The sequence below is a fragment of the Cornus florida genome, unplaced genomic scaffold (assembly GCF_030987335.1).
Source record: "Cornus florida cultivar Cherokee Brave unplaced genomic scaffold, ASM3098733v1 CherokeeBrave_3.0.0_Hap2_Chr04, whole genome shotgun sequence".
In the NCBI taxonomy this organism is placed as follows: domain Eukaryota; kingdom Viridiplantae; phylum Streptophyta; class Magnoliopsida; order Cornales; family Cornaceae; genus Cornus; species Cornus florida.
The window spans coordinates 23,930,088-24,074,266 of record NW_026775574.1 but is presented as its reverse complement, the minus strand read 5'-3'; the positions used below and the strand labels follow the sequence as shown (position 1 = coordinate 24,074,266).

The 144,179-nt window shown below is 36.9% G+C and overlaps 6 protein-coding genes across 15 annotated transcripts; 2 read left to right on the top strand and 4 right to left on the bottom strand.

Moving 5' to 3' along the window:
• Positions 1-33,463: 33,463 nt before the first annotated feature.
• LOC132303003 (nucleolar GTP-binding protein 1-like) lies at positions 33,464-37,378 on the top strand. 3 transcript variants are annotated; one of them, XM_059800018.1, is made up of 2 exons: positions 33,464-33,628; positions 35,140-37,378. In XM_059800018.1, the coding sequence occupies exon 2, from the start codon at positions 35,158-35,160 to the stop codon at positions 37,147-37,149; it is 1,992 nt and encodes a 663-aa protein (XP_059656001.1). In that variant the 5' UTR covers positions 33,464-33,628; positions 35,140-35,157; the 3' UTR covers positions 37,150-37,378. The 3 variants fall into 3 exon arrangements, with proteins under 3 accessions (XP_059656001.1, XP_059656000.1, XP_059655999.1); XM_059800017.1 differs by having other exon boundaries at positions 33,464-33,760; XM_059800016.1 differs by lacking the exon at positions 33,464-33,628 and adding an exon at positions 33,785-34,096.
• A 13,082-nt stretch (positions 37,379-50,460) lies between these two features.
• On the bottom strand, positions 50,461-54,009 carry LOC132303002 (protein PLASTID REDOX INSENSITIVE 2, chloroplastic). Its single transcript, XM_059800015.1, has 3 exons — positions 53,653-54,009; positions 53,356-53,451; positions 50,461-51,008 (listed from the first exon to the last, which is right to left on the bottom strand). The coding sequence occupies exons 1-3, from the start codon at positions 53,947-53,949 to the stop codon at positions 50,799-50,801; spliced, it is 603 nt and encodes a 200-aa protein (XP_059655998.1). The 5' UTR covers positions 53,950-54,009; the 3' UTR covers positions 50,461-50,798.
• Positions 54,010-55,061: 1,052 nt separating this feature from the next.
• Positions 55,062-77,759, bottom strand: LOC132303001 (DNA polymerase lambda). 3 transcript variants are annotated; one of them, XR_009481037.1, is made up of 15 exons: positions 77,186-77,759; positions 76,913-77,050; positions 74,493-74,855; positions 74,211-74,304; positions 73,965-74,095; positions 73,427-73,489; positions 72,625-72,804; positions 72,446-72,520; positions 71,118-71,206; positions 69,289-69,379; positions 67,953-68,033; positions 67,218-67,300; positions 56,021-56,088; positions 55,402-55,486; positions 55,259-55,310 (listed from the first exon to the last, which is right to left on the bottom strand). XR_009481037.1 is itself a non-coding variant. In XM_059800013.1 (14 exons), exons 1-14 carry the CDS (start codon positions 77,279-77,281, stop codon positions 55,212-55,214), a joined length of 1,653 nt encoding a protein of 550 aa, XP_059655996.1. In that variant the 5' UTR covers positions 77,282-77,655; the 3' UTR covers positions 55,062-55,211. The 3 variants fall into 3 exon arrangements, 2 of the variants coding, with proteins under 2 accessions (XP_059655996.1, XP_059655997.1); XM_059800013.1 differs by lacking the exon at positions 67,218-67,300 and having other exon boundaries at positions 55,062-55,310; positions 77,186-77,655; XM_059800014.1 differs by lacking the exon at positions 67,218-67,300 and having other exon boundaries at positions 55,062-55,310; positions 72,467-72,520; positions 77,186-77,649.
• Positions 77,760-83,731: 5,972 nt separating this feature from the next.
• Positions 83,732-126,436, top strand: LOC132302999 (DEAD-box ATP-dependent RNA helicase 22). Of its 6 annotated transcripts, none has more exons than XM_059800009.1 (9): positions 83,732-84,310; positions 84,902-85,174; positions 85,350-85,472; positions 85,565-86,010; positions 87,227-87,548; positions 88,183-88,335; positions 88,664-88,715; positions 88,958-89,036; positions 126,121-126,436. In XM_059800009.1, the coding sequence occupies exons 1-8, from the start codon at positions 83,960-83,962 to the stop codon at positions 89,011-89,013; spliced, it is 1,776 nt and encodes a 591-aa protein (XP_059655992.1). In that variant the 5' UTR covers positions 83,732-83,959; the 3' UTR covers positions 89,014-89,036; positions 126,121-126,436. The 6 variants fall into 6 exon arrangements, 3 of the variants coding, with proteins under 3 accessions (XP_059655992.1, XP_059655993.1, XP_059655991.1); XM_059800010.1 differs by having other exon boundaries at positions 126,118-126,436; XR_009481035.1 differs by having other exon boundaries at positions 83,733-84,310; positions 88,958-89,083.
• On the bottom strand, positions 100,827-102,222 carry LOC132304844 (uncharacterized). Its single transcript, XM_059802552.1, has 3 exons — positions 101,821-102,222; positions 101,495-101,591; positions 100,827-101,263 (listed from the first exon to the last, which is right to left on the bottom strand). The coding sequence occupies exons 1-3, from the start codon at positions 102,220-102,222 to the stop codon at positions 100,827-100,829; spliced, it is 936 nt and encodes a 311-aa protein (XP_059658535.1).
• A 404-nt stretch (positions 126,437-126,840) lies between the features above and the next one.
• LOC132303000 (UDP-glycosyltransferase 74B1-like) lies at positions 126,841-128,852 on the bottom strand. Its single transcript, XM_059800012.1, has 2 exons — positions 127,860-128,852; positions 126,841-127,716 (listed from the first exon to the last, which is right to left on the bottom strand). The coding sequence occupies exons 1-2, from the start codon at positions 128,499-128,501 to the stop codon at positions 126,955-126,957; spliced, it is 1,404 nt and encodes a 467-aa protein (XP_059655995.1). The 5' UTR covers positions 128,502-128,852; the 3' UTR covers positions 126,841-126,954.
• Positions 128,853-144,179: the final 15,327 nt, after the last annotated feature.

The window sequence follows — 144,179 nt, the reverse complement described above, 5'->3', positions numbered from 1 at the left end:
AATTTGGTTATGCTTGGTAGATAGTTGATTATCTTGCATATTCCTGTTGATATATGCGTTGTTGCACAACTTGTTGATTTTGGAAACTTGGGAATGTCGTTGTTTGACTATAACTAGGACGTGGTTCTAGTACGGGGGATAGTCCCTCTATATAGTCTAGTGCGCACATAGGGAGGTTACCCATGGGCTAGTAACCCTAAAGTAACTGTGTTGTCAGTCTGATCGGGCGTGATGTCCGAGTATCCACTTTGTTTGATTTTGCATTTCATTTTCAAGTTGATAACTAGATGATGTTGTAACTTGTTGTTTCTTATTTGTCGTTCAATTTTAAGTTACAGGATGTTAACTTTGCGAAATTGTGCTTTATGTGTTGTATTGGAAGTTCCAATGTTGGTTAAATTGCATCGATATTGAAAATCGTGTTTTGACGTTCTAATAAAGCTTAGGATTGATCCTATTGATTCATTTATAACATAGACGTTAGGTGGCATGACCCACTTCTGTTGTTTTCGTGCTTTAGATTCCAAGCTGATAGCTTTAAGAAATTGTATTTTGTTGCCTTGTATAATATGCTTTTATGTGGTTAGACTACATTGAAGTTGTAATTTGCGTTTTGATTGTTCAGCATGGCCTAGGTTAATTCCTTAGACTTGTTTAGAACATAGATGTTAGGTGACATGATCACTTTAGTTGTTTCTGTATTCGAGATTGCAAGTTAATACCTTTAAAAACCTATATCTTGTTGTTTTGTATAACGTGCTTCCATATTGTTTAAATGGCATAGATGGTGTGATTTATGCTAGAAACACTCTAAGATAGCTTAGGATACTCCCTGAGTCTCATTTCGATATAGACGTTAGGTGGCATGAACCCCTTTAACATATTTCACCTTAAGGTGATAAATTTGTAAAATGCTAGGTCGATGCATGCTTATCTCCTACGAGTAGCTTTATGTTACTCACCCCTACGATACTGGGGCATATTTCAGGTACGAAGACTTGGTTCGTGAAGCCTAGCATTCTGTGGATGTCGTGTAGCTTTCAAGTTTCCATTTCATGCAAATGTTAGCATGAAATGTCATTTTGTAGACTTATATGTCAAAATATGTATATTTGATTCCATGTATGTAATGTATACTTAAGTATACTCTTTTCAATGTAATTGATATGTATGAGATAGGCTGGAGGCCAATGACATGTATATTGTGTTTTATGTACTTTTTAACTTCATGAAATATTGTGAAAATCTTGAAAAATCGCAAGTCATTGCTTCACCATGATTGCATCGGGTGTGGGAATTCCATTTTCATTCTTTCATAGGGTCTTATAAATCATGTTTGAAGTGTGGCTACGGGCCAAACGGTCATTTGACCCCGTTTTGTATTTTTGGATTTCGAGTTTTCATTCCAAGTTCCATTTTTGCCTTTTTGCCCGTTGGGAGGTCGGATTTTGCATCGGTGGTATTTTTAAGTCGTGGACCATTGTAGCACGTCCAAATAGGTAAGTTATATTTGCGTGCATGGTCGTTTCCGGACAAAACCTTATCGTTTGTGTTTTGAGCTTCCTATGAACTCATTTTGAAGTTTTGTTGCATAATCTGATTTTAGGGCACTTTGGGGTTTTCCTTCGGGAAATAAATTTCGTTCTTGATACGGTCACTTAGAAAACGTGATTTTAGGAGGGGTTTATTCTTTGTGTTTTTCCAGAAAATGTCGTCTTGGTACCGGAAATCCCGTGCAAAGTTCAGTTTTTCTACTATGCTATAGCAGCTTTTTTTATAACTTCTTGCCTTTTCCTGATCTAGGGGCATTCTGGATACTTCGTAGTGTTTCTTTTTCATTTTCGTCCAATGATCTGGGTAGAAAACGTGATTTTAGGAGGGGTTTCTTCTTCGTGTTTTTACAAAAAAAATCATCTTGATATCGAAAACAACTCGCAGATCTGGAAAACTGGTCGTTCCAGGTTTTTCCGGAAAAAGTGCTGATTTAAGGGGCATTTCGGGTATTTCACTTGTAAAATAAAATCTTCTCTTAACATGGTCATGTAGAAAACATGATTTTGGGGAGGGGGGGAGGGGGTTTGTTCACAACTTTTTGCCAAAAAATGTCATTTAAGCCCTCAAAATCCCATTTGAATTCGGAAAATGTGTACAGGCCCTGCTCATACTTGAAACCCAGAAAGTCTAATTTTTTGAAACTTTGAGGCTTCATATCTTCATCATCCGGACTCCAAATCAAGTAATTTTTGATTCTAAGTTTATTAGTTTTTGCTGGTCTATATAATAGTATGCACGGTTGCATCAAATTATATTTGAAAAAACCATTTTACCCCTTGTAAAATACCCTTGCCGCATTGATTTTAAACCCAAAAGTTGGTTTTTATGAAACTTTGACGTTCCATATCTTTTTCGTCCGGACTCCGAATCAAGTGATTCTTGAGTCTAGATTCATTAATTTTTCCCGGTCTATCTAACGGTATGCTCAGTTGCATCCATTTTTTTTCTTCTGAAAAGACCTTTTTACCCCTTGCGAAGTACCCTTACTGCATTGATTTCAAACCCAAAAATGTGATTTTTATGAAACTTTGGAGTTTCATAACTTCTTCATCCGGACTCCGAATCAAATGATTATTGGGTCTAATTTGATTAAATTTTTGTTTTCTTTCTAGTGGTGTGCTCAGTAGCACCCGATTTTATATTTTCAGAAATGACCATTTTGCCATTGGGGGCCTATTCAGTCTTTTTCTGATCATTTATTCCCGCATTAGTTCTTATTTAGTTCCACGACCTCATGGAAGGTCACTTTGACTTCTTAAAGTCTTGTTTTCTATTTTCGCTTCCACATTCGGATCTATTATCGGATCAACCTTCGGTTCATCACAGGACACGCTGGCCTAAAAACCAAGGTCGTCATATCATCACTTTCTTTGTGTCAATAAATGCATCAGGTAATTAGTTTGCAACATTTTGCAAATGAATGATCCTTTGAACTTCTTGTTCACATTGATTTGTACGAGGATCAAAATTAGATAATGCTGAGACATTCCAATTGATCTTACTATACCTTTCAGAACTTTTCTTTTCTCCCTCTAATGATGGGAAAACAGTCTCATTAAAATGACAATCAGCAAACCGTGCCTTAAACACATCACCTGTAATAGGTTCAAGATACATAATAATAGATGAAGAATCAAACCCAACATAAATTCCAAGTCGACGTTGAGAACCCATTTTAGTGCGTTGTGGTGCTGCAATTGGAACATGTACAACACAACCAAAAACTCGTATGAGAGAAATATTTGGTTGTTGACTAATAACAAGTTGCAAGGGGAAAATTTTATGGTAAACAGTAGGTCGTATTCGAACTAATGCTGCAACATGTAATATAGCATGCCCCCAGGCAGAAACAGATAATTGTGATCACATAAGTAAATGATGACCTATTAACTGAAGTCGTTTAATAAAAGATTCTGCCAAACTATTTTGAGTATGAGTATGTGCAACAGGATGTTCAACATCAATTCCTACTGATATGCATTATTCATCAAAAGCTTGGGAAAAAAATTCAGTTGCATTATCAAGTTGAATTGTCTTAATTGATTATTCAGGAAAATGTGCCCGTAATTTAATAATTTGAGTTAGAAGTTTAGTAAATGCAAGATTATCCGAAGACAGCAAACAAACATGTGACCATCGTGTGGAGATATCAATTAAGACCATAAAATAGCGAAATGGTCCACTTGGTGGATGAATTGGTCCACATATATCTCTATGCTGTAAAAAAGGTGGGGATTCAATAATGATTTTTGAAGGAGATGGTCGAACGATCAATTTGCCTTGTGAGCAAGCAGTGCATGGATGATCATTTGGTAAAAGAATTTTTTGATTCTTTAGTGGGTGGCCATATGAATTATCAATAATTTGACGCATCATTGTGGACTCAGGATGACCAAGTCATCGTGTCAGAGCATAAAAAGTATTGGGTCACAAGACTTTTGATGTACTACCGCATATGACTCAATTGTACTTATGGTTGTATAATATAACCCAGAGGACAAAACATGAAGTTCTTCTAGTATATCCTTCTTGCAAGAGGTCATAGAAGTAATGCAAAGATATTCCACATTTTCTTTATTTGTCATTTCAATATGATAACCATTTCAATGCGAGTCTTTAAAACTCAACAGATTTCTCCGAGATTTAGTCGAATATAATGCATTATCAATGTGTATTTCTGTTCTATATGATAACATAATGTGGGTTTTGTCAGAGCCTTCAATCAAAGTTGTGGGACCAGATATAGTACTAACACTAGCATCTGCCAATGTCAATTGAGAAAAATATTTTTTGTTTTGAAGAATTGTGTGTGTCGTTCCACTGTTAACTAGACATATATCTTTACACCTTAGTTAGACTTAGTCAATGAATTATTCAGCTTCATGCTTATTCATGCAAAATTAGTTATTAGAAAACAAATAAAAACTTTAATATAATAGTAATAAAAACTTTCATACTAGAAAGATAATCGTATGATGAATACAAGAGAGTAATTAAACACATACAAAAGAACGAATAAAGTATGATTACTTGGTGTGGACATTTCCATCACCAATCAAGCAGTCAAGTTTGTCATCATGGTCCTCAAAGAAATCTGAGTCATTTAAATTTGTCATATCAACTGGCATATCATAATTGATGAAATTCATTTCCTTTTGTTTTGCCTTTTCTTTTATGGAAGTTTGGTAAAGATCAGCAAGATGTTTAGGCGTATGACAAATACTTTGCCAGTGCCCTGTCATTCCATACCGATAACAAGTATTTTCATGTGTCTTGAGAGGATGAAATAAACCCTTCCCTTTTACTCGTTTCATTTCATTATAATCCCTTCTTCAGGGATATGGTGTGAATATCTAATTGCGAACATTGGAAGACTTGTATCCTTTACGGTAATAAGAGAGATTTTTATCACGACCATATTCATTCATGTGGTAGTTAATCTTACCACGACCGTATTCATTATTATAGCCATATCTATCACCACGGCCGTATTCATTATTATAGCAATTTCTACCACCACGACCATGTCTATTATCACGTACATCCACGAAATGAGGCAACATATGTTTCAGCGATCGGTGTCGATCCAGTTGGACGGGACTGGTGGTTTCTTAACAAAAGCTCATTATTTTGCTCAGCCACAAGTAAACATTATATCAGCTATGAATATTTTTCAAATCTATGCTCTCGATATTGTTATTGTAAGAGTATATTTGAGGCGTGAAATATGGTGTATGTTTTTTTCAGCAAAAGTTCATCAGTAATGGTATCACCGCATAATATTAATGTAAAGCTGATTTTAAATAAGGCAGAATTATATTCAGCTTCAGTTTTAAAATCTTACAGCAGTAATTCCTGCTAATCAATCCGAGTTTTTAGGAGAATAACTGTTTTTTTATGATCATATCTTTCTTTCAAGTTTTTCCACAAACTTAATGGATCATTTTCAGTGAGATATTCATTTTTCAGCTCTTCACTAATACGACGATGAAGGAAAATCATAACATTCGCATTATCTTGTAAAGATGCCTTATTATCTTTTTGAATGGTATTACCAAGCCCCATGGCATCTAGATTGATCTGTGCATCCAGAATCCAAGATAAATAATTTTTCCCCGAAATGTACAGGGCTACAAATTTCAACTTTGTCAAGTTTGACATTTTTAAGAATAACTAGATATAACAATAATATAAAAACATAATTTAGAATATTATCATAAACATAAATAATATTAATATCATAATTTATGTGAAGATACAAAAAGTGGTAAAATCATATATAGAATAAATAAAATAAGGGCGGTTAAAACATAAACCAGCAATACCAGATATAAGTAATAAATATAATAAGGGTGGTTAACTCATAAATCAGCCGCACTAGATAAATTGTTAAACAATAAACAATAAAGGTAAGAAAACCTACCTTTATAAATATGCACATATCTCACGTAAATATTGAATGATATTAATATAAGAAGTGCATACCCTTTGGAGTGAGAAGTAAATTTGTTTCGGTAAAACAAACAAACCCAACAATCTATTAAAACCAATATCACAAGTAAGATATATGAGTTGAGATAGAGATAGAGAGTGAAAGCTTTTTTTTCAAGTCTCAATTGGTTAGAGAATCGTGCTGATAACGTATTACGAATATAGAGAAAATATAGAATACTAAGTGATACCCACAATAAAGAGAAGAATATAGAAATGAAGAGAAAGATTTTATTTAGTTCTCAAAATCTTTCATACATCAATATACCAAGGAACAACCCATACTTATTGATGAGCACTGAAAAATGCACATTTAAACCCGTTAAGCTTAAGCATTCTAGTACCTTTATCTATCTTACTTTGCCGTTTTAGACTTATTACGTGTTATTTATATTTTCAGGCACTAATCCCAAAATTTAGCTAACTCAGCCAAATAAGAGCTTAATTGAAGCAATCCTGAGATAAACCAAAGGAGGGAGCAAAGTGGAGAAAGAAAGGAGCAAAAAAGAATCAAGTTGTGCAGCTGAAAAGTTCGATCGATCCAACTTAGAGTTCGATCGATCGAACATCTATGATCGATCACAGTACTTCTCGATAGATCCAACCTTGGCCTTTGCTGAAATTCCAAGTTCGATCGATCGAACATCACCTTCAATCGATCGAACACTATTTTATCCTATTCAAATGATTGATCTTATTCGCAGTTGTATGCCTACCAACCACTTTTGTCTTTTTCCCCATAAATATCTTGAAAATATCCCAGCCTTGTCATTATCCGGAGGAGTCAGACCACTTCGATTGATCCAAGATGCAGTTCGATCGATCGAACCCATTTTCGATCGATCCAAGTTAAGGTTCGATCGATCGAACTTCCTCCAGCGAGAAAAAGTTAAAGTCCAGCTCATTTATTCCGTCCTTCATCCAATCATTAGAGAATATGCCTTGCACGACCACAGCTCATCATGGGGTGTATTTGACCTACCTATATAAGGAATATGATACACTTTTTGAGGGAGTCTCTTGTCACACATTGAAAATCATCTTGGAGGCTATTCTTGGAGAGGAAGAAGGGAGGAAGCTAGAGCAACCTTTGGAGGAGACCTTCATCATCAAGAAGCAGATTTTCACCATGGATTTAGCCCTTGAGGGTTGGAGCTTCATCATCATGAGTGGCTAGACATCCTTTTGGGGCTAGAGTTAGCCCCAAACATACTTTCTTTACCTAATCTTGTGTAATTTTGAGGGATTTGTGTTGTAATGCATATTTTGACTCTTGAACTTATGAAGATCTTGATTATTCATTGAGTTCTATGGATTAATGCTTCTAATTGATCATTTTCTCTATCTATATGTCTATGTATGCTAGAGTAGATGCTCACCTCTAGATTTAATGCTATTGATGCATGTCTATGTGTATTAATGCCTTTAATCTTGAGATTGTCAAAATATGAAGTTCTTAATGTAATGCTCTTGTTATGTCTCTAGATGGTTCATACTTATTCCTTGATGGATTGTGCTTCTCTTTTAAGTAGTGTAGTGTTAGTTGGGGAAACAATTCATGCTTGTTCTTTGATGTTCCATGCTTTTAAATGCAAGAAGCATATGCTCTAATATTGTGGTATAACGGAATTTTGAGCTTAATAAAGGATTAATGACTAGTTATGATATGTTGTATCTTTCACATGGGTTTAGACAATATATTCCTCTACCAATAGATGTATTGTGGCCTCACACATGTTGATTGAGACAATTTGCACTTGTTGAGTCACCCTTACCAATTGAATGTCTTTTACACACACAACATTGTTGCAACACATTCATTTCTCTCATTAATCACTTGATTATGGTTTGGAATAGTATTGTTTGGTGGTGATCTCTACACCCCAAGACCTTTCCTTCTTACTTACTCTTTATCTTATTGCATTGCTTTATTATAGTTTAGCTTATTTAGTATAATCAACCAACCAATCAATTGTGTGATCACTCGACCTACTAACCCTAATTACCATAGTTTCACAATTTGATACACCATCTAATCCCTTGGGACGATCCCTACTCGCCCTATCTATATTTTATATAGAGAAAGGTAGTAGTGGCTTTCTATAAATGTAAAACTTGACCACCTCCTAAATTCATAACTCTTCAAGCTTGACTTGGTATCGCGACCCTTGTAAAGGACCGGTCAGTTTTTGGCGCCGTTGCCGGGGAGTTTAAATTGGCAACGTCGAATTGTGAAATTCAATTAGGATTAGTACTCTTTTGACCGTGTCTTTACTTTCTTTTTATTTCTTGTTTTTTTTTTTTTTTTGATTACTTATTAAGTTTGTTCTTCATTAACAAGGTGCATTGAGCAAGGAGCTAGCAAAGAACTTCAAAGCTAAGGAGCAAAGCAAGCAAAAAGGAAAAAATGCAAAAAATGAAGAGTTGCTAAAAAAAAAATTTTGCTAAGCTAAGCTTTTAAATTTGGAGTTGAAGTGCTAAAGGACCATTGTGAGACCTTTTTACTCAATCTCCTTAGTGAAATCGGGGGCCCACGTGGTGGCATTGCATATCATTGAAAGCATGGGAGTATGGGAATTATTGTATATGGAGGAAGTTGTTGATATTTGACTTGTTGTAGAGGAGAAGTGTTTGTTTGATTGCTTTGTTATGATTTGTAGTCTTTACTTGATCATTCACTCTAGGCATTCACATGGAAAACCTAGAGGGTAATCTTGGCTACCTAGACCCGCATTTCATGCAAAACCTCCCTCCCGATCAATACGGTCTCGGAGCTCAAGCTCCAATGCCTCCAATGGTACTTCGTGACTATTATGATCTCCATGCATACCATGCACCTTCTTGTATCATGTTGCCTAATTTCGAGACAAATCAATATGAAATCAAGCCCGAAACTATTCAATTGTGTCCACTTTTCTATGGTCTAAATGATGAGGAGCCTTATAAGCATCTAAATGAATTCTTTGAAATATGTTCCACCATTAGATACATGAATGTTCCGGACGAAGTGATTAGACTACTCCTTTTCCCTTTCACACTCAAAAGCAAGACAAAGCATTGGTTCAATACTTTGGAAGCAAATTCTATAACTTCTTGGATGCAAATGCAAAATGAATTTTTAAAAAAGTTTTATCCCATGAGTTTGACCAATGCTATGCGTACTTCAATTAGAACTTTTTCTCAAAAAGAAGGGGAGTTATTACATGAGGCTTGGGAAAGATTGAATGACTTGCTAGGGAAATGCCCACATCATGGCATTCCAAAATGGCAAGTGGTTCAATACTTCTATGAGAGCCTATCCGACATTCAGAAAGACATTGTTGATACATCATGTGGAGGATCATATTTTGGGAAACATGAGGATGACATTTGGCAACTCTTTGAGAAGATGAGCAAAAACTCTTTACAAAAATTTTATACTTCTCAAATTGACCATGAAAGAAAAGAGAAGAAGAAAAATTCTCAAGGTTGTCAAATAGAGAGTTCAATGGGAATTGTAGCCGAGATTAAAACTCTTTCTCAAAAGTTTGACCAATTCTTGTTAAATCAAAAACCGGCTAACAATTCATATCCTCATCATCATACCTCTCAAATGTATGAGCCTTGTATGACATGTTCAAGTGTTTTGCACACTACTTTTGATTGTCCCCACGGACATGCTTATAATGAACACTATGAACAAATCAATGCTAAATTTGTTCATCCCTATTCCAATGCTTATGTTCCAAGGGGGAATGAACATCCAAATTCTTTTCAAGCTCAGAATTTTCAAAACAAGTACATTCCACCTCACAAGAGAAATGAAAGTTTTCAAGGGTTCACTCCTTCATATCATCAAAGAATGAATAATTCTTCATATCCTCAAATGTATGAATTCCAAACGGAGCATCATCCTCCTCATGCACTTCATAATAATTCTACATTTGAAGATAAGGTTTTAATGGCTTTGGATAGCCTAGAGAAGAACACAAATTTGTTGCATTCACACTCTCAATCTATATCAAAGCTAGAGTCCCAAATCGGGATCATAGCTAATGCATTGAATGCAAGGGAAGTGGGTAAGTTACCTAGTCAACCCGAGAGGAACCCAAAAGCTCAATTTTGTGTGGAGGCAAACTCTACATCGGAGAATGCCTCACAAGTTCAAACACAAGCAATCACTACTTTGAGAAGTGGTAAGCAAGTTGACAATAAGGTTGAGTTGCCAAAGGAGGATAGTGAATCGGTGCAACCAAATGTTGTCACTCATCAAAATTCCAATTCCATACCTATCTCTTTGGATGAGAATGTTCCAAATCGGAATACTCAATCTTCATCATCTTCTCAAGTGCCAAAATGTCATGAGCCAAAAGCTCCTTTCCCTTATGCTTTGAAAGAAACCTCGCCTCAAGAGAGGCAAGATGGGAAAATACTTGACATGATGGATGTTTTCAAGCAAGTGAACATAAATCTTCCCCTCTTAGATGCAATTAGGCAGATGCCGCCTTATGCCAAATTCTTGAAAGATCTTTGCACACAAAAGAGGAGGAACAAAGGACAAGGTCCTAAGAAAGTGTTCATCACGAAGCAAGTGGGCTCCATTCTTCAATAAAATACTCCACTCAAATGCAAAGACCCCGGTGCTCCAACCATTTCATGTGTAATTGGAAATCACGAGATCCGTAGAGCTCTTCTTGACTTAGGTTCAAGTGTTAACTTGATTCCTTATTCTGTGTATGTCCAATTGGGGTTAAATGAGTTAAAGCCAACCTCGGTGGTGCTTCAAATGGCTGATAGATCCGTCAAAACACCTAGAGGTATGGTTGAGGACATCCTTGTCAAAGTAGATAAATTCTACTTTCCGATTGATTTTGTAGTGTTAGACACCGAACCGGTTGCTAATCCCACTACCCAAATCCCAATCATCTTGGGAAGACCATTCCTTGCCATCACCAATGCCACTATCAATTGTAGGTCCGGAATCATGGATCTTTCTTTTGGCAACATGTTGGTCAAACTCAATGTTTTCAATGCAAGTCGACATCCCATAGATGAAGATGAGTGTTATGTTATTGATGTGTTAGATGAGGTTGTTGAGGAATCAATTCCCACAATGATCATGAAACAACCGCTTGAGGATGATCTCTCATCTCATTTATCCAATGATCCTCTTGCCTCATGTCTTCTTGAAATGTATAAGAGTTGTGGGTTTGATAATAAAAATTCAATCAATGAAGTAAGCAATATAATGGACTCCGTAGCAAGTTTGAATCGTCCACTATGGAAAACTCCAATTGAGCCTCTTTCTTCACTTTCTAGTACTCCTCCGGTTCCATCTTTGGTATCTCCACCAACTCTTGAGTTAAAAACTTTGCCTTCTAATCTTAAGTATGCATTTCTAGGTCCTCACGACACTCTTCCGGTTATCATCTCTTCAAGCCTAGATGAGGACCAAGAAAATGCTCTTCTTAATGTACTTAAAGAAAACAAAAAAGCTATAGGGTGGAGTGTGGCGGACCTTAAGGGAATTGATCATTCCATTTGTATGCATCGTATACTCATGGAAGAGGATACAAAACCCTATAGGGATGCCCAAAGGAGATTGAATCCTAACATGAAAGAGGTAGTTAAGAAAGAAGTAGTGAAGCTTTTGGATGCCGGAATCATCTACCCAATCTCCGATAGCAAATGGGTGAGTCCTACACAAGTAGTTCCCAAGAAGTCGGGAATTACCGTGGTTGAAAATGCCAAAGGTGAGGAAATCTCTAAGCGTACCGCCAACTCATGGCGTGTGTGCATTGATTACCGAAAATTGAATGCCGCCACTAGAAAGGATCATTTCCCTTTGCCCTTCATTGATCAAATCTTAGAGAGATTGGCGGGGCAACAATACTATTGCTTCCTAGATGGATATTCCGGTTACAACCAAGTGGCCCTTGACCCATTAGACCAAGAGAAAACCATTTTTACATATCCATTTGGCACATTTGCTTATAGACGGATGCCTTTTGGTTTGTGCAATGCTCCTGCTACATTCCAAAGGTGTATGATGTCTATCTTTTCGGATATGGTGGAAGAGTATCATGAGGTCTTCATGGATGATTTTTCTGTTTTTGGGTCTTCCTTTGATGCTTGCCTCAAAAATTTGGACTTAGTGCTTAAAAGATGCCGTGAAACAAACCTTGTTCTTAGTTAGGAAAAGAGCCATTTCATGGTTCAAGAGGGAATTGTTTTGGGTCACGTCATATCTAGAAGAGGAATTGAGGTAGATAAGGCGAAAGTTGAACTCATCTCTGAACTACCCCCACCTTCAACGATGAAGGAAGTTCGCTCTTTTCTAGGTCATGCCGGCTTCTATCGCTGCTTCATCAAGGACTTTAGCAAAATCGCTAGACCTTTGTGCAATCTTCTTGCCAAGGATACTCCTTTCGTCTTTGATCAAGCATGCCTAGACGCCTTTCATAAATTGCGCACTTCATTGTCATCTGCTCCTATCATGCAACCTCCTAATTGGTATTTGCCCTTTGAAATTATGTGTGATGCTTCTGACTATGCCATGGGGGCAGTTTTGGGCCAACGAGTAGGTAAGCTCCCTTGTGCCATATACTATGCAAGCAAAACCTTCTCAGGAGCTCAATTGAATTACTCCACTACCGAGAAGGAATTACTTGCTGTAGTATATGCTCTTGATAAGTTCCGCTCTTATTTGCTAGGATCTAAGGTTGTTGTTTACTCTGATCATGCTGCATTGAGACATCTTTTAACAAAGAGGGAAACAAAACCTAGATTGATTAGATGGATTTTACTCCTCCAGGAATTCGATTTTGAAATCAAGGACAAAAAGGGCACCGAAAATGTGGTTGCTGATCATCTTTCTAGATTACAAATAGAGCCTTTCCCTAGTCCTCTAATTCATGATTCCTTCCCGGATGAACAACTTTTTCAAGTCTCAAATGGAATAATGCCTTGGTTTGCTGATATTGTGAATTATTTGGCAATAGGCAAGCTTCCAACCTCTTGGTCAAAGAACGACAAAAATCGTTTCTTTGCCAACATCCGGAATTACTATTGGGAAGACCCTGTTTTATACCGCTATTATCCCGATCAAATTGTGAGAAGATGCATTCCAGAGAGTGAAATCCCAAGTGTCCTAGTGTTTTGCCACACACTTGCATGTGGTGGGCATTTTAGTGCAAAGAAGACCGCCCTAAAGGTTCTTCAAAGTGGGCTCTTTTGGCCCACTATTCATAGAGATGCCTACAACTTTTGCAAGTCGTGTGATAGGTGTCAAAAGATGGGAACAATGTCTAAAAGAGATATGATGCCATTAACCAATATATTGGTTGTTGAAATTTTTGATATTTGGGGCATTGATTTCATGGGTCCATTTCCCATGTCATATGGTTATCAACACATTCTTCTTGCCGTTGATTATGTTTCTAAGTGGGTTGAGGCTTGTGCTACCAAAACGAATGATCACTCCATGGTCATTCAATTCATTAAATCCAATATCTTTGCTAGTTTTGGTATGCCAAGGGCTATGATAAGTGATGGAGGAAAGCATTTTTACAATCAATTCTTGAGGCAATTATTTCTTAAGTACTCCGTCACTCACAAAGTAGCCACTCCCTACCATCCTCAAACAAGTGGACAAGTTGAAGTGTCTAACCGGGAAATTAAGCATATCCTTGAGAAAACGGTTAACACCACCCGGAAAGATTGGTCAAGAAAGCTAAATGATGCTTTGTGGGCTTACCGGACGGCATATAAGACTCCCATTGGCACGTCCCCTTATAGAATTGTTTATAGGAAGCCTTGCCATCTTCCGGTTGAGCTAGAACATAAAGCCTTTTGGGCAGTTAAAAAGCTCAATTTTGACCTAGCCAAAGCCGGAGAGAATAGGCTACTTCAATTGAGTGAATTAGAAGAGCTAAGGCACAATGCTTATGATAATGCCAAGCTCTACAAAGAAAGAACCAAAGCCTTCCATGATAAGCATATTATGAAGAAGTCCTTAGAACCCGGTCAAAAAGCTTGGCTTTTCAACTCTAGGTTAAAAATCTTTCCCGGCAAATTAAGAACCAAGTGGGAAGGTCCCTATGAAATTATCTCGGTTGCACCGCATGGAGCGATAGAGATACAAGACTTGAAGAAGGGGAACATCTTCAAGGTGAATGGGCAAAGATTGAAACCATACATAGAGGGTCAAGTCTTTCAAAGACATTTAGAGGCTGCAAATCTTATTGACCCGGTGTATGAACATATTGATGAAGATTTTGATAAGAACTTAAAAACATCTTTTGAGTTAAATCCAACAAGTTCTTCCAAGAACCATTTGTTGGGTGGAACTCAAAACATTTCTCAACCCAAAAAGGAGGGGATGCATCACAAAATCTTTAATCCGGGCTGAAAGAGCCCAAGGTCTTGCTAGAGACGTTAAAGACTAGCACCGAAACTCGTAGGATGTCAAAACCCTATTCCTCCCTCATTTTTATCTTGCATTTTGATTCTTGCGAAGTCTAGATACTGTTTTTGTGGTTCATATACATTGGAAGGAACTGAGTAAGGGATTGCATGAGCATTCAAGTCATTTTGAGCATTTAGGCATAATTTCGATCGATCCAAGTTTTGGTTCGATCGATCGAACATTGGTTCGATCGATCCAACTATGGACTCGATCGATCCAGCTCTCATTTTGCACCCAACACTTAGAAAAATTTGGACCTACATCCAAATTCCAAAATGCATGCTCTCGGGATCTCCAAATTTTTGAAAGTTCGATCGATCGTAAACCATTTCGATCGATCGAACTATCTTTCGATCGATCCAACATGTGGTTCGATCGATCATGAGTCCCAACACTTAGAAAAATTTTCAGGCCTCATCCATTTTTCAAAAATGTATGCTCTCGGGAGTTTTCAAAAAATTTCATGTTCGATCGATCGAATTCCAAGTTCGATCGATCCAAGGTTCCAACACGTGTCAACTCTTGAGCCCTTAAACTTGTACATTCTTTATCCTCTTCGATCGATCGAAATCTTTCTTCGATCGATCGAAATTTGCATCTCATTAATTTAATTTCCTTTGATTTTTCAAAATTCAAAATTCAAATTCAAAAAAAAAAAAAAAAAAAAAATCCACTTCCAGTTGTTCTATGCTTTCATTTCTTTTATTCTGGATCTGTATTATACTGTCACTGTTACTGTACTATACTTTGCGGCCGGTCTGTCGGCTTTATTATTTTATTGATGTACCTGCACTTTATATTCTCTATATATTGCTTTTTGATTATGGATGTCTCTTAGTATCTCATATTTGTATGTTTGACTCCATCAGGTACACCACAGTGACTTCAGTGAGAGAGTGCTGCCCAATTTTTCAGGACCACTCTTACACCTCTCTCTCTATTCTCTATTTATCCCATTTTACACTTGCATGTCCACTGTGCACTGATTATCCTATCTTGTTATCTAATGAGTTTATCCGAGTGCAAACTTTTCAGGACCACAGTTTTTCCCAAGTTTGGGGGGGCATGCCACCCACTTTGGATACTTCTATCCCGATCATTCATGTCTAAAACACTGGTATACTCTTTCCTTTGTTCTCTTCACACATTGAGGACAATGTGCAGTTTAAGTTTGGGGGTATTGGTGTATGTTTCGGTGTTGCTTTAAAATTCAAATTTTGAGCATGTCTTGTGTATATGAGGAAAATTTCTATACTTGGTCCAATTCTAGCTATGATTTTGATCTTTTGAGGACTATATTGCTTAAAATTTAAAAATTGCTTGACTTGAGAGTCCAATACTTCTTGTATGCCTTTTGAATGCCATTTAGGAGTAAATTTTTCAAAAAAAAAGAAAAAAATTATTAATTAATTAATATCATGATTGCACTTGTGGTCCACATCATCTTGATTCTGTGATTGTTTTGAGATTCATTCTAGGATTCTACACTAGCACCGGCACACGCTAGCATTCAATTGTGGGGTACATGCTTTGTTGATTATTGAATTGGTTATATCCCAATTGGGCTAGTAGTGCATTGAAAGCTTTCATTCTTGATAAAGGTGAATAACAACCCCTTTTCATTGAGTAGCCGGGATTCTTGCCTCATTAAGCAGTGAATTTCTCGCGCCGAAAGGTGGAGGGCCCAAACTCTAGGTTAATAATTGATTTAAAAAAAAAAAAAAAAAAAAAAAAAAAAAAAAAAAAGAAGTTGCAAAAGCAATAAAAGTGAGGACTTCTCCCAAAAGGCGAGAAGTGGGAAATGATTAGATGGTTGTTGTCTTAATTTGTAGCCTAGTTGATTTGAGTTTGTAAGTCCGTTGGGGTGTCTTAACACCTAATGCCCTAAAGCCATCTGGGTTGGGAGTCATTGACCTAAAGCTCGCTACATGAATCTTTTAGAAAGCTTAAGAGATCAACACATTGCACAATATTTCCATCTTTGATCCTCAATAAATAAATAAAAAGAAAAAAGAAGAAGAAAATGAGTGAAAAGAATAAGCGCACCTAGAACAATAAAGCTTTAATAAAAGGTCCACTCTCTTATCTTGATGATCGGTACTAGATTTGTGTGCTAGTTTGAGGGTAAGGATGTGATTACTTCTCTAGTTGGCTAAGATAGCAACACACTTGATGCCAGACCTCTTACATGGATTCTAGACTTGTTTCGATTTTCATGATCATTTTCTTGATATGTGGAGGACCATGCTTGCTTGCTTGATATTGAAATTTTGGGAGATTGCTTAGAAACGGTTGAAAAATTGCATACTTGAGGAAGTTTTCTCCCAATGCTTGTTTGCAATATTGGTACCTCTTTTGAAAGAATGAGCTTAATGTTTGTGGGTACCATTTCTGGTAACCCTCACGAGACTTTACTCGTCCACTAGGGGTAACCTAGGAGTTTAAAAGGCTTGTTGCATATGCTAAATGCAATCGTGTTCCCTACGAAAATGGTGTTATCATTTTACTTGCTTTCCAGTTTATACTTGTATACTTGTTTATTTCATTCCTTTACTTCTTAGTTCATTGCTAGGGACTAGCAATATTTAAGTTTGGGGGTGTGATGAGCACTGAAAAGTGCGCATTTAAACCCGTTAAGCTTAAGCATTCTAGTACCTTTATCTATCTTATTTTGCCGTTTTAGAGTTATTACGTGTTATTTATATTTTCAGGCACTAATCCCAAAATTTAGCTAACTCAGCCAAATAAGAGCTTAATTGAAGCAATCCTGAGATAAACCAAAGGAGGGAGCAAAGTGGAGAAAGAAAGGAGCAAAAAGGAATCAAGTTGTGCAGCTGAAAAGTTCGATCGATCCAACTTAGAGTTCGATCGATCGAACATCTATGATCGATCACAGTACTTCTCGATAGATCCAACCTTGGCCTTTGCTGAAATTCCAAGTTCGATCGATCGAACATCACCTTCGATCGATCGAACCCTATTTTGTCCTATTCAAATTATTGATCTTATTCGCAGCTGTACGCCTACCAACCACTTTTGTCTTTTTCCCCATAAATATCTTGAAAATATCCCAGCCTTGTCATTATCCGGAGGAGTCAGACCACTTCGATCGATCCAAGATGCAGTTCGATCGATCGAACCCATTTTCGATCGATCCAAGTTAAGGTTCGATCGATCGAACTTCCTCCAGCGAGAAAAAGTTAAAGTCCAGCTCATTTATTCCGTCCTTCATCCAATCATTGGAGAATATGCCTTGCACGACCACAGCTCATCATGGGGTGTATTTGACCTACCTATATAAGGAATATGATATACTTTTTGAGGGAGTCTCTTATCACACATTGAAAATCATCTTGGAGGCTATTCTTGGAGAGGAAGAAGGGAGGAAGCTAGAGCAACCTTTGGAGGAGACCTTCATCATCAAGGAGCAGATTTTCACCATGGATTTAGCCCTTGAGGGTTGGAGCTTCATCATCATGAGTGGCTAGAGATCCTTTTGGGGCTAGAGTTAGCCCCAAACATGCTTTCTTTACCTAATCTTGTGTAATTTTGAGGGATTTGTGTTGTAATGCATATTTTGACTCTTGAACTTATGAAGATCTTGATTATTTATTGAGTTCTATGGATTAATGCTTCTAATTGATCATTTTCTCTATCTATATATCTATGTATGCTAGAGTAGATGCTCACCTCTAGATTTAATGTTATTGATGCATGTCTATGTGTATTAATGCCTTTAATCTTGAGATTGTCAAAATATGAAATTCTTAATGTAATGCTCTTGTTATGTCTCTAGATGGTTCATACTTATTCCTTGATGGATTGTGTTTCTCTTTTAAGTAGTGTAGTGTTAGTTGGGGAAACAATTCATGCTTGTTCTTTGATATTCCATGCTTTTGAATGCAAGAAGCATATGCTCTAATATTGTGGTGTAATGGAATTTTGAGCTTAATGAAGGATTAATGACTAGTTATGATATGTTGTATCTTTCACATGGGTTTAGACAATATATTCCTCTGCCAATAGATGTATTGTGGCCTCATACATGTTGATTGAGACAATTTGCACTTGTTGAGTCACCCTTACCAATTGAATGTCTTTTACACACACAACATTGTTGCAACACATTCATTTCCCTCATTAGTCACTTGATTATGGTTTGGAATAGTATTGTTTGGTGGTGATCTCTACACCCCAAGACCTTTCCTTCTTACTTACTCTTTATCTTATTGCATTGCTTTATTATAGTTTAGCTCATTTAGTATAATCAACCAACCAATCAATTGTGTGATCACTTGACCTACTAACCCTAATTACCATAGTTTCACAATTTGATACACCATCTAATCCCTTGGGACGATCCCTACTCGCCCTATCTATATTTTATATAGAGAAAGGTAGTAGTGGCGTTCTATAAATGTAAAACTTGGCCACCTCCTAAATTCACAACTCTTCAAGCTTGACTTAGTATCGCGACCCTTGTAAAGGACCGGTCACTTATAGCCAAAACTCTTGCCTTAATCACCACCCATAGTTCACCATTAACCAAGTGCATTTACCTCTTATTTATTGCACCATTAACCAAATGCATTTACTACTTATTTAGTTCACCATTAACCGAGTTCATTTACCACTTATTTAGTGCACAAATTAATTCAACACTATACCTAATTAGTGGACACCATATATATATAACATTACATATATATTGACCTTGAACATTACTTCTAGAAAATAGGGCTTTTAGTTGCAATTGATGCACATGAACCAAATACGACTCTCTAGTTTCAAAGTTGTCCTTGGAACATAAGAAAAAAAAAAACCTTTGACAATTTTTGCAAAGGATATTTTTGCATAGAGATATAGAAAGAGGGAGCAATACTGCTATAGGGAAAATGAATGTCAAACTAAGATTATATAGTTTGCAAGATATATACTTCAACATATATGAAGTTTCAGACACCATATATATAAGATATATGTAGAAAGAGAGAGGGACTTCCATTGGAAAATTTTGATGTAAAATTGACATTATATAAGTTGTAACCCGTAAAGTTCAACAAACGTGATGTTTCAGACACCACTAATAGAACTGTTTTAACTTTTACTAAAGTGTCAACAGTCACTTTAAAACACCAAAAGTCACTTTATTTTTTTTAATAAAATAACATATTTAAATGTATATAAATATTATAAATAGAATCTACTTTTATAAGGGATATATATATATATATAATTTACCTAAAATAAATATATATAAAAATGACTATTAAGTGACTAACCCTAATCGGTGACTTAGAATTATAACTAATTCTTCCCGATTTTAATTCCAATGAGCATTGTCACACTAAGCCCTCACCCCACCGTCGTTCTTCCTCAGTTCTACCGTTCTGGGCTCTCTCTCCCGCTTTTTGGTGCTTAGTTGTTTATTTTGGTACTGGTTGTAATTAGTAATAAGTTTTTTTTTTTTTTTTTTTTTGGAAGTTTTATAATTTATTAAATATATTATTTTTTTAGTAATAAGATTTTTTTTATTATTATTATTATTATTTTTTATGTTGGTATTGGTTTGCTCTATCTCTAGTCATAATTTTAAAAAATAAAGTACCGACTCACGGTTTAATTTCACCCTTACCTAATATATATATATATATAATTTAACTAAAATAAATATATATAAAAAAGACTATTAAGTGACTAACCCTAATTGGCACTTAGAATTATAACTAATTCTCTCTGATTTCAATTTCAACGAGCATTGTCACACTGAACCCTTACCCCATCGTCGTTCTTCATCGGTTCTACCAGTCAGGTTTAGGGCTGCAAGTTGGGCGGGTTAGCCCAGCCCAACCCAACCCTAACCCAAAAATTTTGAAATTTAGACACACAATCTACAAATCGGGTTCATGCTCGGGTTGGGTTTTGTCAAAACCCAGACAATTCGGGTTGGGCTCGGGCTCAACCCGAACCCAACCCAAAACCCAAAATTAAATTTTTTTTTTTCTCTTTTCTCTCTCCTCCCCGAAATTATTTTTCTCTCTCCTCTCTTTTCTTTCTCTTTCTTCTTTCTTCTTTCTTCTTTCTGCCCGAATTTTTTTTTTTTTTCTCTCTCCTCTCTCTTCTTTCTGACCGAATTTTTTTTCTCTCTCTCTCCTCTCTCTTCTTTCTCTTTCTCTTTCTCTTTCTTCTTTCTTCTTTCTCCTTCTCTCTCTGCCCGAAATTTTTTTTTTTTCTCTTTTCTCTTTCTCTCTCTCTCTGCCGCCGTCCTCAGCCGATCCACCGCCGCCGCCGTCACTTCCAAAAATAAAAACAAAACCCATACATACAAGTTAGCAGTTGCAGAGAGAGAGGGGGGCAAGCTTGAGACGGCTGAAGCTTGCGAACGGCAAGAACTGGAACAGCCGGCGATGGAAACTGAAACATATGGGTTTTGATTTTTTGAACAATCTGACTGAAATATATGGATTTTGAACTTTTGATTCTTGCAGACAGATCTGAAATATATGGATTTTGAACTTCTGATTCTTGTAGATTTTGTAGTTTGAAGTTGTAGAGAGAGAGAGAGTTGAGAATGAGACAGGGGAGTCTGAAATGATTTGCCCTAAATTTTTTTTGTTTTTTAATAATATATATATATATATATATATATATATATAATATATATATATTTTCCAAAATATATATATAAATAAATTTTAAAAACTCAACCCGTCAACCCGACCCGACCGGCCCAAAAATATTCGGGCTGGGTTTTGACTATAACCCATGTTAAGTATAATTCGGGTTGGCCCAACCCAACCCGATTCGGGTTGAGGTTGGGTTGGGACTGGGCTGGGTTGAACCCGCCCAACTTGCAGCCCTAGTCATGTTTGCTCTCTCTCTCCCGCTTTTTTGGTGCTTGGTTGTTTAAGTTGGTATTGGTTGTAATCAATAATAAGTTTTTTTTTTTTTCAGAAGTTTTATAATTTTTTAAATATATTATTTTTTTAGTAGTAAGTTATTTATTTATTTATTATTTTTATGTTGGTACTAGTTTGCTCTCTCTCCAGTTATAATTTTAAAAAACAAATTAGTAAAACACGCATGTGATGCATGTGATGAAAAGTTATTTTATGATCTTAATTAAAAAATTTATATAAAAATTATCAAAATGAATTCACTTTTTCAAACAATTGATTAGTAACCTTTTTGAGTAATTAAAATTTTAAATATTTATGAAACGAAATGTGTTGTCAATATTAAAATTTAAGAGTAAAACCTCAAGTTTAAGGGGTTGCAGTTATTTGTATAATATGTATATAATTAGAGAATGAAATATATAATATTTAAAAACTTATAACTAAGAAAATATATAATATTACAAAACTTATTTTTTTAGTTAATAAATGCTGACATGACATAATAATACATAAATAGAAAAAAAAAAATCAACATGATTAATGCAATTCAAAGAATAATGTACCTATAATAAAATAGGGAATTTTCAAACATGCTGCAAACTAGATTAATCAAAATAAATTAAGATGTTTTTTCAAAAATAAATGGAGTCATCCAAAAGAAAAAATCGATTCAATTCAAAGAAATTACTATCAAAGTTGAAAGAAAATATAATGCACATGTAATAAAATAAAGAATTTTGAACCATGCTGCAAAAAAAAAATTAATCAAAATAAATTAAAATATTTTTTAAAAAATAAATGGTGACATAACATAATTAAAAACAAATACAAAAAAAATAAATAAATAAAATAAATTAACATGATTAATGCAATTTAAAGAATAAAACATGATTAAAAAAATAAACATGATTAATGCAATTCAAAGAATACCGGTAATAAAACAAAGAATTTTGAACGAATCTCGATTTTTTATATATAAATGTAACTAATGTATCTCACCATAACATTATAATAAAATATAATAATAATTTTATTATAATATTTTAATGGAAACATTTAGATCTATATTTATATTTAGGAAAGAGTTAGAAATAGAATAAAATTTTTAAAAGTAAAATTGTTTTAACCTTGAAGAATTCCGATGATAATATGAATTGTTTTACTTGGTAACTTATAGGATTTATTTTAATTGGTAACTTATTTTATTATTTGGTAAATTATCTTATTATTTTATCTATAAATTATTTGTAACGAACCGAACTTGGGGTCTGAATCGTTAACCGGATCCTACCCGAACCCGAGGTCATCTAAGCCCATTACCGTCATTTCAAATGTCAGGACATAATTTATACATCATTTCAAGTCTCATACTGTCCCATCATATCATCAAGTGGTTGGAAATGGCAATAGTAGAAGAAGAAGCAAGAAACAGAGAGAACGAAGAAACGGTTGATGTGTACAGGGTACACGTCGATTGGTTTGGCTAAGCCGGTTGACGTGTACCCCTTACACGTTGACTGGTTTAGCCCCCAGTCCAAAAAATGTACACTGGAAGATACCAGTCGACAGGAAATTTCCAAGCGTCGACCGGTTTACCCCTTATGGGCCTGTTTGGCCTATGCATGCTAGTTTGAAGTTCCAACACTTTCTTGATCCATTAGAGACCTTAAATACAGTCTAAACCTATCCCGAAAACATACATATGATAGTATAAAACATAATTAAACATCCGTACATTTAATTAAACCGAAAATGAGTCAAATAAGTTATTTAGAGTTAAATGAGTCCTAATTATATTTAAGGCCTTACAGGTACATAAAAATCCTAATGAGACCACAAAACATAAGAGGATGGTCTCAAGACCATTACCATCCATGAAATAGATACAAAACGTCACTTAATACTAATTTACCACAAAATAGAAGTATGTACTTCAACTGCAAAAGAACTAAGGTCTTATCCAATCCATATAGACTTGTAGGGGAACATCATCCGTCACTTACTTGCCGTAACCTAAAAATAATATAGGAAGGGGTGAGCACAGAGGCTCAGTAGAAGTTGCCTAAGGCGTCAACTTTGGACTCCCATGAGCCACGTAACACCTAAGGGGGATATGAAGGAAGTCAGGATCATACATTGGGGATCTATATCATGTTTATAGCATAGACAAGCATTTTCATCAACCACACTGTTAGAATATATTGTAGAATATATTATTACTACATTGTATAATATTGTAATACCCTTAGTTTTCAAAAGGATATAATTGAAATTTAATTTTTATTTTATTGAATTTTAGGTGCTTACATGACTATGCGTTGTTATAGTTTCATGATATATGTGTAATTGAATTAAATGTTTAATTTTGTGAATGGTTAAGTGTTTTGTTTTCATTAAGTGTTGAATGAAATTATTTGTTATTTGATTTTTGTGTGTATTTTATTTTTAATTCAAAAGGATGAATTTCGATAGTAGTAAATGACCAACAGTAGGTCTCATGAACTACTTGAATAGAGGTTGGAGATGGGAACGAGTAATTCCCATATATGATTGGTTGTATATATATATATATACTTGAGTATATATATATTGGAGAATATAGATTATTATTATTGCTCGTTGTTTATTTTAATGATAATAATAGTAATTTTATGTTACTAAGTTTATATATATATATTAATGAGAAATTATATGTATATAATTGGTTAATACGTATAAGGCAGTATATGTATACGTAATTATATTTTCTTTTCTTTTCTTTTCTTTTCTTTTCGAATTAGCTGACTTAGTATTGGGTAGGGATTAGGGTTTGGTTTAAACCTATATATATTTGTAGTCTTGTCTGCCTTAGGGTTCATAAACCTTATTCACGCCACCTTATAGACGAGAGTGGTAACAGAGGATTAAGAGAAAAAACAGAGAGGAGAGAAGAGAAACCCTATGACCGGAGAGAGGGTTTGGGCAAAATAATTAGGCTGAACCGAGAAGGGGTATTGGATGCTTGCTCGTGGGTTGAACCTAGGGCAACAAAGGAGTTGACGACAATCAGAGGTTACCGGAAAGTCTAGACAGAGGATGGTTAAAGGTTTCAATTCAAAACCTAGAGGCAAGTTCCTATTCTAACTCCTTCTCTTAAACATGTGTTCTATGCATGCCTAGGTAGTCTCTATGACTTAAATTGAAGTTGATATTGATCATTTAAGCATGTTTGAATTAAATTTAAAAACGTTGCATAAAACTGTTTTGTGGTTGATAGTTGTTCTTACTCAAAAATCTATTTGCGTTGATTATAAACTTGCTTAACTTTCATGTCGTTGATATATGACGCATGCTTATAATTAATTTGAGGACATAGATTGAACCCTATGAATGTAAATAAATAGTACAGAGAGATTCTGCATGTCGCTGGAGGCGAAGAAGACAACTGGAATCGAATTACGGCTCTCAGAAGGGGAGAGACGGCTCTCCAAAAGAGAGAGCCAGCTCTAGGAATGAGAGAGCCGGCTCTCACAAGTGTGGAACCGGCTCCACAAGGGTTAGAGACAGCTCCCACAAGGGTGGAGCTGGCTCCATCAAGGGGAAAGCCGGCTCCCTTGTTTAGGGAGACGGCTCCCTCTTTTGTTTTTGATTTTTTTCGTGGTTCTGGGTTTGGTTTGGCCAGTAGAGGCTTTCTAAGTTGGTTCAGGTGCTATGGATTATATATATAATTGTTACAGAGACATAAAAACTACTGGGAAGCATGTTTACATTAAGATGTTGAAGAGTGAAATAGCATAAGGTTAAACAGTAAACCTGTATGTGGAAGGTTGGACAATTAATTTAAATTGCTTATTGATATTTAACAATTTTGTTTCTCTGCATAACTTAATAATGTTAATCATATTTTAGTAGTGTGTTAAGCAATATCTAAAAATAATTATGTTTAGATTGGATAAATTGATGTCTTAATTTATTTTTACTGCATCAATTATTGGACTATTTGCAGGATTAAATTGCTTATTGTTATTCTGGCAACTTAAAGGACTGAGACATGATTTTAAATCTTATACTGAATGCACAGTATGGTCCTATATATATTAGAATTTATTTATGCATATTTTGGAATATGGTTGATGATTAAATCTATCATTTATTGCATCAATCATTTGTTTAGTGGATTGTATGCACCGGTATGGAACGGTGGCATATTAGGGATGAATTAGTACAAAACACTAAGTCCTACCTATTCTGAGGATGGATTAGTTCAAAACACTAAGTCCTACCTATTCCGAAATAAGATGAATTAACTACAAAAGTTAAGTCCTACTTATATATATGCATTTGAATGACATACCTTGAACGGATTATATATATATATATGTATATATATATATATATATATATCATTATGATACCATGATATGAGCTTGAGTCTCAGGATCATGATTAGCGTATATCGCCTAGAATGGATAACTGGACATAGTTGTTGTTCCCTGGTAGGTCTAGGTACACATGACCACGTTATGTGCGATTTGCATGGTATCTTTTCTCAAGCTGAGACAAACCTATTGGACTAGTGAGCGTCTTATAGTGTGTATTTATACATATATGGACTGCTTTAGTTATTGTTGAGCTATCTATGATGTATCTGCGTATCGGGTTTCTGTATAGATTGTAGTATGATAGAACTTGCATGTAGGTCTGACCCATTCTTATTTTTCAGGTATTCGTCAGTTCCAGGCTTAGAACTTGATCGTGCTGAGTAGATATAGTCATTCATTCCTCCGATTACGTAGGATTGCTTTCCATGTTTAGCTTTGGATTTTGTTCCAGTTGTTTCCTTTCAGGTTGGGATTTTAATAGGGGTCTCCACTAGGATGGATTCTTGAATTGTATTTGTATTGGAAGTTTGGATGTACTAGAATAGTTCTTATTAATAATATTTATTCTGAGGACTTCATTATTGGATTATCGTTTTAGTTTTCTTTCAGCAATTTTATTTATTCATATTTATCTTAATTGTATTCTGTGTTCGATTATTGTCGATTCGTTTTGATATCCTCGGGTAATCAGGCGTGGGCCTGGCCAACCCGCATTCGGAAATCCGGGAGTATCACAAATATATTCTAACCTTATATAAGATTATCATATATAGGATTCTAACCTTGTATAGGATTACTATATGTAATACCCCAATATTTTAAAAGATTTATTAATTAGTATTAATTACTTTTATTTTATTTTTTTAAAATGATTTGTTTGATTTAGTTACAATTAATTGCTTTTATTTTATTTTTTTAAAATAATTTGTTTTATTTAATTGAGTGCTTAGATTAATTGTCTTATTTTATTTAGATTATATTTCGTGATTATATTGTTGAATTGATATGGTGTTTTGCTTTGTGAAAAGCTATGATTGACTTGTTTATTTAATTTGTCTGTATTTATACTTGTGTGAATTATTTGTTAATTATTTGTAATTATTAGATTTAATTTAATTATTTTATTTTAATTGAATTGGGCTTAAGAGAAGTAAGACCAATGGATGTGGTCTTGGGCTTGAAGGAAGCCTTGTTGGGTTAATTATTAAAGGCACATGGTTATGAGGATATTTAAATAATTATCTTTGCATAATTATATATATATATATATATATATATATATATATATATGTAATCATATGTATAGAAATATAATTAATTAATTATCATTATGGAGGGGTATATATGTCAATATATATATATTGATATATATAGGTATACATAAATAAATGATTATTTATGGAAGATATTTATATATATAATACAATATCTATGTATATAAATAAATAAATATATATATATATATATATATATATATATATATATATATATATATTATTTAAAGATTATTATTTTATTTGAGAATCCTAGTTGGAATAGGATTTGGATTTTTAATGTGTATAAATATACACTTAAGGTTTAAGGTTTACACGTTAGAAAATAAGAGAGACATAGAGGAAGAAGAAGGGCTGACAAGGAGGAGGCCGGATCTGAAAAAGAGGACGTTGGAATTGGAAGAGACAATCAAAGCTTGAAGCGTCAGTTTCGTTTCAAAACCTTCAGGCAAGTTTTCTTTATTTTTTTTCTTACAACTCATAAGGATTTCACCTTGAATATCAAGACTTTAGATTTAATTTATTAGTTACATCATGGTTAGAATGGATTTAATCAAAAACATTAAGTTTATATTATTTGATTAAATTATGATTAAATCGGAGTATTAAAAGCATGATTTATTATTATTTTATTTTATTTTATTTTTTTGAAATTGTTGAATTTTAATTATATATATAGGTTGTATATATTTAAAATCAATTAGTATGCTTGATCTATGACCCAAGAGGGTTAATTAGGCTTTATAGAATTTTTGGTATTTTTCTGGAATTTTCTGAAATTTTTTGGGATATTTCTATAATTTTCTGATTTTAGAATTATATATATATATTTATTTATTTATATATGTATATAAATATTATATATATATATATATATATATGTTGTTGTACGAACTGGAGGACGCTGGTATATTGGAGAATCAATAGGGTGTAATCCAATGTGGTACAGCGCATGGAATAATGGTGCTTACGCCAATCAGGACCATTAGATTAGTATAAGTTTCAGTAGAATGATCTGGTGCTTCGCGGCGTATGTAATTAGGGTGCGCATGGGAATCAAAACCGTGGATGGCATTTGGTCATAGGTGGATTAATCTAGTGTAGCGCAGACCATGGAGAATTAGTGCGCCCACTGCAGCACTGAAAGAGCAGAAATAATCCGGTGCGGTTGAGCTCACAGTAGCGATTGAGCTCAGCCTATTATTTTGCTTGGTTTATTACTCGAAATTTAAACAGTCATAACTTAATCATCTTAAATCCAAATTAGGTCATTCTTGAGCTCAAATTTAACGATTTTTCGTCCTCTTTCTAATGATACCAATTTCATTATCAGATTCCCATCATACTATGATATATTTATGTTTTAGTAAGAAAATTATCAGATTCCCATCATACTATGGTGTCAGAAAATTATTTAAACTAAGATGGAGTATTTATGAGAAACTATTTCTAATGATGTTTAGTAGCATTTAAATTGCGTAAAATATAATTAAATTAATTTATTGTTATGGAAGGAAGTATATATATATATATATATATAGTTTTATTGTTTAGGATAAGTATGGAGGGATGTGTATGTGTATATATATATATGTGTGTGATTTAAATAATCAAAGATTATTATGGATGGTATTATACATATTTATATATTATATAATATATGTGTATGTATATATATATCATTTAAGATGATTAATATTAATTATTATTTGATATATCTGGATAGATTGGTTATTAAGTTAGGGATGTGCTTATAGTCTGCATGAGATATCTATGTATAAATTAGTTATCGCTGAGCCTACAATTTGTACATGGATGAGTTGCTATAAGCGTAAATATATTGCCTAAGTGTTTGTATGAATAAAATACATACATAGAAAGCATGGATGAGTTGCTAGTTTATTAGTATAAATATATATAAACTTGTAGAGGCATGGTTGAATTGCCAATGTATAAATAAATATACTTGTGGAGGCATGGTTGAATTGCTAATGTATAAATAAATATACTTAAAGGATGCATGGTTGAATTACCAATATATAAATAAATATATTTATAATGGCGTGGTTGATTTGTCAAAGTGTAATTATATTACTATGTGTTAGATGATTAAAATATATCATATATGGTTATTGTATGTATAAGTTGGATACTGGAGGTGACATGGATGATTTGTCAAAGCCTAAATATTGGCGGTGTGATTTAAATACTTAAAATCATTATTGGTTTTGGAATTAAATATAATGTTGTTTTAATTATATTTTATTGTTTAAATTATCACATTGATGTCTATGATGGAATTAAGGTTAGAGAAGTTTCTTTAAAAAAAAAAAAAATTATGGAATGGACTATGTATGATTATTATTTAATCATTGATAATGGTTTTGGAATTAATGTACCTAGTTATAGATGTTATTGTTATACTGTATATAATTATGTATATATATATATATATATATATATATATATATATATATGTATATCATGGTATATTAAGGCTAAAACTTTATTAGGTTTGGTTTTGATCAGAGATGATCAACTTATTGGTTTTCAGAGGTTTGGTAGAGAGAACTTGCTCGTAGGGTTTAACCCACGATTTATTTTTCAGGTTATTAGAAGTTCAAGTATCAAGATTGAGGATCCTCAGCTGGAGGACTTATCTATTCTTTCTATTTTTATCTCAAAGTATGATATTATTACTTCAGTAATTATTAATGAATTTATGGATAGTGGATTTTGGTTAAGGGGTCCTTGAGTTACGGGATTCCCTAGTTGTAACCATTGGCGAGTTATTAATGGAAATATTTATTTATTAGTTTTCTTCAGCGTATTATTTTATTCTTTATTTCTTTTTGTACTTTGTACTTGTTTAAATACTTTAATTGTTTTAATATCCCCTGATTTTGTGTGCAGACTTGATCAACCCGTGTTCCGAAATCAGGGGGTATCACACTATATATATAGTTACCATATACATATAGAGTTTATTTGTTTATCACACATAACTCCTCCTATATAAACCCCTCTTGTATCTTCATCTCATACCCATCAATACAATATACAGAGTTCTCTTTTTTATATTTAACACACACAATACATTTAAATGAATACCGTGTATGCTATGAAATGTGATGCACCATAACCCCGTGCTTGGTCTCTACCGACCCAACTCACACTTTTGAAAATCGTTAACCGACTTTACTGATGCGAGATTGATAACTATCCCTAATTCCAAATCCGGCAACAATTTGGGGTCTAGTATTAACTTTTTCACGCCATACACCGAGTCGCGCTCTCTCTAGGTCAAGTTAGTACCGAACTCATGAAATCCGTTCATTTTATGAAAAACTTTATTTCCACCATTTCTATACTTCCTTTTTCCGCCATATGATGCAAATGCATCATTTTCATTTATATAACAATAGTGATATAAATATGACATTAAATTTGATACAACAATAACATTCTTCACAATATAATTTCCAGCAAGGCATTTTACAAAGATCAACTATAAGCATGCTTAATATAAAATCATATGCAATCCAACATCATGCTTTTGACACATAAATAAGGACAAATCATGCTTTAAACACTTAAACACATTATTAACATGCACATAACAACAATTTCACTTCATAGTTTTTAAATCTCAAATTTAAGGGAGAAAATGATAGAATTGTTCAATAAAAGATAAAGTTCGAAGTATTAGGAGAACCCCTACCAAAATAGAAAAGCAAAATAAAAAAAAAAACCCCAAATCAGCCCCAAATCTCAAAATCCCAAAGTTGCCAAATTGAAAATCGGCTTCGATCAATGCGAAGCTCTCATCGAAAGCTTGGTGTAGAGAGGGAAAGTAAATCACGGTTACGAAGAAAAGAAATGGCTAGAAATGATGTATATGGTGATATAAATATAAGCTTAGTCAACGCGGACCCCATGTGGTCAAAAATATCTACTTTGCCTTTAATATAAACATATGTACACATACACATGATACGATACACATCTAACCACATAACCACATAATTATGCATGCAATAATGATGTATGAAGTGTAATGTCTCTGAAAAATAATCCCCATGCACAATAAACTCGGTTACGGATCCCGTCCGGGATCTCCTTGCCCGAAAAATTAAAAAATGTTAAAATGACAAACGATGCATTGTCAAGAGTCCCGAACTCGAAGAAATGTCTCAACCAACTCTCGGAACTCATCCGACACATCCCACGGTGTCCCGCAAGCAAAACGAGGCGAAAACGAAAATAATCCAGAAAAAAATCGAAAAAATTCTGAAAAATAAAAAATAGGAAAAATCAAAAACATTACAATATTTGAAACATTTTGATTGAATTTCAATTAAACAATTACATATTTTATTTTAATTGGTAATTTATTTTATTATTTGGTGAATTATTTTATTAGATAATTACCTATTTTATTAAATACGAAACTTTTTATTTTAATTGGCAATTTATCGGATTTATTTTAATTGGTAACTTATTTTATTATTTGGTAAATTAGTTTATTATTTTATCTATAAATAATTTGAAACATCTTGATAGATAATTTATTAATCGTCATATATTTTATCAAGATGTTTCAAATCATTAAATAAATCTTTCAATTAAACAATTACTAATTTTAATTGGTAATTTATTTTATTATTTGGAAAGATTTAGATCTACATTTATATTTAAGAAAGAGTTAGAAATAGAATAAAATAGAAAAAGTATAGTTCTTTTAACCTTGAAGAATTCCGATCATAATATGATTTGTTTTAATTGGTAACTTATAGGATTTATTTTAATTTATAACTTATTTTATTATTTGGTAAATTATTTTATTATTTTATCTATAAACAATTTAAAACACATTCACTGAATTTTAATTAAACAATTACCTACTTAATTTTAATTGGTAATTTTTTTCTTGATTGAATTTCAAATAAACAATTACTTATTTAATTTTAATTGGTAATTTATTTAATGATTTGAAACATTTTGATTGAATTTCAATTAAACAATTACCTCTTTAATTTTAATTGCTAATTTATTTTATTATTTCATTAATTATTTTAGTAAATAATTACCTATTTTATTTTGACACGTAACTTGTTTTAGTTGTTTTAATAATGATTTGAAACATCTTGATTAAATTTCAGTTAAACAATTACCTATTTAATTTTAATTGTTAATTTATTTTATTACTTGGTAAATTATTTAATTAAATTGAATTTCAATTAAACAATTACCAATTTAATTTTAACCTGTAATTTAGTATAATAATTTTTTTAATTGGTAACTTATTTTATTATTTGGTAAATTATTTTATTATTTTTTCTATAAATGATTTGAAACATCTTGATTGAATTTCAATTAAACAATTACTTATTTAATTTTAATTGGTAATTTATTTTATTATTTGATAATTTATTTTAGTTTATTTTAATATGTAACTTGTTAGTAATTTATTTTATTATTTGATAAATTATTATATTAAATAATTACCTATTTTATTTTAATACATAGCTTTTTTATTTTAATTGGTAACTTATAGGATTTATTTTATTATTTTATTTGTAAATGATTTGAAACGTCTTGATTGGTAATTTATTAATTGTCATTTATTTTATGAAGATGTTTCAAATCATTAAATAAAATTTTTAGTTAAACAATTAACTAATTTTAATTGGTAATATATTTTATTATTTGGAAAGATTTAGATCTATATTTATATTTAGGAAAGAATTATAAATAGAATAAAATAGAAAAAGTAAAGTTGTTTTAACTTGAAAGAATTCCGAACATAATAGGATTTATTTTAATTGGTAACTTATAGGAATTATTTTAATTGGTAACTTATTTTATTATTTGATAAATTATTTTATTATTTAATCTATATATGATTTTAAACATCATGATTGAATTTCTAATAAATAATTACATATTTAATTTTAATTGGTAATTTATTTAATGATTTGAAACATCTTGATTGAATTTCAATTAAACAATTACCTTTTTAATTTTAATTGATAATTTATTTTATTATTTTGTAAATTATTTTATTAAATAATTATCTATTTTGTTTAGTACGTAACTTGTTTTAGTTGTTTTAACTATGATTTGAAACTTCTTGATTGAATTTCAATTAAACAAATACCTATTTAATTTTAACTGATAATTTATTTTATTATTTGATAAATTATTTTATTAAATTGAATTTATTTAATGATTTAAAACATCTTGATAGAATTTTAATTAAATAATTTTTATTTAATTTTAATTGATAAATTATTTTATTAAATGATTACTTATTTTATTTTATTATTTTGTTTTAATAATAATTTAAAACTCTTTTATTTTATTTTATATTAATAAATAAATAATGAAATAGTGAACTTCTTAGTATGATAAGCTTTTTCTCAACTTGAGGTTTTTTTTCCTGTGAAAGTGTAATTGGATGGAAACATGGGTCAAAACCACGGGAACGTTGTGCATCAGACTTTCGCTAAAAACAAAGTTGCGCCTCAGTTCACCTGTCCTACCTCTTCACTCGATCGGCTAAAGGCACGTCACAACAAGGACGAAGTCTGATGCGTATGGGTAAGCCCGCGTTCCAATTTCTCTTTGTTTTAAAAGAAAGAAGAGGAAGCATACGGGAAGAAATCTTCTTCTATTTAGGTTTTATTGAGCTTTTATGCGTCAAGGTTCCACAACACCGATCTTGGAATCGAGGTAAAAGGCTAGCTGTAGGGTCCTAGTCAAAAACTCTTTTATTTTAATTTATTTTATATTGATTAATAAATATTTTTTTATATACTAATAAATAAATAACAAAACTGTTTACACTTTTAATAATAGATATAGACAAAGAAACAACTCACGATTTAATTTCACCCCTAACTAATATATATATATATATATATCTAAAATAAAGATATATATAAAAAAGACTATTAAGTCGCTAACCCTAATCGACGACTTAGAATTATAAGTAATTCTCTCCGGTTTCAATTCCAAGGAGCATTGTCACACTGAGTTCTCACCCCCACTGTCGGTTCTACCGTTCTGGTTTGTTCTCTCTCCCGCTTTTTTTGGTGCTTGGTTGTTTATGTTGATACTGGTTGTAATCAGTAATAATTTTTTTTTGGGAAGTTTTATAGTTTATTAAATATATTATTTTTTTTAGTAATAATGAGTTTATTTTGGTTGTGATGAATGTTGATGATTTGTTCTTTTGGCTTTTTTGGGTGCTTGGTTGTTTATGTTGTTAGCTTGATTGTAATGTTTCTGGCTAGGGGTACATGGTAAATTAGAATTAAACCGATCTCAACTAATTCTAAAAAATTAGAACTGAAATCCAGTCGTTGGAATTGTGAATCAACCAATTATTGTGATGAGAATATTCTGACAGTTTGTGCATCAAAATGACCTCCCAAAATACCTCCCTATGCCCCCTATCAGCCAAGTAACACTTCTTCTCGGTAAAGGGCCCACTGGGTGAATGGCCATGGATTTGCCATTGAATGTAGGTTTTCAGCGATTCTCGACATTAGTCACATTCTTTAGTGTGCTAATGAGTATATTTCTTTATCTGGACATTGTATATTATACACTGAAAAATCTGAATTCAGATAGAGCATTTTAATGAACAATATTTATTTTATTTTATTTCTCTTCTACTTCCATTTGAGTATTATTATTTGGAATGGATTAATACTTGTCTCATTTTCATTTTATCCCCACAATACTTATCTTGACATGAACCAGCTGTTAGTGATGAAAAAGATTGTTGTGATTCTGCTTATATACGTTTTATATATAATGTGTATTCTTTTTTCGATAAGTAATATATAATGTGTATTCTTGTTTATAGAGTCTTATTATCTTCTATACATATATAGAGAGAGACTTTATATCAATGCTTGTAGACTTATATACATGTGTAATAATTCTGTCTGTGTAGACTTACTTGTGAGTGTGTGTATAATTCTTGTAGGATAATTATATGAACTTTATATATACTTATTTTCTTCTGCACTTTTATTTATAATTCTGCTACGATTTCTATTATTTTCTTGCGATCCTGATCTTTTTGCATGTTTGTGTTGCAGAGAAACACAATTTAAGTTATGGTGCAGTATAACTTCAAGAAAATTACAGTCATTCCCAAAGGGAATGACTTTATTGATATCATCCTCTCCCGCACCCAACGCCAAACACCGACTGTCATTCACAAGGGCTCTGCCATCTCCAGCGTTCGTAAATTCTACAACCGGAAAGTGAAAGCCACGCAGCAGAATTTTCACGACAAGCTTTCCACCATAATCGAAGAATTCCCTCAGCTTGAGGATGTCCACCCATTCTATGGTGACCTCTTTCATGTTCTCTACAACAAAGACCATTACAAGCTAGCCCTTGGCCAAATCAATACTGCTAGGAATTTAATCGATAAGATTGCAAAGGAGTATCAGAAGTTATTGAAGTATGGTGACTCTCTTTATCGATGCAAATCCCTTAAGGTTGCTGCTCTTGGCCGCATGTGTACTGTGATCAAGCGCATTGGCCCTAGTTTGGCTTATCTTGAAGAGATTAGGAAACACATGGCTAGGCTACCTTCAATTGATCCGAATACGCGGACAGTCTTGATTTGTGGGTACCCAAATGTTGGGAAGAGCTCATTCATGAACAAGATCACCAGAACAGATGTGGATGTTCAGCCCTATGCTTTCACCACTAGGTCATTGTTTGTTGGCCATACAGAGTATAAGTACCTAAGGTACCAAGTGATTGACACACCGGGGATTCTCGATAGGCCACTTGAGGATCGTAATGTCATTGAGATGTGCAGCATCACAGCTCTAGCACATCTAAGGGCTGTTGTGTTGTTCTTCTTGGACATTTCCGGGTCATGTGGGTACAGCATTGCGCAGCAGGCAGCTCTTTTTCGTAGCATCAAATCGCTATTTATGAACAAACCGTTGATTATAGTTTGCAACAAAACGGATTTGCAGCCGTTGGATGGGATTTCTGAGGAAGACATGAAGTTGGTCGTGGAAATGAAATCTGAAGCTTTGAAGACTGTGATGGGTCAAGGAGGGGAGCCTACAAATGATGAGGGAGTTCTCTTGACGATGAGCAATTTGACGGAGGAGGGGATAATTGCTGTAAAGAACGCAGCTTGTGAAAGGTTATTGAATCAAAGAGTGGAAATGAAGATGAAGTCTAAGAGGATAAATAGCTGTCTCAATCGCTTTCATGTTGCAATGCCGAAGCCACGTGACCAGAAAGAAAGGCCGCCATGTATACCACAGGCAGTATTCGAAGTGAGAACTAAGGAAGCAGCAGAGAAGGAGGAGAGGAAACTCGAAAAGGATTTTGAGATTGAAAATGGTGGGGCTGGTGTATACTCTGCTGACTGGAGGAAGCATTATATATTAGCGAACCATGAATGGAAAAAAGACGGAATCCCAGAAATTCTTGATGGGCACAATGTTTACGACTTCAGTGATCCTGATATCTTACAGAGGCTGGAGGAGTTGGAGCAAGAAGAATGTCTTCAGCAGGAGGCAGATGTTGATGTTGAGATGGATGGCACAGAATTGACCCCGGAAGAGGAAGAAGCACTAGCTGAGATTAGGAAAAAGAAAAGCTTGCTTATTCAACAACATAGGATAAAGAAAAGCACTGCAGAGAACCAACCCATTGTACCAAGAAAATTTGATAAAGATAGGAAGTTCACATCAGAGAGAATGGGAAGGCAATTATCAACATTGGGGCTTGATCCAACTTTGGGAATTAATCGAGCCTGCAGCAAGTCCAGGGGTCGTAAGAGGAAGATATCACTTGATCGTGGAGAGGCCATGGATGTGGATGTTGAACAACCCGCCAAGAAGCTGCAGATGAGGTCTACATCACAATCAAGGTCACGGGGTGAGGTTGTCCCGGGAGAGGGCTTCAAGGACTCTGCTCAAAAGCTGAAAGCTCTAAAACTGGCTAAGAAATCTGTCAGGAAGAGGAACAAGGATGCTAGGCGGGGAGAGGCAGATAGAGTCATTCCTTCTATGAAACCAAAACACTTGTTCTCTGGAAAGCGCTCCATCGGGAAAACCACTAGACGGTAATGAAGTTTCAGGTATATAACACAGGTGTTGTGTAGCTAATGTTGCTTTGGCATACCCATCAAACTCAGCATGTAGGAATTTTGCTTGTTCTTTTCTTAAGCTTGCCGTGGCGTTACTCTTTTAGTTTTGATCATCTTTATCTGAGTATATGTTCTTAGATTTTTTTAATAATTTCAATTTAAGGTTATATAACGCAGATTTGCGTTCTTGTTTGCTTTGCCTTTTCTCATATTTCAAATCCATGAAGATTTACTTATGAAAAGTGTCTTGGAAAAATTAGCATTTGAGAGAATTTACTTAGTTTTGGACCGTACTTACCTATTGGTGTACAGGTTTATGCGTGACATCATTGCCCATTTTCTCTTGGGCCTAATCTTCCTACAAACATAATTGTGCATTGTGTGTTACCAGATCTTTCCAAAGCTGGCAAAAAAGTATGGAAATTACATAAAGAAGTTATTTTGTGAATTACTTTTACAAAATAAAAATTGAATTATTTAAGATGGGTCCAAAATTTTGATGTTTAAAAAATAAAAATTTCTTAAAAAAATTGATGTTTACCATGAAAAAGGAAAATGTAATTTGTATATTTGTTAAAAAATAAATAAATAGAAATAAAACCCGTGAAACCCGTATGACCTGCCCAAAATATAGGCTGGGACTGGGCTGGGTTCGGCTAGCCCAACTTGCAGCCCTTCGTGAGAGAGAGAAATGAGTTGAGTGTAATATAGAATAGATGTGTGTTGTGTGTCTATGTGATGAGTGAAATATGGGTTGAATATGAGTAAAATTACACAACTCATTTTTTACCCTTAAATTAAGTGGTTAAAAATTACTCAACCCATTTTTGACTCATCTTAAATATGGTTCACCCATAACCATTAAAAAAGCGGGCAAATATGGGCGAGTTGATGGTTTCTGACCTATTTTACCATCTCGGAACAATATCTACAAGGTTTAAGGATTATGGCCTCAAAAGGCAAATAAACACTTTTGAGATACTTGATAAAGTAGGGTGATTTTATAATAAATGGAAAAATGAATACGGAATGAAGAATATTTTCATACACAGAAATCTTTTCATGTAAAAATCATTTACGAGTGGAACATAGATAGGGATGGCAACGGAGGCGGGTTTGGGCGGGTGTACCCTCCCCCGCTCCCGCAACCGTTTAAAAACCCTGTTCCCGTCCCTGCCCAAAACTGCAAAAATGGGGGAACTTCCCACCCCATCCTCGTAACTGTTTAACATTTTTACTCCCTCGGGTACCTACCCGTCCCGCCCCGTTTAAGTCCATAATTTAATTATTGTTGAAATGGATTTGCTCTTTTTTTTTTTCCTTATCTTCAATTCTTCACTATTACAACTTTTCTTTTAATAAAATTCATTTGTTACTTTAATATTGTTATATAGGGTATTTAATATATAGTGGGAAATATGTATACTAATGAAATAAAGGTACTTAAGTAATTTGCCTATCTAAACGGGGCGGGGCGGGGAGGTGCGAGGCGACCTCCCCCCGCCCCCGCACTAAATTCGCGCGGGTTTTTTTTGCATCAAACCATTCCCGCCCAAATAAGCAAAACGGCCAAAAACGGGGCGGGTGGGGCGGGTAACCGCGAAGACGGGTCAAATTGCCATCCCTAAACATAGATGGCAAATCTTATTATCAGATTTATGAGGTCATACATCAAATGTTGATGTATAGTCAAGTTTGCAAAATCAATCAGAACACTGACCCAACAATTACTAAATTTATTGTTGTTGGTTTTACAGGAATCCTTAAAGGATGGTATGATAATGTTCTCACAGATGTTTAGAAAAATGAGATATTTTCAGCAGTCAAGATTATCAAAGATGAAAATACTCAGCAAAAGGGACCGACACCTGATGCAGTTTATACTCTTATCACTACTATTGTTCAACATTTTGTTGGTCCAGAAGGGGCTAATAGCGAACGAAGTAGAGAGTTGTTACAGAATCTAAGATGTCCATCACTGACCCACTTCAGATGGTATAAAGATGTATTCTTAGCCAAAGTTTTACAACTCAGTAATGCTAACCATGAACACTGGAAAGCAAAATTTGTGGATGGCCTTCCTACTTTCTTTGCAAAAAAAAAAATAAGGAAGAAGTTAGGAGATATGAATAATTGTATCTCTATCCCTTATAGAAACTATATCTATGGTGGATTAGTAAACATTGTAATCCAAGAAGGTATAGCCCTCTGTAATGATTTAAAGTTACAGTCCCAGTTAAAAGCTCAGCGATTAACTGGTAAAAAATAGGTAGGCTAATTTTGTGATCAATTTGCCTATCAGACTCCTTTATCTTATCCTACTAATAGGAAAAGACATAAGGTTGAAAAGCCTTATAAAAGGAAGTACTCCAAAAGAAAGAATTATCAAAAAAAAAAAATGATGATTCCAAACAGTACACTAAGCCTAAAAAGAAATATTTTCCTAAAGTAAAGGGTAAAGGAAAACCCAAGGCAGAGGCTAAGTGTTTCAAATGTGGACATATAGGCCACTATGCCAACAAGTGTAGAACTAAGGAGAAACTTAGTAGTCTGCAAATTAATGAAGAGCTAAAACCCCAATTAAGCAAATTGTTGCTTAATATTCTTCAGAAAATGGCTCATCTGAATCAGAGGACATAGTCTGGAATTACAGTCATCTTCTTCCTCTGAAGCAGAAGACATGAATCCAGAATGTTCTTGTAATCCTTCACATGATTACTATAAGCTATTGTTGAAATGAATGGGCTCAGTTTAAATGTTTTAACTGCTCATCAATAATCTTTATTGGATCTTATAGATCAGGTTCAAGATTCTCAAATCAAAATGAAAATCTTTGAAATAGGTTATGCCATTACACAACCTAAGGAAGAAAATGATAATCCAGACTTGCTAAGATCTGAGAATCATTACAACATGAAAGAAGTTCTAAACAGATTAAAACATCAAAGCCAAACCTCTTGTCCAGCAAATCTTCCAGATTTAAGAATAGAGGTTAACATTTTAAAAGCTAAACTTCATCAATTAAAAATCCATCAAACCAATATGGATTTAGAAATCAAGCTTTTAAAAGAAAAAGCTAATCATGCTACAGAACCTTCATCTTCCAAGATTGATTTATCCAACTCTGATGAAAAGGATTATCATAATATTTTGAATCAGGTTACTTACCAAAAATGGTACATTTCCATTAACTTGGTTATCAATCAGGAATTTACTATCACTAATGTTGTTGCTTTAGTTGACAGTGGTGCAGACATGAATTGCATCCAGGAATGATTGGTCCCTACTCAATATTTTGAGAAAACCACTCAAGGTCTTACCAGTGCAAGCGGTGGTAAGATGCAGATTAAGTATAAACTTAATCACGTTTTTATCTGTAAACATGGTATTTGTCTTCCATTTACCTTTTTACTTATTAAAAATATGGCACAACAGGTTATACTGGGCATTCCCTTTTTAGCCTTCATTATGCCAATTGAAAAAATTGATTCGCATGGAATATGCACAGTTTTACAGGGTCAGTCAATAACTTTTGAATTTTTTACTAAACTAGTAAACAAGCATATCAATGCTCTTGAAAATAGTATTATCTTTAAGGAAAAACAACTGAATTATTTTGCAAAAAGAAGTCTCTTCTTTAGTAATAAATCAGAGATTGATACAATCCACTGAGTAACAGAAAATAGAGTCAATACGACAAAATTTTTTAAAGAATATCTGAAGTGATGTCCCTAATGCTTTTTGGGACCGAAAGAAGCATATTGTTTATTTACCTTATGAAAAAGGATTTACCGGTCTCATGATCCCTTCTAAAGCTAGTCCAAGCCGCATGAAGGCTGACTACTTGGAACTCTGTAAAACTGAATTAGCTCCTTAATGGAAAAGAAGCTAGTCATAAGTAGTTACTCTCCATGGAGTTGCAGAACTTTTTATGTAAATAAAAACTCTGAAAAAGAACGAGGAGTTCCTCGTCTAGTTATTGATTATCGACCACTCAACCTTGCTTTGAGTTGGATTCGATATCCAATCCCAAACATAAAAGATATGTTAGATAAATTACAATCTGCTGTAATTTTTTTAAAATTTGATCTTAAATCAGGATACTACCAGGTACAAATTGCAAAAGAAGACAGGTATAAAACTGTTTTTTGTGTACTTTTGGACAATATGAATGGACAGTAATGCCATTTAGACTTAAAAATGCCCCTTCAGAATTTCAACATATTTTGAATGACATTTTTAACCCTTATACTGAATTTTCTATTGTTTATATTGATGATATTTTAATATTTTCAAAATCAATAGATCAGCATTATAAACATTTGAAAATTTTCAAAGATGTTATTTACAGAAGTGGTTTAGCAGTTTCTACCCCTAAACTAAAAATTTTCCTCACCCGAGTAAAATTTCTAAGCCATGAAATTTGTGATGGAAAGATTCGACCCATTGACCGTAGTATTAAGCTTGCCTCTAAATTCCTTAATGAAATTAAAGACAAGACTCAACTTCAAAGATTCCTTGGTAGTCTAAATTATATTCGTAATCACTACAAGAATCTTGTATAGGATACAATAATTTTGTATACAAGGCTACGGAAATCACCGCCCCTTGGACTTTGGAGTATACTAAAGCAGTCCAGAAGATCAAACTTCGAGCTAAACAGATTCCTTGCTTGGCTCTGGCAAATTCTTCTTGGTTTAAAATTGTTGAAACAGATGCATCAATATTGGATATGGTGGAATTCTTAAGCAAAAGAATCCCGACACAGGAACAAAGGAGCTTATTCACTTCACTTCAGGAACTTAGAAAAATACTCAATTAAATTATTCTATAATAAAGAAAGAAATTATTTATTTAGTTAAATGCATTTATAAATTCCAAGATGATTTGATCAATCAGAAATTCTTGTTATGCATTGATTGTAGTGCTGCTAAACAAGTACTGGAAAAAGATGTTAAGAATATAGTTTCCAAACAGATATTTGCTGGTTGGTAAGCTGATTTATCTGCTTTTGATTTTTCAATTGAATATATTAAAGATAGTTCTAACTCTTTACCTGACTTTTTAACCCGTGAATTTCTACAGGGTTCATGAGTCAGCCCAATAACGGGCAAGGCCGTGGTAATACCATAAAAGGCCATGGCAAAGGCAAACACAAAGCCAAGGTGGTTATACCACTTGACGATGATCAGTATCCAGCTTTGGAGCATCTCTCTAATTTGCTTCGCACACCAAATAAAGGGGTGGGCAGCTCACAGAAGAAAACAATGAAGGAAGTTCTTGAAAAAGAAACTCCATGGATACCTAATGAAAGGTATATCCAAACTGTATTGGTTCTGGATTCTCAGGATGAGCAGTGGATGCCAGACCCTTGGGAAGTTAAAACCAGATATTTCCAAACTTAGCAGTATGCTGCACCAGATGGTCGACATAGATAAATCTATGAAGCCATGCTTACTGAAACTTACTCTGTGGAATTTACCCACACGAAACAATTTCCTAATTCAAAAGATAATCCTTACTTATAGTAATGCTATCTTTAAAAGGCTTATGAGACATTCTGATTGGGGATTAAATCCCAATCTATCTCGAAAGCTTAGTTTTAATTACAGTTACAATTACTGGGATTATATCTCAGCTTGGACATATTCATTCTTTTATCAAAATCCTAAACACAAGCATTCTTGGTTTCTCAAGATATGCCCTCAATCAATTAAGGTTGATTTCCAAAATTAGGTTATTCCTTGGTGGGCCATATTTGGACTAAATCTGGATATTCTACCAGAAGCAGTAAGGCAATTATTCCTCCCATGGCAGCAATTTCATCTTCAGCTCAGAAACCAGGATAATATTCCTGTAGGGAAATCCACCCTATTATTTTTTACAGAATTTGGAATCCCTTGGATTTGGAAATGGGATTTTCAATGTAACTACAATTCAGAAAAGCTACCAGTCCTACAAAGGATTTTTTATTATCGATGGTGGGCTGGCATAACTCAAGAACCAACTGAAGCACTCCTGACCCTCATCAAATAGAAGACTATGGCATAAGACCCATTCATGCGCCCACTGGGGCAACAAGCCCACGTTACAAGGCTCAGCAACAAAAGCTTCTTTGACGACCCTTTTATTACTCAGCAAAAACTTCATCTTTTGAGCGATGTGGGATAAGAAGTTAACTCAATGCTTCATGAGAATAGAAAAAAATTGTTCAACTTCATTTCTTTTCTAGTTTTATATTCTTGACCATTTTCGCATACAAATAATTAGTTGATCTTAAATAATCCAACCCTTATCTCAAACTTGATGCCACATGGAATTCGATTTCTCTCGGCACTAAAGATGATACATAAAATACATTTTAGATATACTTCAGATCCGAAGTTCTTTTTAAGATGATAGAAGCAAGTGTACCTCTGATACACCTCTTTATCTGGTTAATGATGGAGGCAGAGGATGATGAAACATTCTTGAAAGCTCTACTGTTACTCAATGTAAACAATATGGTTATGACAGCTGATGTCGGGATGAGCCTCTGAGCACTGATGGATAGGGTGGAGGAGGTGGGGCTGGGCTTGGTGGCTGCATCGTATTGGGAGGGTGTCAGCATGGCCGGACTGATTAGCACCAGGGCACATAGGAGCTCATGGTGGGGGAAAAGAGGAGCCGTTCATGATCATGTTGTGGGGTTGAGCCTGATTGTTCTTGTAAAACAATCTGGATTTCCCTCCAGGATAATATTCCTGTAGGGAAATCCACCCTATTATTTTTTACAGAATTTGGAATCCCTTGAATTTGGAAATGGGATTTTCAATGTAACTACAATTCTGAAAAGCTACCAGTCCTACAAAGGATTTTTATTATCAATGGTGGGCCGGCATGACTCAGGAACCAACTAAAGCACTCTTGACCTTCATCAAACAAAAGACTATGGCATATCATAATGCCATTCCTAAATTGACATTAACTCAGTTTCTAGATGCACCTTCTATCTTTAACCCCTTTGAACTAGTTAAAGATATGATTCGAAAACAACAACCATTAATTACTGAAACAGATTTAATGGTACAATGTATGGATTTAATGAAGAAAAAATTTGTTAACACATTTGGTTCTTCCACTTCCAAAGTTCGGGATGACATATCCATGGTATCAGTATCCAGTCAAGAAGGTAATCAGTATTCCTGTCTAGCTAGTGAAGCTCAAGTTCCAAATCAGGATCTTATCCAAGAGGACCCCTCTGCTAAAGATTATTGGGATTCTCTCACAGTTCATTTGGCTGAAAAGATGAAAACTCCAAAACAGTAGAGATTTTCTTCTATCCTGCTGACAGAAGACGCCAAAGTACTTTCCCTAAAGTCTTTGATTCTACAGAAGGAAGACAAAGTTTCCCTAAAGTCTTTGATTCCACAATTCCCTATCCCTGTTAGAAGTCTATCATTACTATCCGACAATAGACAGAACATAGTGGTGGGCCGATCGACTGCATTATTCCAGCACACGCCAACCATTCACTATGCGGACTTCAAGTTTTAATTTCAAGTCCAATTTTATGTATAAATAGAGGGCAATATCTTCCCTCAATGTATCTTTCAGTTTTTCTTTTCTCTTTCTCTCTCTCTTGTAATATTTCTAAGTGTACTCTACTTTGAAGTTGAATAAAGAAGAAAGTTTTCTACAAGTTTTAACTTGTCTTTTAATTTGTCTTTTATATTCTGTAACTTTAGTATTAATATTATTCTGTCAATCTTTATATCTCGATCCTTCCTTTATTTGGTATCAGAGCATTAACAGATTTGGGTTAGAATTTACCCCAACAGATTCAGAAATGGGAGATCCGCGAGAACGAGAAAAATTTTAGTTTTAATGGATTTTACACCAGATAGAAAAACCATTAATGTTGAATTTCAACAGGAGCAATATCAAGAGTTCAGAACTTGGTATTTTAAAGCACTTGATAAAGAGCACTTATAGCTTTTTAAAACTTAGTTTTATAAGTATCTTCAAGAAAAAAGGGTTGTTATTCCATTTGTTTCTTGGTTCTGTCTCACTAATCATTCCATTATGAATTTGAACATTTTGGATGATAAAATGAACAAAAGCGGGAATGGAGGAATTTTAGAATACCTCTTTCCCTACTTTTAAGACCCATTCATGCCCCCACTCGGGTAACAAGCCCACGTTACAAGGCTCAGCAACAAAAGCTTCTTTGACGACCTTTTATTACTCAGCTAAAACTTCATCTTTTGAGCGATGTGGGACAAGAAGTTAACTCAATGCTTCATGAGAATAGAAAAAATTTGTTCAGCTTCATTTCTTTTCTAGTTTCATATTCCTGACCATTTTTACATACAGATAATTAGTTGATCTTAAATAATCCAACCCCTATCTCAAACTTAATGCCACATGGAATCCGATTTCTCTCGGCACTAAAAATGATACATGAAATACATTTTAAATATCCTTCAGATTCGAAGTTCTTTTTAGGATGATAGAAGCAAGTGTACCTCTGATACACCTCTTTATATGGTTAATGATGGAGGCAGAGGATGATGAAACATTCCTGAAAGTTTTACTGTTCCTCAATATAAACAATCTGGTTGTGACAGCTAATGCCAGGGTGAGCCTATGAGCACTGATCAATAGGGTGGAGGAGGTGGGGTTGGGCTTGGTGGTTGCGCCATATTGGGAGGGTGTTAGCGTGGCCGGACTAATTAGCACCGGGGCATACGGGGGCTCGTGGTGGGGGAAAGGAGAAGCCGTCATGATCATGTTGTGAGGCTGAGCCTAATTGTTCCTGCAAAAGAATCTGATAGGTATGCTAAGATTGTTAGATTGGAGGCTCATGATCCACTTCTCAATACAGCAAAAGTTTCTTTGGGATTGGTGGGTGTCATCTCTAAGGTCAGTTTATTCGTTTAATTGATTCAATCATATACTATATGTGTGTGACATCAATATTAATTCACCAAAATTAGTTTGTGGTAGGGTTGCAATTTAGGCTGGCCCAACCCAGCCCAGTTTCAACCCAACCTCAACCCGAATTGGGTTAGGTTGGGCCAACCCAAATTTACTCAACATGGGTTATGGTTATAACCCGGACCGAATATTTTCGGGCAAGTTAGGTCAGGTTGACGGGTTGAGTTTTTTTTTTTTTTCCCCGGAAATTTATATATATTATATATATATAATATATTATTATATATATATTATATATATTTGATTATATTATTATAAAAAATGTATATATTTTTAGGGCAAATCATTTCAGCCTCCCCTATCGCCTCCATCTCTATTCTCTCTGAACTTGCCCTCTCTCTCTCTCTCTGCAACTACAAACTACAAAATCTACAAGAATCAGAAGTTCAAAACCCATATATTTCAGTTTTATATATCTGTCTGCAAGAATCAAAAGTTCAAAACCCATATCGGCTTATCATTTCAGATTGTTCAAAAAATCAAAACCCAAATCGGCAAATCATTTCAGATTGTTCAAAAAATCAAAACCCAGATCTTTCAGTTTTCATCGCCTGCTGTTCCAGTTCGGGTTCGCCATTCGAAAGCTTCAGCCGCTGTCTCTCAACTCTCAAGCTTGTCCCCCTCTCTCTGTGCAACTGCTAACTTGTATGTATAGGTTTTGTTTTAATTTTTTTTTCTAAATCAATTAATCAAGGTCTGTAAGACTGTAATTCTTGTTTTACAAATCAATTAATCATGGTTTGTAAGAGGGGTGGTGGCGGCGGCAGCGACGGCAGAGGGGACGGCGGAGAGAGAAAGAGAAAGAAGAAAGAGAGAAAGGTGAAAAAAAAAACTTAATAAATATTTTTTTTTTTTCCTTAATTTTGGGTTTTGGATTGGATTCGGGTTGAGCCCGAGCCCAACTCAAATATGTCTGGGTTTTGACAAAAATCCAACCTAAACATGAACCCAATTTGTGAGTTTAAAGTCCAAATTTTAAATTTTCGGGTTGGGCTTGGGTTGGACTGGGTTAGCCCGCCTAAATTGCAACCCTAGTTTGTGGATAGTTGGATGTGTTGAAATTGATCAACTCAAATTTGAAATGTGACACAGAAATATATATATATATATATATATATATATATATATATATATATATATATGTTCTATATATGGAGATTAATTAATGAGACATCAATGTCAAACCACTAAAACTCGTCACCCTATTTTATTATAATATTTTCTTATTTTCTTATGTTACAAATTTAATTGTTAGATCTCAGAATAGGGGACTTTGTAGTGCGTTTGTATGAAGATTTCGACATAAATGCATGCATGTGTGAATTGCAGAACATTTAACTTGAAGTAATATCCTCTTTGTTTTCTATAGGCAGTTTTTTTTTTTTTTGCTGTTAAAATGTAGTATCTACCGGAAATAGTAAATCAGAAATTCAGAATACATAGTATCGATTTGTAGGAATTCTGCTTCAATAAGTATTGTTATCATTATATGCAAATCAGATGGTGTATGGACCTCACTGAATGATTGTTACAGCTACTGGTTTTCAACACTCGGTGCTGAATCTGAATCGATGAAGCCACTGCATCTCAATGGAGAACATTGCATGTATGATTGTGCTGATTTTGTTTGAGATATTGCATCCGTTGATAGATTGCTAAGTTGTACACTTGTTGTTCCAAGTCATTTATTGTTTTCTGTCAAATATAGAAAAAAACCTAGAAGGCTATTACTGTAGTACCACCTCGTACAGATACGAACTTTAGTTTTACATGTTCCTATTTGAGCCAATTTTTTACTTTTGAGAAGCTTTTCAAATTTAGGCAGGAAATTAAACACTAAAGTTAACTATCCTATAGATTTCCTCTCTTTTCCTGATCCATCAAGGAATAACAAACAGATTACAAGGCACGTCTGAAATGGGAACGAGTGTGGTTAATGCAAAAATTTCGTAGGGTTCGATTAAATACAGGTCAGATTGCCCCAGCAATGACCCATGATGATTGATCCATGGAAAAGAAGTGGCATTAGAAGTAGCTGTGATCTTTTGAAAATATAGATATGATGTATTATTGACTTCACTATATAACCCTTAGTGATGCCTCTGCCCTCTGGCATATCACAAATGTATCCTTGATAGAATAGGAGCAATTATCTTTTTGGCTAAACTATGACTAACTTACTTCTTGAGCAATGATTCCATCAGTCCAATCAACAACTTATTGGGAGTGCCCAACCTAGTAAAGGATTCGGAGACATATATGAGAGAAATACAGTTTTCAGGTTGGATTTTTAGATCACGGAGCTACTGAATTCTCGGTTTCTAATCATTCCATTTTATGAAGTAGAGGTGAAATGTCCCTAATGTTAAATTAAAGTTCCTTCATTGAGCATTTGTAAGTCAAATGTAATGATCGAGTAATCAAACACTTTATTTAAAATTATATGAAAATTTGTAAAATTATAGTTTGATAAACTTTCTCAAGATTTTTGTGTTGCATATCACAAAAACCCACAAAGAAGCTGCAGATGAGGGATCACGATCAAGGTCACGGGGTGAGGTTGTCCCGGAGAGGGCTTCAAGGACTTTGCTGAAAAGGTGAAGAATACTATTACTAATTTCATTGGCTCGAAAGGTTATCATGAGTATTTCTTAATTCTTTTTTGAAAGCAAAAATAATAATAATGCCTATAATAGAAGGACTAAACAGTTATTTCTTTCCTCGTCCCTAAAGATACCAATTTTGACACTGATGGTACGTAACTCGTTATTCAAACAACTTTTCAGAGTTCTTAGAGCTCCTTGTAAGACTTGTTGGAAAACCTATTGTCGGACTCGATTAATTACCCTTTGTTGTTCAAAATTAATGGTTTCATTTTTGTAATTTTCTAATTGTTCAGAAGTCTTATAAGTTGAATCAATCAAAGTCGCTCTAAAACTGGCTACAAAAAAGACTTTTGAAGGCCTCAGGAAGCTCCCAAATGGGCACAAGTTTTGTCAAGAAGAGGAATGGATGCTAGGCGGGGGAGGCGGATAGAGTACATTGTTTTCTGGAAAGAGCTTCTCATGTGTCAATTATTATTTCAAGGATTTAGAAAAATTAGATAATGAAATATCACTTTTACAAGTGGCTTTCACCTTTATAACGTCAATTCTTATAATCAACATTCACTTAAAGCTATTGTTTTATTAAATCTTGTCATGGAGTGCCTGCAAATTGCGATCTTGTTTGGCGCATTGGTGACTTCTTACCGTTATAAAATGTGAAATCTTAAATTTGACCTTTTTAGAGTTTTTCGACTTCTAGTTTGGATGACCTTGCATCGAGTTTTGTTATTTTTTTTTATATTTATTTATTTTCTGAACTCATGATTAAAATTCTATCGATTGATTATTGTTTTTGTTTTCATTTAAATTCTCTTTTTATTTTTATTATTATTATTAGCATAGCTTGACTATACTTTTGGAGATTTAAGATTTCACAATAGTGATATCAAAAGCTCTTATGAACAAATGGTTTATCTCACTTTTAGTAGCTTACTGCGGGGCCAATGCCTGGAACTCCAGAGTCTTCCAAATTTATGGGGGAGATTATGGAGTATTGTAGAGAGAAATGTAAGATTTTATGTTGCAAAGTCGGTAAATATCTTTAATAGTAGAAAAGGTTTTAGAATAATTTAGTGAGTTTTGTAAGGAGAATGCCTATAAATAAATGAGGAGTCATTTACATGAACAAGCTCTAAGCTCTCGAAGTGACCAATCTCACTACACAAAGTGACCAATCTCACTACACAAATTATTCCCGTTAAACGTATTGTGACACTAATCTCGCCTTTTTAGATGCCCGCTTTAGCAGATGGTATAATTTCACGCCCAATTAGTCTATGAACTGCAGTCATTTATAAATTAGATAAATAATTAAATCATTTCATTTAAATTTTTGAGAATTTTTTTGATACAAGAAAAATCTCTTTTGTATGATTTATTAATTAACTTCATATTAAACATGTTCATTACACTGTCGTTCTAATAGCTGCGTCTTCACAAGCAATATAATTACATCTGGTTAGATTACTTCATGAATTTTTCAAGACACCAGTTAATATTTAGATTTTCTACCCTTCTCTAAAATTATAAATTAATCTTAATAGTATATTGAATTATAAATTAATCTTAATAATATATTCATCTCTACCACCAAGTACGCTTTGATTATACACTAGGTCATTCTGTCTAGCATGCAATTATATTATATAGGTTGACGGTTGGCACTTGCAATGGAATAGATATTGAAGTATAAACTCAAAAAGGAATTTAGAAGCGAAAGATGCTAATATAGGGTAAAAACAGCTTACACAGGAGTTCCTCTCAACTACAAAAGAATTTAGAATCTAAAGATGTCTAAGTGAACAATATAATATAAACACTCGAGCTTAAACACTGCTAACCTTCATTAAAACACAGAACTAGACATTCTCTTGGTGAAGTTCAGTATAAATTTCCGCATTGCAGTTGCTACTACAACAACCCCACTGAAATTCCTATTCCTTCCCTACCATTTCTACTCAACTATAATGGGTGTACTGCAATTCAAAACTTTCAATGAGCTCATACAAACTGACATCAAAACCTGTAGCAACAGAATACAAAACTAAGATGCTGTTCTATTCACTGCTGTCACATTAGTCCATTCCTTCCAGTCCTTGTCAACGTGAACTTGAGCCCATTTAACTGCTGCACGTGCAGCTTGTGGTCCTCCGGGCAACCCACGCTCGTTCAGAGTATCAGCCATGTCAATAAAAGGTAAGACCAGGAGTGTTCCCGGACCCCCATACTCGGTGTGCAAGAAAGTGCTGAAAATCTATTGAAAATATTATCACAGGGAGAATAATTCAGCATCTGTACGCTTTCAACATAGTCATATAGCATCAATGAAGTAAATTTGCTGCCTGAGCTCCACAAATAAAAAATAGTTTAAAAAATAGACTTCCTACCAATACTTGAGGAACATTTGCATGCACAATTACAAGAAGGAATTCATAGTGAGAGGATATTCCAACCAATGTCAACTGAAAGGAATTTCATCTACAACAATTTGAAAGGTAGTGTGATGATTGCATTATGACCTAAATTCTAAAGGGTGTCCATGACATTATATTCAGGGATATGACATCATTTATTTAACTTAAATCAAAGCATCAAAGACAATCACAAATTACATTATTCCACTTCCACTTGTGGTAATTAGTTCCAACAGCAGCAAAACCTTCAACCACCTTCTTATTTTTCACCTTAGCGCAGAAAACTACGTATGTCTCCAGTCCTAATGCAATGCTGCTGGAGTCAATTTCGATTTTTCTTCTTCTACTTCTTATTCTTCTTCTTCTTTTTTCCTCCCTAAGTGGGCTTATTTCCACAATTGTCATGCAAGTGGATAAGAAAATAGTACTATCCTATTGGTTATAGTTTTAAGAAGTTTTCTTAATGCCTTAAATCTTTGTTTGCGAGCGATAAAATAATAACGTTAATATATATATATATTACGTTTCAAGCCTATTGCTATTTTTACTTATCAAAAAAATAAAAGCCTATTGCAAATATAAGCTACCAATTTGAATCAGAGAGAATTTTTTCAGAGAACATAGAATGTCTTTAAGTAAATTTAGCATTGATGAACCAGATAAAAATGATGAGTGACTTGCCAAGGGAAAAAAAATGATAAGTGGATTTAGTGACATCATCCTCTACCCTTCTTCAGTCTGTTTACTATACCTCTGAGCTTCTCTGGCGCCGTATAAGGGGTGTACATAACTTTTCAGGTCATGCATATTGCAGGCATCAGCATGGACTAATTCATCAAGAAGAACCGTTAAAATTTGATTTATTCTATTTGTCAATAGTTGTCATAATCTATGCGATCCTAATCAATTCTCCTGCTACTCACTCAATCATTAACCCAGAGGCATGTCATACATATTGTGTTATATTTACCAATATTATCAAATCAATAGATGATTTCACAGTTTTAATTAGGTGTAATGTAAGATGAAAAAATGCTCACAAGTATTACATGTAAGTACTCCAAATGAAGGTTACCATAATATGTAGAAATGGGAGAATGACAAATTAAGCACTAATGTTTGAATCAAACATGGAGTGCAATGATAAAAATTTTGTCATTAAATACTCCCAATTATTATAAGCATAACTCTCTGGAAATGTCTTAACAACTATCTAGCTTTCTGATAGTAATTCGCAAGTGTGCATTTTGGAGGGGTGGATGCGACCTAGTTTTTTCCTTCAGATGTTGAAGCATGACAATTCTAATCCCAAAATTCCAAAAGGACTATTCACTTGTGGGATTCCTCGCACCCATTAGTTAACTCCAAGACCACTCAGTACAGACCCGCACCTACGAATCCGTGACATAAGGCTGTAAATGGATAGAACTATTCATGAACAGCTCGACTCAATTACAAGCTCCTTTACACTCCATTAAGAAGGTGGGTCAAACTCCAAATATTTTTAAGGCTCATTTAATAAACAAGCGAAGCCTGAGCAGTGTTCAACCCTCTTGTATGGGCTCTTAAAGAACAGGAAACTCCTCCTTCCAAATGGAAGGTTAGGGTTCAAGTCCCCAATAGGAAAATAATGCTGCAAGTGGTTGATTTACCCACTGAAAAAAAGATAAGTTTCTTAAGATTCGGATTGTGGGATTGGATTGACAACCGCGAGATTCCAAAGGATAAGAAAAATAATACTTAATAATATTTGTACATCCTAAAAATTCTTTAAAAAATACACAATCAATAATGCTAAAGCTCATGAAAGATATAGAAATGTAAAAAGGCACCTCTATATTCAGTTACTTTTCCTAATAATCTTGAATTTTCAGCAAGCCAAGCCGCAACACAAGCCAAAAACTTTTCCAGAACTTTAACAGATTGCCGAGAAGTATATGTAATCTTTACAATCAATCCTTGAGAACAGTAGCCTTTTAGACTTCTGTTCCAGATGATTTAATATCGACATGCTTTAATTTTGCATTACCATCTTCTTAGTATACACAATGAAAGTTAAACTAAAATCCCCCTCCCAAAGAAATAAAATAAAATCCCTCATTGAAACAAGATTACTCAATCATCACAAACAAGAGATATTCAACCTTAAAACAAGCAAAAGAAAAAAAAAAATGAAAGTACAAGTACCTCAGTGCAGATACCAACAACTTCTTCAATTGAATCTCCATAAGTATCTTTCTTCGAGAGTTCCTTAAGGAGATGGTTCCTAAACTTTTCTGTCTCCTGAACCCAAAAAATACACAATCACACACACTAAGTCAATAATTAGGCAAAAAAATTGAAATCCCACCAATTGAAATGTTTTAACAACAAAATAATATATATGTATATAGAAATATATGAAAAATGAAAACCCACCAACTGAAATGTATCAACAACAAAAGAATATATGTATATATACAAATATATGAAAAGGGTACTCACAGATTCAGCGAACTCAGGAATAGGGTCCGGGAATTGGTACTCGGCAGCCCTGCAAACATGGTTGTTGAAAGAGGAAGAAGAGTGGAAAAGAGAAGGGTATTGTGATGGTGTTTTCTTGTTCAACAACTTGAATAGATAAGAAGAGTTTTTGGAGTGAGTATTAGCTGAAAAGCAAATAGCTGAAGAAGGAGAAGAAAAGGAATTGCAGAGCAGTGATAGGAAAGGACGAAGGGGTGAAGAAGATGAAGATTCAAATGTTGAAGGGATGATAGATATAGTCGAAGTCATCTTCTCCATTCCTTCACACTCTTCTATCTTTTTTTCTGATTTCGGTCTTATCTGAGGACGCAACAGGGCAATACTGAGTTCTTTTGCGGAAATGAATTTGAAATTGCAGTTTTGTCCCTAAACTGTTTGTTAATTATTATAACAAATGCCCATAACTTTTCACTTATTGAAATCTCTCTCCCGCCAACTTGTTATGAAATATGAACACAAGATGAAAGATACACAAACACAAGACTGTAGTATTTACAGATCTTAGTCGGCAGGAATAGCTCAGCTTAAAAGATCTTTGGAAATACTCTCTTTTTAAGTATCCAATCGGGATTGGTTTAAACTTCAACGACATGATCACTTAAATTATAGATTATATGCATTCAAAATTTAACTATCTAGAGAATCATAAATTATAGATTATATGCATTCAAAATTTAATTATCTAAAGAGTCTAAAGTGACTAGTGATTGATTTTTCATGACCCGAACAAAGGGATAGAAAAAAAAAAAAAAAACACAGATCTTAAAGTAAACGCAAGTATTTATGAATTAAAGGCACCAATGTCAATTCTTTTTTAAAAATCAAAGTACACTTATTAAAAAAAGAAACGCCAATATCATCTCCCCTAACTTTATCTTTCCAAACTCTTTTACATTGTTAAACCTTTTTTCTTTAAAATATATAAATATTTCAAAAAGTAATTCACTGTCCGTCCAAAAATTGCATTTGCCAAACCTTAACCAATTGGACACAATCCTAGTCAGTTTTAAGGATCACTTCCGGCTTGATTTTGAGCTAATTACAAGTGACAAGGTTCATCATAAGATAAGCCAGAATAAAGAATTTCCCTGCTCCATTTCAAACGAGAAGCCAGAGGTTTTGCACTCCTAACCTGTGGATCAAGCTGGAGTAGTTGGCATGCTTGGGCGACGTGGATGTGTGAACAAAGCACGTGGAGAGTAACGGACGAAGTTAGCAAAATAAGCAAGTTCTATATACAACAATACACCAGAGTTTAGCAAAATAAGCAAGTTTTCCATACAACAACAACACAACAAAATAAGCAAGTTTTATATACAACAATACACCAGAGTTTAGCAAAATAAGCAAGTCTTCCATACAACAACAACACAACAAAATAAGCAAGTTTTATATACAACAATACACCAGAGTTTAGCAAAAAAAGCAAGTCTTCCATACAACAACAACACAAAAGGTCCGTCGCCTCCTCCCAGATTTGAGGCTATGTACATTGTGCATAAAGACATGCTATTACACTTTCACAGATTCCTTTCATATGGTTCAAACCAAGGAAATCCCAGGAAATCAAACACCTCTTTCTCTGTCTTCAAATGCAAGCTTGTGGTAGCCCTTGAACCCTGCATTGCATGTGAGCCGCAAATGAACCATGAAATACGATATTTAAGTGGACGAGAAACATAATAATGAAAAAGTCGACCAACTCATTACCCGAGTACCGCCTGAACCTTTAGTTGCAGGAAACAATCCGGTATCATCAAGTCGGAATCCTTTGGATTCTGCAAGTAATCTCAGCCTGCGCCCAACAGCAAATGAGCTAAACTTTACGCAGGTTCCACTTATGAGCGCAAGAATGATTCAGAATTTCCCACAAACAAAAAATAAAAGGAAAATAATAGAGATCAGCAAATTCAATAACTATCCCTTGTGTGAGAGGGCCCATTAGGTATTTAAGACAAACTAGCTTGAAACCCAGTCCCGTCATGTCGGCTGCACATAAAGATTGCCTACTAGAAATTTGAAGTCCTCAACAATAAGGAAACTAACAAATTCTTTTCCTAATTGAACTGGGAGGGCACTTTCAGAAATCTGTTAATTGTGTATGCCCCATTATCATGTTATGGATTCATATACTGCAATAAAATAGGTCCAGTTAATCACATCAACAATCTCCTATAATGCACATTATTATGTTCAAGTGAAAGCATGTCAGATGTCCATACATTTGGTCAGTTATTTCCACTCATCTTATTATTTACTAGTATCTTGCAAGTGTAATGAAGACTTTCCAATTTATGAAAGCAAGAAAAGTAATTTTGAGTGGATATACCTCCTATTCAGAACATCATTCCCAGTCCAATGTATTAGTCCAAAAGCATAGATGTCCCTCGGGTATACCTATTAAGTGAGAAAAGAAAAAGGTTTAGTAAAACACCAAAATAATCAAAATCTCTGCAATTTTTAATCCCAGGGAGGATCAGATTAAGGAAAATTAAGTTCTCCTCGTCAGAGGCAGAAATAAAATGGAGTTAAAAATATGCTTACAAAAGAAATAAGTAAATTGTTCTCTGATAATATGATAAGAGGCAAATCCACCAATGAAAAATTTTGAAGTATTATTTTTAGAAACTACTATTAGAAGAAAAAAGTTTTAAGTGCAAGTTTATCCAGGGTAGCCATCACGTTGGAGGGCATCATCGGATGCAATGTTGAAACTATGTCGGAACTCGGGCCTCGTAGAACCAAATTCCTACAAGCACAGATCTGTCTCCATGAATCCCCGCAATGGTGGAAGCCTCGTGCACTAGGCTAGCTCACAATAACAACTTCTTCTTATTCTTCTTCTTCTTCTTCTTCTTCTTTTTTTTTTGGCCTTTTTCTTTTTTAATATGCCAGGCTACCCCTAAAATTAAATCAACACATCAAACTTCCAACTCTTTCCATACGACACACACTGATTAGCATGGAATCATGGGAATAGAATGTCAAATTACCTTGATTAGCAAAATCACTTAATCTATGTATTAGAACGCATCTAATATTAGCCTTCTAGTGGTTTCTACCTGAATGGAGAACAGAGAAAGTTGCAACATGAAAAACATGAACTGATGCTCAGGGAGAATAACACAATTTGGGTGGCTGCGATCAAGGCAGTGTGTAAGCAATCAGCAAAGTTGACTAAGGCTATATATAGTACAGCTCAAGTGTACTATTTTTAAAAATAGATATTATACTAAGGACTTGTTAGTTCAGAAAACAACTGGAGCATTACCTGTCACCAACACAATCACTTGTTCAAAACTTCAACTTATAGAATCAACTAAAACATCATTTACAGTATGTCAAGCTTAATACTCCAATAATTTGTTTTTCAACTGGTAGAATTTAAAATATCAAGAGCAACATATGCATCAATAAGCTAATTAAAGTTCACATTTAAATCTAACTCACTCACTAAAAGTTTAGCATAACTACTTGAATCAGGTGCAAGAATCTTATTTTGCCATTATTATCTGTCACCTACCATAAGCCTAGTCACATTCCACATCTTCTCTAACAATTTCAAGCATGTCCATTTTGACCTTCCTTTAAATGATGAAATCATCTCAGCAAGTCTCTCCCAGCGCACTCTGTTAATGCTACCTTCTAGCTTCTTAAAATGTATAGGGCCTGCTTGGTTCAGTTCTCTTAGAAGAGTTTTCTGTTCTCAAAGAACGAAAAAAGTTTGAAAATCCTTTTCATCATTGGTTTTCTGGAAACTACTCTCTAAAAACAGAGTCAAAATAATGCCTAATTTCAGTGAACAATCTTCTGTATTTCTCAGAAAATTGTTTTCCGTATTTAGGGTTCTTTAAAACTGTTCTCAAAAACTTGAACCAAACAAGCCCTCAAAATTTTGTTCTCTTGTTTCTAGTTCAATGACGAGCACACCCACGATGAAGTTTTCACAAAGAGGACCCATACATCAGAACCCAAAATATTATGCCGAATAAAACTTAGGCAAGGGTATAATATGAAGAAGAAACCTATTAATATCTAATTCTATGCTTCTTATTTTGCCTTTCATCCACCTTAGCATCATCATTGCAGCTAGCATTGTCATTCTCGATTGACTGCTCAGCACTTTGTAAATCATGAAGTAAAGGAAGCTTTATTGTAATCCTAAAAAACGTTTTGGACTCACTACAACAAATTGAGGCTTTTGTGACAAAATTTTCAAAGCAAAACTCATATAGTCTCTTATTTTTGGTGACAAAATACTATTTCATCACAAAAAGTACTGTTTTTAGGGACAATTTTTATCTTGTCCCTAAAAGCTCAGCGGGAAACTTCGCAGCCCTTCCCACGTTTGTCAAAAGTTTTTCGCTGGTATATCTAAGACAATACCGTGCCGTTTCAACAATATCGTAAATTTTAATTAAAACGATGACGTCCGATGTCCTTGAATTAGTGTTTTGTACTACCACCACTTAGAACATATTTTTTCCCAGGTCGTGCTTTTCTTTCACACAATTTTTAGAAAAACACAGAGTTCTTCAGTTTCACCTCATTCTCGTTCCTTGAAAAACCCTAACCGTCGCCTTATCAAAAATCCCAACACTGTCTCCACTACCCAATTCAATGGCTTCCCTCTCAACCACTCTTCTCTTCTCGACAAACCTAAATTGATCACCTGTTTGTTAAACGCTCCTCCCAATCCCAAGATCGGGTCTTCAATTTCGTTGTTGGTCCGGTGACTATGCCTGAAAACGTGCCTAAGATCGCTAAATCTGAGCTTTATAACTGCCGTGGCTCCGAAATCAGCGTGATGGAGACGAACACAGAGGCAAAGAGTCCCTCTCAACCATCTAGAAAGAAGACGCACTCTGTCCTCTTCACATGTCTCTGTGTTTGGACTCTGGAGGTAAGTTTTTATTGGTTTTATATTTTCAAAACCCTAGCCCTCCATTACCGATGAAAGCCCAAATTTTATGTGTGACTCCCTTGTTATTATATGTAATTTATATTCTCTATGTTTTCTGTCTCCCTCTCTTTCCTCATTACCCAAGCCCTAACTCTCAAGACATAATAGATCATAGATTACAGTATATTTAACTTATCAAAAAAAAAAAAATAGATTACAGTATATTTGATTATGAATAAATAAAAAAGAGTGCATAATTGGATCAAAAGGATTTGTATTTTGATGGTAGAACATAACTAATTAATTTTTTGCTATTCTCCATTGAGATATACTAGGCATATAATTTCATAATTCCAAAAAAAATATTTGAAGAAATCAATCAGATTTTTAAGAGGCATAAGAGGATTACCATGTAGGTGTTTAATCGGGACATCACTGTGGACTTGCTTGTTGCTGATATCAATAACAATGGCTTTATTTGGTATGAATTAATAGGCTTTTAATTTCTCTTTCACTATTTAATATATCACTCACTAAATAAATTCATTTTTCAGAAACTATCAAATTCACACTGATGTACAATTGGTTTTAGCAGTATTATTAATTGAGCTATTTAGATTGTATTCTCAAATCAATCTTTTTATGTTCAAACAATATAGTAATAAGCTTGCATTTGACAATTATCCTCTTTTAGTGGACATTAGGCCTTTTAATATAAAAGAATGGGAGTGGGAGGCGTGACTAATGTTTGACTTTTCTCTCTTCTCTCTGTTCTTTTTTTGACGTCGGAGTCTTTCACTCCGGCGTCTGTCATTGTCATTTATGCTTTGTGCTTCTGGATTTTGGCTTTCTGGCAAGGATTTTTGTCATGCTTCGTTCCTATCTCAATGTCGCAACCTTACCTCGTCTTAACTTCCATGATGAAATCAAAAGATGTTCCATAGATGGTGATTCGGTCTTTAGGGTTGATCATCAAAGCACCAAGGATCGTGAATCTGTTTTGAGGTCATGTCTAGTTGGTCGTTTTGACAGAGATGTGGGGTGTATTGAAGGGATTGAGGCGTAGGCTACGAGAGCCTGGAAGGTCTCAAGCGGCGTAAAAGTTTCTTCCCTTCCCGATGATCTTTTTCTGTTCAGGTTCCCGTTGGAGCAAGAGGCTTTAAGGGTGTTGGATGAAGGAAGAAAGAGGTGGGGGGAGGCTGTGTTATCCATCGACATATGGTATTTCGCGGTTGGATGCTCTGCAGTGAAAGATCGAAGTACAAGGAGGGTGTTGTTATTTGGCTTGCCCCTTCACTTGTGGTGTCAAAAGTTGTTTGAAGCAATCGGTAATCTATGTGGTGGTTTTCGAGGTGTTGAGGCAGATGATTCGGTGAATGGAGAGAGAATTCTTCTCTACGTTTCCGCCGGAAAAAAGATACCGGAGTACGTCTTTGTTGAGGATTACAGAGTTGCCTTTAAGGTCAACTTGATTGAGGAAGTCACACCTCGTATCTTCCCGAAGTCCCACTATATAGGTGGGGAGAATTCTTACTTCCCGCGTGCTGCAACGATCATCAGAGGGGGTCGCCGGAATTTACAGTTCCGTCAGGGCTTCAAAGAAAATAGACGATTGCTTGCCCACGCGCCTGAAGCGAATAGAAAGAGTAGACCCAGGAGCCGTGCTAATCAAGTCCTGGATCAGTGCTCACTGTCTCGGTTTAGCCATTTCAAAAATAATCAACCACGTGGCAATAATCGTGGCATTAATGGAGCCACTCACGAAATAGCCATTGATGGGCCTAAGTATGGGCCAGATGCATGTTCTGGGCCTCTTTTATTTAATGGGCTAACTAATAGTGCTCAGAAAATTAAAAGGGCCGTTAATTCGGGACCCAGCAACCATCTATCAATTTCAGTCCCAAACGAGAAATCCAGCTCTTTTATGGTTAAGCCCAAGCGGGGGCCCATCTCTTCTCTTAATTCAAAGCCCAGCTCACCTCACTCTCATGTTATAAGCACTTCGCACAATCCACACTTAAGTGGATCTTCCGGAACTGTCTGGAACTCGCCGGAAAAGAGAAGATGGATGAATCTCTCTGTTGCAGAGGCTGGTGCAAGACCTGTTGTTAAGAGGTTTCATCATTCTCGGTGTTGCGCTGGCTTTTGTTCTACATCCCGCTCTGCTATTCCACAGTTGAAAGGAAGTACTAGATTTCCATCTCAGGGCCATTTTCCTGGAGTTCGATGGTCAAGAAAAAAAAAGCAGAAGTGGGTGACTAACGGTTCAGGTATACCTTCAGATCTCAAGAGGCCCTTTACTGATCCACCCTCTTCTTCTACCCTTTCCTGTGAGGCGATGAGGGATGTTGTTGATGTTACGGAGAAGAAGGATGGGCGAACACTCTTGAACTCTGATTATAACGATGGGAAAAATGGTAAGGAAAACTGTAAGATTGATCCTCCTAGACAGCTGGTTCCGGTTGGTAGTACAGATGATTTGTATGAAGGAGTAACAGTCTGTCTGGGAAGAGATTTGCAGTTTAAGCTGTCTAATGATGAGGCTGCGGCTGTATTCAAAGAGTTACGTTTGAATGTTGCATTGAAAGGTCTCAATTGTATGCCATCTGCAACGGATGAGGAGAATGAGGTTGGGAGTAGTGTTGGATTAGGTGATTATGTTACAGATTCAAATTCTGTTTTTGAGTTTGACAGGAAGACTGAAGAGGAGGTGGCTAAAGACTTAGGATCTATCCAACAGGTTACTGAGCTTCAACCTTGGTTGAAGGATGACTCTAACATTTCAATGGTGGAACCTTTGGCAGTGGTGAGACCTGATGATGAGGTTACTGACTTGGGGAGGGATTGGGTGGTTGATAACATTGGAACTACTAGTGAGTTGCTGGGAGTTTCTACAGAAGGTAATAATGCTCAGACTTTATCTCTTCTTCAATCAATTGTGACTGGAACTGAGATAGCAGTCACTAATGAAGTTATAAACACGAAACCCATATCGTCTTGGAAAGGGATTCACGAGATTAAGAATCTCATCTCTGATGTCAATTACGACAAGAAGAAAGGTGTGGTGATGGAAAGGGGCAGGACTAGGAGTAGGAGTTTGAAGAGTGGGGGAGAGGAGTTAATCTCAACTAGTTTTTAATGAAGCTACGAATCATTATATGGAATGTTCGTGGTTTCAATGACCCGAATAAAAAGAGGGTGGTGAAGGTAGCTTTAAGAAAATGGGGGGCACAGGTTATTTGTTTGCAAGAAACCAAGATGGCATCCATTACTGACGAAGTGGTTAGAAGTTTGTGGGGAGAAAGGTTTATGGAATGGGAGGCCTTGGATGCTACAGGTTCTTCGGGTGGTATTTTAGTTATGTGGGATAGCAAGTGGTTGTCTAGAATGAATGTATGGAAGAGGAGATTTTCTGTTTCTTGTGAGTTTAAGATGGAAGAGGATAATTTCAGATGGGTTTTTTCTGGGGTCTATGGACTGGTTGACGATGCTGAGAGACCTATTTTATGGGAGGAACTAAGCCTCGTTCAAGGTTTATGCTCTTTACCATGGTGTTTGGGTGGGGACTTCAATTCAGTCAGGTTCCCGTCAGATAGGTCTACTGGAGGAAGAAGGTCCGTAGACATGGATCAGTTTTCCGACTTCATTGATGAGCACCTTCTCATTGATCTACCAATGGAAGGTGCAACCTGTACTTGGTCCAATGGTAGAGACCCAGTTACTCTCTCAAGATTAGACAGATTTTTGATATCTGGGGAGTGGGAAGAAAAATTCCCAGACGCTGTTCAGGCGGTCTTAGAAAGGGTTACCTCTGATCATGTTCCTTTAGTTTTGGATTGCGGGGGTTTGTGTTCTAGGAAAACCCCATTCCGTTTCGAGAATATGTGGTTGAGAGCGGAGGACTTCCAAGGGACTATTCATTCTTGGTGGGAGGGAGTGTTTGTTACAGGTGCGTCCAGCTTCATATTAACACAGAAATTAAGAGCTCTCAAACTCTCTCTTAAGCAGTGGAATAAGGATGCCTTTGGGAATCTTGAATGGAGGAAGAATAGAGTCTTTGCTGATTTTTCTGAGATCGATTGGCTTGAGGAGGCGGGTGGGAATGTGGAGTCTCTTTCTACTAGGAGAGCTTCCTGTTAGGCAGTTCTTGTTGAGATTGCTCACATAGAGGAGATTTCGTGGCGACAAAAATCCCAAGCTCTTTGGTTGAAAGAGGGTGATCGCAATACAAAATTTTTCCACAGACTTGCTAATGCTCACAGAAGGAGTAATCATATAGGACGTCTACGGGTTGAAGGCGTGGAGTTGTGGAGGGAGGAAGAGGTGCGTAGTGGGATCGTTTCTTTTTATCAGAAGCTCTACACAGATCCTTTAGATTGGAGACCTAAACTTGATGGTCTCCCTTTTAAGGCCATTTCTGTATTGGAGAGAGATGGGTTAGAGCTTCCTTTTACTGAAGAAGAAGTTCTTAAGGCTTTATCCAGTTGTAATGGGGATAAAGCCCCGGGGCCAGACGAGTTCACTATGCGCTTTTTGAAAGAAAGCTGGGCGGTTGTGAGAAATGAAGTGATGAGTACCTTTCAGGAGTTTCATTCTACTGGTGTTTTTGAAAAATCGCTCAATGCATCATTTATTGCCCTTATCCCTAAGAAAGGAAACGCTTCAGATATTAAGGACTTTCGTCCTATTAGCTTAGTGGGTTGTATTTACAAACTCATAGCTAAGGTGCTGGCTCATAGAATAAGAGAAGTTATGGATGGGATTATTTCAGATTCCCAGAATGCCTTTGTTGGAGGACGGCAAATTCTTGATTCAGTTCTTATTGCTGGTGAATGTGTGGATTCAAGGTTGCGTAGTGGTGTTCCTGGAGTTCTTTGCAAACTTGATATTGAGAAAGCTTATGACCATGTCAATTGGAATTTCCTTCTCTACTTGCTTAAAAGAATGGGGTTTGGAAGTAGATGGATGACATGGATTGAGAACTATCTTTCGACTGTCAAGTTCTCAATTCTTGTGAATGGTTCTCCAGCTGGCTTTTTCGGGTGTTCTCGAGGTTTAAGACAAGGTGATCCATTGTCATCTTTTCTTTTTCTAATTGTTATGGAGGGTTTAAGCAGACTCATGCAACGGGCAGAGAATCTTGGTCTTATCAAGGGATTCCGGGTGGGAAGAGATATTGACAATCAGGTAGAGATTTCACATCTACTTTTTGCAGATGACACTCTGGTTTTCTATGAAGCTGATGTGTCTCAACTTAGATACTTGAGATGCATTCTGGCTTGCTTTCAGGCAGTTTCCGGGTTAAAAGTGAATGTGGCCAAGAGTGTGCTTGTCCCGGTCGGGAATGTTAAGGATATTTCTTCTTTAGCTGCAGTTCTTGGGTGCAGGGTGAACTCCTTTCCCATCCTTATTTGGGATTGCCCCTAGGGGTTTCTTCCAGGTTAGTGGGGAGTTGGGATTCTGTGCTTGATAGGTATGCAAAGAGGTTGGCTGGTTGGAAGAAGCAATATTTATCTAAGGGGGGTAAAGTAACTCTTATCAAGAGCACTTTATCAAGCCTTCCCACTTATTTTCTTTCTTTGTTCCAAATTTCATGCTCCGTTACTGATAGAATCGAACAAATTCAAAGGAATTTCCTTTGGGGAGGTAAGGGAGATGAGTTCAAGTATCATCTTGTTAGATGGAAGCAAGTTTGCAAGCCTATAAAGTTGGGGGGTCTTGGTATTAAACGATTGATCCCTTTTAATAAAGCTCTTTTGGGTAAGTGGTTGTGGAGATACGGGAAGGAAAGACATCGTCCTTGGCGCAGATTAGTGTCTTGCAGGTATGGGGAAGATGTTGGTGGTTGGACTACACGTCCGGTTTCTATTGCGGGAGGAGTTGGGGCGTGGAAATCCATTCGACAAGGATGGGATGCCTTTTCCTCTCATATCAGATTCAGAGTCCGAGATGGTAGCTGCATCCGCTTTTAGGATGATCTTTGGTGTGGGAACCAGCCTTTATGTCATACATTTCCCAGGTTATATAGTATTGCAGTTGATAAACATGCCATAGTTGCTAACTGTTATCATCTTGATAATAATGGGATTACGTGGAATGTTCATTTTCGGCGTTCATTTCAGGATTGGGAGTTAGAAGAGGTGAGCATTTTCTTGGATCAATTGAATCGGCAAGAAGGAATTGGTAGGGGTTTTGACAGTTTGAATTGGATTCCCTCCTCTCACGGGCGTTTTACAATTAGGTCCTTGTTTTTCTATCTGTCTAATTTTGCATCCTATGATTTTCCTTGGAAGACTATTTGGTGATCCATGGTCCCTACTAGGGTGGCATTCTTTGTATGGACTACTGTTTGGGGAAAAATTCTGACGAACGATAATCTGAGGAAAAGGGGAAATTTTCTTGTTAATTGGTGCTGTTTATGTAAGCAGAATGGGGAGTTAGTCGCTCATCTCCTAATGCATTGCTTAGTAGCGCGCGATTGCTGGAATCTCATTCTTAGCCTATTTGGCATGTGTTGGGTAATGTCACGTTCTACGAGGGAGCTAATTCATACTTGGAGAGGTTATCGTGTGAGTAGGAGCGTTCGTGCTTATTGGAGATCTGTACCACATTGTATTTGGTGGTGTATCTAGAAAGAGCGAAATAGTAGAATGTTTGAAGGGAAGGAGTCGTCTACAGCGACACTGAAACTTTTTATCATTTGCTCTCTTTTTTGTTATGTGAACAGAACTTCGTGTTCCTCTTTTGTTGATTTAATTTCTTTTCTGGATTCTTTGGGGCCTTGAACCCTGGTTCCTTTGTCCACGGGACGCGTTCCCCTATTGAACGCCCTTTTTAATTTATTATTACTTATCAAAAAAAAAAAAAGAATGGGAGTGGGAGTACACTCTAACCAAACTTAGTTAATATAATAATAATATTATTATTATCATCGTCATCATTTTGTATGCTCCCTTATGTGGCCTTACATAAGGTTTGTGGAACTAATACTCACTTTGAGAAGGCACATTGGCATTGTTTACCCTATCTTAATAGTTTAGCTTAGTTTACTTATTTTTTATTGCATTTACTTACTTTTTTCTTTTTCTATTTTCAGGAGGGAACAAGGGAACGCTTTGATGTCTCTTGAAGGCCCAATAAGCACTGTTCTGGTCATGTAAGTGGTAACATAGGCCTAATGGGTTTGGTTTTACATTAGTGCTATATCCCTACTGTTTTATTTCTGATAGTTATCTTTTTTGTGTTATTTCATCTTTGTTGGACCAGTTTAACCATTAGTTTACCTCTTGTTTTATTTCCTTCTTAGCTTTTTATTAAATTGCATATTCATTGTCATATATCCTTGTGGTGTTCTATAAATGATTGGCTCTTGAGTGTTAAATTGTTAATTTAAAGAATTTGAATCAGGAATACCTGTCATGGAAGACTATTGTGCGATAAATAGTCTTTCCTTTCTTGTTTGCTAGAATTAGTACTTGCGTTGTTTGATTTTTCTTAGAAAACTTAGCCAGTGATAACGGCCAGTTATTCAATGTGGGCAGTGGGCTACCTTAACAATGGGGTTACTATCAAGACACTTGCTGACACGATGACTGAGGTAAATAATTCTTGTATTTTATATATTTTTCATGTTAATGATGTTGCATCTCTTGGAGGAATTCATCTTAGTCAAGTTTAATTCCTTAGGAGAATATTAATTAGTTTTTTATTTTGACTTTTATAGGCCCGGTTGTCTCATTTACAGAAAACATTTTTTGGTTGTTTTTTGCAGGCACTGGAGTGGCTCTTAGTGGGGAATTCTTGTATTCAACGGGGAAATGCATAAAGCTAAAAACAGTTTGAAGAATTTTAAGATTCTAGAAGACTAGTATGAAAGGATGAGAGTGTCTTTTACTTGTTAGTTTGAATTTGTGCGACACAATTGAATAGTTAGTTTTACTTTGTAATGAAATTGACTATTGTAATGTAATTTTATAATAAAATTTGATGTTTTATTCTGATTTGTGTCGATTTGTGGCATTGAAATGAATAGAATTTTGTATAGAAATTTAATTGAATGGAAGATTTGATTTATAGAAAGACATTTAGTGATATTACATAAATTTGTCATCAAAAAGCTTTACTGATGAAATCTGATCTTCGCAACTATAATTTAGTGACAAAACAAATCATGCCAACTAGTATTTACTGACAAAAATTGTGACGACATTGTTTGTTGCTAAAGGTTGTCTAATCAGCAACAAAACAACTTTCGTCGCTAAAAGCCTAAGATTTAGCGACAAAACTACAGCTTGTCAGTATAGATGAATAGTGACGGTTACGTAGGGCCGACTGATGACGAAAATAATTTCGTCTCTAAAAGCATACAGGGACGAAAATTTGAGCTTTAGCAACGAATTGTTTCGTCGCCAAAGGCCTTCTTTGTTGTAGTGACTTTATGATCATAAAATGACTAAGGAATTTTTATCCACTATATCCATCTCAATTTTTTCTACGAATAACATTCTCTGCATAATCAATCAATGGTGAAAAAGCAACTCTTAGGTATCTTTAGCTATACTGACATAATTTATTTAGATACTTCTGCATGTAGAAAAGTTATATTTCATATGTTTATTCTTACCCTAAACTAGTTTGGTGAAAATTGCTTCGAAATGACATCTTCCAGCAAGAATTCATCCAATAATGTATCAAAATGACGTCTTCCTGCAAGATTTCTTACAATAATATCATATAATTGCTCAAAATACCACTCAAAATTTAAAATCATTATTATTTCTAACAATAATGGTTTTCAGTACAGTTATCAGAATCAGACTGGACCAACCGGTGAACTGGCTGGATATTAAATTTTTATCTTAACGAGACTGAAGTTGCTGAATTGGTTGGTTGATCGACTATAACTACAGCTTCCTCATAATTTTTTATTTTTTATTTTTAAAATAATAACAATAATAAATGAAATGTTACAGCTTGTTGATATTGGTTCAACTAATTGAGACCACTGTTGAACCATTGAACAAGTAAACTATTTCCTTCCCGGTGTCAGTTTCTGATCTTGGTTGGTGTTTAGGACATGGTGATGGTAGGCAATGTTAATCTAAAAATATACCAAACCAATATTTGATTCCTCAAAAGCATAATGATTCCACGTATGAGAAGAGTATATGTAAAACTGTTACTGTGAATTTTATCATTTAAATTTGATGATACATAATTTTTCTATTTCATAAAAAGCATCATTTGGTCGACAAATTAGTCCATACAAATAAAGAAAACATGAACTTTTGGCTGCTCTGCCCTGTTAGTAATTCAATTTGTAGAATCTTCAAAGTAATGAAGAGGAATTATGAAATACCTTGAGATCAATGCGATGTCGCGTCTCTCTACCAGGATATGTACAAAGACCAAAGTATGTGTCAACCCCTGAATCTGTACCCTGCATGTTGTACATATAGAGGGCAATGGTGAAAAGCATGCAATGGCAAGCACAAAACACAAAAGAATGGATAAATAAAACACATGAAAGTATATCATCACAGCATGATGATATATACATTTTTTTTTTTTTTCTGCTGAGAAGATCGTGAATGGGAGTCAAACAAAAGGAACAAGCTAGAGAACAAACATTATATTATGTAATATACGTTTAATAGGCCACTAAAAAAAAATGTACGCTCCATTCTTGACACGAGAATATATTCGAAAGACAAATTTCCAAAAAGTTAATCAGGGAGAGATGATAATTTTCACATAGGCTTCATCATAAAATGCTTTTAAGAAGAGTGCTTGCACCTTACAGGGAATAATTTCTGGTAATTACTTGCCTCAAGATGAATGGAGCTTAATCTCCATTTGGATCTCATAAAGAATGATAAATAAAGAAGCCTTAGGAAGTAAGACCTTAATCTTCTAAAGGAAAAGAGAGTTAAGGGCCAGTTTTTATGACATCCAGTAGAATTTGGAATTTTGGATGACCAAAGTATTGAATGATCTCACTGCAGATGGTATGCGATAGGTGGATAGATAAGGAAAGGGAAAGATGAAGTCATGATCACATTTAATAAAAGATAGGCCAACGATTAAAACACCGCACTAGACCAATACAATCAATACTCAATTGATAAATGCATCCCAACAAGCTCCAAGTAGCAGGATTAAGAACATGTTTATTTTTAACTGCTCCTTTCTTGGGGGTGCAAGTCATGGTGCTTTGAGGGATCATACTTGTCCTGATCCCAGGAAGTTATGTATATTTGTTAGCATTCTGTTGGCCATTACTTTAATACATCTCATCTGATATTTACCAGCAAAAGTTACTGAACATGTTTTATGTCTTGGAGAAGTTCAAATTGGAAGAACATAATACTGTATTGCAACACAGACAAGACCAAATTTAACTAGGGTAACATCGTAAAAAGAATCATAATTAGGTCTTAGGGGACCAAAATATAGGATCAGCAGCATTTTGCATACATCAAACAATCTGTACATTAGTTTTAGTTTTATATGTCTCAGCTGATTTTGACCAATGCAAGATGATAGAATATCCAATTTAAGCCATCCAAAATCTGATTTTCAGTATCTTTACAAAATGGTAGAGTAAAGACATATGTTCTTTACTCTGCACAGCTAAGTAAGCACGAGCTTTCATTGATCACAAAATATGTGTGTGTGTGTGTGTGTGTTATTACCTCCACACTATGAATACTAAAGACCAGATCTTCTCTTAGGAACTTCATATCCTTCAGATGCTTTACATATTTTTGTAGAAATCCTACATGACTGAAAAAATAGTTAGAAAGGCCAGCTTTACCAATCTAATATCACAATCATAACTAATGGAAACAAGAAGAAACTAATTTCAATATTTGATTTTGCTACACTGATTGAAATTTGAGATAAGAACAAAAAGTCTTGAAAAGTAAGATAGAAAATGTAACCAGCTGCGTATTTGCAATTAACAGCACCCATATAAAATAGGTTATTGTTAGCCGAGATATGATAGGCGCAAATCATAGGATGTGACTTACCATATTATCTGAGATATGATAGCCACAAATCATGGATTTGACTATATTTACACATATGTCTAGGCATAGAATATGCAATGATTTTATTCAGTTTACTTTATTGTAATATTAACATGTGCTCTTTTTAGTATATAAATATAAGAGTTGTGAATGAGTGTCTAAAACATCTTATTCAAACTTTTTACATATTTCTCTTATCTTTCTTCTTTTTATATTTCTACTTGGTATTAGAGCCAGAGTGGTCCGATTGCAATGAGGGCATTGCAAGTTCGGCACCACCCCTTCGAGAATGGTCTAAGGAGACATCCCTCATCCGGGAGGTGTCGAGTAGGCAAGGCTGTCCGACCTCAATGAGGGCATTGTAAGTTCGAAACCACCCATTTAGAAATGGTGTGAGGAGACGTCGTCGTTTTTTTGGTCTGAGGAGACATTGTTGATTCTTTCATCTACATTGTTTAAACATATGTATGAAGGGGAATGGTTTGAGAAGGCATTGTTGATTCTTCTATCTACATATTTTAAACATGTGTATGAAGGGAAATGGTTTGAGGAGACATTGTTGGTTGTTTACGGTCTGAGGAGACATGGTTGGTTGTTCTGGCCTGAGGAGACATTGTTGAATGTTTATTGTCTAAGGAGACACTTTGAATTGTTGATCAGCACTTCATTTGATAGAAAAGCATCGCTAATTAGATTTACACGTGTTAGCAAGACCGTGTTTAAGGATGCATTGTCCAAGTAGGGCGTCTACGACATCCACGCACCAACTTGAAGGGGAGTTTTAGCCAAGTTATGATAGGCCCAAATCATAGGATGTGACTTACCATATTATCTGAGATATGATAGCCACAAATCATGAATTTGACTTTGTTTACGCATATGTCTAGGCATAGAATATGCAATGATCTTATTCAGTTTCCTTTATTGTAATATTAACATGTGCTCTTTTTAGTATATAAATATGAGAGGTGTGAATGAGTGTATATAACATCTTATTCAAACCTTTTACATATTTCTCTTATCTTTCTTCTATATTATATTTCTACTGTTATTCTAACATGACAACCCCCCCCCCAACCAAAAAAAAAACCCCTCTTTTATTCAAATTTTTTTTTTTCCTAGTTGGTACTCACACACACATGCCTCCACTAAGGCTCGAACCCCTGACCTCTCTTTAAGAAGTAAGAGCTTGGTACTGCTAGGCCACTGGCCTGTTGGTCCTCTTTTATTCAATTTTAGTTAAAGCAATTAGGAAACTTAATACTAAAAGATTAGAAATACAAATTTTGTTAAATATTCATCAAATTACAAAATGTAGGAGGATCATTGGTCAGGCCAAAAGGCCTGCGCAACGCAAGAGATGAGCTTGATACTTTGTAAATTGCAACACATCACATATTTTAGAGAATTCAGGCAAAGCAGAAATGATCATTATTTTCTTTGCTTGTATTTTTAAAGAAAAATCTCTCATCAGAAGATAGAATAAATACCTTTTTCCATCAGGATGTGTAATTATAATGTCCAAATCTCCGCAAGAAGCTTTTCCGCGTCTGAAGGATCCTCCACATACAACAGACACCTTAAACATAGAATCACAACAACAGATGAGCATATAAAGCTATGTCAAAGGCTGTGATAGTAAGTTTAGAACTGAAGGTTCAATGTGGTTTGGTCAAACCAATCATTATATGACAAAATTTTGTATATATGTCTGTGTATAATATGTCTACTAATACATTCATGTTCATCCTCAAGTTCGTTCAGAAAAGGTGTCCCATTGAGCATAAAAAGCTTTATATATTTTTTTGATAAGTAATAAATTCATTGAAAGCCTTCAAAAGGGGAACGCGTCCCTCAAAAACAACACAAGGCCAAAAAAGGGCCTCTAATCCTCAACAAATCCATAAACTCTACAAGCTCATCCAAGGATTTACAATTTCTTCCTAGAACCCAACAAAAAAGGGTGCTAAGAATGGAGAATTTCAACGACCCAACATTATTTTCCTTTCCCTCAAAGGGTCTCCTATTTCTTTCAAGCCAAAGACACTGCTAAACGCACAAAGGAGTGACCCGCCAAGGGTCACGAGCTTAGGCCCCCACTATACACCCTCTCCAAGCCTCTGGTAGACCGTAGCATAACCCAATGAATCCCAAATAAACCAAAAAACAAAAGCCAGCAATCTAAGGCCACAGAGCATAAAAAGCATTATATTATCGATATCTTTATATAAAAAAATATATCATTTAAATGGCAGTAATGAAACCACATGGGGCTCAACAGGGGCAACTACCCCCACTCAATTTTCTTTAATTTTGATTTTATATAAGTATATATTTACTTTCGAAACCTCCAGCAATCAGCCTCACCCCGCCCCAATCCCCTCAAACGGTACAATAGAAATCTCGTGGTCATCAACTTTACTTTTTCTAAGTTCAACTTCTAATACTACTTATTTTCTTAGTCCCACTCAACCCAATAACTTAACTTTCGAAGTATATCTTCATTAATCTAATATGGACTTAAATTCCTACTCCAATAACTAAAATAATATTGGCAAGAATGAAGAAATCAACTGCATTTATTGCTAAAAATGGTCTAGGAACTTAAAAGTTTGACATATCTCTCCATTGTTCTCATCTAAACTTAATTCCTAATATGATAACTAAAAACATATTGTCCACATCACGGAAATCTACTACATATACTGCTATTTTTTTTTTTTTTGATAAGTACTACATATACTGCTATTAACATAGCTTTAGAAGATCAAAACCAACAACGTTAAATGAAGATAAATCAACTCTTAAACCAACTCACTAGAATAGTTATAGTGCTCACCCCAGGCAATACATCTTCTCCAGCTTTCTTTAGGAGAAGTTCCATTTCTTCAACCTATGTAATCCAAATGTATCTCAAATGTTAGTGAGGCAACATGAAAATGAAACTTTCATGTAATCATTATAGATAGTAAAATTCAAGAAGCACAAAGGCCAAACCTCATGACGCGGAATCCTGGTTTTGATATCATCAAAATATTTCAAACCTAGCCTCTGTGCATTTGATAATGAGTCCTCATTCTTCAGATCATCTAAACTTCGATGTCCTTTTTCGTAAAGTTTCAGAGCGGTGGCTGGACCAATGCCCCATACTTCCCCAAATAGACTGATTGTCCGCACCTGCAAAAATACAACAAAACCATATGAAGTAATATGATTCTAGACTACAAAGACATATACCGTATATTTACCTTGGGTCATTAACTACAAACTAACAAATTTTATCTCTTGCATGATCAATATACAAAAATGTGGTCCAGGATAAGTATGGACGCTTTCTTTTTCTTTTTTTTCCCCAAAAAATAAAAAATTAATTTATCTAATTCACCCTGAAATAGCAACTTAGTAAGAAAGTAGAACAGTAGATCAAATTTTAACCTCCAAAACAAAGAAAACATTAAGATGAAACCACCAATAAAGTCAATCTAAAACTGAAAAGGATGCATCTCAAACTCCTTTCTACAAATTCCAGTAAGAGAGAGAGAGAGAGAAAGATTAGGGTTGGAACGTGAATTATAGTTTGCAAGAAGTTTAGTTAAAATTAAGAAAATCATTGAATGCATAACAGGTCTTATGCATTCACAAATAATCGCAAACTAAATCCAAACAAAGTAATGTTTCAAATATCAGTGAACAACAGGGCAGTAGATCTCACAATTATATAACAGGTGAATGATCATCACTGATAAAGTGATTAGCAGTACAGGTACAGAATTTCTGATTGACTAAACCTTCAAAATACCTTTTCATCTGTCTCAAAGTGCTCTAACTTGGACAGCTTCCCGGTACTAACTATCTCCTGAATCTGCAATCAAATAGAACTGCATATGTAGTCTTCTTAGGTAAATGGAAAATCCACCCTATAAAAGCATATTTAAAAAGCACATAGTTCTTTGAAATTCAGATATATGTCATATAAGGAATTCATTATTTTAAGTTTCAAATGGAACCTTTTTGGTAACAGAAACACGTATAGCATAGAATGCATCACATCTGCTATCCACAGTGACACTCACTCTAATGAATCATTTAGGTCTACAAGAAGCTACAACACTTTCTGATAGATATATAAGGACTAAGGAGATTATAAAAGAAGCAAAACAACCAATTAGCTAAATTACTATGAGAAAACAAATTATTAGCTAGCATCTTGTCTCATAACCTGATCCATGCAAACAGCAGCTTAAAAAAGATGAGAACTTCAAAGAAGCAATAAAGCTATTGAGCCGAAGCACCAAATGTTGAGCATCATAAGTTTGAACCTAAATCTGTTTACTTACATGATCCTGTATTGATTTTCCAATTGAAGGTAAGTGTTTGACCTGATCCGAACTCTCAATTTTAAAGGACAACTTCTCAATAACCCCAATAGCCTTGTAATAGCTAAAAGACCTCCGATCATCACGAAGTGCTGTCACAGATAAGTAGTTCATCACATTAAAATCCAAAAGAACAGATAAGCCAGATTGCCAAGGATGCACAAGAGTGAATGCTCCAAAAAGTAAAAATAGAAAATAAAAAACCACCTCGATATATGTTGATAAGCTTTCCAAATATCAAACAGATATTCCTGTTTAAATCTGGTGGACTATATGGCAAGGATGAGTTTGACGTACCAACCTGATAAGCAAATGGTAGAAGTATTCACTCGCAACGAATCCAAAAGGAAAAATGCACAAATAATAATCATTGATGCTGCAAGATACCTAAGACTCTGCATCCATGGATGAGAGAGACACAGAGAGACAGAGAGAGGGAGAGCTCATGAGTTTCACAAATAATCAGAAAAATGGATTACTCAATCTTACAGCCTTATCGGGAGCACCAGAGCTCGTAGGACTGGTCCTGCTAATTACTGGGCTTAGATCAAGGGACGAGTCATCAGAAACAGTGGCTGTACTCGGTGCTTCGTATACAAAGTTATTTCTTGTGTTGTCCATGTTCTTCGCACTTGCATTTCCTGGGTTCTCAGAAGATGTTTTGACCTTTTTGCAATGTGACGCTTCATTATCACTAGAATTGTTTCCATTAGCGGGCTTGGGAGAATTTTTCTCCAAAGATGTGTTTGGCGAACCTTGTTGTTCTGAATCCAATGCTAGAACATAAGAATCTTCAGGCACTTTTTCTCCTAATCTCAAACTGTCCTCCAGCCACTGATAAAGAAGACTATTCTGGCAACAATTGTCGATATGGACCGTCAAAACTTTAAAAAACTATTAATGGATCAACGAACTTGTATATATGAACTTCACAAGAAAGCCAGACATCACAACCTAATAGCACACCCCAACTAATTGTAATAAGGATTTTAAGTCATAAAATTAAGTTAGTCAATAAAATTGAGGACATATAAATTTTCTGAGAGAAACTAAGCCACGATCATTTATTAAAAGTTAGTTGAGAAATAGGTCTGACTAGTTTTTCATTTTTTTTAAGGTAAATAAATAGGTCTGACTATTGGGCAGGAAGTATGGATACTAATCAAGGAAAAGGGTATGAGAAAATACACGGTGAGGAACAACAACAAAGTTATATATCATATACAAAAACATTAAGTTGTTGTATATATCTGTAAAGCTACAGATATAATTTCTAATTTGTTGATAATAAAAAAGGAAATTAGCAATTGGATAAAAAAAATAAGGAGCTCATCATTCCAGCAATCAAGTATCTAAAGTCATGCCATATCTTCCAAAGAGAGGGCTCCTGTTTCACAAATTAATGTAACAGTGAGCATATTCTCTTTCATGTGAAAAGGGAAACAACATGAATGAAACAAATAGAAGCTATGAACTGTGAAGTAGTACTGGTATAGTAGAAATAGAAAATACCAGTTGATTAGACAGAAAATCAAAAATAAATTATGTCATAGGTGATGTATCAGATACAGCTATGGAATCCCTTAAAAGTATCCATTCTTTATTAACTATTGAAGTATAATAGGATTTTCTTTCCTTCTCATTTTTATTTTTTTAATGGCAATGAGGTGGTAAACTTAAACGTCAAAGTTACTTCCTAAAACAATTTTCAAATTCTTCATATCCCGTTTTAAGATAGATCAAAATGGTGAAACTGGATTCATGTAGGCTTGTAGCCAACCCCGTGTATTTGGAAAAAGGCTCTCCTGAGTTGGATTGAGTTGAGTACCTATATGCTTCTAAAAGTTTGGCTTCTAGGATTTTCACAGGAAGCATTAAAAAGAGAGGTTCAAAAGCTTAACCATCAAAGTTACTTCCTAAAACAATTTTCAAATTCTTTACATCCCTTTATGAGATAGATCAAAATGGTGAAATTGGATTCATGTAGCCAACACTGTATATTTGGGAAAAGGCTCTCCCGAGTTGGATTGAGTTGAATACCTATATGCTTCTAAAAGTTTGGCTTCTAGGATTTTCACAGGAAGCATAAAAAAAAGAGGTTCAAACAGTGACAACAACATTGAAGTTGAAAAAACTGATAAACAAAAAAGACCCTTGACCGGGAACACTTGCCAAAAATCATAGGTGTGAGGCAGTTCAACTGTTCAACCAAGCAAAATTACAACAATACATTGATAGGCATATAAAAAAGTTAGTGGGGTAATACACAATCCAGTTGAATTGATATTTAGGAGCATACACAATTTTGGCGAAAAAACAATATGTTAACCAACCATCTACTTCAAAAGCTTAAGCCACCTGTGGCTTTTTTTTTTTTGTCCAACACGTGTTTTTCAATTATTTTAATTAGGGAATTATTTTAATTAAGGTGACGGTGAGGTTTGAACTCAAAACCTTTGGCTTTGATACCATGTTAACAACCATCTACTCCAAAAGCTTAAGTTGTTAGAGAAGATGCAACTTTTATATTAATATCCTTCAACACAATAAATATGAGGCATTCGAAGGACATTCCAACAAAGGATTGGCCACAGTATTCCACGTTCTTCAATTGAATTTTTAAGTCCCCAAACAAAGCCAAAGTTATCCAGCAACCCCATTATGATACATAAATTTGGTGCAAATCTTAAAAACTCACATTAGATTATGTGAATGAATAATTAACAAGCCAAAACTCTTACCACCGTCAAATTAATTGATCAATAAAATACATCAAAACTCAAGACATTAATGTATGTACCCATTTTCAGAAACATTCATATTTAGCGCATAATTTTGAAAAAAAATCACAGGAGGGAGATAAATTGTGTGTGTGTGTGAGAGAGAGAGTGAGAAAGATGAAAGATTACTCCTTTCAAGCGGTCCAAGCGTTGACGACCAATTTGTTGGAAAAGGGCGTCTGAATTCATAGTAAACACATGAGTGACTCTTTTGGACAGTCGGTCCTCTATTGTAGCTCCCATTTGCACCAATTTCTGCTTCCAAATCTTCAAGAACACAAAAATGAAACCAATAAGCTACAAAACCCAAATGCATATATATATATATATATATATATATATATTTATCAGGTCTTTATATGCATAAACATATGTATTGGGAAGGAAATATAGTGACGGAACCTGTAATCGACGAGTCTGGACTTCGTTTTCGATCAACAAGACAACCATTCCGGCGAACATACCCTGAGGATCATGCTTCGTTGCCTTTGGCGCCATTAGCTCTCTGTGCTTCTTCTACAAGAAGCCAGAAGATGAGACTACGCAGTTTAAACCGCTTGCTGGTTGTTATCGCATACACTAGAGTTTATATGAACTTATTAAGGTGTAAGGACACAGTCCCACGTGGACGTGCGCTGTATTGAGCACCAGCGACCGTGTTTGGTTGCAGATTTAGGAGAAGTATAAGGGAATTGGAAAGGAGAACCAAAAGAGAGAGAAAGATATATATATATATATATATATATTATATTTGGAGAGTTATTAGAGAACATGACGAGAAAGAAGAGAATGATTTTTAAATTATAAGAAGAAAAAAAGTTGAAATTAATTATCAAACTCACTTAAATAAGCGCTGAATTGTATTTTTAGTAATTGATTTTAAAAATTGAGTTAAAAAATATATTGTAGTTTTAGCAATTGATTTTAAAATTTGAGTTAGAAAATTTATGTTTTGTTTTTTGAAAATTAAATTTTTTATTTTCATATTGCAATTTTTGTCACTATTTTGAAAATATTTTTTGTTTTCAGAAAAACTGAACCTAAAAATTCTATTTTATTAAAAAGTATAAGTAGTGAATATAATAAATATGTGTGTGTGTGTATATACATATAGAGAGAGAGAGAGAGAGATGGAGATTTAGTGGGAGAATGGAGAAAGTATAAGAGAGAGAGAGAGACTTTTTTTTTTTTTTTTTATTGGACACCCCATTTCATACATATGATGACTATTTATAGGCATTCAATTCGTGGGCAGCAAGCAGCTTCCTACATAAGCTTACTGCCATTTTCAATGTGTTGACCCCACACAAAACACATATAGACATAACACTCTTTCTTGGGATTCATAATATTACACTAAGAATATGCCTTATTAAAACCTTACTAAGAAAAACCCAGTGAAACAAAATCCTAACGAAGGGAAAAAAGTATAGTATTCTTGTGTATCTGAAAATGGTATTACATAGATTAAAACTACCTCATTAAAACCTTGCCAGGAAAACTCAGTAGGACAAAACCTGGACGAAGGAAAAAGAGTACGGTATGTCAATACCTCTTCGATCAATTGCTCCCCCTCATTTGCTCAACCCTAAAAATCATTTAGTTGACGCATTCCAATGTTGTGCACCAGCTTCTTAAATGTTGTAGTTGGAAGCATTTTAGTGAATAGATCTGCTAGATTTTCACATGAACGTATCTTCTGAATATCAATATCACCCTTTTTATGGCATTCATGCACATAAAAGAATTTTGGTGAGATGTGCTTGATCCTGTCATTTTTAATATATCATTCTTTCATCTGTGTAATGCATGTCGTATTATCTTCATATAATACTGTTGGGCTTTATTTTATTGATGAGAGACCACATGTTGTTCGAATATATTGGATCATTGATCTTAACCAAATGCATTCCCTACTTGCCTTATGAATTGCGAGTATCTCATAATGATTTGAAGAAGTTGCAATCATTGTCTGTTTCATAGATCGTCATGATATTGCAGTGCCGCCACAGGTAAACACATATCCTGTTTGTGAATAAGCTTTATATGGGTCAAAGAGATAGCCGGCATCTGTATATCCAATTAATTGAGAATTTGGCGCCTTTGAATAAAACAAGCCCATATCAGTTATGCCACGAAAATATTGCAATATGTGTTTGATTCCATTCTAATGTCTGCGGGTTGGTGCAGAACTGTACCTTGCTAATAAATTGACTGAAAAAATTATGTCAGGTCTTGTGCAATTTGCAAGATACAAACGAGCACTGATCGCACTAAGATAAGGCACTTCAGGACCTAGGAGTTCTTCATCATCCTCTCGATGACGAAAATGATCTTTCTTGACATCAAGTGATTAGACAACCATTGGAGAGCTCAATGGATAGACTTTATCCATATGAAAACGTTTCAGAATCTTTTCTGCAGTCCAAGGCAGAATTTTGTCTTTCAAAGATCTTTCATTTCGAATTCTTTCTTTAAATAAGTGGCCATCTTTTCAATCTCGTCCAATTTTCCACAAGATTCAGATCATCAACATATACTGTAACAATAACAAAACCAGATTCTGATTTATTAATAAAAATGTATGGACAAATATGATTGTTCACATATCTTTCTTTAAGTAAGTAATCGCTAAGGCGATTGTACCACATTCGTCCATATTGCTTCAATCCATATAAGAATCGCTGTAATTTGATAGAGTACATATTACGTGGTTTTGTTTTAGGCATTTTAAATCCTTCTGGATTTTCATATAAATATCACTATCTAGTGTTCCATATAAATATATTGTAACCACGTCCATGAGATGCATATGCAATTTTTCAGTGACTGCTAAATGTATTATGAATCTAAATGTGGGTGCATCAATCACAGGAGAGTACGTTTCCTCATAATCAATATTAGGTCTCTATGAGAAACCTTGAGCTACCAGTCGGGCTTTGTATCTTACGATTTCATTTTGCTCACTACGTTTTCGTACAAATACCCATTTGTACCCAACAAGATTAACACCCTCAGGCGTTTGAACTACAGGTCCAAATATTTCACGTTTAGCTAATGAATTTAGCTCTGCTTGTATTGCTTCTTTCCATTTTGGCCAACCATTTTTTCGTCGACATTCTTCGACGTTTTGAGGTTTCGGATCCTCATTATCAATATCAAGAGCGATGACACATAAGGATATATTGTCGACAATAATTTCATTTTTATTCCATCTCGTTTCATAATTTAGTAAGATCTCATCATTTTCAGGTACCTTTGCCTCATCAAGGGCCATATCATCATCTGTTGCCTTTGTCTCATCAATATTTATTATTTAGGTACCTGAGACTCATCAAGAGCCTCTGCCTTATCAAAGGCTATTATTTTAAATTGATCAATAATATCTGTTGCTCCTTTTGTGGCCTCTTCAAAAGTGCCAGTTTTTCTTTGTAATTTTCTCTTACGAGGAGTAGTATCTTTTGCACCGACTGGTCTACCACGCTTCAGGCGTATTTAAAATACATTTGTTGCATTACTGACAGAAGGTCCTTTAGGGACATCAATTCGTGCTGAAACATTTGCAGCTGGTATATGTGATTTTATTGCTTTCTTTGTATCAGTAAATGCATCAGGTAATTGATTTGCAACATTTTGCAAGTGAATGATCCTCTGAACTTCTCATTCACATTAATTTATGCGAGGATCAAAACGAGACAATTACATGACATTCCAAGTAATATCATGTTGCTGCTGTGCCTTTTCTTTCCCTAATGGTGGGAAAACAGTCTTATCAAAATGACAGTCAGCAAATCGTGCTTTAAAGACATCACCTGTCAGGGGTTCAGGATATCTAATAATAGAAAGAGAATCAAAACCAACATAAATTCCAGCTATACGTTAAGGACCCATTTTAGTGCGTTGGGGTGGTGCAATTGGAACGTATACAGCACAACCAAAAACTTATATGTAAGATATATTTGGTTGTTGACCAAAAACAAGTTGCAATAGTGAGTACTTATGATAAGCAGTTGGTCGTATACGAACTAATGATGCAGCATGTAATATGGCATGACCCTAGGCAGAAACATGTAATTTTGTTCGTATAAGCAAAGGACAGCCAATTAACTGAAGTTTTTTAATAAAAGATTCAGCCATACCATTTTGAGTATGAATGTGTGCAACAGGATATTCAATATTAATTCCAACTGACATGCAAAAATCATTAAAAGCTTAAGAAGAAAATTCAGCGGCATTATCAAAATGGATTGTCTTAATTGGGTAATCAGGAAAGTGTGCCCATAATTTGATGATTTGAGCAAGAAGTCTAGCAAATGCAACATTACGAGTAGAAACCAGATAAACATGTGACCATCGCGTTAAGACATCAATTAAGACCATAAAATAGCGAAATGGTCCACAAGGTGGATGAATTGGCCCACATATATCCCCGTGAATTCGTTGTAAAAATGGGGGAGATTCAACAATGACTTGTGAAGGAGATGGTGATAATCAACTTACCTTGTGAGCAGGCGGTGCATAGATGATTATTTGGTAAGATGATTTTTTGATCATTTAGTGGGTATCCATATGAATTTTCAATAATTCGACGCATCATTGTACTCCCCTGGTGATCAAGTCGATCATGCCAAAACATAAAAAGTTTTGGGTCACATGATTTTTTATATATCACAGCATTAGACTCAATTTTCTTAATGGTTGTATAATATAACTTAGAAGAGAAAATAGGGAGTTTTTTTTTAATATCAACTTCTTGCATGAGGTAATAGAAGTAATGTAGAGATATTCCACATTTATTTCATTCGCGATCTCAATATGATACCCATTATAACGCAAGTCTTTAAAATTCAACAGATTTCTCCGAGATCTTGTAGAATATAAGGCATCATTGATTTGTAATCTTGTTCCATGTGGTAAAATGATGTTGGCTCGTCCCGAGTCTTCAATCAAGTCAGTGGGACTTGATATTGTACTGACACTAGCGTCTGTCAAAGTTAAGTGAGAAAAATATTTTTGATTTCGAAGGATTGTGTGTGTCATTCCACTATCTGCAAGACATATATCGTAACCATTTATTTTAGAACTAGTTAGATACATTCCTATTCATGCAAATTTCTTTATCAGAAAATAAACTTTTTATAACAAAAGAAACTTTAATATAAACTAGAAAATAAAAACTTTAATACAAGGAAAATAAAAACTTGTTGAAGATAATATAGTAGACAGAAAGTAGGATTAATTGGTGTGGATATTTCCATCACCAATTAGAAAGTCTATCTTTCTATCACGGTCCTAAAAAAAATCTGATACATCCAGATTTGTGATGTCAACTGACTCATCATGATCAATGAAATTCATTTCCTTTTGTTTTTCCTTTTCTTTCATTGAGGCTTGGTAAAGTTCAGCCAGATGCTTAGGTGTACGACAAATGCTTTATCAATGCCCTGTCATGCCACACCGATAACAAGTATTATCATGTGTTTTGGGAGGTTGAGCCACATCCTTCCTTTTTACTTATTGCATTTCATTATAATATTTTTTTTGGGAATATGGTGTGGATCTCTGATTGCGAAAATATGAGGATTGATATTCTTTACAGTAATAAGAATTATTTATACCACGACCATATTCATTATTGTGGTAGTTATTTTTACCACGACCATATTCATTATTATAGCCATTTCTACCACCACGACCACGTCCACGGGATGAGGCAACATATGTTTCAGGGATCGGTATCGATCCAGTTGGACGAGATTGGTGGTTTCTTAACAGAAGCTTGTTATTTTGCTCCGCCACAAGTAAACATGATACCAGCTTTGAATAATTTTCAAATCTAGGTTCTCGATATTGTCGTTGTAAGAGTACATTCGAGACGTGAAATGTAATGAATGTTTATTTCCAACAAAAGTTCATCAGTGATGGTATCAACACACAATTTCAATGTAGAGCTGATTTTAAATAGGGCAGAGTTGTATTCAGCCACAGTTTTAAAATCTTGCAACCGCAATTTCTGCCAATCAGCCCGAGCCTTTGGGAGGATAACTGTTTTTTGATGATTATATATTTCTTTAAATTTTTTTCACAAATACAGTGGATCTCTTTCAGTGAGGTATTCAGTTTTTAGCTCCTTACTAATATGGCGCTGAAGGAAAATCATGGCCTTCGCTTTATCTTGTAATGATGCATCATTTTCTTCTTTAATTGTGTTTCCGATGCCCATGGCATCTAAATGGATCTGAGCATCTAGATCCAAGATAAATAATTTTTGCCAGAAATGTTCAAGGCCACGAATTCTAGCTTTGTTAAGTTCGACATTTTCAGAATAACTAGATGTTACAACAATATAAAAATATAATTTAGCATAATATATAAAATAACATTAAGTGAAACAATAATATAATATGAATTATTAAATAACAAAGGTGGTAAAACCAGTCATAGTGAATAAATTATTAAATAATAAAGGCGGTAAAACCGGTTATAAATCATTAAATAATAAAGGTGGTAAAATTGACCATAATTAATAAATCATTAAATAATAAATGTGGTAGAATTGACTATAGTATGAACACATATATCATTTAAGTAAACAAATTTATTTTTATGAATAATAATTAATAATTAAAATTTTCTTACCCTTTGAAGTCAGAAATACAATTTTTTTCAATAAAACAATTAAATCCAACAATCTATCAAAACTAATATCACAAAAAGACATATAGTTGAGATAGAAAAAGAGAGAAAATTTCTTCTTTAAATTTTAGATGGATAGAGCTTGCTGATAATGAATATATATGTGTGTGTAGAATGGAGAAAGTAAAAGAGAGACTTTTATTTATTTATTTTTTATTGCACAACCATTTCATACGAGCAGCTTTCCTATATAAGATTGCTGCCACCCACACAAAACACATAACAATGAAAAAGAATTAAAAATAACTAGTTATTTTAGTTTATTATAACAAAGGGTGTGTCTGTGTGACAAGTTCTTTCTTGTCATCTATCTCATGTCGTACTTCAATCTCACCATTTCATAAAGATACAAAAGTCTTTTTTAAGCTATGAGAGGTTTTTAGCATAACTAGGTTAAACCCTAAACATAACATACTCAAAATTCACTCCTCCACACAACCTTCTTCATCTTCGTTTCAATTTGGGAACTGAACAGAGACGATGATTTTGCAGCGTCCGGTTTCCATGCTCCACATATGCCGATTATCATCTCCGCCCAAACTCTTCTCACCATTCAAACCTTCTTCACTGTCTTCTTCTTCTTCTTGTATCAGAATAAGCCAATCTTGGCTTATCCAACCAAATCGCAGTCGAATTAGATCATTTGGAGCTGCCACTGCCACTGCCGCCGCCGCCACCACCACCGCCACCTCCGCCACCGCCACCGCAGACAAAAAAGGAGGCGGCACGTTCTTCGCTGAAGATAGCGTTACCTGGACATCACTTGGAATATCATTTCGTCTGTCTCAAGCCCTCTCCAATATGGGTCTCCAAAGACCCTCTTTGATTCAGGTGCATTTACCCACCTTATCTTAACTAACCCCTATTTATGTGTGTTCCAATCGATTTTAAGCTGCTGTGATGGAAATACAAAGAACATGAACATAATTTTAATGAAATTGTTATAACGTATTATTTCATTTATTTTGTTTTGAATTTCGTGTGTAAATGCACTATTGTATAAGTAGAAGACAGCCATTTTCACATATGATGAATCGAAAGTTGAATTTTTTTTGCTGTAACTTGTGAATTTGTAAAAATGATTCTTTGTCGTCTGTATTAGTCATGTAACCCTGTATTATTTAAGGACCCATTGCCACTTCTGGACTTCTTCTTATTACAATTACAATGCAAAGGCAAACAGAACAATGAAGCATATAATTTTCTTTTGATGCCCATTTGCATGCTTGTACTATAATTTTTATGTGTTGTGTTGTCCTTCTTTTTTTTTTTTTTGGTATTTATGTATGAGGTCAATTCGTATTTATTTATTCAAAACATCAAGTGACTAATGTACTGCTCAAATTTTCCAATTGTCGGCAGCATTTTGTAGAGATGATGATTAGTATTTGAGCTATTGAGATGTTTTTGTTTGCAATTCAGGCTGCTTGTATACCTGATATACTTTCAAGAAATGATGTGGTGGTTGCAGCCGAGACCGGTAGTGGTAAGACCCATGGGTACCTAGTTCCCCTGATTGATAAGCTTTGTGAAGCAAATGCTGAGGCTGATCAGGAAACGAATCAGCCCCATCGACTTGGTCTTGTTCTTTGCCCAAATGTCATGTTATGTGAGCAAGTGGTTAGAATGGCAAACTCTCTTTGCGATGATAATGGTGAGCGTCTTCTAAATGTTGGAGCTGTTTGTGGGCGACAGGTACAGATGCTGAAATTGCTTTTCTTCTTGCTTATGATACAAGAATTGGTCATATTTCTGGTGGTGATTGAATTTTTTGTTTGTGTGTTTCTAAAAGCACATAATGCGGTGTTCTATATATGCATGTTTTTATACTTTTAGGATGAATCTCATATATGTTAAATCATTGCTGTAGGGTTGGCCAGCTGATGAACCAGATATTATTGTGTCGACCCCAGCTGCTCTTCTGAATTACCTTTATGCAATTGACCAAGAGAGGCGCCGGCATTTTAATTTTATACGTGGTGTGAAATATGTGGTAATTCTTCTTCCAGCTTCCATTTATATGTGTTATTTAAAAAAAAAATAAAAATGCAGATATATTGCTTAGTTGTTTGTTCAACAATGTAGGTGTTTGATGAAGCAGACATGCTGCTCTGTGGGAGCTTTCAGAATCAAGTTATTCGTCTGATAAACATGTTCCGTTTTGACGAAAAACTGTTGTCCCGGCCAAAAAGTTCGATGGAAGAGAAAGCATCCGACTCAACTACTGATACCCCAATGCATGTTGAAATAGAAGATTATAAAGACTTGCAAACAGATGTCATCCAGGAAGAGGATGAAAAAGCTGATGGTGTTACTGATGTTGAAGTCCAAACAGAAGAAACTGAGGCTGGTTTAAACAAGAGAAAAGATTGGAAAAGGGTGAGAAAGATTTATGAGCGTAGCAAGCAGTACATTTTTGTTGCAGCCACCCTTCCTCTTAATGGAAAGAAAACCGCAGGAGGAGTTTTGAAACAGATGTTTCCAGATGCCAGTTGGGTTAGCGGAAACTATCTCCATCATCACAACCCAAGGTGCCACCTATTTTCAATGGATACGAATAATATATATTTTTATATATATATATATATTTTCTAGTTTCACTTGCTTTTCAAGTGTTATGTAATGCTTCTTTGTTATTGGTTACTTGATCAAATGTCAGGCATTTGGTGATTAGTATGTTAAATACTTGTTAGCTGAAGAATCATACCCACCCTTTTTGAGTTTAGTTAAATCATTAAAAGAAGAGGTTCACTTAATAAAACATTTAGAAGAATTTATATTTTATGACTTTTTTTTTTTTTTTTTTTTTTTTTTTTTTTTTTTTTTTTTGTTTTTGAAAGTTATATTTATGACTTTCCAATGTGAAAGAACTTGTGGTAATTATGTTTTATGACTTTTCAAATGTGAAAGAACTTGTGGTAATTATGTTTTATGACTTTTCAAATGTGAAAGAACTTGTGGTCTACTCATTTGTCACATTAAAAGTTTGATGCTCAATGACAGTGGCCATATTTCTTATGTACCCAATATAGACTAGTGCTAGCACTTGTTTTTATCCTTTGATTCATGCATCATGATTACAGTTGAGAGTTCTGGGAGTAGCTAGTTTCTGATATGATAGACATACCATTTTTTGTTGGGCATGTCATCCTGTGTAATTCTTATGTAAATTTCCTCTACCATTTTTCAATATTATTGTCTATATAAAGTATACAACTTGCAGATAATTCCAGTATTTGTGGGTTTATTTTTCGAATCTTCAAAATTGGCTAATAGTTATGCCATTAGAGAGTTCCGTAGAATTTGTATAGCAGTAGGTGGGAGAAGGAAACATTTGAAGGAGCACAAACAAAAATTTCCGCACTACATTGATATTTCATAATAGCGACTGATTTCCATTTTTTGACAAGGAATATGCCCCTCTCAACCGAATTAAGAATAATATAAGGAACTTGCTCATGATAATGCGGGTGTTTGAAATTTCTTTTTTTGATGCATAAATGCTGTTACTGTCGGTCTCAAAGTTAACACTTAATTATTTACTTACCTTCAGTGGCAGGATATTCCTGGTTAATTTCAACTTTGTGATATAAAATACAAATACTGTAACCATTTGGATGGTCATGCTCACTAATTTTCATAATAGAAATATTTTATATGTTCATTCGTTTGAATTTCATTATTTTTTATGTTGCAATAAAACCATTCATGCCTGTTGGTGATCTGGTCTCTCCTTTCTTGCTTCAGATTGGAGCAGAAGTGGGTTGAAGTTACAGTTGATACACAGGTTGATGCTCTTATAAATGCTGTGAACCAAGGCTCTCAGGCTTTGGATTCGGGGGATGGATTAAAGCGAACCATGGTGTTTGCAAACACTGTTGAGGCTGTTGAAGCTGTGGCTAAGATCTTGCTGGGAGCTGGGATTGAATGTTTCCGTTACCACAGTGATAGTTCTCTTCAAGAACGTACAAAGAACTTGGTGGAGTTTCGACAAAAAGGTGGTGTTCTTGTGTGCACTGATGCTGCCGCACGGGGTCTCGACATTCCAAATGTTTTTCATGTTATCCAGGTACTTCTTTTCTTTCAAAAGTTAGTTATGTCCATTCCTCATGTGCTGGTTATTTCTTTATTTGCTATGAAAACCATTGGAAAGTCAGATTCTAATCATGTTGATGCATAGAAAGTAAAAATACGAATACATGTAGTTTTGTTTAAGTGCTATTATAGCAGCAAATTAGAGAAGATTTTTTAAACAAAACTTTGGCTTGAAAATAGATATGAGAATGCAAGCTTGCATCTCCAGCTCTGCTTTGCAGCTGTTATTCTGTTCTATTATGTCACTTTTATATCAGCCTCCATCACACTTATAAAATTTTCTCTTAAATTATTTTTTATTATACCACATAAAGGTTGAGATTTGTAGACTGTAGAATAACTAATACAGGTATTCATGTAGAAAACTCAACTTAACATATCCATATCCATATCCAACTAGTTCGGGTGGGCAACTTGATTCCTAGTTTAAAAGTTTCACACTGTGCTTAGTCGCCCTGAATTAGAATCCTTTTTTAATTTTGTTTGCTACAAGTAAAATGTTTCCTGAAGATCTATTTCCTCCTTTCTGCTCTTGTTATGAAAATATCTGACCACACGATTCAGGTGCGTAGAAACTCTAACCTTGGGAACATTGTGATTCATTTCAGGCAGAATTTGCTACATCTGCTGTAGATTTCTTGCATAGGGTTGGTCGGACAGCTAGAGCAGGTCAACATGGACTTGTTACAAGCCTGTACACTGAATCCAACAGGGCTCTTGTTGGTGCAGTTCATCAAGCAGGGATATTGGATGAGCCCGTGGTAATTTTTTAGAAGTTATATTTTCAGCACAACTTTTTGTTCTTGTACCTAATTTGACATCTGCTACTTCTTTAACCTGCGTGAACAGAAACTTTTCTTTGTTTCTTCTTTTTGGGTAATAATTTTAGAATAGTGCCTCCTTTGGCCGTTATTCCTTTGAAGTGTGGAATTTGTGTTTGATACAATTTTCAATGCTAATGCATCATAATTTATATTTGAATTTAATGGATTAATGATACACACGTAAATTCACTTGTGTCCTTGAATTTTGGTTTCAATGACAAATTATATGTGCACCTAAATCTCAGATCTTTTCTTATGGCTACAGGAGAAGGTATTTAGCAGGAAAAGGGGTTTCCGTAATAAGCTAAAGAAGAGAGGTGAAGTTCAGACTTCCTTGTTCTTTTCATCATTTATGCGTAAAAGGCGTGTGCATACACACTAACACTTGACAATTTTTTGGAATAAATAAGAATTGGAGCTATCTTTTAGGCTCAACTAACTGATAATGTGACAAACTTAGCACGAAGTAACATAATATGTATTTTTCTTTTCATTAATAAATAAGCTGGGTTACTAAATTTTAGCTTATTTCTTATTTATTGTTCACATGTTCTAGCAGGTATCAGCAAAGTTGGTGGTGACACATTATCTGTTGGAGAGAGAATGATGGCATAAACGAGGATGGTTTGAGGGACTTGGTACGTAACCTGGAAAACAAACAAAACCCTCATATGTATATTGAAAGGTAACTAACTCATAATTATTGGTCTCATACTCATCAATTTAAAGGTAATTGGATATTATTAATTGATGTTTTATCATTTTACCCATGTTAACACTGCATGCGATATGATCTGTTATCTCTTTGTATTTGGCTAGCCATTGCAGCATAACATTATCCCCAGTCCATAAAATCTCTCTTTATATTTATATATATATGTATGTATGTGTGTATATATATAATAATAATAATAATAATAATAATAATAATGCTTGCAGTTTGTTCTTCTATTGCTGATGCTTTTGGACAGCATAGCACCTTTGTACTATCATATTTAGAGATTCTCTTTTTTAGAACTTGAAATACTATCTATGGTAGGAAGGGACACAAAATATAAGTCAGTAGGGTCACAAAATTTAAGTCAGTGAAAAGATACATGTTGTCGTTTTAGTTTTTCTCAAGTTGGACTCAGTAAACAAGAAACAAGTCTGATGAATTTGATGAAGTGCATTTGCACGTGGTTCATTCCGAAAGCTCAGCACTCCCTTGTTCGCTAAAGAGCTGTTGAGTATTTTCTCAAGTTAATAGAATTAATACAGTCTATTAAAATAAAACTAAGGAATCTTTATATATATGTATGGTTATAATGTGGATGTGAATGTGAAAGCCTACTAGCAAGCAGATGATGAAGGAAACAGACATTACTAAAATGTAACAGTTGTCTCTTTACTTTCCAAAATTCTGTTAATGAAGGGAAGCTCAGCACTCCCTTGTTCGCAATTATATACATGAAAGCATAAAACTTCTTGTTGTATGATTTCGAGGCTTTATGCTATTGAAGAGCTTTGGCCCTTATTATTAATGCTTCTGCCTACACGAGATGTTAGGATTTGGGAGGGTAAGTCCGAAGATAAAATATCTATCACTTTTCCACTTTTGTAATTGGGACGCGTTCCCCTTTTGAACGCCTTTTTAATGTTATTTTTACTTATCAAAAAAAAAAAAAAAAAAGTCCGAAGATAAAACTAAACCTTTGATGTTAGTTTAATAGAGCTGTGAATAAGCTATTGAAGAGCTTTGGCCCTTATTATTATATCTTCTGCCTACGTGAGATGTTAGGATTTGGGATGGTAAGTCCGAAGATAAAACTAAACCTTTGATATTAGTTTAACTGAACTGTGATTCTAACTTGAATTTCCTATCTCAAACTTGTCAATTTGAACTATTGCACTAAGTACTGAATGCTTGAATGTAGGAAAAAGTTAATGGACGAAAAAAGGTTCACAAAAATTTGTGAAGAATTTTTATATCCTGAGCTATAAGTCCTCTCTAGTACACATACTCTTTCTCTCTTGTAGTATTTTGTGGTACACCTTTTCACCACATTTTCTTTGAAATTTCACTAGTATTGGTGAAATTTGAAGTATAAAAATGATGTGGTTTCGATAAGACACCGTGGAATACCATTATATGGGAGGATTTTGATATATGACAACTTTAGGTCGGTTTGTTTGTTTCTCAGACAACTTGTACTAAATCCCCATTATTCTTTCAGAAGTACTTTCTACCGAACAGTATTCTTTCCTTCCCACTTACCTTACTCTTTGGTCTACGTTGATATGGCCTTTTCAGATATAATTTTGTTGAGGACGACAAAAATAGACTGCGATAACAGCCTTGTCCGAGTACAACACTATTGTTGTGTACCAAAATGTTGAGCCATGGAAACATCAGAATTACTTGGAGTGAGAAATTTTCCAGAGCTGTTTTTAGTAAATTAAGCTTCATTTACCAGAAGATACAAGTATTCTGATATCCCAATGAAATTAAGTAATTTTCCAAAGTTGTTGGGAGTTTCTAATTAATTTTGAAGTCTTCTAATTGGTATTGATGGGTAGAATGTTGCACAATGGTGCAAGAAACAGTTATGTATATACATTTTTCTGAAATTAAAGTTGTCAGCCTTCTTAAAAGTGCACTACTTTGTATTTCCTTTTCCTTTGTTTTGGGCCACAGCATTCTCTAAAATTAAATTTGAATGTATATATGAAGAACTAATGTTTTCACACAAAACTTAGGCACAAGATTAGGGAAGAGTGGTGGAAAGAGCCACAATTGTCAGAATAGTGCTTTTTAATATAGCCGTGTGTGGGGTTTAGGTGGAGGAGATCTTGAAAAAAATTATCATATAGTCCCAAATCAGAAGTCACCAAATAATCCAATCAAAACTTATGTTTAGGTTTTCTTTATAATATCTGCATCCTATAGTTTCTCCTTGAAGCTCCTATTATTTGTCATAAAAATAGCATTGGAAAGAGAAGGGTTCCTTGCAATCTTTTATTTACCTTATGAGGAAAAAAAATTAGGGAAAAAAAAAAAAACCAAGATAGAGAGAGAAGGGAGGAAAAAATTCAATGAACATAGAAGATTGCCAACAAACTGGGCTTTCACAAATGAACACTACAATGGAACTCGAGAATTCCCTACAAAACAACCTACCACAAAAACAAACAGAATAATCCCCACCCCACCCCTCCCCTGCAAATAATTTTTTAGTATTTGTTTTGAAAGAGAGAGAGAAAGAGAGAGAAGTAGAATATTAAAGAATAAAAAAAAAATGTAGAGAGAAATCCCCAGGAACAGATAAAGTAAAGAAAATCCGCATAAAGGAAAAATTCTTAAATGCATAAAAATTTGTGCATTTCTACAACTAACTGCGATCATTTAGGTACCTTCCCCCACTTTTCGTATTAGAACCCTTCAAATGCTCCACAAATTCACTAATGCACTTGGCTGAGCTCCCTTCTTCACTAACGGCCTCCTTAGCCAACAGGCAACATGCGAACGTTGAGGACTCTGCTTCCTTCACTAACTGATTCCTTAACCAACAGGCAACATGTGAGTGCTGAGGAGAACTCTGCATGAGATCTACTTGGCAAGTGTAGAGAATTGGATTCTGGAGTCTTCCATAGTTGAGTAGAGAATTGGAGAGTGGTGGAGGATTCTAAAATGTTGTACTAGTGTGTAGAGTAGAGAGTGGTCTAGAGAAGGATAAAGATGTGTTGGCTTGTAAATATCTAGAAGAGTGTTCTAAAGAATTAATGTTAGCAGTTGATTCAAACACATCATATCCCTCTCCATTGAGGAGGAGAATTCTATATAAATTCTATCTAAAGGGTAGGAGCCTCATTTGTAGTGTAACGACCCAAATCCTGTGGATCCGAGTCACTAATGGGCGGTGATACCAATTCGGGTCCTTACCCAAATCCGAGGACCTACCAGGGGTAAAACGGTCCTTTCATGACTAGGGAAGAAGGTAATTTGGCATTTCACAAGCTAAATGAGTTCGAATCAAGTCATCATAATCATTTAAGGACTTTCCATAAGTTCTAATGGCTAAAGAGAGGATTTCCCATATTTGGGTAGTCTCGGTGTAGGAGTTTTCATGATCCTACTTCCAAAAAAGGGCATCACTCTTCGAGTTCTTGGAATTTGAGAGTGAGATTGATATAATTGGAAAGCTGACTTCAAGAAGCAGTTTGGACACAAATTTGACCCCATTCGGATTTAAATTGAAGAAGTTATGGCCGAGCGAAGTTGGGAACCAAAACTGGGACCTGCCTAGAAAGTGCAACCGGTTCCGCCCCACGGAACCGGTTCCACTTGGGCAGTAGCCCATTTCTGGAACCCAAAAATGTTGTGCAACCGGTTCCAAGGGGTGGAACCAGTTCCACTTGGCTAGAATGCACTAAAATGGCCCCAAATAGTCTATTTTGAGTGCCAAAGACCATGGGCACCACTTTGGTCCCATGGGAGGTCCTTAAAATGTCCTCCAACCTATTTTAAACATGGTATATAAGATGACCAAGGCACCCATTACATCATATAAATGAATATACCAAAATGATTCAATTACATGTGTCATGAATATAGGCTCTTTACAGCCTGTAACTAATTAGGAAAGTTGACTATTCTGCTACATGTAATCTGCTAGCTTGATTATAGGATTTTGATGAGCTTAATTTCTGGTAATTAGCTAAATTAATGTACTGAGTGTATGTCTTGGGTTCCTATATAAACCTAAACCCACATGTACTCACATCTAAGTCATATACAAGAAAACTTCTCTTCTATTTTCTTGCTCTTATTTACAACATGGTATCAGAGCAAAAATGCTGTTGAGACCCAACTCCCATCTTCCTCTTCTTCACCCAGTCTCTACCATTTCTCCCTATTGTTCTCACATCAAAAGTTTGGTGCCTTCTAAGAATTCTAGTTTGTTATTATTATTTATTTATTTATTTTTTATTCTACTAGAGTTCTATTTAGTTTTTCATTTTCTTATGTAAACAGTTTAATATTATGTAAAAAAAAAAAGGGTTGCAGTTTCATCTACTCTATGGCACATCATAGCCTTGCTTGGAAAAAATCCTCTTGCTAAACTCCTTACTTGGATCCTATTCTTACTCGGATCTCATCTCGTTCTTGCTTGGTCTCCATGGGTGACAAAACATATGCTAAAGATTCTCTGTTCTTTGGTTCCATGACCAATATCAAACTCAAGGGTCCCAATTACCTTCAATGGGCCCGAGCTGTCCAAGTTGCTTTGAAAGCTCGAGGGAAGTTCTCTTATCTTAAGTCAACCAAACTTACTGATGCCAAATTGGTTGATGCTTGGGAACAAGAAGATGCCCAAATTATGACTTGGTTATAGAACAGTATGGAGCCCGAGGTCTTCAACAATGTCTCTTTTCTTGAATCCTTTAAAGAGATTTGGGATGCCCTGAAGGAGATGTATTCATCTGAGCAAAACATCTCTCAGATTCATTAGCTTTATGAGGATCTTTTTTCCACTATACAAGGAGATTGCTGTATTGAAGATTACTACTCCACCTTGAAAGGTATGTGGGAGGAATTGAATGTGTATCAGCCTTTGACTACTGATATGGAGACTCAAAAACGATACAGGGAAGAATTTCTCGTCGCAAAATTTCTTTCTGGACTTCGACCCGAATTCGCTCCTGTTAGTTCTCAGATTCTCACTGGTACACTTTTGCCATCTGCTAGTGTGGCCTATAATCGTGTTCGGCGGGCCAACCTATCTGCTCCAGAGAAAGCTGATCGCTCTGCCCTTGCAGCTCCCATTGGGCGCTCTGATAATTTCCATAATGGTCGTGGGGGACATGTTTCGAATAAAGGTCGAAATTTTCAAGGTGGTTGTAGTGGCCTCAAGAAATGTATTCATTGTAATTGCGCCAACCATACTGTGGACAAATGTTGGAAACTCCATGGCAAGCCCACATGGGCTAATCATGCTACTGTTGAGGGGGAGATCTCCATTCCTGCTGATGAAGAGACTGTGGCTCTTTCCAAAGCAGAGTATGACTCACTGATGGCGCGCACTTATGTTTCATCTACCTCAATTGCCACCTTGGGTGCTTCAGGTAACACTTGCCTCCATTCCTCATCCAATCAGCCATGGATTATTGATTTTGGAGCCTCTGATCATATGACTGGTAATCCATCTGTTCTTTCTAATCTTTCAAGTACTCCCTCTCCTTCCTTTGTTACAATTGCTAATGGTTCTAAATCTCCAGTTCAAGGGGTTGGTACAGTTACTACCCCTCGTCTAACTTTCTCTTCTGTTTTATACCTACCTCAATTTCCTTTTAATTTATTATCTGTCATAGAATTACCTCTACTTTAAATTGTTCCGTCACCTTTTATCCTTCTCATTGTGTTTTTCAGGATCTAAAGACGAAGAGGACGATTGGTGGGGGATATGAAAAGAATGGTCTTTACTACTTCCAACCCTCTCCCATATTAACTTCCTTTGCCTTTCATACCACGACTTCTCCATATAAGTGCACTGTAGACTTGGACATCCATCAACTGCCAATTTGCGTCTTTTAGTCCCTTCTTTACCTTCGTTTTCTACTTTTAATTGTGAAACGTTTGAGCTCAGTAAACATCATTTAGCCACTTTTAAATGTCGACCTGATGGTCCTTGTTTACATCCTTTTGAGTTGGTTCACTCTGATGTTTGGGGTCCAGCGAGCACAATTGGTTTGTCTAGTGCACGTTATTTCATTTCTTTTATTGATGATCATTCCCGTTTGACTTGGTTATATGTTCTTAAAGATCGCTCTCAAGTGTTTGATGCATTTAAATCATTTTATGCTGAAATCACTAATCAATTTAATGCCAAGTTGCACATTCTTCGTACTGATAATGCTCTTGAGTATATAGTTCATAACTTTCAGCACTTCTTTGAGTCGAGGGGTATCACTCATCAAACCTCATGTGTTGATACACCTCAACAAAATGGAGTTGCTGAACGAAAGAATGGTCCAATCCTTGTTGTTGCCCGTGCACTCATGCTTCAAATGAATGTGCCTAAACACTTTTTTGTTTTGGGGGGTGGGGTGGATGCTGTTCTCACAGCAGTATACCTTTTAAATAGAATGCCATCTCGGGTTCTTAAAGGGAAATCACCTTTTAAAATGTTCTTCCCTAATAAAGATCCTTTCTGTCTCCCTCCAAAGTTATTTGGATGTATTTGCTTTGTCCATAATTTAAATCATAAACGTGATAAACTTGAACCTCGGGCACACAAATGTATATTTCTCGGTTATTCTCGTACTAAAAAAGGGTACCGATGCTATAGTCCTACATTAAGAAAACATTTTGTATGTGCTGATGTGACTTTCTTTGAAAATGTTCCCTATTACTCTACGGAGGGTTGTCAATTGCGAGAGCCTTTACTCCAAGAGTCTGTTCGGCCCCTACCCGTTCTTTCCGTGCCTTTATATCCTACTAGGCTCATCCCTTCATATCCTAAGGTCTATGTTCGTAAACGTCCGCGGTCTTCTCATTGCCCATCTGAACCAATTATAGCATCAATAGCACCATCCTCAAATCCTCCATTGCTCTCCTTGGCGCTTGCAGATCCTACTCCTCCATCTAGTCCTGACATTCCCATTGCCATTCGTAAAGGTGAAAGGTCTTGTACTAAGCACCCTATCTCTAATTTTGTATCTTATGATCATTTATCTCCTTCATTTAAGGCTTTCACAATATCCTTATCTTCTGTCTCTGTTCCTAAGACATATAAGGAGGCTCTTTCCAATCCTGGTTGGCGAAAAGCAATGGAGGATGAAATGCATGCTTTGCACTTGAATAATACTTGGACGCTTGTTCCTAAGCCCGCAGGTGCACACATTGTTGGTTGCCAATGGATTTTCACAGTGAAGCAAAATCCAGATGGTACTGTTGACTGTTTAAAAGCTCGTCTTGTTGCTAAGGGCTTTACTCAAACCTATGGTCTTGATTACACTGAAACTTTTTCTCATGTGGCCAAGCTAAACTCAGTTCGTATTATTATCTCTCTTGCTGCAAATCTTGATTGGCCCCTTCATCAACTTGATGTTAAGAATGTCTTCTTGCATGGAGATTTGAGTGAGACAGTGTACATGGCTCAACCACCTGGGTTTGAGTTCAAGGGGGAGTGTGTCTGTCATCTCCATAAATCTATTTATGGACTCAAACAGTCTCCTCGAGCATCGTTTGACAAATTCAGCAAAGTTGTGGTTACTCATGGAATGACTAGAAGTCAGGTTGATCACTCGGTGTTCTTTAAGAAGACAAAAAAAAAAAAAAAAAAAAAAAAAATGGTATTGTGATATTGGTCATCTATGTGGATGACATTGTAATTACTGGAAGTGACAGTAAGGGCATTCAGACTTTGATTGGTCATCTTGGTTCAAACTTTCTTATTAAAGATTTGGGCAAGCTTCGTTATTTTCTTGGTATTGAGGTTGCGAGATCAAAGAAAGGCATTTATTTGTCTCAACGGAAATATGTTCTTGATATTTTGAGAGATACAGGTCATCTTGGAGCTAAACCTGTTGCTACACCTATGGAGGCTAATCAGAAATTGATGTCTGATGTTGGTGACTTAGTTGATGATCCTGAGATGTACAGAAGACTAGTTGGTAAGCTAATTTACCCGACTATCACTCGACCAGATATTTCATATGCAGTCAGTGTGGTGAGTCAATTCATGACCAACCCACGGGTCCCTCACATGAATGCAGTTTTACACATTCTAAAGTACCTCAAAGGTGCTCCAGGCCGTGGTCTTCTTTACCAATCTTCAGGACATCTTCGCATTGATGCAGACTGGGCAGGTTCTCCCTCAGATAGAAGATCAACTACGGGTTATTGTACTTTTATTGGGGGTAATCTTGTGACTTGGAGAAGTAAGAAGCAATCAGTTGTTGCTCGATCTAGTGCTGAGGCTGAATATCGTGCAATGGCTCACACAACTTGTGAGCTAACTTGGTTGAGAAGCCTTCTACAAGAGTTTGGAATCTCAGTGCAAGATCCAACTCCTCTCTATTGTGATAACCAGGCCGTCATTCATATTGCTAGCAATCCAGTTTTTCATGAACGAACAAAACACATTGAAGTGGATTGTCATTTCATTCGTTTTAAGGTGGCTTCAAATGAGATTGTGACTCCTTTTGTGCCCTCTCGCAATCAGCTAGCTAACATCTTCACTAAAGCTCTTCCAAAGAATGCATTCGACTCTATTTGCAGCAAGCTGGGAGTTGTCGATATCTACTCTCCAGCTTGAGGGGGAGTGTCATGAATATGGGTTGTTTACAGCCTGTAATTAATTAGGAACGTTGACTATTCTGCTACATGTAATCTGCTAGCTTGATTATAGGATTTTGATTAGCTTAATTTCTGGTAATTGGCTAAATTAATGTACTGAGTGTATGTCTTGGGTTCCTATATAAACCCACATGTACTCACATCTAAGTCATATACAAGAAATCTTCTCTTCTATTTTCTTGCTCTTATTTACAACAACATGCATAGTCCAATTCCCATCCATTTGAGTTACATAGTCAAAATATTTCATTTACATATGAACATAGTCCCCAAGTTCATTTTAACTTTACATATATGGAACTAAAGTCAACTTACACACCCAAATTTACATTTAGTTATACAAAAATTATGATTACAACTTTGAGACCACTATAGTATCGTTTACAACGTCTATGCATCGAAATACAAAATAAGTCATCCTACTAAATTAGTATGTTCACAAAAAAATGGAGTCGAAGTCCCTATGTTTCTGTCTAGACTTGTGGAGGCGCATCATCCACCACTACCTTCCCGTGTCCTGAAAATATTAATAAAGGGGTGAGAGACACTCGCTCAGTAAGAAATTCCTAAAATACACACTTTAAGCTCCTGTGAACTAAACAGCCAAAGAAAGGTATATAGATGGCATAGGGGTCATGATTAGAGGGATGCATGGATCACAAGCGATACACAAGTTCACAACAACCAATTCTCAACATAATAAAGTAATCAATGCCAATGGTCATGAACCATGCAATGAGATGCAACCACGTCCTTCCAAACTCACGTAACTCACACCAAAATCGCTAACCAACTTTACCGGGGCGAAGTTGACTATCCATCCTTGGCCTCTCACCGACGACCATTTGGGGCCTAGTTAGTTCAACTATATACGTCCTACCCGGCACGTACTCCCTCTAGGTTGAGTTAGCCACCTGGATCGCGACTTCCGGCCTTTCATTTCACAAAACTCTTTTCATAAAACTTTTGGAAATCATTCCCCTTCCTTAACCAAACCTACCCAAATCTTACGACATGCCAATGCTATGAATGAACTATGCACTCTTAACAATTCTTTCTACATAATCATCTATCACAATTCAAATAATCAAACTACGACTAGCACACACATGCATTGAGGCATTTAATCATACAATTGGTAGGCATGATGGAGAATTATCATGCTTGGACAACTATAGCATGACTTATAACAATGAATTGACTAGTGGTGCAGGGCAGTAGCGATAAGTCACTGTCCAGCAACTATAGCAGTGCAAACCCACGAAGGAAAAGGATTTCCAGCAGTAATCAAGCAGAAAAATATAGAGATAAAGCAATAGAATTGAATTTGGAGTATAGGTAAGTGAGTTCTAGGGCAAGAGGCCCAAGAGAAACTCTAAAACTGATTTTCTGGAATAAAAACTGCATACAAAGTCTCTTAATTGACTATTTATACTAGGGTTACAGCAGCCCTAGCATCCTAGCCCTTGATTACTTCAATAACTATTAAATCCTAACCCTCCGAAGTACTTAAAAACTCACATGACATTCACACGACTATTTAAAAAGACTATGACTATAACTATCATCTACCAAATAACATAAAACATAAAAATCAAATAAGACACATAGAAAATAAGTAAATAACTAAGTCCCAAGATAACTAGAACCCAAGCCTAGTTGGCTAGCGGCCTGCCCGGTTAGTCTTGGGCCTTGTAGATGCTCCTGCATCAACTCCACCCAGTTGGGAAAAACTTGACTCCTGCGAGAAAACCTCCACAACTTCAGCATATATTTCTGGATCAATTCTCTTCAGCTCTTCTTCAGCAATCCATGTACTATCACTAGCAAGTTTACCCAACCACTTCACCAGAAACCGCCTATACTGGTTGCCCCTCCTTGATTTCACCTCCTTAAAATCCAATACATCTTCGACAACATCTGGTTGCACTTTTGGAAGGTGCTTGAGTTGTGCCTCTATTGAAACTGGTTCCCCATCAAATCCTTCAAACGAATACAAATCAAACACATTGAAGATTGGGCTTATTTGGAGGTCAGGTGGCAGCTCTATCATGTACGCATTTTAGCTAATTTTGTTCAGTACCTTGCATGGCCCAAACTTCGACTTCAGTTTATGGTAAGTGCTTTTGGGAATATGTCTTTCCTCAAATGCACCAAAAACATGTCACCCTCTTCAAAATCTTCCGGTGTTGATTTGCTGTTGTTGCATAGGATTCATTACTAGCCTTTATCACTGCCCTTACTTTTTCGTGCACTCTTTTGATGTGATCTGCAAATGTCTCTACCTCTTGTGGTAGCGGAACTAGATCAAGAACATGCTGAGGTTTTAGTTCATAAGCTGCTTCAAAAGTTGTCTTCTTTGTAGATCTATTCAAGGAATTATTGTATGCAAATTCAGCTTGCGGAATAATTAAATCCCATGTCTTCACATTGCTTCCAACAAGGCATCTCAGCATATTACCCAAACTTCGATTGACTAATTCAGTCTGACCATCTGCCTGAGGATGGCATGTGCTAGAGTATTTTAATTCAGTCCCAAACTTTATCCGTACAGTCCTCCAAAAGTGTCCTGTGAAGTTGACATCTCTATCTGAAAAAATAGAAGTTGGCACGCCATGTAGTCTCACTTCTTCTTTGAAGAGTGAATCAGCCACATGTGTGGCATCTACAGGTCTAGAACATGTAATGAAATGCGCCATTTTGGAGAAATGGTCCACCACAACAAAAATACTGTCATGGCCCCTTGCTGTCTTTGGAAGTCCCAACACAAAATCCATGCTAATATGAACCCAAGGAGCTTCTGCCACTGGTAAGGGTGTGTATAAACCTGTGTTTTGTGAACTTCCCTTCCCAAATTGACAAGTCCGATACCTCCGAACCAGCCTATTGACATCCTTTTACATTCCAGGCCAATAATAACGATCAACCACCATTGCCATTGTCTTATCTCTACCAAAATGTCTTCCTAACCGGCTAACCCATTTCCATGAAGTTCTCTAATAATTTGTTTACGTAATGATCCCTCTGGAATGCATACGAAGTTTCCTTTAAACACATACCCATCATGCATTCTAAATGGCATCATCTTTCAACTTGCAGGGCCTTGAAGTTCAGCAACTGCAGAGCTGAAATATGGATCTGCAACATACTGATTTTTCAACTCCTCAAACCCAATAACTTGAGTACTTATTACTGTCAACAATAGATTCCTCCGACTTAAAGCATCTGCAACTTTATTAGACTCACTAGTTTTGTACTTAAGACAAAAATTGAAATCTTGAAGGTATGAACTCCATTTGACATGTCGAGCATTCAACTTCTTTTGAGAATTCAAGTACCCTAAGGCTTGATGATTTAAATAAACCACAAATTCTTTATAGGCTAGGTTGTGTTCCCAATGTTGGATTGCACGGACCAAAGCATAAAATTCCAAATCACAGGTAGAATAACGACATTTAGCACCTGACAACTTCTCGCTAAAAAATTCCACCGGCCTTCCTTCTTGACTCAAAACAGCCCCTATTCCTGTATGCGATGCATCACACTCAACAGTGAATAACTTCTCAAAATCTAGTAGCGTGAGTGCTGGAGCTTCTGTTGTCAATCTTTTTATTTGTTCAAAGGCTCTTTGTGTTGATTTTGACCACTCAAAAACATTTGCTTTCAATCATTCGGTGACCGGACTCATAATGGAGCTGAAATTGTGAATGAGCCTCCTGTAGAATGAAATCAATCCATGAAAACTGCAAACATCACCCACAGATTGTGGTACTGGCCACTCTTTAATAGCTCTTACTTTATGAGGGTCAGCTTGCAAACCATTGGCTGAAACAATAAAGCCAAGAAACACAACCTTGTCGCACAAAAAAGAGCACTTTATCAAGTTTACATAAAGCTTCTCCTTACGGGGAACCTCCATGACTTGGCGCAAATGAAGTAAATGCTCTTTACTTATATGACTATATATTAATATGTCATCAAAATAAACTACCACAAATGAGCCCAAGAAAGGTTTGAGTACCTCTGGCATAACTCACATAAATGTGCTAGGAGCATTGGATAGTCCGAATGGCATCACTAACCATTCGTAATCCATTTGGAGTTTTGAAGGCCGTCTTCCACCCATCACCACTCTTCATACGAATCTGATGATAACCGCTTCTCAAATCTATTTTGGAGAACACCTTGGAGGGATAGGAAACCGGTATTTTACTGGCATGACTGTCGACACACATGCTCTGTGATCCATCTTTTTTTGGTGTTAGCAAAGCTGGAACAGCGCAAGGACTTTTGCTCTCACGCACAAAGCCCTTAAAAATCAAGTCTTCCACTTGCCTTTGAATTTCAGCCCGTTGCGTGGGTGGCATTCTATAAGTAGGAAGGTTTGGTAAAGCTGCCCCAGGCACCAAATCAATAGCATGCTGAATACTTCTCATTGGTGGCAACCTTGTGGTATCATCACCAACTAGCTCTTGGAACTCCATCAATATGTGCTGAATTTCAGTTCTATACTCATCAAATTTTAAAGGCTGGTCGTCCACTTGTACTTTCTAGCAACAACCGCATACATAACTCCCATCTCCTTGCTCTCAAGTTCAAACTTGTGGGCTGTCAAAAACCCATTAACTTTGGCAGCCTTACGAAAACCTGGCCCTGGCTCCGCACGGGACCTCCGGACCTGAAAACTCAAAAATAGCGAAATGAACTAAAAGAAATGTCCTAAATGCCCAAAAATAATAAATATAAAAATAAAGAAAAAAGCCGAAAAATCCAGAAAAATCCAGAAAAATCTGGGACATTACATGCAGGCAATCCCTTTCCTTTAGAGCCTGATGGTTTTCTGAGTTCTGTTTAAATTGTACCAGTTTAGCCATTTCATTTTAAGTACTGAGAGTGTAGCGTAGAGCTAAGTAGAGGGAGTTAAGTTCTAGCTTTGTACAATCGTATTTAGAGATTCAACGTAAAATATTATCTATGGTCAGAAGGGACACAAAATATGAGTCAAGGAAAAGATAGATGTTCTACTACCCGTTGGTAACTGTATTTGGTTGTTTGAGTTTTCCCAAGAAAATAATTTGATAGAGTAACTTGTTTTGAAAGATGAGCACTCTAAGGTAACTTGTTTTGAAAGGTGAGCACTCCTCTTCTGAAATAACAACCATTGAGTATTTTCTTACTGTGTAATAGGTTGTTGAGTATTTTCTTCGTGTGTTAAAAGGAATTAATGCAATCTCTCTCTCTTTTTCTTTTTTTTGTAAAGGTGAATTAATGCATAGTCTATTCAAAGAAAACTAAGAAATCTTTTTATATTAGAAGGTAAGCAAGCACATGATGAGGGAAACAAAGGTTACTAAAATGGAGAATGAAATCTCTATCAGTCATTGACATCTAAAATAAGTTATCAAATATTAATTATGAAATCAAACTCACCTCTGCGGCTATGAGGATCTTTGGCAACTACAGAGTGTCTTACCTTAAGCTCCTAAACAAGTGACAAGATTTGAAGATCGGATGGTTTAGAGTACATAATATATCTAAACCTGTTAACTACGTGATTGATATTGGTTGGTACATCAACCACTTTTTTATTGTCATTCCTAGCTTCCAAGTGCATTTCTTCAAATCTTTTAATTCCTCCTTCTGGCTAGTCCAACATTAATTTGTGCTCAGTTTAAATTCAAGCTAGCCTTTCCTCAAATCTGAAATAAGCCATCTTCCATACAGAAAAATAATAAACAATGAATTAAACGAACCCTGGAACAATGAATTAAACAATTCCACTCAACGGATAGTGTGTGTGTATATATATATTTACACATATATAGAGATGTATTATTGTGTCCACCTACATGAGATGTTAGAACTTAGTAGGGTAAGCCCCAAGATAGAAATAAACCTCTGATATTATTTTAACAGTGCTGTGATTTTAACTTGAATTTACAATATCAAACTTGTCGGTTTTAACAATTACACTAAGACATCAATGTATAGAAAAGTTAATGAAAGAAAAACAAAATAAAAAGCAGAAAATGGTTGAATCACTAAACTCTGTTAAGGATTTTCATACCATTGGTTTAAGTTCTCCCGTACACTCTTTGGGCTTAAGTTATCTCTGGCACACTCTTTCTCGTAGTGTTTTGTGGTGCACCCTTTCACTATATTTTCTTTGAAATTTCATCACTTTTACTTAAGTCTTCTCTAGTACACTTTTTGGGCTTAAGTCCTCTCTTGCACACTCTTTTTCGTAGTATTTTGTGGTGCACCCTTTCACCGGATTTTCTTTGAAATTTCACTTCTTGTAATGTTGAAATTTTGGAAGTACAAAATGATTTGCTTTTGTTAAGTGAGTAATGTGGCATGTTGTGTGCCATTGGATCTGGACTGTGGGATACCAGTATTTGGGAGGATTATGATCTATTATAACTTGGGCAAATTACACTCACACCCCTGAGGTTGAGTCATATTTCACCTAGATTAAATGTGCTAGGAGCATTGGATAGTCCAAATGGAATCACTAACCATTCATTTGGCTAGGAGCATTCGTAATCCATTTGGAGTTTTGAAGACCATCTTCCATTCATCACCACTCTTCATATGAATCTGATGATACCTGCTTCTCAAGTCTATTTTGGAGAACACCTTGGAGGGATAGGAAACCGGTATTTTACTGTAATTTTGTTGATGGCACGACTGTCCACACACATCCTCCATGATCCATCTTTTTTTGGTGTTAGCAATGCTGGAATAGCGCAATGACTCTTGCTCTCACGCACAAAACCCTTAAAAATCAAGTCTTCCACTTGCCTTTAAATTTCAGCTCATTGCGTGGGTGGCATTCTATAAGCAGGAAGGTTTGGTAAAGCTGGCCCAGGCACTAAATCAATAGCATGCTAAATACTTCTAATTGGTGGCAAACCTTGTGGTAAATCATCACCAACCAGCTCTTGGAACTCCATCAATATGTGCTGAATTTCAGTTGGATACTCATCAAATTTTACAGGCTGGTCCTCTTGTACTTTCTTAGCAACAAGTGCATCCATAACTCCCATCTCCTTGCTCTCAAGTTCAAACTTGTGGGCTGTCAAAAACCCATTAACCTTGGCAGCCTTACGAAAACCCGGCCTTGGCCCTAGCCCCATACGGGACTTTCGAATTTGAAAACCCAAAAATGGCGAAATGAACTACAATGCATTTCTTAGAGTTCTAAACTCAAAGAATTGCCCTAAATGACCCTTGGAACTCCCGTGGCACGCTATGCCCAAAAATAATAAATATAAAAATAAAGAAAAAGGCGGAAAAATCCGGGATATTACATGTAGGCAACCCCTTTCCTTTAAAGCCTGATGGCTTTCCAGGTTCTGTTTAAATTGTACAGTTTAGCCATTTCATTTCAAGTACTGAGAGTGCGAGTGTAGAGCTAAGTAGAGGGAGTTGAGTTCTAGCTTTGTACAATCATATTTAGAGATTCAACGTTAAATATTATCTATGGTAAGAAGGGACACAAAATTTGAGTCAAGGAAAAGATAGATGTTCTACTACCCGTTGGTAATTGTATTTGGTTGTTTGAGTTTTCCCAAGAAAATGAAAAGTGAGCACTCCACCTCTTTTGAAATAACAACCATTGAGTATTTTCTTACTGTGTAATAGGTTGTTGAGTATTTTCTTCGTGTGTGAAAAGGAATTAAGGCAGTCTCTCTCTCTCTCTCTCTATATATATATATTTTTGTAAAGGTGAATTAATGCATAGTATATTCAAAGAAAACTAAGAAATGTTTTTATATTAGAAGGTAAGCAAGCAGATGATGAGGGAAACAGAGGTTACTAAAATGGAGAATGAAATCTCTATCAGTCATTGACATCTAAAATAAGTTATCAAATATTAATGATGAAATCAAGCTCACCTCTGCGGTTTCAAGGATCAACCACGGAGTGTCTTACCTTAAGCTCCTGAACAAGTGACAAGATTTGAAGATCGGATAGTTTAGAGTGCATAATATATCTAAACCTGTTAACTACGTGATTGATATTGGTTGTTCAAAATCATATGAGAGAGAGAGAGAGAGAGAGAGAGACCATGTCTTGTATATATTCAACACACTATAACCTAATAAGCCTATGTAGGCTTTTATAAAGGGTACAAGTATCACTCAATAACACAAGGGCCCTATCAACTATCTGTAAATACATAATGACCCAACACTCATATATATATATATATATATAAAACATTCTAACACCCCCTCAAGCTGGAGAATATATATCAAATAATCCCAGCTGGGAACAGATAGTTCTTAACTGGTTATGACCCAATGCTTTGGTAAACATATCAGCTAATTGATCTTCAGATTTTACGAATAGAGTAGAGATGCTCCCACGTAATATTTTTTCTCGAATGAAGCGATAATCAACTTCAATATGTTTGGTCCTCTCATGAAACACAGGATTTGATGCAATGTGAACTGCTGCTTGATTATCACAAAATAATGGAGTAGGAGCTTCAACTGTCAACCTAAGTTCTTTTAGAAAATGTTGTATCCATGTCAACTCACTAGTGGTATGGGCCATTGCCCTATACTCAGCTTCAGCACTAGATCGAGCTACCACAGTTTGCTTTTTACTTCGCCATGTAACAAGATTTCCTTCTACAAATGTGCAGTAGCTTGTAGTAGATCTCTTATCTGAAGGAGAACCAGCCCAGTCAGCATTTGTAAAACCTTCCACCCTGAGATGACCATTTGATTTATATAGTAACCCAAAACCTGGAGCTTGCTTGAGATATCGGATAATCCGAAGAACAGCAATCCAGTGTGGCATTCTAGGCACTCTTATGAACTGACTTACAACACTAACTGCATATGAAATATCAGGTCGAGTGATAATGAGATAAATTAATTTCCTAACAAGGCGACGAAATTTGCCCTGGTCATTAAATATAGGTGTGGAGGGAAAAAAACTCCCTCCAATAAAAAGCGCACACGTCACCACTACCCATGTCTATATTCCAAGGACATATAAGGGCCATCATGCTCAAGCCTAAGTTGAGGGTATTTACAGCCCAGAGTTCATTGTTATTTGTCCTCCAACTTCCATCAAGGCCGAATCAAGAAGTCATCAGCCCAGCTTATGAGTATTTAACATCCGGCCTGTTACTCAAGCCCAGCCGGATCAAAATACATTCAGCCCAAGAATGCACAAGTCCTACCATTTGAAGGATTTACTGTAGAAGGAAAATTCTGATAGGAAGTTCTGTACAAGGCAAGTTCTATGTATGGAAAATTCGACAATGGAAAGAACTCTATTAGAAAAGAATGGTTATATAGAAAGAATTGGAAGGCAAGCAAGGCGAGTCCTACCATAATTTTGCAATCTTTTGTGTATAAATAGAGGCTAAGACCTCCAATAAAGGATCAAGCAATTCTACGCTTCTCTATACACTGTTCTTATTTATTTTTATTGTTTTTGAGTGAGTTGTTTTATTTTTCTCAATCATTATTGGTTGAGCGAAATTTTGCACCTACACTTTAGCGCCGTCTGTGGGAAACGTATAAAAATATACTCCCACTTGTTCTTCAAATTAAATCCTTTAGTCGTGTCTGGAATGTCAAACGGAGAGTCAGCAATGAATCAACAGATAGAATTGATGCAAAAGATGCGAGAAGAGTTCTTGCACCAATTTGAGACACTCCGGAAAGCAAACGATATAAGTGTCGCCCAGATAGCTGCGCTTCAGCAGCAGACTCATACGTTGCACACGGCCATGGCCAGGCTAACGCCACAACCACCACCAGGCGATGCTGCAGCACCACCCCCCACCCGGAATTTACCTCCGGTTCACGAGCCTCCAGCCAACGAGACACCACCCAACGGGGCGCGACCTAGTGAGGTTCAGCAAAAGCAAGGGACGAGGTCCGAGGCGGTTGCTTCGGATAATCTCCCGCATCGCACACAGGATGAACAGGCCGAGTCCAGCCATAGGCTTACGGTATGGTCCAATGGCGTTCCAGATGGCGCACGCGTACAAGATGCCTTCGACGAAAAGAAGCTCTTGAGAGTCCAGACACCAGCCGAGATGGCTAGAGAGCACAAGAACTCCTTGGTCAAGACCCCCTTTACTGACGAGGTGTACCTTGTGGAGAGGCCGAAGAAGTTCACTATGCCATCCTTCACCCAGTTCGATGGGGCAAGAGACCCCTCTCGGCATCTCGATCATTATGCGCAAAAGATGGCACTGGACGATCATAACGATCCGTGGATGTGTAAGGTTTTTCCTACCAGTTTAACCGGAGCAGCGTTAGAATGGTTCAGGAATAGGCCACACAAGTCTATCCCTGACTATGAGACCTTGTGCACTATGTTCTTAGCCCAGTATTGCGGAAATAAGAAGCAGAAGAAAAGTATCGCCAGCCTTTTCACCATAAGGCAAAGGAAGGGAGAAACTCTGCAAGATTTTTTATCCAGGTTTAACATGGAGGCCTCGGAGATAGCAGATTGCCACCCTGCCACGGCAATCGAAACATTTAAGTTGGCAATGATCCAGGGAACCAAGTTTCACACATCCTTGGTCAAATATTCCCCCCCGGATATGCAGACTTTGAACGCTAGCGCACAAATCTACATTCGGTTGGAGGAAAACGTAGCCCACCGTGCACAGCACGCTACCCTCGTCACAGTGGAAAACAAGTCTCGAGAGAAAGCTGCGAGCACAAGGATGCAGAAGGTTCCTCGTACCGCTACACAAGTCACCCAAGCGTCTGAGAAAAGGCGAAGGACAGAGGACAGGCTTACCCCTCTCCGTACTACCTTGGCGCGCCTATTCCAAGAGAATAAGACGAGGTTTGTGACTCCTCAGCCCATGAAACAACCCTTGGAGCAAAGGGACAAAAGCAAACATTGTGCCTACCATAGAGATTATGGGCATACCACCAATGATTGCAAGTCCCTACAGCGACAGGTAGAAAGCATGATAGCGAGAGGAGAATTGGTGGAGTATCTCGCCACGAAGGAGCACGTAAAACCTCGGGAGGTTAACCCTCGACGGGTAGAGGGCGGCCAGGTAAAGGTTATCCATGCTATACACGGAAGGTCAGAGGATGATGAAGAGTCTGAAGAGTTGTACAGATCCAGGCTGAGAGAGGCTCATAAGTTACGAAGATTGTCTTCGGTAAACACGGTTGCACCAGGCAGCATCAACATTGGATTCGGTAACAATGATCTTTCTAGAGTCCAGCGCCCGCATGAGGACCCCTTGGTCATCAGCCTCCTGGTAGCGAATTATATGATCAGGAGAGTGCTGATAGATCCGGGAAGTAGCGCCAACATCATTACAAAAACAGCTTTTGATCAGTTGGGGGTTTCACCATCGTCCATCAGGCCAACTTCCAGCCCCCTAATGGGATTTGATGGTACTAAGGTGAATCCGCTTGGGGTGATCGATCTATCCGTTACTGCAGCAAAGAGGACTCTGAAGGAAAACTTCGTCGTGACAGAGATTCATCCATCTTATAACCTCATTATGGGGAGAGGTTGGATCCATCGTATGAACGGAGTCCCCTCTACACTTCATCAAGTAATGAGGTGTTTATCCCCGGATGGCAGGGAGGTCATCGACCTCTGGGGAGACCAGGTTGCTGCAAAAGAATGTTACATGCTAACGCTATATGAAGCAAAGAAAGCGTCGAAATCACCTCAGTTAGAGGCGAATCCCAAAGACGCAATCAAATAGCAGTTACAGTATCCTCTGCCCAAGTATCTCAAGGCAGAGGAAGAAGCCGAAGCTGAAGCACCTACCGAGGAGTCCCTCGAAGCTATAGAGGTAGTCCTCAGAGACCCTCAGAAGATCACCTACATTGGCTCATCTTGCACAGCCGAAGAGAAGGAAACATTGATCAGGGTCATTCAGTGCAATTCGGATGTCTTTGCCTGGGATCACTCGGACATGGTGGGGATCGATCCTACAGTCTCATGCCATAGTCTGAGGGTTAACCCAGAGTTCAGGCCAGTCAAGTAGAGGCACCGACGGTTCGCACCTGAACGGAATCGCATAATATCCGAGGAAGTAAATAAACTATTACAAGCAGGATTCATTCGAGAGGTGCAATACCCACAATGGCTCTCAAATGTAGTAGTCGTTCAAAAGAAGAATGGGAAATGGAGGGTATGCGTAGATTATACCAACCTTAACAAAGCTTGCCCAAAAGATAGCTTTCCTCTGCCCAAGATTGATCAAATGGTGGATGCTACGACGGGTTATGAAAGGCTCACATTCCTCGATGCATACTCCGGCTATAATCAGATTCCCATGAATCCTGAAGATGAGGAGAAAACCGCTTTCATCACAGAAACGGGCACTTACTGCTACAGAGTGATGCCTTTCGGTCTAAAGAATGCCGGAGCCACCTACCAGCGACTTGTCAATAAAATTTTCAATAATCTGCTGGGAAATACAGTTGAAGCCTATATCGATGATATGGTGGTCAAAAGTATACGGAAAGAGGACCACCCGAAACACCTCCAGGAGGTCTTTGATACTCTCAAGAAATACAATATGAAGCTGAACCCCACCAAGTGCTCCTTCGCCGTCTCGTCAGGACAGTTCCTTGGGCACGTCGTAAATAAAAGAGGAATAGAAGTAAGCCCAGCTCAGGCAAAGGCACTCATACAGAACCAGGAGCCGAAAACCCGCAGGGAAGTGCAAGTTGTAACCGGCCGAATTGCGGCTCTCAGTCGGTTCATATCCCGATTATCTGATAAGTATAAACCTTTCTTTGATGCTATTCGATCCAAAAACAAAGATATGTGGGGACCTCAGCAGCAGGAAGCTCTCAATCAATTGAAAAGCTACATGGCAAAACCCCCAATCCTTTCTGCTCCAACGCCCGGAGACACTCTCATCCTGTACCTGGCAGTATCAGCTGTAACAACAAGCGCAGTGTTGATCAAAGAAGGAGGCAAGGTTCAGCACCCAATCTTTTACACAAGCAAAACGATGACGGATGCCGAGACACGGTACAACAAGACAGAAAAGGTAATCCTGGCGTTAATTTATGCCAAGAGGAAACTTCGACATTACTTCGAGTCTCACAGCATAGTGGTACTTACAAATCACCCTATACGGGCTATCCTAGCTAAACCAGACCTGTCTGGTTGAATTACAAAATGGGCTATTGAACTTAGCTCTTTTGACATCACCTATGCACCGAAGGTATCTCACAAGGGGCAGTCGGTAGCGGATTTCTTACTAGAGTACGAAGATCAACTTGAGGAACCGACACTTCAAGAGCCATACTGGGAGTTACGGGTTGATGGCTCTTCCAACCGGAAAAGGGCAGGGGCCGGGATTGACATCACAACACCCGAAGGTACTAAGCTGCAGCAGTCAATTTTGCTAGATTTCCCGTCTACTAATAACGAGGCCGAGTATGAGGCGATGCTTGTCGGACTTCGGCTAGCTAAACAGCTACAGGTACGATGTTTAAAAGTTTTTAGTGACTCACAGCTTGTGATCAATCAAGTGACAGGGCAATATTCTCCTAAGGAGGAACGAATGAAGTCGTACAAAGATGCTGTAGAGAGTGCCATCCGGGAGTTCGATCAAATCGAGTTCCATCAGGTACCACGAGATGAAAATGCCGAAGCAGATCGATTGGCCGCAGCCGCATCATCTTCAGATGAAGAGTTGATTCGGCTTGTTCCAATCGATGTTCTCGAAGAACCCAGCATTAATCCCCGGCAAGAGGTGATGGTGATCCCGTAAGTACCACATGAGCCCTGCTGGATTGATCCAATCGAGGCCTACCTCAAGGAAAGGGTTCTCCCGAATCAGAAAGCTGAGGCGAGGAAGCTTAGGCTTACCGCGGCTAAGTACGCAATCATCAATAACCAGTTGTACCGAAGGTCATTCTCCGGTCCCTATCTCAAGTGTTTAACCCCTACTGAGGCTCTCACAATTCTAAAACAAGTTCATGAAGGAGATTGTGGAAACCACTCCGGAGGAAGATCCCTCGCACACAAAATTCTAACCCAAGGGTATTTCTGGCCATACTTGGCTCGGAATGCCGAGGAATACTCAAGACGATGTGACAAGTGTCAGCGCCATGGTCCAATAAAGCACCAACCTGCCGAAGGTTTGCACGCCATGGCTAATCCATGGCCGTTCGCCCAATGGGGGATTGATATAGTAGGACCATTACCCAAAACCATGGAAAAAAGGAACATGTGCTTCTGGCTACGGATTACTTCACCAAGTGGGTGGAAGCTGAAGCCTTCTCTAGCGTCACCCACGAAGAAGTAAAGCATTTCATTTGGAGCAACATTATTTGCCGGTTTGGGGTACCAAAAGTCATCGTAATGGACAATGGTAAGAACATCGATAACAGAAGTACAAGGAAATTCTTTAGCGAACATGGAATCCTGCAAAAATTGGCTGCAGTTAGTCATCCACAATGCAATGGGCAAGCTGAAATAACTAATCGCACGATATTCGGGTGCTTAAAGAAAAAATTGGAGAAATTGAAGACAAAGTGGTACGAGAATCTCCCTCAAGTGCTTTGGGCCTATCGAACCACTCCAAGACGACCCACGGGAGAAAGCCCATTTGCTATGGCATATGGATCCGAAGCTGTCATTCCTACCGAGTCCATAATCCCAACCCTTCGGACATCCTTGGTACTGGAGGGGAACAATGAGCAACAACTCGAACATAGCCTTGATTTGGTGGACGAAAGGAGAGATGCAGCAGCAATTCGTCTCGCGGCATACCAACAGCAGGTGTGTAACAGTTATAACAAACGCATCAGATTCAGGAGCTTTGTGGTAGGCGATTAGGTTTTGAAGCAGGAGACAGCTCATGTAAAGAAACTGGAACCTAATTGGACCGGACCCTACAGGGTTACCGAAGTAGTTGGGAAAGGAGCATTTCGTTTGGCCGAAGCTGGCGGACGTCCCATTGCGCGTCCTTGGAACGCAATACACCTGAAAAGGTATTTCCATTAGTTAAGTTTGTCCATTTTGCTACAACTTCTTCACAAATAAAGCTGCGTATGTCCACAGTCAGCCAAGCTTTTCTTTATTTTGCTTCTATGTTCAGTACCACTTTCCTCTATTTTTGTTTCTTTTTATAAAAATGGGGGACCATACTATGCATGGCATTCGTCTGATTTTTTCACACAAACAAACACAAAACATGAGTTATGGCCTATGCTTAAACCTTTATATCCCACATCGACAAAAAAGTATGTGCCACATTCTGTTATATATAGAAATATTCAAATTGTTAATCACGGTGTAAGGAGGGCCCACTGGTATTTAAGGCTGTCAAGCTCAATACCAGAGGCATTCCTTACACCGACCTTTTTGACAAAATTTAGTCTATGTCCCACATCGGATAGAAATAGAAAAGAAATGTGGTTCATATATGCGTGGTCCACAACATTTGGTTGCCAAGAAGGGAGTATCAGTGGAGGCAGGTCTCTAAAGTCAACAAATGGAAAACTTCACAGCCACTGTTACTCGCTTTCTTGGCCTCCTATCATTTTTGAGTCCTCGGCCTCATGATAAGTGGTTTGAGGAAAAATGTAAAACAAACCTCCCCTCAGGCTCAGCGCCGGGGAGTAATTCATTCGTCTCGGACCTTAAGTGTCCGGTTCGGCACAACCTCCCCTCAGGCTCAGAGCCGGGGAGTAATTCATTTAACCTCCCCCCAGGCTCAGCGTCGGGGAGTAATTCATTCGCCTCGGACCTTAAGTGTCCGGTTCGGCACAACCTCCCCTCAGGCTCAGAGCCGGGGAGTAATTCATTTAACCTCCCCTCAGGCTCAGCGCCGGGGAGTAATTCATTCGCCTCGGACCTTAAGTGTCCGGTTCGGCACAACCTCCCCTCAGGCTCAGAGCCGGGGAGTAATTCATTTAACCTCCCCTCAAGCTCAGCGCCGGGGAGTAGTTCTCTCGCCTCGGACCCTAAGTGTTCGGCTCGGCGAAAATCTCGTCTCGGACCCTAAGTGTTCGGCTCGGCAAAACCCCCCTCCGGCTCCACGCCAGGGAAAGGATAATTCGCCTCGGATCCTAAGTATCCGAGACAGCTTCGGACCCTAAGTGTCCTATTCAGCACTACTCCTCCACGACTCAGTGCCGAGGGATAATTCGCCTCGAATCCTAAGTATCCGAGACAGATCTGGACCCTAAGTGTCCTATTCAGCAATATTCCTCCACACTCAGTGCCGAGGAGTATTCACTTTAGACCTCTGGTACCCGGATCAGAACTCTTTCCTCCGGACTCCAAGTGTTTAATACCCTGTGGATGCGGATATATCATAAGTTCATCATACTCCACCCCACATCAGGAACACACGAGAAGGAAAGAGTATGTATACGTCTACTGCAGGCAAGTAAAAGGCAAGGAGGGTTCATTTAACAGTTAAATCATTGTCCATATGAATCATCCTGCGATATCAACTAAACTGTTAAAAGGATCTCCTTCTTCCCACAATCCTTGCGTTTTCGCGGATAGCATAAATCCGAAGCATAAAGACAATGTTTAGTGTTTAAACACATTACCAGTCAGAGAAATATGAACAGTATCAAGAGCATACAGCAAAAACAAGTCAGGCAAGCCTAAAACAAAAAGTTATATTCATTACTCATTATCCCAAAACAGGCTATTCATAAAAACAAAATACAGGTTCTACTTCCTCTTCGGATCGAAGGGAGTAGATTCAAAAGCGTCCACTACATTAGGACTTGAGGTAGGAGGAGTTGGAGCCGCAGGAGCAGGGGAGCTAGGAGTACCCTTCAGGTGTGCCTTCACCATCTCGGCAAAGCGGATTTCAGCTTCCAAAGCCTCTGGCCCTTCATCGTATGGGAAGTGCACCCCCACCTGCTTGTCAAAGGCGTCCGGATCCATCGTCTTAGGGCCTGAGCCCTGATTATAGCCAGACCGGAACGCTTTAGCACTAGCCAGGTGCGCCAGACAGGAGTAGCGCCCCTGCATTTGCTTCCCCGCCTTGAAGCAAGTAGTAAGAGCCTCGGTCAGGCGTTGAACCTCGGCCTGAAGAGAATCCACCTTAGCCTCAGAGGCTGACAACTGCCTCTTATACGCATCCATGGCTTCAGAAGCTATCTTCAGATTGGTAGAAGCAGTAGTGGCTCTCTTCTCTGCATTGTCAAGATCCTTTTCCAACTTCTTGATGGAGAGGGATTGAGCTTCAGCATTGGCGCAGAGGGCCATGGTGTGGTATAGATTCTGTTTAACAGGGAAGCAAATATAAGCATAAATAGAAACACAAGCAAGCAAGAGTAACATGATTCTGAAGGAGCAATGCGAACCTCTATGGCCCGGACTGGGGCAGAGGGGAGTAGTTGCTCCAACCCCATTTGGCTGATGGCTTCCTCGTCCTTTGGGAGCCACATTCCTCGAGCCACCGCCAGTGCAGCTGAAGGGTCTGTAATCACAGAATCCCCTGAGTGCAGGACTGACCTATCAGCCCTGGTGAAGGAAGGAGTCCAAGGAGCCCCAGTCTCAGCTAGAACAAAGGCCCTGACTTCATCTTCAGGTTCGGCCTCTCCAGTTTTTTTTCCTCTGCTTTTAGAAGGGACCTTGCCCTTGCCAGAGGATGAGGGGTTGAGGCGAGATTTCTTCATTGGTGGTTCCTCAACCTCCACCTCATCCTCAGTTGATCTAATAACGACCAAGGGTTGGGCATCTTCGGCTTTCTTTTTTAAAGCCTCAGCCCTCCGTATCTCCTCCTCAGTCATGGGGAAACTGTCAAAGGATGGTAGAGACAGATCCATGAGGTCTGCAGCAACGGCACTGGAGGCAATGTCCTTGAGGTTTGAAGAAGTTAGCAGGTCCTCGATAGGCGAGGGGTCACTCCAGACTCGTTCCTCAAGAAAAGAAAGTCTGTTCCTTGCTGCGGAAGATGGGAATGTAGCTGAAAAAATACCAAGAAACTCATAAATACGTCGAAACATTAAGACTTGGCAAGGAAAACAGCTAGAACACTTGGTATGAAGGGAGGTTAAATATTCTATACCTAATTTCCCGAACTTGCGCGGGATGGGAAGTGCAATTGATTGGGATACGAACCATTTTCCTTTAACTATAACCATCCTTTCTTTCCATTTCTTTTCGGATGAAGGAAGGTTTGTGCATATCCTCTGATGAAGGGGAGAAGTAAAAAAGAAGCGACCAGGCTCGGTCCCATGCTTAGATATATTGTAAGTAAGCAGAAGGTCGGCAAGGGTCAAATCCAGAGCCTCTAATTTCCGGCGCACCAACAGTGCCGAGAGGATGCGAAAGAAATTAGGGTTTACCTGAAGGGGGGCAAGACCCAGCTTATTAAACACTAAATGATAGAAGGGATGAAGAGGGAATCGGAGGGTGCCCCACCGAAAGAAGCAACTCATCCTCCTCAATTCCCTCGCCGGAGGAAAAATCGGCACCCTCGGGATATTCTGCAATTTCTACTTCCTCAGGAATATCAAATTCTTCCATTACCGAAGCAATAGAGAACTTGATGCGGCGAATAGAGATGATTGCTTTCTTCTCGTCATGAGTAAGAACATAATCAGAGCCTGAGGTAGATGTCTCGGTTGGAAGAGGGGAAGTACCTAATGGATTCGACAAAGGGCGATCTGTAGAAACCCTAGGAGGGGGAGCCCTAATGCGAACGGGGGAAGATGAAGGTGTGGATTCAGAATCCCCAAGGTCTATACGTTCGGGAGTAGATGAAGTACTCATAAGGAAAGATTGAAGAGAAAGATGCGAGACTAACCTGACAAAGCGATGGAATGAAGAACGCAGAAGTGCAGCAAGGGCAAATGTAACTCTTGCAAAATCTTGTACGTCGGAGTAATAATGAAAGACCTCGAACCGTTTCTGAAGCAAAGTAAAAAACCGGTTTCAATTCCCTCTTTAATAGGAGCCGTCGCTCAATTAAAAATGAAATTTGGGGCAAAGTGTGGAGGGAAAAAAACTCCCTCCAATAAAAAGCGCACACGTCACCACTACCCATGTCTATATTCCAAGGACATATAAGGCCCATCATGCTCAAGCCCAAGTTGAGGGTATTTACAGCCCAGAGTTCATTGTTATTTGTCCTCCAACTTCCATCAAGGCCGAATCAAGAAGTCATCAGCCCAGCTTATGAGTATTTAACATCCGGCCTGTTACTTAAGCCCAGCCGGATCAAAATACATTCAGCTCAAGAATGCACAAGTCCTACCATTTGAAGGATTTACTGTAGAAGGAAAATTCTGATAGGAAGTTCTGTACAAGGCAAGTTCTATGTATGAAAAATTCGACAATGGAAAGAACTCTATTAGAAAAGAATGGTTATATAGAAAGAATTGGAAGGCAAGCAAGGCGAGTCCTACCATAATTTTGCAATCTTTTGTGTATAAATAGAGGCTAAGACCTCCAATAAAGGATCAAGCAATTCTACGCTTCTCTATACACTGTTCTTATTTATTTTTATTGTTTTTGAGTGCGTTGTTTTATTTTTCTCAATCATTATTGGTTGAGCGAAATTTTGCACCTACAATAGGTAAAGTGCATTTAACCCCCCTGAACTTTCAGCAAAAAACACAAAACCCCCGTAAACTAAAAAAGCCCCCTGATCTATTAAAAATGTACAATTTAAGGACAAAATGAATAGTCTCCGGCATAAAAGGTCACCGGAGATGTTTGATTACAAAATTACCCTTTTATAAAAGGACGTCGTTTTAGTGTTTGATGGGCTTCTATTGCTGATGTGTCAAACAAATTGTGAACAGCCAGTAATATTTGGACAACTCATTATCACTTTACCAAAACTTCAACGCCAAACAGAGTCAGCGCCGAACCAACCAGTGAAAGTTAAGCTTTGAAACCCTAACTCATCTATTGCAACACCAACATAGCTACTGTACGAACCTCCCCCCTCCTCCCTCTCTATCTCTCTTTTCTGTCTAACCTTCTCTTTCCCTCTCTTTCCTTTTCATGGCCGGCGATGGAGGCACTGCTCAGGCAGTGGTCATCGGCGTCGCGAAAAAACGACCGCAAGGTTGCGGCTACGTAGGTGCATCACAGCTTGGAAAGGTCGACTTCATGGCAACCCATGTCCAAATCTACTACTTGGCGACCTTGTGTCGCCGTGGTACAGGTCTCCAAGTCACCGGAATCGCCCGGCGGCCAGCTCACCACCACCATCAACGTGGAGAATTTTCCTCCTACCGAGACCTCTGCATCAACAACTTCAGTGTAGCACCGCTCCTCTTTTGCCGGAGACTTTAGTGGTTTGGCCGCTGCTATTGCACCAATTTTTGGCCAGAGACTTCACTTTGGCCGCTGCGATTGCACCATTAATGCTTAGATCTTCTCTCTCTTTGTCGATTCTCTTGTTTTATTACAGCCAAGAACTTGGGTCGGAACTGGCATACAATGGACGGGGACAAAATTTGGAAGTGGGTTTGAATCCCTGTGTGAGATCGTTCGAGCTACGGAGAGTCGCCGGTGAAACGGCGGTTATCAACGTCGACGGTGATGGATTCAATTGAGCTACAGTCGATGAGGTAGTGGTCGATCGGAGAGAAGGAGGCTGCGATTGCGAGGTTAATGAAAACAGAACCGGCGGTGGTGGATCGAGCTCGAAACGGATCTGGGGGAGACAAGAAGACGGCTGTGAGAACAGATCTGGCAGTTGTGTGATGAGCTCTGGTCCGGTGGCTGTGTGATGAGCTTTTGGTAGGCGCGGTGAGCTTGGAGATGGAGAGCTCGACGACGGTTCACGGGTCCAATCCCGGACCTGTCTCAGTGTGCGAATCTCTTCGTTTTGCAGCTCCGGGACAATCAGTTCACCGGTGTCGTGCCTCCGACGCTGAGTTCTCTTCCCAACTTGGTGAATGTCTCGTTGCAGAACAATAAATTGTAGGGTCCAATGTCTGTAATTTGGGGAAAGAATTTAGACTTAGAGAGAGAAAGAGGGTAGGATTGGCATTTTCAATTTACAACATATGCACGTGACTATTTTACGGCCAAAATTTACTGGAACAGTGTCACCTGGCTTTTTTTGCAAAAAGTGTGATAGTTTAGGGGGTTTTCTGTTAAAAAAATAGTTCAGGGGGGTTTTTTGGGGGAGAGAGTAAAGTTCAGGGGTTTTTTTTGCACATTACCCTTAAATATATCACCCTCATTAGACACAAGTTTTGTATTAGAATCTATAGGAGCATCAACCGGACGACCACCCTACATACCTGTTTCTTCTAACAAGTCCAACACATATTTTTGTTGGGATAAACTTATACCCTTCTTGGATCTAGCAACTTCAATACCCAAGAAATACCTAAGTTTACCCAAGTCTTTAGTGTGGAATCAATATTGTAGAAACAACTTCAACTTAGCAATGCCCTCAGAATCATCACCTGTGATCACAATATCATCTACATACACCACAAGAGAAATATGAAGCCAACTTTAGTGCGCTGGTGAAACACTGAATGGTCGGTCTGACATCTGTTAAGACCAAATTTTAATGCCACCTCAGAGAATTTTCCAAACCAAGCCCGCGGAGATTGTTTCAATCCATACAGGGCCTTTTTAAGGCGATAAACAGTGTGAAGATACTCTCCCTGAGCAACAAACCCAGGTGGTTGCTCCATATAAACCTCTTCTGCTAAGTCACCATGCAAAAAAACATTTTTAACGTCTAACTGAAACAAAAGCCAATTTCTATTAGCAGCAAGAGAAATCAAAACACGAATAGAAGAAATCTTAGCAACGGGGGCAAGTGTCTCATCATAGTCAATACCATAGGTCAGTGTATAACCTTTGGCAACAAGACCCGCTTTTAAACGCTCAACGGACCCATCTGGAAGATACTTCACGGTATATACCCAGCGACAACCAACAGGTTTGGCACCTGGAGGTAATGGAACAAGATTCCATGTGCCATTCTGATGCAAAACATCCATTTCATCTTGCATTGCTTTCCTCCAACCCGAATCAGAAAAAGCATCCTGCACAGTCTTAGGAACAAATGTAGTAGACAACTGAGAGAAAAAACATGAGAATGATGGCGATAAGGAATTATAAGAGACATAATGAGCAATGGGATGGTTAGTGACACACGAGCGAATACCTTTATGAAGTGCAATAGGCAAGGAATCAGACACAGTGGAATGTGTTGGATCCAAAGACTTTGAAGACGATGGAGGAGGCATGACACCAGATGGCTTTGGTCTTCGAGTGTACACCTGTAACGGGGCAGGCGAAGGAACCAGAGATCGAGGTTGAAGAGAAAGTGAGGGAAGAGGAACTGCAGAAAGAGGCGACTCAAGAGTGATATCAAGAAGTGAATCAGTATCTGAAAAATATGGGATGGACTCACAAAATGTTACATCCGCGCTAATAAAATACCGTTGAGAAACAGGACTATAGAAGCGATAACCTTTATGAGAACGAGAGTAGCCAAGAAATACACACTTTGTGGCATGCGGGTTTGGTCTAGTTTATCAAAACCAGGACCAAGATTGTGGACATAACATACACACCCAAAAACCCTAGGAGTAAGAGAAAACAAGGGAGAATCAGGAAATAAAATAGAATGTGGAGATTTGCCATCTAATACAGAGGACGGCATACGGTTAATAAGATGACATGCTGTAAGAACAGCATCACCCCAAAACCGTTTAGGCATACGCATATGAAACAAAAGAGCACGGGTTACTTCTAAGAGATGTCGATTCTTACGTTCTGCAACTCCATTTTGTTGAGGAGTATAAACACATGAATTTTGATGAATAATTCCTTTATCACTAAGATATGTATCAAAGGGAGTTAAAGAATATTCCTTAGCATTATCAGAACGTAGAATACGAATTGAGCATCCAAACTGAGTTTTAATTTCTTTTTGAAATTTTTGAAAAATTAAAAATAACTCAGAACGATCTTTCATTAGAAACAACCAAGTTAGGCGAGAATAATCATCCACAAATGTCACAAAATAATGAAATTTATTGATTGAAGAATGCTTTATTGGACCCCATACATCTGAATGAACCAAATGAAAAGGACTAGAGACACGATTATTAACCCTAGACTTGAAAGACACGCAATGGTGCTTACTAAGTTGACAAACTTCACATCACAAGAATTTCAAATGACTAAGACAAGGAATTTGACGCTGCAAAACTTGAAGTGACGGGTGACCAAGACGACAGTGCCACTAGAATGGAGACAGAGAAGACTGAAGAGCCACAGGATAAGGTTCCAAATTAAAATAATATAAGCCACCAGCTTCATGCCCCGTACCAATCTTCTTCTTTGTCTTGAGATCCTGGAACACACAAGAAGTAGGATGAAATGTAACAGAGCACTGGCGAGATTTAGTAAGCTTACTGAAAGACATTAAATTAAAAGGAAACTGAGGAACATGTAAAACAGACGAGAGAGACAAGGAATCACTAAGCTGAGTTGTCCCCAAACCTGAAACCTTAGTGGATGAACCATTAGCAAGAGTAACACTTTGAGAAGGAGGTATAGAATTAAAATCAGACAGAAGAGAAGAACATCCAGTCATATGATCAGATGCTCCAGTGTCTATGATCCAAGGACTGCGAGTGGAAGACAATAGACATGTGTGTGCAGTACCTGACTGGGCAAAGGTAGCCGTGGAAGATGAATTAGATGCTTGCTTATAAGACAAAAACTGAGTATACTCATCCCGTGGAACAGGGACCGTATCTGATTCAGCTACGTTGTGAGATCCAGAAGCAACATCATTCGGAGAGGAGGAAACTTGATTTGCATAACTAGATGGTTTCCCATGAAGGTCCCAACAAAAGTTCACAGTATGATTAGAAAGACTTTCTTGGATTCTCTGGGACCTTAGTCCCGGCTCCACTTTTGTAATTGGGATACGTTCCCCTTTTGAACGCCTTTTTTATGTTATTTCTTACTTATCAAAAAAATGATTAGAAAGACCACAATGAGTACATTTTCTTGATTCCCTGCCATGGCCACGTCCTCCTCGTGAATCATGACCACCACGTGTGGAGCGTCCCCCACGACCGCCACGGTAAGCATTATGTTCACCCTTTGAAACTACCAATGCTGAACGCTCACCATTCTGTCCAGTATTCAAAGTTGAGGTGTCACTTGCAAGTGTAGCACGCTGAAGGCGAGAAAACACCTTAGTAAGAGATGGAAGTGTTGGACTGCCCATAATCTGTGCACGAAAAGGCTCATATGCTGATGATAAACCAGTAAGAAAACGGACAACATTAAAGTTCGCACGCTGTTGTTGCATACTTCGAACATCAACAATAATGGGCTGATACATATTCAGCTCTTCACAAACTCCCATAACTTTGGAACAATACTTTTCTATACTGTGAGTACCTTGTTCAAGATTGAAGTATTGCTTACAGAGCTTATAAACATGAGTGATATTACCTGTCCCAGAATACAATTGCTGCAATCTGTCCCATATCTCCTTGGCAGTATCCAAATAAAGTAAAGTTGAACTGATTTGGGATTCAATACTGTTTATCATCACAGAGATGATCTGAGCATCTTCCTTTTCCCATGCATCAAAACTAGTATTAGTTGCCTTGAGTTTATCTTTAGTCAGGTGAGTACCAAGACCTCTGCCTTTGAGAAAAATGGTAACAGATTTAGCCCACAGTATGTAATTCTTCCCATTGAGTTTAACTGAAGTCATGGGAGAATGAAGGCTGTTCGTGGGAGAAAGCAAATCTGAACTGGACGCCATGTTGAATCCAGCAAAAACAGAGAAGAGAGAAAAAAAAAAAAATAGCAGAATCTGTATTCTGGCCGAACCTGGAAAACGGGTCGGATCTGGGCAAATGGGCCAGATCTGGTCAAACGGGTCGGATTTGGATCTGGCCAAACGGGCCGGATCTGGGCTATCCCAGGTTTAGTAAACTAAGGTTGGAATAGCTATCCCAGGTTTAGTAAACCAGAGTTGGAATAGCATAACCGTGTGGCCAAACACGGGTTTTCTTCTTCACACCTTCACAGACACCGGTGAACAACGCAGAGACAACGACAACCCAATCACAAGTAACGGTCGAATCAATAAGCAGCGATCTCTGCAACTTCCGGCCAAAAAGGATGAACCTCACCTCTGCAAATCGAGACGGCAGATGTCGGCGAGCTCGCTAACAACCAAAGAGGCCGGCGACGACGAATAAGGCAGAGATGACGACGAACAAGCTTCAGATCTGACGACGTGACGACGCTGCAGATCTGACGACGGTGAACAAGGAGCTACGGATGACGACGAACGAGGAGCTGCCGGCAAAGACCACCAACACCACAATCGTGAATCGCGATTCCGATTTTATACAAGAACAACCCAATTACAGACTCTCACACCCATGATCATGTAGCTCTGATACCATGTTCAAAATCATATGAGAGAGAGAGAGATAGAGACCCTGTCTTGTATATATTCAACACACTATAACCTAATAAGCCTATGTAGGCTTATATAAAGGGTACAAGTCTCACTTAATAACCCAAGGGCCCTATCAACTATCTGTAAATACATAATGACCCAACACTCGTATATATATATATATATATATATATAAAACATTCTAACAGGTACGTCAACCACTTTTTTATTGTCATTCCTAGGTTCCAAGTGCATTGCTTCAAATATTTTAATTCCTTCTTTCTGGCTAGTCCAACATTAACTTGTGCTCAGTTTAAATTCAAGCTAGCCTTTCCTCAAATTTGAAATAAACCATTTTCTGTACAGAAAAATAATAAACAACGAATTAAACAAACCCTGAAACAATGAATTAAACAATTCCACTCAGCGGAGAGTGTATATATATACATATATATACACACACACACACACATATATAGAGATGTATTATTGTGTCCACCTACATGAGATGTTAGAACTTAGTGGGTAAGCCCTAAGATAAAAATAAACCCCTGATATTATTTTAACAAAGCTGTGATTTTAACTTGAATTTCAAATCTCAAACTTGTCTGTTTTAACTATTACACTAAGCAATGAACAAATCAATGTATAGAAAAGTTAATGGAAGAAAAACAAAATAAAAAGCAAAAAATGGTTGAATCGCTAAACTTCGTGAAGGATTTTCATACCATTGGCTTAAGTTCTCCTGGACACTTTTGGGCTTAAGTTCTCTCTGGCACACTCTTTCTTGTAGTGTTTTATGGTGCACCCTTTCACTATATTTTCTTTGAAATTTCACCACTTTTACTTAAGTCTTCTCTAGTACACTTTTTGGGCTTAAGTCCTCTCTTGCACACTCATAGTATTTTGTGGTGCACCCTTTCACCGGATTTTCTTTTAAATTTCACTTCTTGTAATGGTGAAATTTTGGAAGTATAAAATGATTTGGTTTTGTTAAGTGAGTAATGTGGCATGTTGTGTTCCGTTGGATCTGCACCGTGGGATACTAGTTTTTGGGAGGATTATGATCTATTATAACTTGGGCAAATTACACTCACACCCCCTGAGGTTAAGTCATATTTCACCTAGATTAATATTTCGGTTTTAAATTTCATTTATATTTGAATTTGTAGTTTAGCATTTCACTTACACCCCAAATGTCAGTTTTTGGTGGGGTTAGTACTTTTGAGGTATTAAATGACTATGCTACCTTTTGACCTCGTGTTGACTACTTTTGTGACCAAACTACCCCCAACATACACGACGCCGACGAGAGAGAGAGAGGAATATTCATGTCAGCAAAATACTTCACACATAAGCCATCTTCTCTCTCCTCCAATCTCTCTCTCTGTGTGCACCGACCCTTGCTCTGACGGCGATGGAGGATGCCGCGTCGTCCTCCCTCAGGGCTGATGGTGAGCTTGGTTTTGGATTCAATGAATTCGGCCATAGACTAGGCCAGGCGAGAGAAGTCTTCGGCATCCATCTAAAGCGAATCATCGTTGTGGTTGAGGGCATCGGGACCGATGAGGAGGATGTGAGGGAGGGCTTTGACGCCGAACTGTGCGAAGGTGGTTTGAGACTTTGTGACTCGGTTTGAGTTGGACTCGAATGTGACGGTGTTGAAGAGAGTGGCGAGAGTTATGAGGAGGAAGATTAGATGGGTTAAGACGATTGCAGGGATGTGAGAGTGCATAGAGAGAAAGTATTCGATGTATTTTTTCCAGGCGTAATTCTCCTCTCCCAACTTTCTCTCTACAACGCTTGAAATCCTCTTCAGATTCTTCATCAATGATTACACCTACATCGCCGATCGGGATTTTGGTAAAATTCAACCAACGATTCCACCCATCAAGCCCGCCTCTGACGATTTCACCCACATCGCCACATCAACGATTTCAGCCACATCCCTACCTTACTCTCTTTCTCTTTCTCTTTCACAGATACACACCCCTAACCAGCAAAACCATTTCGTTATCATTCTCTCACACTTACCCCTAAAGCAGCAAACCCATTTCCTCACCATATTATTCACCCTCTCTCTCTCACTGTATCTATGGAAATATATCTCGTGAGTTTATTTTTCCAAATTCCAATTCGTGTCAAAGAGTTGACACAGCTAAGGCGTTTCAGATTGAGCATTAGTTGTTTGTTGGGCTTTAATTATTTGTTTGTTTCTGGTAAAAACCCCAATTGAAGTTTTGGATTAATTTTTTAGGTTTGCTGGGTTGGGGGGTGAGAAAGATTGATGATGAAATGGGTTTCTTTTTTTTATTTTTTATTTTTAATTAAAAAAATGGGTTTGCTAGTTAGGTGGGTGAAAGAGAGATGGCCACAGATGGGTTTGTTGGTTGGGTGAGAGACAAAAGAAAGAGAAAGGAGGTCAAGATTGCTGGTGGTGGTGGGGGATGTTAATGAGGAAGAAAATGAAGGAGTGGCTCTGCCCAAAAAATTGGTCGGGAGAGGAGTGAGAAGGTGCTGATTTGTGCGTTGGACGGTTAGGATTGCTCGAGACCATAGATGACGTGGTGGTCCCGGGACTACCCAATAATTTCTAGTGTACAAACAGTGTGTGTATGTGTGTGGGTGTGTGTAAATACAAAGGGGCTTTTTTGTCATTTAAGATTACATATATTTTGTATTAAAAATTTGATAGTAAAAGGGTCAATTCGCATGTGTTAAAGGCAAAAAGTAAATTGGGGTGTAAGTGAAAGTTAGAATCAAAATCTTCATTTAGCTGAAATATGGCCTAACCTCAAGGGGTGTCTATGTAATTTGCTCTTAAAACTTTAAGTCAGTTTGTTTGTTTTCTCGGAAAACTGTACTAAACTCCCATTTTTCTTGCACATGAACTCTCCTTTCTAACCATTTACCTTACTCTTATGTATATATTGATCTGGCTTTTTCAGATATAATTTAGTGAGGACTGACAGAAAATAGAATGTGACAGCAGACTTGTCCGAGTAGTCTATATTGTACAACGCTAGTGCCGCAATGTTGAGCCATGGAAACACAAGGACCAAGTCAAGGATCACCAGAAGAACTACATGGAGTGAAAAAAAAAAATTACAGAGCTGTTTTTCGTAAATTAAGCTTCATTTACAGGAAGATACATATGTTTGGATATCGTAGTTGGCATTTTCTATTAAATTTTGAAGTCTTCTAATTGGTATTGATGGGTAGAATGTTGTACAATGGTGCAAGAAACAGTTTTGCATGTATTTTTTTTTATTTATTTATGAAATTAAAGTTGTATAGCCTTTATTTGAGTGTAATACTTCATATTTACTTTTTTTTTTTTTTCCTTTGGTTTGGGCTACAGCGTTCTCTAAAATTAAATTCGAATGCATTTACATACCATACACGTTTATTTCACTTTTACAGCAGATTGAAGAAGTAAAAAATATGGTGGACCCCATATTATATAACAATAGGAAAGAGAAGGATTCCTTAGTCTTTATTTAAAAAATAAAAGGAGAGAGAAATGGAAATATATATATATATATATTGAAAAATCCAAGGAACAGAAGTTTGTCAACAAACTTCGCTTTATACAAATGCACACTACAATGAAACTTCAGAATTCCCTACAAAAACAACATACCACAAAAGCACATACGCTAGACCCCCACCCCATTAAATAAAAAAATGAAAAAGCAGGAAAGAAAGACAAAAAAAAAAAAAAAGAATAAATAAAAAGGAGAGAAAGAAATCCCCAATAACAGATGGAAGTAAAGAAAATCCACAGAGGACAAATTCTTAAATGCAGAAAAACTTATTTCCAACACTAAGTGTGACCATTTAGGTACCTTCCCTCCCCTTTCTTCTTAGAACCCTTCAAATGCTCCACAAATTCACTAATGCACTTGTCTGAGCTCCCTCTTTCACTAACTGCTTCCTTAGCCAACTCACTCCATTTACTGGCATTCCTCCTAATCTCAACACTTCTCTTCCCTTCCATCACTTCCTCCAAACACCACACAAGCTCTTCTCTTCTCACAATTCCCTTCTCATCCTCTTTAGCTCTGACCCCCACACCCCATATCTCCTCTATAAACTTAGCATCAGTCATTTGGTCTGCCCACTGTGGCACTCCTACCATCGGCACGCCAAGGCTCAGCCCTTCAAGTGTTGAGTTCCAGCCACAATGCGTCACAAAGCAGCCAACGGCTCTGTGAGCCAGCATTTCTAGCTGGTTGCACCATGTCACAATGAGACCCTTTTCTTTTGTTGAGTTTATGAACTCATCCGGCAACTTATGGCGCTCCGACTCCTTCACCACCCACAGGAAATGCAAATTGCTTCCGTTCAAACCCCACGCGATCTCTTCCATCTGCTTTGCTGACAATGAAACCATGCTTCCAAAAGAAACGTAGACCACCGACTCAAATGGCTTTGTTTTTAGCCATTTGATGCACTCGTCGCTTAGTGGCTTCCACAGACTTGCTCCATATCCTCTGTCCCCTTCAATTCGGCCATCCAAGTAGGCTGATGGCACCATCGGGCCAATCAACTTTGCTGGCCACTGCTCTGATGCGCCTTTTGCAGCCTTCATGAACATGAAAAACTGAGCATTAGAACTACTGACAATAAATAATATACAATGTTCAGAAGCTAATCAAACATTTATGGCTCTAAATTTTTGTGGGTTGGACTTAGAATTGAATGAAATGATATTGATCATGTACTTACATCGCCTTCTAATTCCTCGAAGGTGTTGCTAAATATCCAATCAACCTTTTCCAAGTTGGAGTACTGGCTCAATTTCATTGCTAAGTAAGCAGGGTAGCTCTCAGGAGCCTTGACAAAACTGGGCAAGTCAGGAAGGTTGAATGGAGGCAGGCCGGGTAGCAGCAGGGGCGTGTCCTCCATCTTCACCGGGAGAGTAAGTGCACCATTGTGTATGCGACAAAACACGGTACATACTGTGGCTGAGTTCGTGAAGAATGATGCCCCATATATTCCATGTTGCCTAGCAACATCTAGAGCCCATGGAAAAAACGAATCATACACGACACAATTGACTGGGGAGCTAGAGTTTTTGTACCTCTGAATGAGTTCGGATAGAGTTCTTGAGCCATTGGCTCTGAATGACTTCAAGTACACATCCTCATTTCCGGCCTGAGCAAAGCCACCCTCGTCGAACCCATCAGAGATGGGCACAACCTCGACGTTTGGTGCCCAAATGGACTTGACTGTGTAATGGGTTGTGGCTAGTGTAGCTTTGACACCATTGGAGGCTAAGCGCTTTGCAAATTGGAGGAGAGGATTTATGTGGCCTTGGCTTGGATAAGGGAGTACTACTACATGGCCTTCATATTGTTTCTCTCCCATTTTTACTCGAGTTTTTTTCTGCTACATTTGCTCTATGAGGATCCTTATTTATAGATCAGATAGGGTAACCACTAACCAGGATGGTTAAGTAAGAAGGATAGGATGCCAAATTTGGTTCTTAGTTGTTGAAATGGTTATCTGCACCTTTTTTTTTTTTTTTTTTCTTTTTTTTTTTTTTTCAAGACTATTCTCTAGTTCCTTACTTAAAAGCATATTTGGTTTAGTTTTCTAAAACAATTTTTGGGGGAAAAAAAAAAGGGCAAAAAGAAGTAGTTTTCCATGAACTACAACATCCAGTCTCTGAATTAGGCCCCTTTTTAACTACTTTCCATAGAGAATTTTAAAAATTTATTAATCATGAGAACGGAAAACTACTATTATAAAACTAAACCAAGGCCTCTTGTGTTTTTTGAACATCGGCCCTGTGCAAATATGTGGTGGGACCCATCACATCAAATGATGACGAGTTCTCACATATGCTACACAACATACGATCCCACCACATATGTAAGTAGTCGACGGAATAGGTACTTAAGAGTTTTTCAATTTAGAGCATATTTGGTTTAGTTTTCTAAAACAATTTTTGAAAAAAAAAAAAAAAAAAAAGGTAAAAAGAAGTAGTTTTCCATTAACTACAACCACCAGTCTCTGAATTAAGGCCCTTTTAAACTCCTTTCCATAGAGAATTTTGAAATTTTATTAATAAAGAGAAGGAAAACTACTATTATAAAACTAAACAAGGCCGCTAATTTTGTTTGAACATCCACCATACCTAAATATGTGGTGGGATCTATTATATTAAATGATGATGACTCCTTACATATGCTGCATAACATACGGTCCCATCACATATGTAAGTAGTCAACGGAGCCAGGTTCATTAAGGTTTTCCAAATTTTTATTTTTATTTTTATTTATTTATTTATTTTTTTAAAGAGTGGTCATTGCCAACGAGTTGATAAGAAAATATTGAAAAGTATTTTTTATTAATCAAATTAACACACGATTTCTTACAAGTTACCTGACCACATTTGAGGTGAGTACCCTACTACTGCCCTACATATGTGAGTAGTTGGGGTCAATACTTTTTAAAGTTTTTTTTTCAATTTTAGATGGAGTGAATCAAGCCTATATCTCAAACTTATTAATCCTAATTTTGAAAATGCACCAAACAATTGTTTTAATGATACATTTCGTTCTAGGATGTAACAACTTATGTCCAGTTTAAAGAGTCCATAATGTGAGTTTTTCAAGTGTGAATGCATCCAAGTAATATGAATCATGTATGCTATGATAAGGGAAAACTACTACTATAAAACTAAACCATGGCCTCTAATTTTGTTTGAAAATCAACTCTACGCAAATATGTGGTGGGAGTCGGGGACTCATCACATCAAATGATGATGACTTCTCACATATGCTGCACAATACATGGTCTCACCGTATATGTAAAGTAGTCGACAAAGTCGAGTATTTGAGTCTCACTATGTATGTGAGTAGTTGGTGTCAATACTTTTTAGAGTTTTTTTTTTTCAATTTTAGACGGAATGAATCAAGCCTACATCTCAAATTTATTAATCCTAGTTTTAAAAATGCACCAAACAATGGTTTTAATGATACATTTCGTTCTAGGATGTACCAACTTATGTCCAGTTTAAAGAGTCCATAATGTGAGTTTTTCAAGTGTGAATGCATCCAAGGACTATGAATCATGTTTGCTATGATAAGGAAAAACTACTATTATAAACTAAACTAAGGCCTCTAATTTTGTTTGAAAATCCTAAGCAAATATGTGGTGGGAGTCGTTGGACTCATCACATCAAATGATGATGATGACTCCTCACACATGCTGCACAACACGTGATCTCATCACATATGTAAGTAGTCGACAAAGTTGGGTACTTTAGAGTTTTTCAATTTTTATTTTATTTTATTTATTATTATTATTTTTTTTTAGAGTGTGGCCATTGCCAACGGGTTGAAAAGAAAAGGTTGAAGTTTATTTTTTAGTAATAAAATTAACACATGACTTCTTATAAGTGACCGTACTGGACCACATTTGAGGTGGTGGTGGTACTAGACTACCTAATAATTTTCAGTATGTTGGAAAACATGTTGTATATGTGAGTAGTTGGGCCCCACTGCATATGTGAGTAGTAGGTGTCGGTACTGCTTAGAGTTTTTTCAATTTTAGATGGAGTGAATCAACCCTACATCTCAAACTTATCAATCCTAGATTTAGAAATGCACCAAACAATGGTTTTAATGATACATTTCGTTGTAGGATGTACCAAATTACGTCCAGTTTAAAGAGTCCATAATGTGAGTTTTTCGAGTGTGAATGCATCAAGTGCGAATGTATCCAAGTAATATGAATCACACTTGCTATGATAAGACTCGTTAAAGTTAATTAATTAACAAAGGAAACAAAAATGAGCATGAATTATTAATAATGAATCGAGTATGATAAGACATTTTAATAATCCATGGTTCATATTTTTTAAAAGGCTTCACCAGAATTTAATAATCCAAAAGGCTTCTCCAATTTCTAATATTCCAAAGTAACTAATGGATCATTGGGCAAGTAGAAAAAATTGACTTACAGCAGTTGGATTTGGTGAGTTTTTAAACTTTCTATTTTTTATTTTTTTATGCTGGATGATATCGAAATTTCGAAATGTCTTTGTTTTCAATTATGAGAGTTGAGATCTTAGTTTTGTCGTTAACAGAGCCTGCTCTTTATTTTGAAAATTTATTGACTTACCAAACAATTCATTTGATGCACTAATGTAACAAGGGTCATTTGTTTTATATTGGATGAAAAAGTGATTGGGTATAAATGGGTAGGGTATGCAGCACTATCTAATAGTTTGAGCTTTTAGGTAAATAGGGAAGCGTTCATCTGTTACAGTTGGTATCAGAGCCAGATCCAGTCCTTAATCCGGTGCCACGCCAAACGTCTGGTCCGGAAGGCATCCAGGTGAGCCACTCGGATAGGCAAGGTGGCCTGACCGCAACGAGGGCATTGCGAATTTGAGTGGAAAAGAATGTAACTGTTCGCGCGGTTTTTGTTTCCTACGCCGGTCGATGGACTCTTCGCGGGCGTGCCAGAGTATTTGTACAAAATACCCAAAATATGTAATTGAACACCAGCCTATCCCTTTTTCCGATAGCTGACTCTCAGGCGATTGTGTGGGAGAGAGACTAGTAAGAACTCCCAGCAAGGTTCTTTTATGCCTTGTTTGTAGTAAGGACTTTTTAGAGTGTCTAAAGAAATGCAACGGCTGATGAATGTTTGAATGGATGGAAAGGCCGAGTGAAGACAGGCGGTAAGAACTTAATCGATCGCCGGCCGATCGTGATGGCGAGAACTTAATCAATCGCCATCAGCCAAACACAATGGCAAGAATTTAATCGATCGCCACTGAAACGTGATAGCAAGAATTTAATCAATTGCCATCAGCCAAGTAATGACAAGAATTTAATCAATTGTCACTACGATTCAATGGCAAGAATTTAATCAATTGCCATTGAATTAAAAGCCTAACTAAAATTGCGTAATTTAAATTGGCATAATTGAAATTGAAAGAAAGTAAATGGCTGAATTGAAATAGTTGACAATGATCTAATCAATTGCCATTAAATTGAAATAAAGAAACTGATAGGAAAAAATGACGTAGAGTCAATTGAAAATATTTTTTAGTTGAAATGCATGTTTTGTGGTGGTGCTGGACAAATTGGAATAGGAATACAATACTTCTATTTATAGAAGTTCTATCTCAACTTATTTTCCTAAGTTATTGCTAGAAAATCTCTCCTTCTTTGATTATTTTTCTTCACAATTTGAACTCAGTCAAATCCTATTGTTATTCCGCTTCCTTTCTTGTTTTGTTTCAGTAGGAAATCTCTATAAAAACAACCTTCCTCGATTTAATCACATGTAAGTTGCCGAGATATTGCTAAAACGTTGCTAGAAAGTTGCTAATTTTTAGCAACTCCCCTCCTTAAGTTTAGCAGCCCGTTTCATTCCCTTAAATGGCCCAAAAGCCATTTATCGCTTTTATATTCATGACGCGGCTGCCTTTTGTATTTTTTCCTTGTTCCATCCAACTAGAATTCCTATAAAATAGGAATTCAGTTGTCTGATTTCCTTAAAACTTTAGTCTTTCCTTTCCTGTTGATAACCCAACTTGAATAAAGTCAAATGTTTGTTGTTATATTTTAGCAACTGCCTTGTTAATGAAGTGGCTGAGTAACTTTCTCCAATACTTGCTCCTGATATTTCTTAACTGGCTGATTCCCTTGACCCCATGTTAAAAATACTTATCAGCTTTTCATTGGTCCACGTCATCGCTGAGATGGCTGCCAAGTTTTGGTGCCAACAAATGCCCCCCAAATTTCAAATGCCTTATCTGCCACTCAGGCCGATTAGATTTTTGGAATTTTTATAACATGAAAGAAACTGGCAGCCAGTGAGCTTCTAGATTTTATTTCTTCCGAACCACCTCTATGTTGGTCTTTATTTTGCGTCGGCCAGAGCCAGGGCTGGCCGATCCTGGTTCTTCTATTATTCCCACAAAGCTGGCTGATACCTCTCAAAACATTGGCCATTTATAAATACATGATAGACCTCACCATTGAAGTTTCCCAACTCTACTAGTAAGGTATGATCGTAATCGGCCGGGATCAAGTTGTTATGTAATATTATTTGGGCCGATCTAACTGGCTTCTCCATTAAAAGAACAACATTATGCCAGTATAGAGCTTTTCTGATGGCTGATCCTCTTGAATTTTTAAACTTTCTTCCGCGAATTTCTTCTCCACTTAACCCTTTTTAGTTTCCATCCCCGCTTTCTTTTCTTGAAATTCGGTTGAGGATGACGAGCTAAAAGAATTCTCTCAGCCAATGATGGTTCTGGCTGAGGATTATATACCATAATCGGCCAAGCATTCTGGTAATCTAGCCGATTTAATTCTGAAATTCTTTTACCTTTCCATTCAGGGCAACAATCGTGTTGTATGAGAGCCTTGACACTCGGAATGGCTGATGGTGTACTCTCGGTAACCTTAGGCTGATTCCCTTCATCAACCTTCCTTTTGGGAGCCTGGCCGATCACATGACTACCTGGTATGAAAATATCATTGTCGACCTCCATGACTTCATCATCTGCTCCCTTTTTGGCAGATATGGTAGATGTTTGAGTGTCGGATGTGGCTGATTTTGGCTTTTTGTACATTGGTCGACCTATTCGCTTAAAGCCATTACCATATTCTTGCTTAATAGGATCAGCCAACTGAACCTTATCGACCGTCTTTGGCTGATTAAGATAATCAATGACCGGTCGATCTTGATTTACCACCAGCGGCTGATTATAATTCGGCCAGCCTTCTGGCTGATTATAATTCAGCCAGCCTTCTGGCTTATCTTTGATCATTTTTTCAATGATCTCTATTAAAATTTTGTTTGAAGATTCGGCTTGGCCATTTGCTTGAGCATAGTATGGCGTAGAGGCTGACATATGAATATTCATGTTGTGGCCGAATTGTAGTACATCAGTTGCCCTAAATACTGTTGCATTGTCTGAAACAAGTGTTTCTGGAATCCCAAATCTGTGGATGATGTTTTGTTCCATGAAATTAATCACTGTTTGTTGATCAACCGTTTTGCAAGCCTTGGCCTCAACCCATTTAGTAAAATAATCTGTGGCAACAATCACCCAGTGATGGCCTTCGCTTGATGGTGGATTAATTTTACCAATAAGGTCAAGGCCCCAACCTCTGAATGGCTAAAGTTTGATTATTGGCTGTAATTCTTTTGCTGGTACATTCTGAATCGGCCCGTGTCTTTGACAAGCTTGACAACCTTTTGAGTAATCTATGCAATCTTTTCTCATTCTCGGCCAATAATATCCATACCTGCGAATCAGCCATCTCATTTTAATCCCAGCTTGGTGAGCCCCACAGCTGCCCTCATGTACCTCGGCCATAACCTGAAGTGATTCCTCCTTGCTTATGCATTGTAGTAAGAGCCCATCTTCTAACCCTTTTCTGTATAGATCCCCATCTAGAAGCACAAAGTTGATCGCTTTTCTTTTAATACTTCTATCAGCCTTGATGTTTGGATTTCGAAGGAACATTATAAATGGTATCCTCCAGTCATCGCCGGCCAAATCTTCTACATCAATTGTCCAAGTATCAAACATAGTATTTCTCAATTCGGCCGATGGCAAAGATCTTCGTGTTATCTTTATCAACTGATCTTCTATTCCGGCTGGTACTCTTCTTCCAGAGGCTGCTTGAGCCATGCTGTTGGCCTCCTCATTCTGCCCTCTCGGCCAGATCTTAAGTTGAACATTATCAAATTGATTAATTAATGAAGTGGCCAAAGAATGAAACGGCCTTAATTGCCAACTTAGGCATTTAAAATCTTCAGAAATTTGGCTAAGGACTAAGTTTGAATCTCCCAAAATCTTTACATCTCTAACAGCCATTTCAATTAAAATCTCCAGGCCGATTATAAGTGCTTCATATTCGGCCTGGTTATTTGAACATTTAAAATCTAAAAAGAAAGAGAATGAAGCCTTTCTGCCAGCTGGCGAAATAATGACAATACCTGCTCCTGCTCCATCAGCCGTACTTGATCCATCAAACATCAAGATCCAAGGAGTCAAGAATATAGCTGATGACTCCAATTCATCATAAACCCATGGATCAATATCAGTTGAAGGATGATCGGCCAAAAAATCAGCCAGAACCCTTCCTTTTACTGATTTTTGTGAGACGTAGATAAAATTGAATTCCATCAAAGCCAAAGCCCACTTACCTATTCGGCCAATGATCAATGGCCTTGATAGCATATACTTGATCACGTTAGTCTGACAAAGAATGTAAACATCAACAGGCCGCATGTATACTCTCAACTTCATGGCCGAATAGTACAAAGATAAACAAAGTTTCTCAATTGAGGAATATCTGCATTCTACATCAGTCAGTATTCTACTCAGGTAATAGACAGCCTGCTCCTTTCCATGTTCATTATCTTGTGCGAGCATACTACCTATTGATTCTTCTGCGGCCGATAAATAAAGCTTTAACGGCCACTTCTTTCTTGGAGGCATTACAACCGGGGGGTTTGCCAAATACTCTTTTATTTTTTCAAAGGCCTTCTGATGGGACTCGTCCCAATGAAATTTCTCATATGACTTTAATTTCACTAAAGTCGAAAAGACATGCACTCGGCCAGCATGGTTAGAAATAAATCTTCTAAGAAAACCTACCTGGCCGAGGAACCTTTGCACTTGTTTTTTGTTGGCTGGGGCCCTAGCATTTATAATAGCTTTGACCTTGTTCTGATCAACTTCAATACCTCATTTGTGTACCAAGAACCCCAAGAAATTCCCGGCTGAAACTCCAAATGCGCACTTCAATGGGTTCCTTTTCAATTTGTGAATCCTCATCCTTTCAAAGGCCCTTTTCAAGTGTTCCAAATGCTGTCTCTTGGCCGATGATTTCACAACTACATCATCTATATAAATTTCCATGAATCGGCCAATCATATCATGAAAGATAGAATTCATTGCCCTTTGATAAGTAGCCCCAGCATTTTTTAGGCCAAATGGCATCACAATCCACTCAAAAGTACCAATTGACCCAGGACATCTAAAAGCCGTTTTATGAATATCTTCCTCGGCTAAATAGATTTGATTATAACCTGAATGGCCGTCCATAAAAGACAATATTTCATGCTTAGCGGACGAATCAATAAGTTGATCGGCCACAGGCATTGGATATTCATGTTTTGGAGTGGCATTATTTAAATTACGAAAATCCACACAAACTCTAAGTTTGCCATTCTTCTTCATTACAGGAACAACATTAGACAACCATTTAACATACCTAACTGTTCGAATAAATCCTGCCTTAAGAAGTCTTTCAATTTCTTCTTTAATTTTGAGCATTACTTCCGAAGACATCCTTCTTGGTGGTTGTTTATATGGCTGAAAATCTTTCTTGATCGGTAATCTATGTTCTACCAATTTTCTAGACAGGCCAGGCATCTCTTCATAACTCCAAGCAAAGCAATCCTTATATTCATTTAATAATTTAATCAAATCGGCCTGAAATTTAGGCTCAAGCAAAACACTAACAAATAATGGCCGATTATCTTTTTTAGTACCAACATTTATTTCCAATAAAGGATCTTGCACCTCTGCTTTATTATCTTCCATCCTGGAAGGGGCTGACTCCAAATCTTCAAATTGGATTGCATCCAGCTTTTCGAAACCTTCTTCAATTATATCGGCCGTGCTGGCCGATACCTCTTCATATAGTTGTTCTTCTCTGGCCAGTCTCTTCTCAACCAGATATGCTTTTAGTCTGATGCAAGCGGCCCTGAAAGCTTGCCGCTTCTTTTCTTCATTGGTTTTGTGATCCATCAGTAATATCTTCAATGTCCTTGATGGTCGACCTGAAAATATCAATTTTCGGCCGAGCTGCTTCTGACAATAATTCTTTAATATCAGCATTAATTAAATTCTTCTTCATTGTTGTCGCTGCTGGTCGTCCCATCCTGTTAATGCCAACAAATTTGATAGGTACAACAGTTTCATCATAAAGTGCAGCCTCAGCCGAATACACCCTAGCTATAAAGGGTTTGTTATCGGCCTCAACAATTTTTACCTCATTTCCATCCCAAAAAATCAACATTTGATGCAAGGTTGATGGGATGCACATGTTAGGATGAATCCAATCTCGGCCTAAAAGGAGATTATAGGCCGCGGTTGAATCAATGATAAAGAAAGCCGTAAAGGATGTCTTACCGCCAATAGTAATTTCCAAAGGTAGAATACCTTTGGTGTTACTAGATCCTCCATTAAAACCACTGATGGCCACGTTGGTTGGAACTACATCATCCATGGTTTTACCCAATTTCTTCAAAGTAGTTGCTGGAATGACATTCACCATCGAACCATTGTCAACCAAAACCCTATTGATTGGCTGACCCTCAACCCATACTTTAACATACAACGGCCTCAACTGCTGTGTCATGGACAAAGGTGGTTTTTCAAAAATGATTTTATCGGCCTTAGATGGCTGATCCTGAGAGATCAATCCTATCCCGGCCGATGAACTTGTCGAATCGTTCTTAATTTCTGAAGATTCAGCCTTTTCCTCCTGCTTGGCTGACTCAACATCCCTGTTCACCATTGGTTCTATCCTTGCTTCAAACACAGAAGGCAAAACAAATACCATGTTACAATTTACCTTATCCGGGAGAGAACCAAAACGAATTCTGTACTTGGCCGCATGCTTTGGATCCTGGTCGGGCTGATCATCTTTTTCTTCATAAAAGCATGCCTTATTCTCAAAGGATGTAACGACCTCCATGTCTTCAGCCACCACTGGTTCAATTTTCCTTTCTAGTTGATCATGGTCGATCTTGTCTTCTTTCCTTTTGAGTTCTGCATTTTTCCTTTGCATCCTCCTTTTTTGGGTACGTGTAAGAGGCTGCTTAGGAAACTTTGGGTGACTTACTCGAGTCCATCTGCCATGGTCAACCAAAGGAGGCCTAACCGTTCTTACACGACTAGATTCTTCTCCTTTTTGAACCCATATTTCTGATTGAATTGTTGGTTTCCTTTTGAAACTAGGATAAAAATGTTGTTCTGGCAGGACTCTATCGGCCACCGATGACTGAATGATTCTCACTGCCCTCGGCCCATTTTCTCTAAATATTGATCGATTGATTTCTTCATGATTCTGTCTAGGCTGATGGCCTAACCTTTTATGGACACTGCGTTTTCTGGTTGATTGGAAATCCTCTTGTCTGAGTCATTCCTTCGGCCTTTGCAATTTAGACAACAACCATGGTTGATAAGGGCAATTTGAGCTTCTCTTAACTGAATTTCCAAGTCCTTAACTTTCTGCTCATCATTACTGGCCGATGAACTACCAAGAACTTTTGGTAATCTTTCCTGTCTACAATTATCAGCGGCTTTTTCAGTTGCCAGGCTGATTACATTGGTACTAACAATATTAGGAAATGGATCGCCATCGACCCCCATTACATCTGGCTTCTTTTCAGGGAATTTCAATACACCTTCATCGATAGATTTCTGCAATACATTTCTAAATACATAACAATTGTTAGTAGTATGATTCCATGAATTATGAAATTTGCAGAACTCTCTTCCTTTTAAATCATTGGTCGATGGTATATTGTGTCCTTTTGGCAAAACGATTTGTTTGTCGGCCAACAAATGATCAAAAATTTGTTCTGTTTTGGCCAGATCAAACGTATAAACCTTACCAGTATCAGCCGTACCCTTCCTGGCCGATGAAGTTGATGGCTGAGTACCACTGGTGGATACATTTGGTTTTGTTAAAGCGTCACATACATAAGGTTTCTTTAGAATGACTTCGGCTAAATTAGCTTCAAAATCTTCCTCTTCAACCACATCAGTTGAATAAACTTCATAGTTGGGGTCCCTATAGTACGTACCTTTAGAGGAATTTTTTCGTTCTTTCTCCTCTTTGAGAACCAACTCATACCTGGTAGCTTTCTCGGCCAGGTCATACATGTCACGAAATGGAACTCCTTCAAACCTCTTCCGAAGTTCAAAATCAAGACCGTTCAAAGCCAAACGGATGTACTCCTGTTCTGGAAGAGGTACACGACATCTTAATCTTGCTCTCCTGAATCTTGCAATGAATGTCTCGACCGATTCACTAGGCAATTGACTTAGCCTGGATAAATCGGCCAGAGTAGGTTCTGTCTCCGTACGGTAGAACTGATTGTGGAATAATTCCTCCATCTGTGGCTAATTAAAAACAGAGTTAGGAGGTAGACGAATATACCATGAAAAAGCTGCCCCTGTCAAAGAGTTAGGAAAAAGTCTCAATTTCAACCACGGGCTAACACTGGCCTCCCCACATTGAACCGTGAATCGGCCAATGTGTTCCACGGTCGATTGATTTCCCTCTCCACTAAAGGTTACAAAGTCAGGGACTTTATACCCTCTAGGGAACTCAACTTGGTCTACCACCTCTGGATAAGGAGTTCTATAAATTGGTCGGCCGGCACCTCTAAGTTCCAGGCTATATTCTTCTGTGAGTAAATCAGCTAATTGTCTTCTATCTAACATGACTTGAGGTTGCTGATTTAATATTGGTGGTACCTGATTAAAAACTGGCGGCTGATTAGTCGCTGGTTGATAGCAATTCGGCCAATCATATGGCTGATTAGCCATATTCTGCCCCCCGAGCCCTACCTGTGGCGGCACATGTGTATACAGTGGGTTCGGTGGCCTCCACCTGATCTGATTGCCCCCCGAGTTCAAAGGCATCCGAGGAGGGTTTGGTAGAATTACCTGTGGCTGCGAACCTACTACTGGTGGCTGATTAGAACCTGCCAACGTAGGCTGAGGATAGCTTTCTGCCCAGGTGAGTAGCGTATGAACCGGCTGACTTGATGTTGTACCTGGTTGGAGTGTCACTACTGGCGGCCATGGCTGTGATGTTTCAATGGCCCTCTCTGGCCGAGCAGCTTGGGATAGATTTGGCTGAGAAGCCGATTCCTGATTGTTGGAGCTGCTAGCTTGAGTCGGCTTGTTCAAAATAAAGGCTGAGAGTTGGGACATATTTTCATGCAAGTCATTGTAGCGTGCTCCCATCCTTCCCATTGCATCTACCAAGGAGCTAACCTGTGCCTGAAGTACGGCTAACTCATCAGTAGGACCTGCTGCAGAGTTCTCAGCCTGTACTGGCTGATCGCCTTCCTCCAAATCTTCATCAGTAGCCACGGCCTTAGAATTTTTTGTGGGCCGCGGCATATTTGCCTCTTTTATAACACTCTAGTAGTGTCCCACCGGGCGTGCCAAAACGTGTTCGCGCGGTTTTTGTTCCCTACGCCGGTCGATGGACTCTTCGCGGGCGTGCCAGAGTATTTGTACAAAATACCCAAAATATGTAATTGAACACCAGCCTATCCCTTTTTCCGATGGCTGACTCTCAGGCGATTGTGTGGGAGAGAGACTAGTAAGAACTCCCAGCAAGGTTCTTTTATGCCTTGTTTGTAGCAAGGACTTTTTAGAGTGTCTAAAGAAATGCAACGGCTGATGAATGTTTGAATGGATGGAAAGGCCGAGTGAAGACAGGCGGCAAGAACTTAATCGATCGCCGGCCGATCGTGATGGCGAGAACTTAATCAATCGCCATCAGCCAAACACAATGGCAAGAATTTAATCGATCGCCACTGAAACGTGATAGCAAGAATTTAATCAATTGCCATCAGCCAAGTAATGACAAGAATTTAATCAATTGTCACTACGATTCAATGGCAAGAATTTAATCAATTGCCATTGAATTAAAAGCCTAATTAAAATTGCGTAATTTCAATTGGCATAATTGAAATTGAAAGAAAGTAAATGGCTGAATTGAAATAGTTGACAATGATCTAATCAATTGCCATTAAATTGAAATAAAGAAACTGATAGGAAAAAATGACGTAGAGTCAATTGAAAACATTTTTTAGTTGAAATGCATGTTTTGTGGTGGTGCTGGACAAATTGGAATAGGAATACAATACTTCTATTTATAGAAGTTCTATCTCAACTTATTTTCCTAAGTTATTGCTAGAAAATCTCTCCTTCTTTGATTATTTTTCTTCACAATTTGAACTCAGTCAAATCCTATTGTTATTCCGCTTCCTTTCTTGTTTTGTTTCAGTAGGAAATCTCTATAAAAACAACCTTCCTTGATTTAATCACATATAAGTTGCCGAGATATTGCTAAAACGTTGCTAGAAAGTTGCTGAAAAGTTGCTAATTTTTAGCAACTCCCCTCCTTAAGTTTAACAGCCCGTTTCATTCCCTTAAATGGCCCAAAAGCCATTTATCGCTTTTATATTCATGACGCGGCTGCCTTTTGTATTTTTTCCTTGTTCCATCCAACTAGAATTCCTATAAAATAGGAATTCAGTTGTCTGATTTCCTTAAAACTTTAGTCTTTCCTTTCCTGTTGATAACCTAACTTGAATAAAGTCAAATGTTTGTTGCTATATTTTAGCAACTGCCTTGTTAATGAAGTGGCTGAGTAACTTTCTCCAATACTTGCTCCTGATATTTCTTAACTGGCTGATTCCCTTGACGCCATGTTAAAAATACTTATCAGCTTTTCATTGGTCCACGTCATCGCTGAGATGGCTGCCAAGTTTTGGTGCCAACAGTAACAAGGGTCATTTGTCCCACATCGAATTCAAATGAAAAAGTGATTAGGTATAAATGAATTGATATGCAGCACTACCTATTTCTTCAATTCACCAAATGCTAGTTTGAATGTGAGTTGTTGATCATGTACAATGCATGAGCGCTTCAGAGTTTGATCTTGTTTCAGATTAGTCATGTAGCTAGAAATAGCAACGAAGTGGGGCATGTAATTGCTAAACTCTCTAAGCCCGCAATGTTTGTAATGACACTTTCTTGGTGCATATCCTTGCGGACATCTTCCTTCTTGCAAAGCAAAACATGTCTAGGGGGAGGAATGATTCATGTGTTCTGTAATTCCTTTTGTTTGTCATGTAAAAAAAAAAAAAAAAAAAAAAAAAAAAAAAAACGAAAAGAAAAAAAGTATTTAACGGAGATAAGTTTTACTGAATCTTGTCTTTTTTAATAATTAAAAAGTCTTCACTTCACTCTCATGCATGATTCATGCTTGACCTACCTGTGTCACAAATTTGCTCTTAATTAGAAATGGGGCCCCTAGGATTCGTGCAATAAATTATGCAATCTTGCATTTCTGTATTACACTGAGCAATGAGAAACACAAGTTCAATAATTATAATTTTCAAGGGAAAAAATGTGTTTTGAATGATTCTTTAAAGACATAAACCTTCAATTATCATTATGTTCCACCAAATAACAAAATCATTACTTGTTACAGTGATAAACTTTTGAAGAATGCGAAGTATCAAGATACGAGTTAAATTTTGAAAACACTTGTATGCATATCAAAAGTTGATTTGCAAGGGTACCCTCCTTTAAACCACTTTAAAATCTAGTGAAGTTTTATGTAATGAAATAAATTACTTACGATAAATTATTACATGATTTTGGTCGATCACTACACAACACGCAAGCAAATATGTAAACTTCTTATTTGGTATTAATTTTACTGTTGATGTCATGCCTAGAATTCATCAAACTCTCTTAAGTGCGGACATAGAAATATCTTAATCTGTGGCCAGAGCAAGGGAAGCATAATAAAAGTCACCATTCACACATTGCACACTACAGTCGACATGAGTGTGAAATGCAGAAACTAAGGTGGATTTCAAATGTGAGGTTGTGGCTTGACTAGAACTTTGAGTGAAGCAAATGTCACACTGGCACTGCATGATTGATCCATATTGACAAGTACAAAACAGAATGTGAATGTCTGGATGAGAAAAAAATAATAAATAAAATCAAAATGAAGTGCTCAAAAGTATGTTGTATGTCATTGCATAATAAAGTAAGAAAAAGAAAGAAGAAGATATGATTGACAAGATCTACTACCAAGACTACTCACACAGACCTGTAAGTAGTTGAGCCAGTTATTGTAGGGACGGATCCAGATAATTGTATGAGAAGGGGTGGTCTTGAACAAAAATAATACATAGTGTGGTATCATTAGAATTTGAGTGGGGCATTTTTAAAATTTTTACAAAAAAGTAGGAATATTTTTAAGATTTTTACAAAATTTATAGGTAATTTTGTAAATAAAAAAAATTAGTAGGGACACAACACAAAAAAGTAGACATCTTAAAGATTTTTACAAAATGTATAGTAATGTTCTAAAGTAAAATGTCAAAATGTGCTAGCAAGGTTTGAGGTTAGCATGGACCGACAACATCTCCATTCACAACGAGGGATTTGAGGGATTGCCATGCACACTGCTAAACAATACCAAGAACAAGGAGGAAAGTCGGTGTCAGAGGTTCTTGCCACACTGGGGATCCGTATGGAGAAGACCTTGGGCTAATAAGGGCGGTATATAATACTATTTAATAACTTAAGCTTTTGGATCGTTTGGCAAGTGTTTAGCCTGTAGCAAGTTATATAAGGTCATGTCTAATCCATGATAGTGTTTTGTGCTTAATTGCGGTGAGGTTAAGTTTTTAGATCTAATAACAAGCACCGACACGATATTGTTTTTTCTTATGCAAATTAATCGCATGACTATTTGTTGTGCATTCCCTAATGCAACTTGTCTGATTGAGTTTTAGAAGTTTTTGGCCCCTGAACCACGACGGAGGGCATCCTGTGGTGATCCCAATACAATACGGGTCGTGTGGTGCTCCAACACGGAGTCCCGTGCTTGTGCATCGAAACATGCTTAGGATTAGGATCTGATCCCTTTTGCCAAGGAGAAAATCCCGAATCTTGAACAATATGCATTTGTGGGGATATAGATTTGAATTATAAGCATTTTGGTGGTTCTACATGCGATATATTCAAATTTAACAAAATTTTAGGAGGTTTTTTTTTTCGTTTTTCTTTTAATTTTTGTATCCATAGGAAAAAATATTTACTTTGGCATTAATTATTTATACTTCTTCACATAATCTTCTTGCTTTGGGTATAGATTGTAATATATATATATATAAAATCTGGTTAAGTGCAAATGCATGATGGTTGAGTAC

Coding starts and splice junctions, on each gene's coding strand:
- LOC132302999 (XM_059800009.1), top strand. CDS start 83,960: ATGATTTTGCAGCGTCCGGTTTCCATGCTCCACATATGCCGATTATCA. Junction 84,311..84,901: donor AAAGACCCTCTTTGATTCAG/GTGCATTTACCC, acceptor TTTGCAATTCAG/GCTGCTTGTATACCTGATAT. Junction 88,716..88,957: donor TAATAAGCTAAAGAAGAGAG/GTGAAGTTCAGA, acceptor ATGTTCTAGCAG/GTATCAGCAAAGTTGGTGGT.
- LOC132304844 (XM_059802552.1), bottom strand. CDS start 102,222: ATGGAGTTCCAAGAGCTAGTTGGTGATGATACCACAAGGTTGCCACCA. Junction 101,592..101,820: donor CTCCAAATGGATTACGAATG/GTTAGTGATGCC, acceptor TTGTGCGACAAG/GTTGTGTTTCTTGGCTTTAT. Junction 101,264..101,494: donor GCCAGTACCACAATCTGTGG/GTGATGTTTGCA, acceptor CATCGCATACAG/GAATAGGGGCTGTTTTGAGT.
- LOC132303001 (XM_059800013.1), bottom strand. CDS start 77,281: ATGGCGCCAAAGGCAACGAAGCATGATCCTCAGGGTATGTTCGCCGGA. Junction 73,490..73,964: donor GAAAATCAATACAGGATCAT/GTAAGTAAACAG, acceptor ATTTGATTGCAG/ATTCAGGAGATAGTTAGTAC. Junction 55,487..56,020: donor AATGATGTTCTGAATAGGAG/GTATATCCACTC, acceptor TGTTGGGCGCAG/GCTGAGATTACTTGCAGAAT.
- LOC132303000 (XM_059800012.1), bottom strand. CDS start 128,501: ATGGGAGAGAAACAATATGAAGGCCATGTAGTAGTACTCCCTTATCCA. Junction 127,717..127,859: donor TCGAGGAATTAGAAGGCGAT/GTAAGTACATGA, acceptor ATGTTCATGAAG/GCTGCAAAAGGCGCATCAGA.
- LOC132303003 (XM_059800018.1), top strand. CDS start 35,158: ATGGTGCAGTATAACTTCAAGAAAATTACAGTCATTCCCAAAGGGAAT.
- LOC132303002 (XM_059800015.1), bottom strand. CDS start 53,949: ATGGAGAAGATGACTTCGACTATATCTATCATCCCTTCAACATTTGAA. Junction 53,452..53,652: donor TTCCTGAGTTCGCTGAATCT/GTGAGTACCCTT, acceptor TTTTGGGTTCAG/GAGACAGAAAAGTTTAGGAA. Junction 51,009..53,355: donor TTGTTGGTATCTGCACTGAG/GTACTTGTACTT, acceptor TATTTTCAATAG/ATTTTCAGCACTTTCTTGCA.